This window comes from Lacerta agilis, chromosome 2, assembly GCF_009819535.1.
Source record: "Lacerta agilis isolate rLacAgi1 chromosome 2, rLacAgi1.pri, whole genome shotgun sequence".
Classification (NCBI taxonomy): Eukaryota; Metazoa; Chordata; class Lepidosauria; order Squamata; family Lacertidae; genus Lacerta; species Lacerta agilis.
In genome coordinates, this window is record NC_046313.1 from 30,317,217 (window position 1) to 30,426,055 (window position 108,839).

General features: G+C 45.5%; 5 protein-coding genes across 9 annotated transcripts; 1 reads left to right on the plus strand and 4 right to left on the minus strand.

The window, feature by feature from the left end:
• Positions 1-9,183: 9,183 nt before the first annotated feature.
• LOC117040998 (CMRF35-like molecule 3) lies at positions 9,184-11,438 on the minus strand. The gene is made up of 3 exons (XM_033139238.1): positions 11,333-11,438; positions 10,052-10,384; positions 9,184-9,290 (listed from the first exon to the last, which is right to left on the minus strand). Exons 1-3 carry the CDS (start codon positions 11,379-11,381, stop codon positions 9,217-9,219), a joined length of 456 nt encoding a protein of 151 aa, XP_032995129.1. The 5' UTR covers positions 11,382-11,438; the 3' UTR covers positions 9,184-9,216.
• A 1,831-nt stretch (positions 11,439-13,269) lies between these two features.
• LOC117039047 (CMRF35-like molecule 5) lies at positions 13,270-16,280 on the minus strand. Its single transcript, XM_033136088.1, has 4 exons — positions 16,238-16,280; positions 14,612-14,935; positions 13,611-13,662; positions 13,270-13,372 (listed from the first exon to the last, which is right to left on the minus strand). The coding sequence occupies exons 1-4, from the start codon at positions 16,278-16,280 to the stop codon at positions 13,270-13,272; spliced, it is 522 nt and encodes a 173-aa protein (XP_032991979.1).
• A 5,349-nt stretch (positions 16,281-21,629) lies between these two features.
• Positions 21,630-25,262, minus strand: LOC117039055 (CMRF35-like molecule 6). The gene is made up of 4 exons (XM_033136098.1): positions 25,223-25,262; positions 23,498-23,827; positions 22,108-22,186; positions 21,630-21,786 (listed from the first exon to the last, which is right to left on the minus strand). The coding sequence occupies exons 1-4, from the start codon at positions 25,260-25,262 to the stop codon at positions 21,630-21,632; spliced, it is 606 nt and encodes a 201-aa protein (XP_032991989.1).
• A 15,076-nt stretch (positions 25,263-40,338) lies between these two features.
• Positions 40,339-104,721, plus strand: RAB37 (RAB37, member RAS oncogene family). Of its 5 annotated transcripts, none has more exons than XM_033139241.1 (9): positions 40,339-40,664; positions 71,811-71,921; positions 95,295-95,336; positions 96,025-96,091; positions 97,180-97,232; positions 98,563-98,628; positions 102,504-102,560; positions 103,159-103,235; positions 104,437-104,721. In XM_033139241.1, exons 1-9 carry the CDS (start codon positions 40,545-40,547, stop codon positions 104,540-104,542), a joined length of 699 nt encoding a protein of 232 aa, XP_032995132.1. In that variant the 5' UTR covers positions 40,339-40,544; the 3' UTR covers positions 104,543-104,721. The 5 variants fall into 5 exon arrangements, with proteins under 5 accessions (XP_032995132.1, XP_032995131.1, XP_032995133.1 ...); XM_033139240.1 differs by lacking the exon at positions 71,811-71,921 and adding an exon at positions 90,008-90,118 and having other exon boundaries at positions 40,342-40,664; XM_033139242.1 differs by lacking the exons at positions 40,339-40,664; positions 71,811-71,921 and adding exons at positions 83,431-83,669; positions 90,008-90,118.
• LOC117040999 (CMRF35-like molecule 8) lies at positions 54,368-70,784 on the minus strand. The gene is made up of 8 exons (XM_033139239.1): positions 70,708-70,784; positions 69,135-69,467; positions 61,408-61,749; positions 59,177-59,246; positions 58,199-58,296; positions 57,232-57,266; positions 56,587-56,751; positions 54,368-54,757 (listed from the first exon to the last, which is right to left on the minus strand). The coding sequence occupies exons 1-8, from the start codon at positions 70,763-70,765 to the stop codon at positions 54,671-54,673; spliced, it is 1,188 nt and encodes a 395-aa protein (XP_032995130.1). The 5' UTR covers positions 70,766-70,784; the 3' UTR covers positions 54,368-54,670.
• Positions 104,722-108,839: the final 4,118 nt, after the last annotated feature.

A 108,839-nucleotide genomic window follows, 5' to 3' on the forward strand; every position in this document is an offset into this window, starting at 1 on the left:
TCCGGTGCAGCCCGGTAAACGCGCGCTGGGAGCGGAGGCAGGGAGGGGGAAGCCCCGCGCGGCGGGGGGAGAAACTTCAGCGAGGCTCTTCTGCTGAAGTTCAGCTCCGTGCCTCCACAGCCATTCTCCCCGTATTATCTGCAGCCTAGGCTGGGGAGCACATGCAACAAGTGTGCATGTACCTTTACAACAAGTGTGCATGCAACAAGTGTTGCATGTACCTTTAAAGTACATGCAACAAGTGGGACTATGTTGCAGCTGACAGGTCTACAGTTGTGTATACCACAGGCAGCTGATAATAGGGCAATTTTGTGGGGTGCAGCTGAACTAGACCAGCTGTTTGTTCCCAGAATTAAAGCAGATGGAAGAAGCAACACCAAATAACTAAAGACCAAGTCAAATGACTATTGTCCTTTGGATGCAATGGTATTACCATTGCCTGAACCCAGAGAGCATCGATGCAATAAAAGGGTGCTTTTAAGAAAAGAAAAACCTGCAACCTGTATGTATTATGCACAGCTGGTTTGTTCTTTTCACATTATGCTTCCATTTTAAATATGTTGCATAATTTAGACTGCAGGAGTAGACTGTGGGATTTACCTCTGAGTAGAAAAGTGCATTTGCTAGTCATGGGGAGCTAAATGGACATGAGAACTTATTGCATTTTTATTCAGCTTCTCCTCTAGACTAGTCAAGCATGCTTGAAAAATTAGCGTAACTTCACAAGTGTTAACAAAAACACCTCTACATCAAAATACTCAGAAAAATGTGCTTGTTTAACTCCCACCTTCCCCCATCAACCTGACTCTGACAAGCCTGGTAGCAGCTGTTGTTGCAACTAATTTATTAAGTAAACACATCTTTATGGCAGTGTAGTAATAATCCTTTACTGTATAATTATAATTAACAACCACCTTCAACTTTTTATAGCCATTATAGTGTAGTTTTTATGTATTGAGTAAAATAATTTGGTTATTTCCATTATCTGTTTCTAAACTCAAAAGCCACCTGTATGCAAGTCAGCACAAACATCACAGGCTTCTCTGGTGCAATTCTGTGCTTTATTTAGCAAGAGAGGAGGTTGGAAGAGGTGAACATAGCATCTGGTCTGGAATATTAAGGGTAAAAGACACTAAGATTATTGTAAAAGCCAGCAGTCTTCAATTAGACATGGGACAAACATTTAACACAAGTGTGCAGTTGAGGACTCATTTTTTTTAAAAAAACAAATCAAATATTCGTATGCTGTTGCAACCCACCTTGGATCAGGCTATGACCTGGTAGTGGTCCCCAGGGTGGATAAAAATGAATGATTTTTTAATAATGGGTTTTTTTTATTTAAATCAGATTTTTTTTTAATTTAAATCGGATTTTTTAAAATAAAATGCAGTGTTGTATTTGTTTTAAATGTCGCAATGGTTTTGCGGCTCCCAGTTGTTGTTTTTTTCTTCGGAAATGGGTCCAAGTGGCTCTTTTGGTCTTAAAGGTTGCAGACCCCTGTCCTAGCCCAAGATAAGGCACAACAAAGAAACTATTAATTGACACAAGGCCTCTAGCCTGGCTAGTTAGCTGAGCTTACAGGTCTCTATGTGCAATTGTGCATCTCTAATAAACAAATCAAGACCAAATTCCCATGGAGATTGCAACAATCTTCAGGGACTCGGTGCTGATCTGAAACTTGTGAATGCGTTTTAAAGGGTTAGATGCAGAGGGTCTTGCTTTGCATCAGTTTGTAGTGGTCAATGAATTGTCATTTGTTGTATTTGTTGTTGTTGTTCAGTCGTTCAGTCGTGTCCGACTCTTCGTGACCCCACGGACCAGAGCACGCCAGGCACCCCTATCCTCCACTGCCTCCCGCAGTTTGGCCAAACTCATGGCTGTCGCTTCGAGAACACTGTCCAACCATCTCATCCTCTGTTGTCCCCTTCTTTTCCAGGGAGTCTTCTCTTCTCATGAGGTGGCCAAAGTACTGGAGCCTCAACTTCAGGATCTGCCCTTCCAGTGAGTACTCAGGGCTGATTTCTTTAAGGATGGATAAGTTTGATCTTTTCGCAGTCCATGGGACCCTCAAGAGTCTCCTCCAGCACCATAATTCAAAAGCATTAATTGGTCACAGGTAATTTGCCAGAAAACACACATACCCCTTCCCCAGTTTCCAATAAACATTACAAAAAGTGGCACTTGCCCTTGAAGAAATTAGCTCTCATTGTAATTTGCTGCAGGTGGGTTGTCCCAAATTACAGATAAATGATTGAGATTGCAAATCTAGTAGATTGGCCACATCTTTTAAAACACAGTTAAAAGGAAAGCATCTAAATAACCTGTAGCATACCTTTTACTGTTCTTTTTTAAGGGAAGATCAAGCCTATTAAGACCCAAATAGTTTAAATACTGGAGTTATAACAGCATTAGCTAAAAAACAATATATTATGTAAAGAAGCTTAACAACAGTTACATGGGTCACTATGAGATTACTGCGCAGCATTTTCTTGCCGTGTGGCAGCTGAAGGTCTCTTCTGGTTGTATCTTCTATGCATCCAGATAATTGCAATGCCCAGACACAGTAAGATAAGGGTTTTCAAGGCGAAAAGCACATAAATCAGGTATCTGTATAAATGAAACAGAATCATAATCATAATAATACACCACCCATTTGACTGGGTTGCCCCAGCCACTCTGAGCAGATATCATATATTTCCCACCATTCTCTAATACAGAAGCTTTGTGGATTAACACACCACAGATGGTGCTCCCATGAGCCTTTCTGAGGGAATCATCTCAAGCAGCACTCAAGGGTGGAAGCAGATATGCACCTGGGAGCTGCACCCACCTCCCTGGCTCCTGCCTGCCTGCCTGCCTGCTTGCTTGTGGCGACAGTGCCGCCTTCTCCCAGGAATACAGGTGTAGTGAAAGTAGGATTTTATTGAATGTTAAACTTTGGTTCATGCCTCAGTATGGCATTATGGGAAAAGTAAAATCTATGGCATTCTGGGAATGTGTGCCTGGTCCCCTTAAGATGAACTTTTCTCTCCCACCCTCCCTGTCTGTAAGGGTGTAAGTTAAGTGTCTCCATAAGGAAGAGATGTTATCTGAGTCACAAGGTAGATTTACAATGCAAAGTGATAACTTTGGTGCAGCTGGGGGTAAGATGTGTATTGGGTTGTAAAGATCAATCAATTTGCAACCCAGGAAGTCTGCTATGTGTCAAGAAGGACCTGGGAAAATCAGGGAGTGTCTTTGATCCCAAGGTCACTGATTATCAACAACAGTACAGCTGTGCAGATCTCCTGACCATCATGAGATACAGTCCTAGCCCCTAGCCATTGGTAACTTTGTAATTAAAGAAAAGAAGTGATTGGTTTCTAATCGGAAAGCCACGTGGGTTTTAAGGATAAAAGTTTCGCGGATTCAGATGCTAATTGCATTTTGCCAAGGCACTTCGCCTGGGGGTGTTCGCCAGAGAGCAACATCTCTTGACTTCTTGCTGTCTTTGAATACTATGCTGTGAGTATGTTTAGTTAGCTATATTATGCAATGTTTTTATTTTCTGTTTGTAACATTTTTTTAAAAAGAAACGTGCACTCTTTTAAGTTGTTTTATAATAAATCCTGAAAATGACTTTTGTTTTTTGTCTTGGTGCCTTTGTTTGGAGGAGCTAAAACAGTGCCTGAACCACTACCTGTTCTGTTGAATTTCTATTCGGTGTCACGGTAAAGTGACCCAGGACCGAGTAAGCCTGGTAAAAGAGAGGAATTCTCCTCCCTGGACTCCTGCTCTAAGGGTTGCCCGGATAAGGGAGGTGGTGGCAGCTTCTACCTTTTGACTCCTGTGTTGCAAAGTAAAAGTAAACTCTCCCCCTTCTTTGCCCAGTTCCTGCCGGTGCTTGGAAGATTGGATAAGAGGGGTGGAGAGTAATATCACTACAACAGGAATCCCTGACTTCAGGAATACAGGAAAACTAGGAGGAATGGCAGCTAGAAATGATGGAATATGCCGAGTTAGCAGGCCTAACCAGTAGGGTCAGAGAACAAGAAGATCAAGTTTATAAACGGGAATGAATTTTTGTGTGTGGAGTATTTGGATATAATTGTGGAAACTGTATAATTGAAAACTTTATTTTAAAAAATAATTACAAACAAGGAATACAGGAAAACGGGCCTTGCTAGCCAGCAGGAGGTGGCAGCATGAAAATCTTTTAGAGCTTGCTGAGCCAAAATATCGGTGATCTCGCATGTTTACACAAATGGAATCTCAATACTTACTCTGTTGGAGGATGGCTGAAGCCTGATTGTTCGATTGTTTGTTCTTGTTTGCTTGTTATTAGAAAGAGATCAGGTTCTGTCTGCCTGCTAATTGCTGTTGTTTCTTCTGAATCAGAGGAGGAAGCTTGAACAAAGATGAAGAAATGGGCAGTTTCAGCAGCAGTTGTGGAAGAGACACTGAAGAGACCAAGAACTTCAGAAAATGTGAAGAGGGACTGGCAAATAAGGGAGAGTTCCGGTGAAACAAAACAAATGCCATGGTCAGATCACTTCCTGGTGCAAATAAACTTTTCTGCAACCCTTCCCATCTGCAGGGAGGTGAGACGAATTTGAATGGTCTGCCTCCGCCACTTAATGTATCTAAATGGCTTCCAAAGAGTCATAGGAGATACGTTATCCCATGTGGATGGCCTCTCAGCTGATTCTCTGGTGGCCCACTGGAAAGTGTAGTTAACCAGGGTTATAGACTGTTAACTCTGGAGTGCCCTCTCTGGTTGCATGGAGCTGGGATGACCATGTGGTTTTCCCCAGGGCTGAAGGTGATGAAAAGATCGCTGAGAGGACTAGGGCGCTGGTGGGGGAAAACATGTCTTAAATTGGACTGAACATAGGTTAGAGCTCATTGTAGAGCCTACCAAATCGCAATAGCGATGGCAAAGAAGACCCTTTTCACCGCCTCTATGGCATCTGTGGAAAGCAGTTCCAGGAGACTCTTAGGTGGTTTGTAGTCTAACAGAACAACCTTTGCCATCAGTGTCCAAGAAGGACTCCAAAATGTCCGGCAAAGATTTTGCAAAGCTTTTTGCAGATAAAATCGCTCAGATTCAGAAAGAGGTAGACACCACCATGGTAGCAGGGCGGGGGTGGGAGAGTTTCAGCGCTCTGTCTAGTCAAGTTGTATAGGATCGATTTCAACCTGATTACCTCTGAAGATGTGGACACTCTGCCTGGACTAGTAAAACTGACTGTCTTCTTGACCCTTGCCTATTCAGGCTCATAAAAGTGAGCCAGGCCAACTGAGACCCTACCTGCCTGCAGACTATCTTGCCAAAGTGGTGCATGCTCTGGTTATCTCCCGCTTGGAGTATTGCAAAGTGCTCCATATGGGGCTACTTTATGAAGAAGTCTGTTTGCCTCAGTAAAGCTTCTTTTTACTGTGAATTTTGACTCTGTGTTTTGACTTCGCTGTGCGACAAGACCTACATTGGTTCCCAGTATGTTTCTGAGCACAATTCAAAGTGTTGGTTTAAAGCCCTTAATGGCATTGGCCCTGTATAACTGAAGGAGTGTCTCCTCCCCCATTGTTCAGCCCAGACACTGAGGTCTAGATCCAAGGGCCTTCTGAGGGTTTCCTCATTGTGAGACATTAAATTACAGGGAACCAGGCAGAGGGCCTTCTCAGTAGTAGCGCCCACCCTGTGGAACACACTCCAGTAAGATGTCAAAGAGATAAATAATTATATGATCCTCCGTAAACATCAAGGCAGACCTGTATCAGGGGTCCTTTTAATGTGTAATGTTCTATTCTTTTGCTGTTGTTGCTGCTGCTGTGTTTTTGTATACCCTATTGGAAGCCGCCCATTATTTTATTATGTCCATTGGGATTTTGAACTTGCTGGCAAGATAATCTGTAACAGGAGATAATTCTGCAAGCATTAATTCCCCTAATGTGAATTTTACACCAACATCATGCAGCAACATAAAACAAGCCTTGTTTCATTTACCATTACTTACCTGCTTAACGGGCAATATAATATCCTTTTGGAAAGAGAAAAATTATCACAATACTGTATTCTCTTCCTATATATATACCGGTATTTAAAGTATAGAAGTAGCAACTCTCCTTGTCTTTGCAAGTGTGTGTACACTTACCCAGCAGTAAGCACCTTTGGGCTTAATGTGCATAAGGTCACATTTATTCCCTATCTGAGATTTTCTTTCCCTTTTACCTGTATTTGACTTTGGAGTTTATTGTAGAGCTTGAAAACAGGACTCACCTGGGAGAGCAGTAATATTTACAGGGAAACCAACATCAGAGTTAGTTCTTTCTATACCACCCCACTAAATCCCAGCATCTTACTGTGTGAGGTTCTCCATTCGGACTGTGAATTCCAAACGAGAATAATTATCCTTGAAAAAACTCTGCTAGCCGTCCTTCCTTCTTCAGATCTTGTCGTCTGAACAACTATTTCACACTTGCTGAGAACACAATTGATATACAGTACTGGAGATTTTTTCTTTCTCCAGTTCCTCATCCCTGCATTTCTATCATTACAAACAAGGAGAGGAGGAGGAGGAGAAGCATTTACCTGGAGAAACTGTCACGTTCACCCTGTGTCTGATATCGAGATCGTATGGACGATGTATAACACAGTGATAAACACCAGAATCATCCAGATTCAAATTGTCCATGGTCACTTGAAAGTAGTGTTTTTCCTTATTACAAATCCACTGAATGGTAGCATTGTCTAGCCCGCATTTTACTAGCTTCTTTACAAGAATATCATGGGGCACCTTGTCAAAGGCCTTGCTTAAATCAAGATAGGCTACATCCACAGCGTTCCCTTCATCTAACAGGCTTGTAATTCTGTCAAAAAATGAGATCAGATTGGTTTGGCATAACTTATTTTTCAGAAACCCATGCTGACTTTTAGTGATCACAGCATTCCTTTCTAGGTGCTCACAGACCATTTGCTTAATGATCTGCTCTAGAATCTTTCCTGGTATTGATGTCAGGCTGACTGGGCGGTAATTGTTTGGGTCTTCTCTTTTCCACTTTTTGAAAATAGGGACAACATTTGTCCTCCTCCAGTCTGCTGGGACTTCGCCTATTCTCCAGGAATTCTCAAAGATTACTGCCAGTGGTTCTGAAATCACCTCTGCCAGTTCTTTTAGTACTCTTGGATGTAGTTCATCTGACCCTGGAGACTTGAGTACATCTAAACTAGCCAAGTATTCTTGTACTACCTCCTTACTTATTCTGGGCTGTTTTTCCCCTGCTGAATCATCTGCTCCATATTCTTCAGGTTGGGCATTGTTTTCTTTTTTGGAGAAGACTGAGGCAAAGAAAGCATTGAGGAGTTCTGCCCTTTCTCTGTCTCCAGTTCGCATTTCACCATCTTCTCCTCTAAGTGACCCCACTGTTTCATTGTTCTTCCTTTTGCTACGGACATACCCATAAAGCCCTTTTTTTGCTTTTAACCTCTCTAGCAACCCTGTGTTCTTTCTGTGCTTTAGCTTTTCTGACTTTGTCTCTACACGTGCAGGCTATTTGTTTGAATTCCTCTCTGGTGCTTTCCCCCTTTTTCCATTTTTTGTACATATCCCTTTTAAATCTTAAATCAGTTAAAAGTTTTAAGCCTTGTTTTAAACTGCCACTTCGCCTCAGTGTCGACCCCTGTTCTCTGCCCAAACTTCTGCCATGATTTGCAATTCCCACGTTTTTAAAAATAAGCACCCTAGTCGCAGGGAATAATGTCCCGAGGGGAACTTTGAGTATCGTGAAAGGAAGTGCGGAAGGAGAAAAAGGTACTGTACTGAAGTGTTGGTGTCAGTTGCCAACTTCATTATTTTAAGTTTGAGGAACAGAGAAACTGAAAATACAATTGGTTTGCCAAGTGATGGCAATATGACGTTCATGAATATGAAATCCAGCTCTCCCTTTCTTTTTTAAGGAACTTTGTTGACATTTGCCTTCCCTGCAAATGATGGTAAATGTTGCGTTCAAAATAAGCATATCAAGGCCAAATTCCCATGGAGATTGCAACTTCCCACAAGGAGTTCTCACTTGTTATATTGGTCACAGGTAATTTGCCAGAAAACATTTCCCTCCACAGTTTCCAATAAACATTACAATAAGTCACACTTGCCTATGAAAAGTAGCTCTCTGAATCTTGCTGCAGATGGACTATCCAAGTTACAGATAAATTATTGAGATTGCAAATCCAGTAGATTGGCCACATCTCTTAAAACACTGTTAAAAGGAAAGCATCTAAACTACCTGTGGCATACCTTTTATCGTTTTTTTTGGGGGGGAAGATGGAGCCGGTTGGTACACAAATAGTTTAATGTCAACTAGAGTTACAACAGTGTTAGCTAAAAAACAATATATTATGTAAAGAAACTTAACAACAGTTACATTGGTCACTATGGGATTGCTGTGCAGTATTTTCTTGCTGCGTGGCAGCTGAAGATGTCTTCTGATTGTCTTCTATGCATCCTGATAATTGCAGTTCCCAGACCCAGGAGAATAAGCGTTTTCAAGGTGAAAAGCACAAAAATTGTGTATCTGCATCTAAGAAACGGAATTATTATTATTATTATTATTATTATTATTATTATTATTATTATTATTTTATACCCTGCCCATCTGATGGGGAAAGTTCTGCTACTCATCACCTGAGTGTCTGAGCCATGATGCCTGTGCCAGCCACAAGATGGGTTGCCAAGTGTTACTGCTGGCAGACACAGCATGCCAATAGCAGACAGCAGGCCTTGCGGGCCTTTCCTTTAGTAATGGCACCATACAGGGTCTGTGGGCCAATGCACATAGCACTCCATTTCACAGCTCATTTTTCCATTTGGCAATGAATTTTCAAAGAGATCCTGGACTCAGCTATACAGCTGCAAATAAAACGTTTCAATATGTTGTAATTTGCCATATACAAATGTGACACTAGATGGCGAGAGTAAGCTATGCAAAATTCAATGCAGTTTTCAAAATGTTGTTTTTTTAAAAGCATTTTCACAGCGTTTTTTATATGTATGTTGATTAAACCCCTGTTCCTATTGCATTTGACATCTTAACCATGGGAGGTTAGTTTCAGAGATATTGCTCGGAGGTGGGTTGTACTTGCAGGGCGAAGGGGAGAAAGAGAGACCTTAAAATCTGTTAGAGGTTGCTGAGCCCACAGATCAATGATCTCACGTGTTTACACAGAGGGAATCTCAAGACTTACGTGTTGTCAGTAGTGTTTAGGGAGGGATCAAGGTCTGGTTGCCTGCTAATTGCTGTTGTTTCTTCTGGATCTGAGGAGGGGACGAGAGAGAGAGAGAGAGAGAGAGAGAGAGAGAGAGAGAGAGAGAGAAACGGACAGTATCAGTATTATTCAAAGATGTTGAATAAGACTGGGCCCAAGACAGAACCCTGTGGCACCCCACTAGTCACTTCTCTCCAGGATGAAGAGGAGCCGTTAATGAGTACCCCTTGGGTTCGGTCAGTCAGCCAGTTACAAATCCACTGAATGGTAGCATTGTTTAGCCCGCATTTTACCAGCTTCTTTACAAGAATATCATGGGGCACCTTGTCAAAGGCCTTGCTGAAATCAAGATAGGCTACATCCACAGCGTTCCCTTCATCTACCAGGCTTGTAATTCTGTCAAAAAATGAGATCAGATTGGTCTGACAAAGAGCCAGTGTGGTGTAGTGGTTAAGAGCGGTAGACTCGTAATCTGGGGAACCGGGTTTGCGTCTCCGCTCCTCCACATGCAGCTGCTGGGTGACCTTGGGCTAGTCACACTTCTTTGAAGTCTCTCAGCCCCACTCACCTCACAGAGTGTTTGTTGTGGGGGAGGAAGGAAAGAAGAATGTTAGCCGCTTTGAGACTCCTTCGGGTAGTGATAAAGCAGGATATCAAATCCAAACTCAAATCCAAACTCACTTACCTGGGAGTAAGCCCCTTTTGGGTTAATGTGCATAGGGTCACACTTATTCCCTCTCTGATGTTTTCTTCCCCTTTTAGCTGTATTTGGCTTTCAATTTCCCTGTAGAGCTTGGAAACGGGACTCACCTGGGAGAACAGTAATATGTATACGGAATCCAGGATCAGAGCCTCTTTTCTTTATGCCACACCAGTAAATCCCAGCATCCTGCTGTGTGAGGTTCTCCATTCTGACTGTGAATTCCAAACCAATATGATTGTCCTTGAGAGACATTCTGCCAGCTTTCACTTCTTCCTCAGATCCTGTAGTCTGAACAACTACACTACATGTCCTCCATGAACTTCCTTTGCACCAATATTTTTTATACGTCTGATACCAATATTCATATTTGCACATCACAGAAAGCGACCTGCCTAGAAATCCACCCAGTGCTTCAGGACCAATCAGAGCAGACATGCAACCTGGAAAACAGAATGAACCTGGAATGAGGCACTAGCTCTCCAACTAGTATCCCTCTCGTATCGCAGAAAAATATAAAATTACACATCCCTGGGTCCAGGTGAGAACTGTGGCCTTGGCAATAAGGATGCACGGGTATTGAGTTCTTTATGGCTGTTTGTCTCTTTTCTCCTCTGGGTATTGGTCACACAATGTTAATAATGTTGTTGCTCAGATGGGACAGGTTGTGTTCAACCAGTTCTGCATGGGGTTGCACACCCTCTGAAGGATAATTTTGGGAGTGCTCCCTTGAATCCATTCCTGTCACTGGAAGCCAGGACTGCCATCAGCAGGCTCCCAGGACTTTTGCTGAAAAAGCTTTTTATTTTATTAAAGTACAGGCAATCACCGATTTTTGTGTTCCGGGTCATCATGCATGATGGTAGGGCGTGCACCAGCTTACTCCACCCCATTACACCCTGTTCCACCACCCATACTGCCCTAATTCCAGCCACTTCTGGGTAACTGCGATTTGGGTCCAATTGTTGTGTGTAAATCAGTTGTTGCCTGTATACCAGACAGCTATAAAGAAAGTTAGAAAGCATAATGTGGAGGCAACAGCTAAGGCATAGTAGGCAGATACAGAGATGCTGCTGATGCAGCTTAATCACTTTGGGGGGAAATTCTATGGCTAGATCTGCCAGGATGTGCAGTGTAGGATTCAATGGAATCCAGCCCTGGCACAGTCACCAGCCACCCCCTGCACCTGGCACAGCCAAGCCAGGTCCACTTAAAGCTGGAGCAAGCCCTGAAAGGTCGGCATGGAAGGTGACTTTTTGCTCAGCACTCTGGGGAAAGGCACACTGAACCCCCTGCTTCCCTGCCTCTGATCCCACCTTTTATTGCCATACACAGCTCACGTCCCTTTATGGAGTCTTGCTTCGCAACGACCACCTTTCTCTGTTCCTTACCTGGAAGCAGCCCCCAGATCAGGATCGTCAAAGTCCTCCAGATCCTCATGGTCCTGCTGTCTTCTCTATTCAAGCTAGAGGGAGCTGGAGAGTAGCCAAAGTCTCCCAGGAACCTTGCGGTGGAGGAAGAGGGACACCACAATGTGTTGGAATCTGGAATAATCTCTGGCTAAATGAAGCAGATCATGAAGCAGAGCTTCAAAAAGTGGAAATAGGAGGGCTTCTATGTTGTATGTTTGATGCGCAAGACTGTGGTTAGTGTAGTTCTGCTTTTATGGCATGCGCAGGCGGAATGGGAAAAGGAAGGGCAGCTTCGATGGATTGGGCCATTGGTACGAGTCCTATCCTATGGTGCAGGAGAAAACAAGCTTGCTCCATCTTCCATGTGACAGCCCTTTAGATATTTAGATGGCTATCATATCTTCTCTCAGTCTCCTCTTTTCTAGGCTGAATATGCCCAGCTCCTTTAAATGCTCATTGGAAGGCTTGGTTTCCAGACTCTTGGTCATTTTGGTTGCCCTCCTCTGCACCCATTCCAGCTTATCAATATCCTTCTTAAATTGTGGCATCCAGAACTGAACACAGTAGTCCAGGGATGGATTGGATGTGCCATTGGTCTGATCCCAGTAGGGCTTTACTTTTGTTCATGTGTCCTCATGACACCCTCACGTATTCTTTCCAACTAAGAGGGGGTTCTCTAAACTCCCCTCTTGTTTATCTGCTCCAGGGTTGTGATGACAGCTGAGGAAATGTACCTCCTCCTTTTTGCCAGCACAGCCAAAGACAATCTCTGTGGTGGGCTGACCGCCCAATCTGATTGAAGCACATCGCCCCACTATGTGCATAGGACTGTAATCGTCACAACATTTCATATGTAGCAATAACAGTTTTTCATATATGCATTGGGGGGACGTGGCCACAGGAGTGGAAGACTAGGAGGAGGAGGCATGCATGCATCTAACAGTGGTGAGTGCTGGGTGGTGGGTGCCCAGGGGCAGCGAGGAGCAGGGGGTCACAGGGGATGGCACTGGGGTTTTTGCCTCTAGCAACAGAACATCCTGCTCTGGCCATGAACTGGATGATTATAAACACCCCATAAGCAAATCACAAGAACTTGCAGGATGAATGTTTATTTATTTGTTTTACAAATATACATATATGTTTGATTGTGAGAAAACCTAAGTGGTTTTGAAAATATAAAATAAAACATTAAAATTATCAAGTAAACCCAGTTAAAAACAGCCTTCTCTGTTTCAAACTGCCACTTCGCCTCAGTGTCTTCCCCTGTTCACCCTACCCAAAACCTCTGCCATTGCTTATAATTGCCACTCTCTCCCCCTCATCATGCCTCCATCCCTGCTTTGCTCAAACTTCAGCCATTGATTTAAAGCATGATTTTTTCTGTCTCTCCCGTCTCATTCCCATTCCATGGCCACTGTTGTTGTGTAACCTGCCTTCATTTTGCTCTCTTCCTCCACCCTGATTTCGTGAAAATCCAGGATTGTGATATAGCATTTCAAATCCCCCAATGGGGCTGCATGATAACATTCTTACATTTTTATTATATAGAGAGAGTACTATAATATAAATGCCAGCAGTACACACACTCAAACAAACAAAGAAATAATAAAATTTCCAAGTGAAACTGATAAAATGCAAATGATTGTCAGCAAAAGGGGGGCAGGGAATCTAGACTGTGACTGATCTCTGTTTCAGAGTAGACAAATGCACAGTGACTGAGGCTGGAGGGCTTATTTGGATCCTGGTACTTGCAGATGCAGCAGTTGAGGGCACAGCAGGGTGACAACGGAACCAGCTGAGAAAAATGCCTTCTTGCATAGTTTGTTTCCTCTTTTCATGTTGGGTTGAGTCATTGTCCGGATAGGAAGTAGTGATAGTTCTCACAGTGGTCCTTCTGACGTCACCTCCTCAGAGGGCTATGTCTTCTTACTGCGCATCCAGATAATTGCAAGGATCATACCCAGGAAGATGGGGGCTTTCAAGGCAATTGAAACCAGGAAGGACATGTACATCAGGTATCTGCATTAGAGAAACAGAATATTATCCTCACTTGAGTAGATTACAATGCAATACCCCCATCATTCTCTAAACAAGAAGCTTTGTGGCTCTGAATAGCCTACACCAAGATCCCAGAATCTACAAAGCATGGCTTACGGAGTTGGGGGCTTATTGTATAAATTGTATTTATGCCAGGGGTAGGCAAGTCAGAAAGGAGAGAGGCTCAAACCAGGACATGCTGTGAAGGAAGTTCACGCACCTGAGAGAACTGATATCCTTGTGAAAGGCATCTTCTGGCCCTCTGGTGGTTTCTAATATAGAAAGAAGAAGAATGGAAGACAAAGGTGTGAAATTGGGCTGCTCCACAGTAAGTCTGTGAGTGACATAAACCTGACCTCAGCCTGAATAGATGAATCTTGCTGTCACTCAAATGGTAATCAATGGACCAAGTTTCCCTCTACATTCAGTCTTTCCAGAACAATCCATTCTCCAATCTCTATCTTGCATGACCCACAGTTCATACAGGAGTGGCCAACACATATAGGATTTGACTGAAGCCAACATGACTCCTACTTAAGGAAGCTGTAGACAAGGAACGTGTGTTCGATCTGGTGAAAAACAATATAAGGAAGGTATTAACTGGAAAGAAGAGAGCTTTAATGGGATGAAGATAGGATACCCCCTGGGCCACTCATATTTTCTCCAGAAATTGTGAGCATGAAAGCAAGCATAAAAAAGAAGATGGAGGTATGGGAAGAAACTCTTAGTAACACTTTCATTTCTAACTTCAAAAGAAGCCTTGAGACTTTCATTTTGAAAAAAATGGCATAAGGAGAAACACGGAAACTTGAAATCTTGTGACCTGCTTTGAAAGTGACAACATTTGGCTTAATGCAACTTTAGCCGAAGCCTAATATTTCCATATGTTCTGACGTTGCATTAAAGGGTTGGGTCCCTTGGACAACCCTAATGCTCCCATCATGCATGGGTCCCCTGATGTTGTTGGACAATGACGTGCATCATCTCCAGCCAGGTCAGGCATTGGAGCATTGTAGTCCATCCATCTCTGGGGACTGAGAACCAAGGAAGGCTGCTGAAGAACAACCCAACCAATTGGATATTAGGGCTGGAGAAGGCTGTCCTACAGCCAATAGTCCAATGGGGAAAAGCAGTCCTCTCCTTCTCTCTATTCTCGCCATCACTTCAGCTGTGATTCAACTTCCTGGGCTAAAATCAGAGCAGGGGGACTCATTAACCTACCCGTCACATTAACTGGAACCATCAGATCCGAACCTCCCTGCACAATCACTCCACATTTGTACATGCCGGTATCACTGTTGGTCAGCTCATCAATCGTCACTGTGAATTGGTTTAATGAATGGTTGTCTCTGATGGAGACTCTGCCTTTCCTCACTGGCTCTTCTGAACCTGAAGTCTCGACAATTTTGCCACATGATGTTTTGCTCATTTCTTTGCACCAGTATTTCGGGTTTCCCTTATACCGTTCGTCGTATTTGCATTCCACAGACACCAATCCTCCCGGGATTGCATGCATCTTGAGGACTGTCAAGTCAGAGAAACATCCTGAAGAACAAAAAGAAGCAGGTTAGGTTGCAATCTTTCTTATACCCAGCAACTGTGTGTGTGTGTGTGTGTGTGTGTGTGTGTGTCTAAATTCCAAAGCTGGTCGGGGTGGGCAGGCCCGGTACAGAGGCTCCATCATCACCCCCTCCTTTTTCCTATATTCCATTGTTATATACTCATACACCCCTAATTTTGACATAGTCACATTTATTAGGCAGAACAATAGCCCCCCGCCAAAGGTCTGTCCCTAGGGCCCCACAGACCATAAAGCTGCCACTATTCATTAAGATTAGTTAGGTATGGCTTAATTGTGACTGTTCAAGCTTCTCCCATCCTCTCTGCACCCATCCCATTTCTACTTCTAATATGAAAGCCTATCAGTTGGCACCAGAGTCCACAGCAGGGGTCAGCAAAAATTTTCAGCAGGGGACCGGTCCACTGTCCCTCAAACCTTGTGGGGGGGGGGCTGGACTAATTTTTTTTTTTTGAGGGGGAAATGAACGAATGGACAAGTCCCGGTGGCTGCTTACCTGTGTCTTGCGAGCGGTAGGGGCTGGTGGAAGCGGGACGATGAGCAGCGTGCGAAAGGGCTCCAGAGAGGGGCTGGCAGCAACCACTGGCGGAGGAAGAGGAGTGCAGGGGGATGCCCCCAGCAGCGCAATCCAGGTAGGGTGCTATCGCAGCTGCCCCCTGCCCGTGTAGGGTGCCACGCCCCTGTGGGCGGTGCACCACACCCCCAGGACGTGCATCACGCCCCTGTGGGTGGTGCACCACGCCCCTGGGATGTGTGCCAGCCCCGCCCTCACCTGCTTTCCGCCCCCTCCCCGGTGCCGGAGCATGAAGCTCCGCCACTGGCAGCAACAAACCCCGAATTCAGCCTGCTTACAATGGTGGCTGCTCGAGTACTCACTCACTCATGCTGCTGCTGCTGCTGGCACCAACAAAGCCCCGCCCCTTCCTCTCGGCTCTAGGCAGGGCGGGGAGAAGCCAGGAGGAGGGAGGGAGGAGGTGCCACAGCGGTGTGTGGGAGGGAGGGGGGAAATGGCGCAGCCCAAACGATCAGATCCACGCTGAACCACGCGGCGATTCCCGGACCATCCACGGGCCGGATCCAGAAGGCCACTGGGCCGGATCCGGCCCGCGGGCCTTAGTTTGCCGACCCGTGGTCTACATTGTTGTCCTACAATAACAGGCAGCGTTCATTATGAAAGCTGTAATTAGTTGTAGCTAGCAACTCTCATTCACGGGCAAGCTAAACTTTGATTAAATTTGGAAGCGGTAAAATAAAAACAACCGTCTTACCTGGCAGGAGGAATACCAGGCCGAGCAAAGACAGCAGCTGCATCGTCTGGTCTAGGCAGCCTCTCCCTTCCCACATCTCACTTCTCTTTGGGACACTTAAAAACAATTATCTGCAAATATTGCCTGTCATGGAGGCAAACAATTCTTGCGTCTTCTTTCTTCACATTGCTTCATCACTTCCTTTGGCTTCCTCCCATGTCTTTTCCCACATTGTTGTTTTTTTACAACCAATGTATTGTAATGACAACCAGGCGGGTAGAGATAGTTCTGTCTCAAAACAATTTACGATAGAACATCCTAGCAATGAGAGTGAGGGGGAAGGGGGGGGGAAGCATTGTCTCTGCCTAATTGCAATTGCCTTTTCTAAGGCTAGACTGAGCAAGTTCCTTAGCCTATTTTCTAGAAACAGCCCCCAATATAACTAAACCCTTCACTGTATTCTTTGAATATGCTCCACTTCAGCGCAATATTGTTCTCCTTTGTCATCTTTCTCTCTCTGACACACACGTTTTCTTTCTTGTCTTGTTTTCATCTGTTTAACTTCCCGTGAGTGCCGTTTAAAGAATTGTGACAACGCTCTTGCACCATCTACATTTATACTTATTTCTCTTCTGCTGTCAGTATAAATACCTTTCTGGGTGCTTCCAGGTGCCTGTTCATTGTGGGATCTGTGCTCCTCATGCAGGCATAAAACATCCACACATCATTGTTGGTATATAAATGGCAACCATATTATTTCCCTGGCTTTTTACATTTTGGGGGAAATCTGATAATTTTCTTTTTGTTTTAAGCTCTGGCTTGGAAGCATTGTTGCTAACATTTAGAACTTGACGCCCTCTTCTGCCTTTCTCCAGAGGGGTAGCCATTTTAGTTATTTGCAGCAAAACCAATGAAGTTGTCTTGTGACAACTTCAAAAGACTAAGGGTTGTATTCAAAGTAGTGCTAGGGAGATCATTCAATTAGTGTAATTGTTTCTGCTTGCCTGATGAAACCACCTCTCCTCTCCTCCCACTTTATGCTGTTCTGGGGGGTTCTCCTGACCCTCTGGAGCAGTTTGGGGGAGGCTGTAAGGGAGGAGAGTATGGGGAAGCTCTGTTGCGCTAAGAGGCAGTGACATAGCATGGGTTGCCAGAGCCCGGTAGTTAGATGTTCATTCTTAACTGGCTATTCTTTCTGATTTATTTACAGGGTGGTTATTACGCAACAATTAGTGTTCACCCTGAGTTTACACACAACCCTCCCTTTAATCATTTGTTCATCCCACATGTTTCAGTGTCTAGAATCTACCCTTCAGTGCCAGTGGTTCTCAACCATGGGTCCCCAGATGTTTTTGGCCCACAACTCCCATCAACCCTAGCTAGCAAGACTGGTGGTCAGGGATGATGGGAGTTGTAGTCCAACAACATCTGGGGACCCATGGTTGAGAAAGGCTGCTTCAGTCCATGTTAGCTTTGATTGCAAATCTATTATAGCACCACTAGATGGCTCTGTACTCTTCTAACTACACCAGTTTAGTGCTGAGTGTGTGATTTCTCCTGAACAAGAAAGGGAAATCTGGATTTTTCAACCTTTGTGGCTATAAGAATCTTCTCTTTCAGAAACATCTCTGAGCTCACCTGTCCTTACATGTGCTACTGGAACAGAGGCCTCCAAACTAAGGTCCGTGGGCTGGATAAGGCCCGAGGGACTCATTTATCTGTCCCGCAGCAACCCCCGCTGCCGCTGCTCGCTCTTACCGGCACAGCTGCCCACTTCTGGGTTGCAGGAGCACCGGAAATAGCTTGTGTGCATGCGCAAGCATTAATTTCTGGTGCACATCCAGGTTGGAGGGCTGTGCACAAGCTATTTCCTGTGCTCCTCCGTCCCGGAAGTGCGCCAGAAATAGCGTGGGCGTGCGCTTCCCCGCCCTCCGCGCGATCGGCGCTGGAGACATCGGCCCGAGGCACGATAAATTTGCTGGCCCCATATTGGAAGATCTTAAAGCAGGCCTCCAGATGTTGATGGACTACAACTCCCATCATCCAATGGCCATGCTGGCTGGTGCTGATGGGAGTTGGAGTCCAACAATTTCTGGAGGTAACTAGGTTGGCTCTCCAGATGTTTTTTGTCTACAACTGCCATGATCCCTAGCTAGCAGGACCAGTGGTCAGGGATAATGAGAATTGTAGTCTCAAAACACCTGGAGGGCCGAGGTTGAGGAAGCCTGGCTTAGAGGTTAAGCACACATAGCTAAAAAAATTAGCAATCTTCAGCTTTTCATATGCATTGGTTCTGTTGTGTCTGAATGCCCAAATGTGGTTTCCCCCCCAAATTATTTTTATTTTTTCTTAAAGTATTAATACAAATACAAATACAAATGTGCTCCCCACCCCCGAGACCATTATTTATCATAATTAGCCAACTTTCCAAAAATTCAACACTTCTTGAGATGGTTTGACCCCTTTCTGTTTTAACAATACGAATTCCACAAATATTTTCCATATTTCCTCAAAATCATTTCTCTTCCATATTCCCCTTCTTACTTTAATAGCACACGTCAATTTATCATTAATTGACACATCCGACACTTGCCTGTACCATTCCTCCATTTCATATTCAGCTTGCCCCTTCAGCTTCCTAGCTATGATAACTCTTGCTGCTGGCAACAAATGTCCAGATGTTTCTGGCTGATGTGAGTTGCAAAGTTCAAGCTCCTTCAGCAAGAAGATTTCCCCAGTCTAAAGGGGCCGTGCCTGTCTATAGCTTTGAACCACTGATACCGCATGACATTGCAGGAATTGCACTTCTATATTTTGGCCTCCCACATACCTCATGGCAAGTTCCCTTTTATGCATTTTCACTGCAAGAAACACCATTCTATAGATATATATATATTTTTAATGAGTAAGGCTTTAGTCACTGGGCATATGCCAAGTTTTGCTAATTTGCACCTCTTTCACAACTTCATTTACGTCTCTCCCACCCTCCTCCCAACCATCCCAGAAGCAAACAAGGACTAGACACCTCTTTGCATGGTGCCCCATATGCATACAGGTATGGATCCTGTTCTGTATAGATGATAGCCCACAGACGCCCTGGGCCATTAGCTGAAGAAAGGAAACCTGTCTGGGGACTTTTGGTGGAGTGTGTGTGTGTGTGTGTGTGTGTGTGTGTCTGCGTGGGGGTGTGCTTTAAATCCATACACATTTATTAAAGAAACCCATAACACATTTTGGAAGGAACACCAAAAGGCAAAAGAGCTTCACGATCAACCTTGATATTGAAGAATACCTTTTTCAAATCGGCTGATACTTTGATAGGCTAGAAAGGATTTAGTCTGGACAAAGAAGAATAGGCAAATAAATACTGTCAATGCAGCAGCAAAGGGCCTTCCTGGCTTGGTTATGCTAAAATGCATTGACAATGTTTCTTTAAAGGCTGTTGTAAATTTGCAGGAGGACCCTCTGCCTCAGCAGCAGCTCACTAGGCATGGGCGTAGCTGCCCCCCCCATCAATAAAAAATACATAGCAAACTGAGGTTCTGCCCGCCCCACCAGCAAAAATCCTGGCTACGCCCATTTCACCAGGTGAGGGCAATTTGCAGGGCTTCAAGGAGCCTGGTCTGGGCGTATCAGCGGCACAAATCAATCCTCTTCTGACTGGGCAGAAAGTGTTGGAAGCTGGGCTGCTTAAACCCAGCTCTGCCCCTACAGATCAGCGCTTTGGGTTCTCAGCTAGGCCAAGCCACACACACACACACTTTTTTATACGTATTCCTTCCCCGAATTCTCAGTTATTTGTTTGGGCCAGGAAGGAATTTTTATGTGACTCTCTGTTTGGCTAATTTGTCATTGTCACAACTTGATAAGTCGACCAGAAGTGCGGGGGGGGGGGGGGAATCATCCCGAAAGAAAATAGAGGAGTTACATCGTGAGACACCGGGTAAGAGTTGTTAGGGCAGCCAGATGATCTGGTTTGACTCTCAGAACCAAGTAAGGAATGCCAGCTGGATGGCAAGCTGGGGGGCAGCTGTGTGACTGGCACAGCTTCCTGGAGCAAAAAGGCAGGCTTGCCTAAAACAGGGACAGCTTAGAGATGAGCTGGCCCCAGAGTCAATCAGCAGGCCAGCCAAGCTATTCAATATTTTAGTATGCTTTTGCCCATGTTTGATGAAGGAGAATTATGATGAGCTTAGGCTTTGCTTTCTTCTCGTATTATTATGATTACTTTGGTTTATTACTTGCCCCTTGTGCTAAGGTCCTAGGCAGGGTCCCAGTTTAAAACACAATCTTGAAAACAGTTAAAAACAAGTTGCAAGAATTGGGTGGGTCCTAAAAAACAGACACGTCAAGTATCAAAGGCCTGGATACAGCGTTCAGTGGAAACTGTACAGTGAAGGCACAAGACACAGCTTTGGAGAAAGGAGTTCAACAAAGATGGGACTGCTGTAGAGAGTGTTCTCTCCTACTCCACTGCCGCACAAGTTTCTGAGGGCTCTGAAACTACCAAGAGGTCACAGTTCCATAGTGCGTTTTAGGTCAAAGCCTTCTGCTTTGAGAAATGAGAAGAAAGCTTCCTCCTGCAGGTGGTCACTGAATTTCTGTGCATGGAACTGAGAGGATGGTGCTCATGCCTTGATCGACTCCTAGGCTAAGAAAGAGATGGTTCATCAGCTACAGAAAAGCAATAAGAAAAGATTCCACGTTAAAGTAGCAGCACCTGAGCTGTGGTATTTTGTTGGGTTCCTCTTTCCTAACTTGGACTTTGTGTCATTGCTTATCCCAAGAAAAACCTCTTGTTCATACAGAAAAATCAGGGGTTAAAGTTAGCTCAAAGGAGGAACAAGTTATTTGTTGGACTACTATCTGGTTTTGACTTTGGATAATTAGGTAGGTAATAATATCAGAATCAAGCAGAGTTTGGTGGTATAAAATCACCCAACGCTCCAGGCTGTTCCATACATTTTTCAGGCAAAATGCAAAACGTTTTACATGTGCTTTGGTGTGTTGTGTTGGTAATTTGCCAGGGATCTGCAATCAGCAACATTTCTCTGCAACACCCGGAAAACATGGATTTGGGCTGTGCAATAATTTGTGAAAGAGTGTGAGTAACCTGACTTGATTTAGGATTTTTTTTAAAAAAAACACCACATTGGCCAAGTACTGAGAGGAAGGATAGGAAAAAATAAATTTTGTTAACTGCAGCAGCAAAGGCCTTACTAGTTTCTTAATAGGATCCCGGATTGTCTATACTTGGCATGTAAATTATCTCTTGGGCATCAGTGCTGGCAGGGCCAAAGTGTACAACTACCAGGTAGACCTCCCAGCTTCTCACAACATCCCTGGAAATCTGGAAATTAATGACACGGCTGAGTCATCAGTGAAAGAGTTGGTTACCCTTAGATGGGATACCTTAAAGCTCTTCTTCAGCCTCTGGACCCTTGGGGTTGGAGATTCGTCTTGTCCTCCTGTACCATACATGCACCCAAACAACGGCGGCCATCATAGCTAGGAAGACTGGGATTTTCCACATGACAAGGAGCAGGAAATCGGTGTTGCTAGACTGGTTTCTAAAGAGAGAAGTTTTCCACTAGTTTCTTTCTTTTGAATTCACTGCCATAATAACACATGCAAGTAGTATGAGCATGAATTAAATGTGCATTTATTTTATTTCTATCCTGCCTTGAGGGTTTTTTTGTTGCTGTAGAAAGGTAGATTTGAAGCAGAATGAATGAATATACAGTAACATTTTTGCCATGGGTGGGAAAGATGGCCCCTGGCTCTTCACTACAGTTAGACTTGATGTTCAGCTGGACTTGGCACCCAGCTATTATAATAGGCTGCATTGGGAGTCCTCCCTGGAACATAGGGGGTGTAAAGGGTTATGGCACCTTTCAGGATCTACGGGAGATACAGCTGGCTCTTCTGTTGCTTGTTCCATGCTTCCAAAATGGGTCGAAGGAACAGAATCTGCAGGGGGGGGGGGAGAGGATGCCCAGTCAAATCCTAACCTCTGAAATTCATTCATCTTTTCAGATTTATTTTTTTAACAGGAGATTTTGGTGTGGGTTCAATTGGGCTGCAAGTTGATGCTACTCAGAGCCAGCCATGCAATACGAAATAAAAGGAAAACATTAAATGAAGAGGCAGCTGAATGCTAGACTTGTGCCCTGATCCATCAGAGCTTGTGGCAAACCTACAAAAGTCGCATGTATATAAGCATTCATATACTGCTTTCCTACTATAAAATAGTATTCAAAGCAGTTTACAAATCCCAGTAATATTGAAAGCCATTTACAAAACAATAAACCCTTTCCATTTAAAAGCTTACCAGCAGTAAAAGCAAGCCTTAGGGTGAAGCTCAAAGTAGAGCTTAAGGATATTGATACACCAATGAAAGCATGTCTGCTTGACTGATGGGGTGACCCACCCTCTACTGACCCCAGAGGTGATGTGGAGGGGCTCATGGAGGAGACTGGCATGGGGAGGGGACGGAGGAAAGCCTTGTTGTAGTAGTGGGACTTGTTGTGTTGGCTCCCACTAGCACAGCTGTTTAGCTGAATCTAGCTCTCAGATTATATAAAACCGGTCACCTATCAAAAGTCTTCGAAAATAAAGAAAGGCTTGGCCTGTTGCCTAAGTGATCAAAACATTGACAGCAGCTGAACCTGCCTGTGTAAAATGATGGGCCAAAGCAAGTGAAATTGTTCGCCAAAAAAGCTTCAACCAATATACACACCCCACATACTTGGTGGGATTGACTTTGCTTTTGCTAGTCTTAGATGCCTATGGATTCTTCCAAGGCCTGCTAGCCTTCGCACTTCTGAGATGTCACCACCAACCATTACCCACACACCTTCAAATCTATCCCTGTAGCTCTCAAGGGCCACAAGCATGCTCTCTTTTTAAAAAGAAAGGTTCCATTCTCAAGGTTCTTGAGTGCAACCCGTATCAAACCATGACACAATTCTTGCTTTAGGAAGCTAGAGTCTGGAGTGGCCCAAGCCATTTTGCCGTCCGAGGTGAAGGACAAGATATAGCGCATTCCACATTCTATGCACAAAATCTGACCAGACTTGTAGCCCTGGTGACGGAACAGAGTCTTCAACTGCATCCTAGGGGACCAAGCTGGCCCACATTTCTAGCCACTTCCTGCCTCCCTGAGGCAGATGCCTCCTCCTGCCTCATGGAAGGAATGGCTCTGCTGGAGTGCATTAGCTGCTTTTGTAGACACAATGGGCCTCTCCCTATAAGAGTAAATGCAGCAGTGGGGAAGTGTACCTGTAATGATAACTTCCACTGGGTGCCAGATGTTATATGCTCTCTCTACCCCACAGATATATGTCCCGGCATCTTCATTAGTGAGGTTTTCCATGGTCACAGTGAATTTATGGAACGTGCGGTTGTCTTTAATGGACATTCTGCCATCCATCCCCTCGGCCTCCATCCTAGTTGTACGGACAGTGTGGCTACTAGAACAGAGGGTCAAACTTGCTTCTTTGCACCAGTATTTGACAGATTTTTCATCCTCCTTTCCGTATTTGCACTGGACAGACAGCGAGCCACCGAGAGGTGCAGTGACTGTTTCAGGGCCTTCCAGTGCCCAACAAACTGTGAAAAAGAGACAGATTAAGGAAATACTTTTCACTCAGAACAAATCAGATGTTAAGCATATTCAGAGCTATTATACATGAAAACGTCTGTTCCAAAATGGATGGAGCCATATTGTTTGCTTCAAAATCTGTTGCTTTAATGGTTATGCTTTAGGGGGAAACACCCAGAATATTGCTAAGGCTTCGGTCACATCAACCACACATTTAAAACACTCTTCTCATGGAGAACCCTGGGAACTATAGTTTGCTAAGGGTGCTGGCAATTGTAGGTATGTGAGGTCAGCACCCTTAACAAACCACATTTTCTGGCATTCTCCCCATAACTCATCAAGTGGTATAAGAGTGCTGTAAATATATGGTGTGGATGTGACTGGACACAATAAGCTGGAGAATATGTTGCTTTATGGTTTTATAGAGTGGTACCTCAGTTTTCGAACGTCTCCGTTCATGAACGTTTCAGTTTTTGAACGCCGTAAACCTGGAAGTAAGTGCTTCGGTTTTCGAACGAGCCTCAGAAGTCGAACATAAAATGTGGCTTCCATATTGAGTTTTCCGTTTTGAGGCTTCCATACTGAGTTTTCTGTTTTTGAACGTTTCGGAACTTGAATGGTCTTCCAGAACGGATTACGTTCAAAAACCGAGGTACTACTGTATATTGAATTTACGGTATGTACCGGTACCTCCCTTCATCTGAGGACACCAGGGTGGTTTACAGCATAAAAACAGATAAATACATAGCATGTTAACAAACAAAGCAAGCAACCCACCCATGCATCCACACAGTTTAAAAGATCATAGATGGATTAATTAGCCAAAGGCCTGGGAGAGGCTTTATTCTGGTGCTTAAAGATATGCTATGAGGGTGCCAGACAAGCCCCTGGGGAGAGCATTCCACAATTGGGGAGCCACCACAGAAATGACCCATTCTCACGCTCAGATTCCCACTCAGCCATGAAGCTCACTGGGTGACCTTGGGCCAGTCATTGCCTCTGAGCCTAGCCTGCCTGCCTCATTTGGCCTCATAAGGTTTTTGTGATGATTAAATGAGGAGAGGGAGAACCATATACACCACCTTGAGCTCCTTGGAGAAAAGGGTGGGGTATAAATGCATCAAACAAACAAACATTTAAAATCTAATCACTTTTTCCATTATACAAGTATATCTGGTTGCTTCCTTCTGGGGTGGAAAGCTCAAGCGCAAGCATTTTATCCTTGGTTCTTGAGCTCTGCAAAATTCTGTGCAAGCCTTGATTTCAAGATTTTTATCATTGAACAAAAGAATGAAAGTGGGGGGGGGGGAAGACTGGGATTAAGGATATTCCTGAGGCTGCATCTTCCCCAGAAGAATGTACCCAGTGGAAAGCCCAATTTATTCCACACCTCTAGTTCTCACCTTGGAAAAGAGTCCAAATCAGACCACGAAATGGTTTCATTGTTCTTGTCCTCTGTTCAGGTAAGTTACTTCGCAGGGGAAAAATTACTTTTTCAGCTTCTGGGAGCTTGTTTTAATTGCATCTCTCAGCACCGTCCAGCTGTCTAGTCATCTGTGGCATTTTTCTCTCCTGCCTTGTCAAAGAAGGTGGTTTTTCACCAAGGGGAGGAGGACTCACTAGGTCTTGCTCAATTTATGAAAATACATGATGATTAATCTCCTATGAAGGAAAGACGTGAGGCCCTGCAATGTCATAGTAAGAATGGAGAAGTGCCGGGATTTAAGTTCTCAGAGGGGTAGTAGCCATAACCGCCTGCTATAACAAACCCAATAAATCGCTACGAGATTTTGTGGACCACAATCCACTTTATCAGATGCACGAAGCGTCATTCTGGGTTAATACCCTTTCTCAAGAATTTAGGACTAAGTGAACATCTTTGAAAAAGTCTTAATGGTCAAGTCAAATCTATAGTTCATTGTCCTTTTTGTATTATTGCTGGTTGTCCTTTTCAGTATGTTTGTTCTTTGGAGTACTTTATATTTCCATATATGTGGGTCTTACAGCTTATTGTGACTCAATCTAAGGCAGCTTCCCATGTTTCAGGATGCTTGCATTATCAACAGTAACTCTCAGCCATCAAGCTGTATCTGCAGGATGTCTCATGCACTCGCATGTACCACAGCACTTCACGTTTGTTGAAGCTTGGAGGTCCACCAGCACATCTGCATGGCTCCAGACTAAATGGAGCTAGCAACTGGACCATGCCATGGAAGCCTAAAAAGGCTGGGCGGGCCAGCATCATCAGAAGGCAGCCCAGTTCGCTGCTGCAGAGTCAGGGACAAACTATGGTTCTCCCACGAATGCCTCCAACTCAAGTGTCCCTCTAGCAAGCTGGATCATTGATACCGTGTGGGGCAGTGCTATTTTTCTAAAAAAAAAGAGATGCCAGAACTCACATGGACACCTCTTATAATGGCAATGGAACCCACCTGACGGATCCTGGAACTGAGTTCAGGTGGGTTCCAGCTGAAAAAAAGCCCTGGCGTGGGAACTTCCCTATCCTTCAGGTGAGCAGGAACAGCCTGAGGATTTCTTGCAGGAGGATGTCAAATGCCCTGGTGAAGGTACACACTGTTCCTATCCTGGCAACCTAACATGGGAAGAGCTAGATCAGGCCAAAAGTATTTCTAGTCCAGCATCCTTCTGTCTCCTGGCTGTAATTCTGCAGCCTGTATGGAAGCATTTCAGCTTTCCCCCACCCACCTTGCCTAAGAATCTTGCCCAGAATCTCCCTTTCCTTCCTTGTTTCAACCAGATGCCTGTAGAAGCTATGCCAGCAAGACTTGAACACAGCAGCACTCTTCCTGATCGTGATTCCCAGCCCATTGGTCTTCAGAGATATACTACTTGTGACAGTGGAGGTGGAACATAACCATCATGGCTAGCAGCCATTGACAGTCCTGTCCTCCATGCATTTGCTTAATCCTCTCTTAAAGACACTCAAGTTGGTGGCCATCACTGCTTCCTCCTGGAGCAAACTGCATATTTTAACTATGCAGGGTGTAAATAAGTGCTTACTTTTATCTGTCCTGCATCTGCCAATGTTCATCTTCACCAAGTGGCCCTGGGTTCTAGTAGTATAGGAGAGGGAGAAGATCTCCTCTCTATCTGCTTTCTATACACCATGCATCCTGTTATATGCCTCTATAATAACCTCTTCGCTTAAACTCAGTTCTCCACATTTCTGCAGCAAGTCACAATTTCTTTTTAAAGAAAACTTTGTGAAAATTCATCCTTTCAGTATGAGTTTCTCCTAATCAACGTTTTTGTATGCAACTTTAACTAACGTGCAGATGCTTTCAAACAATTTCCCCATATAGAATATATTTACTGTGCTCTTTTCACTAATATTTTCATTTCCCCGCACACTTTCCCTTAATATATGCACTTCGGTAAACATTGTTTGGTCAGAGAACTGTGTGAATTTCGAAGGATGCCTGTGTATGGGAACTCATATTGTTTGGGGGAAGTGCAAATTTGAAAGATTCATCTTTAAATGTGAACTGAATTGAATTTATCCCCTGATTTACTTTTTTTTAAAAGCAAAGCTAAAGAACTTGGGGTGCCCCCCCAACAAAAATCCTGGCTACGCCCATGTCTCCCATCAGCCCCAGTCAATGGGGCCCATGATGTAGGATGATGGACGTTAAAGTCCAGCAATATCCTGTGTGACTCAGATTAGCCACGCCTGCCTTAATTTATAGCCTGAATATGATGCTTGCTGGTCTCCTTCTGCTTCTGCTTTTAGAATCATATTATACCGTCAAAACAGCTGTAAACTGACTTTCTCTTCATTGTTGAACCCAGCTCAGTGTCACCAAAGCACACATGTCTTAACCACTATGAATTGCAGCCTGGGGTTTTCAATCTTTTTTCTTTTGGAGAAAAGGAATCTTTAGATTTTTTGGGGGGGGGTACAGCTCCTGCTTAAGCATCATGCTAATCACTGAAATGGCTGTTCATCTGGTGGAAATAAAATGCGTAAAACTATTTGGGTCAGTGCTCAGAACGTTGCTTGAAGGCGATGCAATTAGACTTCATGCAGAAATTTGGAAGGACGTTAAGGAAACATCTCCGAGCACACGCACACATGGACATGCATCCTTTGTGACACTACTGGATAGGAGCTCTCAAGTGCAATAAGAATTGCGGGAAGGTAAAGGGATGGACAGCAGAGCAGAGCGTGTAATACGAGGAGCCACATTTTTAAAAATAAAGGAGACCTCGGCTCTTGCAAATACATCTCATGCCTGCTGAGAAGCACTATGGTTTTGAAAACAAATTGCAATTTGCAAAGAAATAATGTGGGAAATATCATTAGGGGTTCTGCTTAGCCCATTTGCCGTTATTAGATTGGATAGGGCAACAGTCAAGTGCATTTAAGCGCATTTATTTAAAATGGGAGAGTTGGATGTGTGCTGCAATTCCTACTCTTAAGATCAATGGGGTTTAAAATCCTACTATTTGTTTCTAGAGCACGGGCTGCACCTCACAGAGCATAAGCACAAATGATAGTTCCCTGACCCAAGGAGGTTACAATCAGCAGTTTGCCACTCAAGCAAGAACAGATAAAGGATGGAGGTGAGCACCCATAATAAAAGGCAACACAGGTTGTATGTCTGATACTTGTTAGAGACTTCTTCTTCTTCTTCTTCTTTAAAAAAAAAGATTTTTCCATATGAAAACCCCAGGGTAGGATAAAATGAGGAAGAGAACCATGTGAGCCATGTTGAGCTCCTTAGCAGAAAGGTGGTATACAAATGCAATAAATCAATCACAAAATCATAGAATGGTGGAGCTGGAAAGGACCCTGGGGATCATCTAATCCAACCCCCTGCAATGCAGGAATATGCAGCTGCCCCATACAGGGATCGAACCTGCAACCTTGGCCTTATCAGCACCACGCTCTAACCAACTGAGCTATGGCACAGAAGAATGAATGAGTTATACAGGTTTTTCTTCAGAGCATTGGACTAGATGATCATCCCTTTCAAACTCTTACAATTTTACGATTCTCCTTGTACCAAATGAACCCCCTGAATGCAGCCCAAACTCAGGACAAAGAAAATCCAATCCCCCCAGTCGCTCACACACTGTGCTTTCACACTTCTGGAAGACAAACCATTTTAGTAGCTAGAAACAAGATCACACAGTTGCTGTTAGTGACAAATGAGATCATTGGCACTTCAAAAAGGCATCCAGCTAAGGGTTGCTTATACCCCCCCCCCAGCACTTTTTCTGCTGCTGCTGAAGAAAACTGACCTGATTTCAGTGATTGCACAATAGCAGCAAGATTGAGTGAGTGAAATGCTGTCGCCCTTTCCTCCTCTCGGTTTTCCTTCTGTCTGGCAAACATCCTCCATGCTGCCTACCAGTGTGGGATCCATGACTCTTCTGGATGCAATGGCTGCAGATGATCGTTGCTGGAGTCCCATATGATATGCAGGGCCACAGGGTTCTTCTCAGCCCTGCTGTAAGGAAGGACCATAGCTCAGAGGGAGAGCATCTGCTTTGCATGCAGGAGGTCCCAGGTTCAATTCCCAGCATCTCCAGGTAAGGGCTGGGAGTAATTCCCTGTGTTAAACTCTAGGCAGCGTTCTGCCAAGTCATGGTACATAGACAATTCTCTAAGCTAGGTAGACCACAGGTCTGAGTCAGCAGGAAGCAGCTTCCTATGTCCCTAAGGAACAAACTGGGGGACACTTTAGAAGCAGCTTACTAGATGTGCAATGTTTGTGAGGCATCTCAATGCAGACTTTGAGAAGATCTAGCTGCAGATGGAACTCAGCTTGGCTTTTGCATCTTCTGTCTCGAAGGTGCTGATCGCTGGCTCCAACAGTTTACAGCACTACCTGCATATTTACACAAAAGTAATGGTGTGGTTCCCCCCCCCCTTTCAGAATTGAATCTCTGCTCTTCAGCCATCAAAGAGAAAGTTTTGTTTCCCCTCTATGCATTAGTTACAGGGTAACCAACTATCCAAGCCCCTGCTGCTGATGTGCCTTTAGCAGTAGCCTGTTGCAGGAGTGCCAGCTTGGCTCTGCAGCCGTGGGTGTCCAGGGCTGTGGGTGCCATGCAGCTCTGGCACTGAAATTTTTGGGTGCCCGGACTCTTCATGGGGAATTTTGTGGGTGCTTAGGAACCCAGGGCCCCAGGGAGTTGGCACCTATGGCGGTGTGAAAAGCTTCACTTGCTGGTTTTTGCAGATCAGGTTTGCTGTTGAAGGCTCTGAATAGCTCCCACCTACTCCCATTCATTAGGCAGTCCTAGAAAAGCCATTTTGCCAGTAACATAGCAGGTTGCAGTTGTTACATTACTCCTGAATGTACAGGAAGATTCTCAGGATCTGGAACCAGAAGGCTAGTGAATGAGTTCACATTCTTCTCGCATGCCAAGGAACCAAACAGAAACTAATCAGCCATATCAAGCAGGAGCCATCAGAAACAGCTGAAATTCCTTCTTCCGCACAGCTGATGAAGACATAAGGGCACCACCTTCCTTCCAACTAGACACCGTTTCCTGTCCAGTGAGGATCAACGCATGCTGCCTTTTAGCCTAACTGCATCTAGAGCTCCTCCACGAAACCTGTTTATTGGCAATTCATCCAGATTTGCTCGTACAAAGCTTACATTCGGGCTGGTGCCTGCCCAGTCTTTATTATTTGTTCTGATTTGTTCACTTTACATGACAATGAGCGTACAGTGTTTATACATCTTCCTGTTAATAACTTGTTCAGCCCACAGTTTCCTTTGCATCCCCTTGTTGCTTTGTAATCACAAAAAGGAAATGCCATGGGGGGCTGGTTTTAAAGCAGGTTTGCTGCACCAGGGCAACAGAGCACTTAAAGCCAATTCAATTGATTGAGCAAACCTAAATTTCCCTTTATGCTCTCAAATTCCTTGTGCAAAGTACTGACAGTTCGGATACCAAGCTATCTTTTAAAGTCTATGTACGGCCATAGCGAACTTCTGCCGCATGGCTGACCTCTAGTGGTCATTTGGGAAATCGGATTCCCTTATTACTGACTGCTCTGATGGTACAGAGACCTACCGGTAATAAGCAGAGTGCTTTGAGTTTGACCTGCTGTTTTGTGTGCAATAGCAACCTGTCTCCATCCTGAGCTTCCCAGTTCCTAGCTAATTCAAAGTACACCCTGTTCTGCCATCACAACTCTTGTAAAACAGAATTGGCATTGTCTATTAATTGCCCTTTATTGGTTTTTTAGATGCCGAGTTGTCCAATATAAGCTGATAGTTAAATGTTTTCGTGTATATATTTGTTGACCAATGAAAACAATGGTAGGCACTGTAAGCATTGCTTGTTCATCCATACTCAAAGGAAAGGCACTGCGCTGGGAAGGGATGCTTCTTGCCATTGATTTCAGCTGTGTAGCATTTATTTAACTAACTGGATTACTTCATAAGGACCTTGGCGCCAGTGAGAAATCTCAGGTGACGGAGAGACTACAAACTAGACCCAGGAACGGCCTGTGTTCAATGGGTCTCCAACAGAGATTGTATCTGTTGCATTTTCCTGTTAGTCAAAGGTTGCCTAAATTTAACAAGGTTGTTGCATTTCAGCCAGCTCCTCAGATGGTGCAAATACACAACATTTCATTACTTTCAAAGCAGTTGCACTGACATGATACAAACTATTTACTTGTTTTATTGCCAGGCCTTATTTGCTTATTCTGTGCTTCCCAAACTGAATTACAGCCTCATAATAATGACATGTGCATTCTTTCCTTTTATTCTCAACTGTTGTTAATGCTACTGGGCCAAATTTATCCTTGTGGTTGCGGGCACCTCTCCTTCCCTTCCCTTTTAGGCATCCTCTCCTTTGAGCCAGAAGGCACACACCTGATCAATTTGTTTAAGTGTAAAACAGAGGGAAAATGCACTTGGGAACCTTATAATGAAGGGAAACTTTCTGTACCAAGTCTTCCCCAACCCAGTGCCTTAACAGGAAAACAATAAAGAGACAATGAATTTCTTGTCTAGATTACCAGCTGGTGTGCTGTCTTAGTTTGTGGTGGCCTGGGGCTCTCCAGAGGCTGGGCTCCATCTCCCATTAGCCCCAGCCAGCATGGCCAATGGTCAAAGCTGAGGGGGGCTGTAGTCCAACTACACTTGAAGGACCACAGGTTAGCCCCTCCTGATCTTAAGCCTTCACTAACAGAGGGAAACATAATGTAGTGTCAACCATTGCTGAACTTGAAGATGTCCAGACTGTGCTCTCAGATGCGTGTGCATTGATTTTGTAGCTCTTAAGGCAGGCTATAATATACAGCTATCTTCTGTTTTAAATAAGGAATCGTTGTGTGCTGTGTTCTTTTGCTATGCATCTGATTTCGCATTTTACTCTGTTGGAGTTTGCATGGGTAGAAATAAATGAATATTTCAGTGCAGTTCTGAGGGGTTTTCTATAAATAGCTCATGACAAGAGTGAGAGTCCAGGGAATTCAAATGGTTTCTTAACATTCACAACGAGGTCACTTTAAAGTTACTGCCGCCCACCTAACAACAGTCACTCTCTTGATCTGCCAAACACAAGGTCCCCTGAGTGAAGATTTTAACGGTGTTTACTATCAGCCAATATGATGCAAGGTGGATGTCACAGCGTGGGGAGGGATCTGGTGGCTGAGTTTCCTTGAAAACCAGGGTGCAAGTTCAAGTCGGTTTCAGATGTCATGGAGGAACAGACTAGTCAGGTGACTCTGGAAGTGGTAGACGAAGGGATACCACATGCACCTCACTAAGTCTGGGGGAAGGAGCTGGGAGGTGCATGAGTTGCCTTTCAGACTTTAAAAAGTAGCAGGGGGGAAGAGGGGCTTGATTTAAATGTGGCAGAACATTTTAAAACAATGTCACCTGCAGTCTGAAATGGCATAGTCCGTTCTACTTCTGCACCACCCTATGACTTCATTTGCTGCTATGTGGTGGACCCAGGTCACCAGGATAGGTGCACCCGCTCCTGCAAATCATGATGCCATAAGCCACTGGCCTGTCATCCAATCATTTCTTGCTTGGGTTTACTTATTTTATACATTAGAATGCAGACACAGAGAGGGTCTGATCTCTCAGTAAGACGATTTGCTGATCCAATAAATTTGCTTAGAACAGACCTCACAAACTTTGGCAGCAGGGTGGAAAATAAACCAAGGCAAGGTTTCAGGATCTGGGGTGTTAATGGCTCACTCTTCCAGACATTTGAAAGGAGAAAAGAAAAACAGGTGTGTTTCTACCAATTCTGGAAAGTTTGCTGTGGAATGAATGGATTGTCTGTATTTTATCATAGTTCTACGGGTGATGGGATTCTGACTGTACCACTTCATAATGCAAGTGGGTGTGAGGGTGTTTTGAACATTAGCTGTGTCATAAGCTCACACATGGACGTAGCCAGGATTTTTGTTGGGGGGTGGGGTGCAGAACCTCAGATTTGTATTCATTGGGTAGCAGCTGCCCCCTGCCCCTCCTGACTACACCCATGAGCTCACAGCGCATAGTAAACTGGCAAATAAAGGAGAGGACTGTGCAAAATCTTCTTCCCTGAGGTTCTGGCTTCCATTGTGCACAGAATTTCATTTGGTGTGTTCTCATCTCAAAAATAATTTTTAAAAACCTTCACCTGAAGTGGCCCAGCCCAGAATGCTATCTTCTCATTCTGTGTAATGCATAGAATGGCTCTCTGTGTGCCTGCTAGTTTCCTTGGTGTCAATCAAATCTATGTTTAAACAGAAACGTCAAGGCTGGTTATTAAATGGTTAGGCCCTCCTAGCCTTGCATTTTACGGGACTCCCTAGTCCTTAATTCTCATTTCCGGTTGCTGGTTGTTAGGTTTCTGCTGCTTGTCATCTCCATACATCTTCCCCTGATGGAAAGAGAGTTTTACAGCTGACTCTAAAATAGCAGCTCAATCTTAGGAAATGATAGAGCCTTTCTTCTTCCCTGCTTGCTTACCATCCTTTCACTACTTTGTGCTACATTCGCTGCTGAGACCACTCGTCTGATCCAAGCAGTTATGCCATTGGAGAGAGAGCGGAGAAAAAAGGCAGACATAATTAACTTGGCCAGGAACAGTCATTGAGCTAGAAGTTCACGGATGTAGAAATGGTTCTCGGAATTGGCATGCATGAGAATGGGGGGGGGTGACTTAGAAAAGAGCCCTGTGTATAAATAAAATATAAACCTAAGCCTTGCCTTACAGTACTGTGTGATTTAATTTTTAAAAAGATCAATTCATGCTAAGGTAATCTATAACTTTAAAAAAGAAACCACTCATAAACATAATTTGCTCTACTCCAGTAAGGGAGATTCACTTGTCGGATTTGGAATTGTGTGCATGCAGGCTGCGTTATGAATGCTGCATTGTGAAGCCTGTTTTGCCAGGAGGCTTTCAAAGGCACTTACTACATGCAGACTACACAGGATAGTTTGTTTGTGTGTCTGTGTTCCACTTCCCATCTCATGCCAATGAGAACACACAAGCTGCCATTTCAGCTGCCATTGTCATGTGGATGTACACCAGTGTTGTTCACCACCCTGGGATGTTTTGGTAAAGGGCAGTATATAAATAATTTACGCCATGCTGAAATTATTAGACAATGCCGGCTCTACAATTAGGCAGAATAAGGGGGTGGCCTCAGGTGGCAAATATTGGAATGTGTGTGAGAGAGCAGCAGCCTTCCTGCCATTCCCCTTGAACTCCCTTGCTTTCGGCTCTGTTGGATGACAGGCCTGCCCTGCCCACACTGTCTGCCCTGGGCCCATCAAAGTTAGCCTGCCACCCTCTGGTGTCCCATCAACTGTGTTGAAGTAAAAATCGGCTTCCAGGCATTGACTTGTAGGTGCGAAATGAAGTTGGGTACTGCCATCTTGCTCTTCATCTTGGGCAGCAATATATTTTGGGCTGACTCGTTACTGACTTAAAACACAGCTAGGTTGCTCTTTGTTTCAATTCAGAGCAAAGCTAGTTGGGGGACACACACACCAAAATGCAGTATTTCATTAAAAAAAAAAACACCCCAGCAGGGCAGATGTGAATTATGGTTAACACCAGCGGTGCACCACTTCCCACAGCCGCAGTCAAAGCACCGAATGCAGAGTAAGCAGGATGTGTGTACACACCCCGAGACTGTTAATTGCCATACGAAAGAAGCCCTGAAAGGGAAAGCGCCTTTCCATCGTAGACAGGATTGTCCTTTGGTATAGCGTAACTTCTTTGACTCTCAGTAGCCACAGGAAGGGCAACCTTCACCAGCACAACTAAAACTGTGCTTTAGATGGGGCAAGTAGAAATGATCTGTTTTCTTACGTTGCCTGCAATCCTCCTAATAGTAGCTATTGCAAAGTACCAGAGTCAGCAAGAAAGTGCAATGAAGTCCTGTCCCTTCAGAAAAATGGCATGTCTTACGTAATGGAAAAATAAGTGTGATCGAGGAGCTAATTTCACGTGGCCTCAGTTCCCGTCGGTTGGCTCATTTGCCATTCCACTTTTAAGTCCTTGTTCACGAAAACAAATTAGAAACTGAAGAGAGTTTGTATTTTGTCACAAGATAACTGGTTTTAAAAGAGGATGTGGGAAACTGCACTCATGTTAGTACAGATGCCTGACTAGCTAAGCAGGATATGTAGGTCTGTGTCAATAAGCAACTGAAATAATTCTACATCCTCAAGTAAGACCGTAAGGTCTTTGGCCGCCTAATCTCTGTTTCCCAGAAGCAGAAGGCAGAACAGAAGTACAGGACATGTTCACGAGGGGAGACGTTTTGAGCAAAGACCATTGCATCAAATCAGCCTTCGCCAACTTGGTGCCCTGTGGATATTTTGGACCATAAGTATCGGGCTAGTGGGAGATGTCGTCCAAAATATCTGTAGGGCATCAAGTTGAGACAACACGCACTAGTTCCAACACCCAGTTCATTGGATTGCCTGTTTTTAAAAGAAATCTGACAGGCAGAAATTTAGCAGGTGATGCTTTTTGCAGGTGAGGTGATGGGGACAGCTTCACTGAATTAATTTCAGCACGCTGGCTCACTAGCGAAGACACAGGAGCAAGGTCAGTTTAAAGTTGGCAATCCTAGAATGTGATCTCCTATTATAATATGCTTAATAAATTGGTCCAGGTGATAGAAACTGGAGGTTGAATGGAAGCAGCACCAGCTATGGAGTTGGAGAGTACACAGAAGAGGTCACACCTACCTCTGCAATGTTGTTTTTTATATATACATATTTGCATGCATACATAATTTAATTTGTATGCTGCCTTTCCACAGTTCAAGCAAAGCTCAAGGCAGCTTACAATATGAAAAGCATAACTACAACATAACAAAAGTAGTCAAACAATAATGCATTAAAAATACACAACTAAACTGAACAATTTCCACACAAATAACAAGATCTAAAATAAAGATACCCCCCCAAAAAACAACAGCAACAACCCCCCCCCATATCACCCCAGCCAGGGGCGTTCCTAGCCCCTCGGCTGCCCGGGGCGGGAAGCCAAGGGGCACCCCTGGGGGGCGGGGCATCGTGGCGCGTGCGTGCGTCATGACGTCATGACGCACGCGCGGCGACGGCCCGGCATCCCCGGGGGCGGGGCATCGCTGCGTGTGCGTCATGACGCACGCGCGCGCAGCGACGCCCCCGCCCCTGGGGTATGCCGGGCGGGGGCTTGGGAGCATCGGCGGGCTACAAAGAGCCCCGAAGCCGCAGCCATAGCGCAAAGGGCTGCCAGGCTGCGGCTTCGGGGCTCTTTGCCGCCCACCGAGGCTCCGGAAAGCGGCGGCCCGGCATCCCCGGGGGCAGGGCATCGCTGCGTGTGCGTCATGACGCACACGCGCGCGGCGACGCCCCGCCCCCTGGGGTATGCCGGGCCGCCACTTCGGGAGCCTCGTCCGTGCAGCGCTGCTGCTCCCGGGGTGACGGAGGGAGCGGCGGCGCATGGGAGTGGTGGGACGCGCCGCCGCTCCCTCCGTCACCCCGGGAGCAGCAGCACTGCACACACCCGCCTAGGGGCGGCACCAGGGGCGGCCCGCCCCCACCGCCCCCACCCTACGACGCCCCTGACCCCAGCTCAAGTGTCTGTTCAGCAATCTCAGCTTTTGTAGCTGGAGTCAGTCCAGACCCACCCTCCTAGTCCAGGTGGGAAAAGGTCTCCCAGGGAGAGACATTCCAGAAAGTCACACATTTAATGTTTACTTCTTTAGTATTCTGATAAATTTGACCCTGCTGCATTTTGAAACAAAACAGTAAGATACTGTGTGTTTTTTAACTCCTTGGTCTATACCAACCTGTCAAATGTTCCAGCATCATAGCTGGAAAGCTGACATAACTATCTACCATAAGGGAGACCCCTTGGAGGCACACAGTTGACTAAAAATATCCTTTCAGTGCACTTCATTGGTCTGAAGGTCAAGCAATGCTAACAACAATTAGGAAAGAGATCAGTTCCGTGAGTGCCCTAATAGAAAACTCTGTGTGTCCATACCTTGAGTAGGACATGCTGTTCTAGATGCTCTACAGTAGATCTAATAAAAAGTCAGAGCATTTATTCCATAGTTTCACAGGCCATATAAAACCAGAGGGGTGCAGCCTGACCAAAATGAAGGCTATCATTCACTGTACACACTTCCCAGTGTGTAGGCTTGGCAAGATCTCAGGCCAGGGTTAGTTTTCAGCAGGCCTTTACCTCATCATTGTCTTTTGGGAGGGACGCGGGTGGTGCTGTGGTGTAAACCACTGAGCCTCTTGGGCTTGCTGATTGGAAGGTCGGCGGTTCGAATCCCCACGACGGGGTGAGCTCCCGTTGTTCTGTCTCAGCTCCTGCCAACCTAGCAGTTCGAAAGCACGCCAGTGCAAGTAGATAGATAGATAGATGCAGCGGGAAGGTAAACAGCATTTCCATGCACTCTGGTTTCCATCACGTTGCGACAGAAGTGGATTGGTCATGCTGGCCACATGGCCCGGAAAGCTGACTGTGGAAAAATGCCGGCTCCCTCAGCCTGAAAGTGAGATGAGCGCCGCAGCCCCATAGTCACCTTTGACTGGACGTTACCTTTTTTTTACCTGTCCTTTGGGGCTCGCTATTGTTGGCTCCTTTGCCTGAGACAGCTAATCCACGCTTATCCTGGCTGTGTTGTCAAATCTATGGCACAAAGGATCGTCCCATTTTGTTTCACTCTCTTGGGTAGCATAATGAAATCCTGCAGAGGCCAGAGAGAAACTTTGATCTGAGCATCAGCAAGCCAGGTGGAATTGTACATGATTAGTGGTTGTGCTCTCTGCTATAAGAAACTGCTTGCTTCCAATATGCTCTGCTTGTATGTTTGCACACACACACACACACACACACACAAGTATTATAAGGGCTCTGTAAATATTCAGTATTCCATCTAATTTAAATGGAAATTGACCTTTTAAAGGGCTAGCTCTGGAACTTCCCCTTTTCACATTTTCCTCCTGATCAGATATATGGATAAACTATTCTCTTTGGCTGTAAACTGACATGAGCACCCCTGTGATTTAACAACATAATTTGAGAAAGATAACCAAGATCTGGATAGATGAAGTGAACATTTGTTTTCAGCAACGTTCCTTAAAAAAAGAAAAATAGCTTGATGCACCAAAATATCCTTAGGGATAGGCACAGTTACCTCAATCATGTGGTCATTCTGTCTTCTTCATACTATGAAGAATAGCTAATTGTGTGTAAAGAAAGTTGCCGCCTTAAGTCATGCCCAGATTTTGGAAAAGAAATACTAACCGCAGAAATCAATTCCACTTGCATAGTTACCCTTACCTTCTAAAGAGGAACTAAATCTACTTGTCATACTATGTATTCCCAAACTTGAGCAGCCGCTTTTATGACCTATATCCTGTTCAATGCATCTTACATCTTATTTATTATTTTATTACATTTAGCCAGTGTGGTATAGTGGTTAGAGTGTTGGACTAGGACCTGGGAGAGTAGGGATCAAATCCCCACTTGGCCATGAAGCTCACCGAGTGACCTGGGGCCAGTCACTTCCTCTCAGCCTAACTTACCTTAAACAGTTTTATGGTGCAAATTGAGGGGGAGAACCAGCTGCACCACCTTGAGCTACTTGGAAAAAAAGGTGGGATATAAATGCAACAAATAAATAAATAAATAAATAAATAGAATTCTATCATACCATTCCTCAAAGTTGCTCAAGGTCACATGCATGGCCCTTCCCCTTCTTAATATTATCCTAACAACCACCCTGAGAGGAAGGCTGAGAGACAAGAAGTGGCCCAAGGTTCATGGTCAGACTGGCATTTGAACTTTGCTCTCCCCAGTCCCTGTCCAACACTTTGGCCACTACACCACACTGTCTCTCAGCATTACCTAGTCAGTCATTCCCTTTTCTTGGGAGTTTCGCTCCTTACTCAGGCAGAGATCTGAGGGCAACAACTGTCAATCACTGTCTTGGAATTTCCCAGTTAAACAAAGTTTGGGAAATTGTTGCTTTTTGCATTGTGCTTAATAATAATTGTGGCGATCAATTTTGCTTCAGGTTCTTCGGAACAGTTCCTGAATTTGCCTGGCATTTCTGCACAATTAAAAAGAAAAAGCATCCATATTATTGGTTGTGTATTTAAAGATGGAATGCCTGATTAAACGTCTCTTAATATCCACTGGCCTCTGTTTCTGGTATCTAAACGGAATCGCTCAAGTAAGACTCTACCTCCCCACCCCCCACCCCTTTGAAATCCAAACCAAAGGCAAACTGGAGCAAAAGCTCCAAGCACTTTCTCAGCGAATAATGATTGCCTCCGGCAGCTCACTTTTATTTAGGAATCTGTGCTACATCTTCCTTTCCGAACTTGTGTGGCTCTGTTTGCATCAATAATAAAATCAGCTCCCATGAACATCTGACAGCGGTAAAGAGACTGCCCGCATCTGGAGGAAAGAAGGATATTGAAAGCTGCTGGGGGCGAAGGGGTTGATCTTGCCAGATTTTACACCATATATGAGCGAACACTGTAGCTGGACGTTCTCAAACACATTCACTCCTTTGGTTTCCTCTGAAATCCGCAGTGATAAGTTTGAAAGTTGCTGGTAGTGCCGGAAAAGGAACCAGGGGGCAGTGTCATGTAAGAGGAAAAGCGGAATGTTTATTCAAGTTTGGACACTTAAAGGGGCGACGTCAAAAACCTTTATTACAATGCATTAAAATCTGTTGGGTGGGGCTCGCTGTGGACGTAGTTGACGACTTAGTCTCCCAGGTGTTGCGGGTGCTGTCCTTGGTGCTGATTTGTGACATGAAAGCAGAGCTTAGAGCGGGTGCGGTGGAGAGGTCTCCGTGGTGCTCCTTGGCCGAGGAGTTTCCGGTCTTCTGGTGCCGCCGGAGCTATCCTTGGTGCTGAAACCCTGTCCAGGCGCTGCAGCTTTATGGATCAGTAAAAGCTGCAAGGTTCTCGCTTGCTCAGCACTTTGAAGTCCCAAGAAACCCAGATCGTCAACAACCGCCACCTTCCCTCCCTCCCGCACGCCGCCGCCTCCCGTACCTTTAACCTAGCTTCACTTCAGGGCGAGCTCTCTTTAGATGCGTTTCTTTCGCACCTTTTCCTTCTCCAGGAGAGGAGGAAAATGTAGCAGGCTTGAGTCCGGAGAACTGCTGCGCTCGCTTGCTGCATTGAGGTCTGGCCCGGAGCCGGCGCTTTTAGCATTGACGCAATAAAATTAGCCTGGAGAAGAGAAATGGAGACGTACTGGGGATATCAGAGCGGGGCTGGCAGCCCTTATGACTACTCGGGGATGCGTGCCAGTGGGACTGGCATCCAAAGCAGCACTTACTACAACGAGGACCTTCTGCACAAGGTACAGATGTGTTCTGTGTTTGTGGAGGGGTAGTTGTAGGACGTAGGGCAGAGCAGAGAGATGAACAAGAGTTAAAATTAGAAGCACTGCATGAAACAACACCAAGGAGACAGAACGCTACGGTACAAAGGAGAGGGATGGAGGTTTATTCAATGTGATCTTTATCGTTAATGCATGGTGCTTTTGAAGTTGAATGTATGGGACAGGAAGTGTTTCACATCCTGCTTGTGAGCTTCCCAGAGGCATCTGGTTGGCCACTGTGGGAACAGAATTTTGGACAAGATTGATCTTTGGTCTGATCCAGCAGGGATCTTCTTATGGTTAAACCCCCCCCCCCGAAAAACTGTAGAGTTCTTAAGGAGAGCAAGTAAAAGAGATAGGAGAGGGGACGGAGAATTTGGTGCTGCATGTAAATTCATTGCAATTGCACACACTTTTATAGGGGAGGGAAGTTTAAACCAGATCCATCATATGGAAATCAGCTGTGGAAGCTAAACCATGATTTGTGCACTGCCTTTTTTTTTTTAAAGGACTCTGGTCCTAAACTTGCATATTTTCATATAGCAGCTCCACCGAGCTCCCTCTTGAACTATCCAAGTAAATATCTGCAATGTTTGGAGAGCCCAAAAGATGGCGAGAACGAGTCCTGAACGTGATGGGACATTAATGCCAGGCTGTGGCTTATTTATAGAACCCCATGAAGAACAGCACTGCAAGAAACTTCCAATTTGCCAGCAAATTACAGGGAATGGATCTGTTTTTGTCTACTGTGTTGTTGACACAACACAGCTGTTGAACAGCAACTGTTAGTTAGGCCCCTTGTTTATTTCCAAGGACTAATTAGGATAATTTGAAGAGGAGATACAAACAATAATTGAATTTAAAGAATAATAGGGTGTGTCGTCTAAAACGGACGTTAAGGGGAGTTTTTGGAAACCTGTCATGTGAACTATATGGTTCCACCCTGCAACCAGAGTTTTTTGGGTGGAAGCCATCTCCTATAGTGCCTGGGCAGCTTCTATTCTGGATAACAGGATTGCTGTGTCTCTGTCATCCTTGTGTTCTGTATCTTTCTGTAGTCTCTCTCTCCAGCAATAATAACCTGCAGTCCTCAAGCCACTTATTCCTTACGACTCTAATAGTTCCTGAATTTAATAAGGCCTCACGTCTATTAACTCAACTTAATGGGTTTGACGGCTGCATATTTCAGCCATGCAGGGTTCTTGGTCAGTATTAAGTTCTTGCTTCCAAATGCATCCATTTGTACCTATTCCCATCATCCAGTCCTATGTATCTAAGGTGTGTGGCTGTTGCTTCCATAAGTTTAGCTCTTGGGATGGATTGATGCTGGGGTTGAATCTTTAAATGCTCTCTGTGGTTTGGGTGTTTGTGAGCCAGGTGGATTGCCAGGCTGCCTTGTTTCCCTTGCCCCCGGGTGGTGATAAAAATAAATAAATCAAAATTCCAGGCAAGCAAACTTGCAGCTTCTAATAAGATTGCCATGGATGTCGAGGAGGCTATTGCGGCTGGTGTAGGAATTTGTTGCCACATCAGCATCATGCATGCCTGATGCCCATGGTTCCTGGTTCTAAGTGGTACTGCTACAGTGCCTGGCTGGACAGAAGCAACAGCCGATTTGGAAGGCCCTGTGGTGGACCTGTTTTTGCATGCAGCACGCTCCATGGTGATATCCCTGGTGACTTCAGTTTCCTTGGATTTTCATTAGTAATGAGTGATGGCTTATGGCAGGGTGGAACACCTGCACCCTTCCAGCTCCCATCAGCCCCAGGCAGCCAGAATGACAGGGTGGGTGGGTGTACACACACAATTTCTATAATATTTTACTGAGTTTTAGATATTTAAAATATTGGCTCATGACGTCCAGTGTTGGGAAAGTTCTGTGATGTGTGAAAATACTGGGTTGTATCTCATGTTAGTTCTACTCAGAATAAACCCATTGAAATTAATTAACATGACTATCTTAGGTCTATTAATTTCAGTGGGTCTACGCTAAGAAAAAACTTAATGGGATGCAACCCACTATTAGTGTGTGTGTGTGTGTGTGTGTGTTCCTGTGGTGTTGTCTGCTTCCTTGACAATTACATGCTTTAAAATTTAGGTGATAACTTGTTTGCTGTGTGACATGTTCTTTCCTTGGGTTGGTCTGCCTTTAGGACAGAAGCATCAGTTCAGCTAAATCCTTTGTTTGAAAGAAATAGAAGCAAGGTTTAGACACTTTTTAATTATTCCTTTCGAGAGCTTTTCAATGTTATTATAATCAAGGAGATGCTGGGGCTCTTGTATACCAGCTGAAGTCAAACCCCAGTGTGCATGCGTATGTTTAACGACCTGGAATTCTCTGAAAACTGGTTGTTGTCTTGAAATTCAGTTGCTTCCTTTCATTGTCTGGCTCATCTTCCCTCTTGTGGCTACATCAGCCCTATAAGTCTTGATATAAATGGGTTATTGAAGCCTGCACCTTGTCAGAAGCTTGTCAGACCAATTACAGGAGAACCAAACTTTTAAGGCTTCGTTTATCGTGCCCCTGCCTTCTGATGAAGTCAATGGAGCACCGGCAGTCTAGCTGTCAGCTCATTGTAATGTTGGCCTAGTTCTCTGGGCCAACTAGAAGTGACATTGGGAAACCCTTGATCAGATCTCCTGTGATATATATATTTTTAAATGCTAAATGAAGCCACCTGTGTGAGGGTGGTATTTAGACTAGAACTACTCCCCCCCCCTTTTCAATGATTTTCCATCTTGACTCATTAACCCCCCTGCCCCAATTTGCTGATAGGAGAGGTAGAATTACAGGTACCACCCCCCCACACACACTTCCCCGGATGGAGCAAATATTAGCTCTGGGGGCAGGCAATTCATATCAGGGAAATGGCACAGGAGGGGGGGAGAATTGTTAAAAATGTTCACCCAGTGCTACAACCAACAGCCCAGTACAAATCTAGTTCTCCTGCAGCTGAATTTAACAGTGAAAAAATGCGAGAGATACAGTCACAGGTGTCATATGGGATCAGACCCTCACAGAGAAGGTAAGCCTGTGTCCGGACTGTACCACTTCAAATTGCAGGTGGAGGCCCACATGATTTGAATGTTCCATTCTAGATACAAAAATGAATAAAGAAAGCCGTCCACATATTAACATGATAAGTATGGCAATGATGTTAGGGAGAGCGCTAGACTATAATTCTTCCTGACATCATTTCCTGTGTGGAGGGTGTTGCTGTTGTTTTGTATAGAAGAGTCTTCAGTCATGTTGTAAGCCTGTAGTGGTGCAGCCCAGTTGTAGGTGAGAACTATGCAGCTGATTGTTTTCTTTACAATTGTCATGTCTCCAAATTGTCTTCCGGGTGACCCAAAATGTTAGTCACACTGGGAACCACTTTTGTATTTCGATCTCACTCAAGTAGAAGGCACTGCCCTAACCGGTAGGGCTTCCTGAAGGTTCCCATATGACTTGTGCAAGTGGTAACAGTTGCTTGTGAAAGAAAAATGCTACCACCACCATGGAAAGAGAGTTAAAGTAGAAGTCACTCCTATAATTGGAATATAAAGGGGCACTATACGGAGAATGGCAACAGCTGCTTTGGTATGTTTCTAACTACCCAATGTCTTTTGAAGACAAGCAAGGTGGAAATAAGGAAACGCGGGACCTTCTTGCAGGAATGAGGAACACATGGCCCTTCCATATATTATCGGACTCCAGCTCCCATCAGCCCCAGCCAGGATAGCCACTGGTCGGGAATGATGGGAGCTGTAGTCCATCAATATCTGGAAGGCCACAGGTTCCCCACCCTGGATTATGTTCATCTACTCAACAAGTGCCAGAGTCAGAGAAAGCAGGATAGACCAGCATAGAGGTGACTTTAGGTTAGGAGGAGGAGGAGGAGACTTTTAGAAAAATTAACAAAGCGAGCAAACCCTGTTTCATGCTCTTCAGGCAAATGAAATGTGGAAATATCATGAGTCATCAGCAAATCCTTCATAATACTCAATTTGGTAAACAGATTATGAACTGCAAGAACCTGGTTTCAATTGATTTGCTCCTAGGAATATTTCCTTAGTATTGGGCACCAGTTCATTGTCCCTTCAATAGTGGTGGTTGTCCCTGGGATCCTATTAAGGGGAGTAGGGGAGGTTTCAAACTGAGTGAAGGAAAATATGAGTTGGGAAAGGCTTTTCTAAGTTTCTCTGTCCTCCTCACCCTCTTCAAATTGCTTTCACATTTAATAATTAATGGAGTATTCCTTTTTTTAAACTCATGCAGGTGTAGCTTCTGCTCCTGGTTTAACTAGCTCCTATGCTGAGGAGTGCTTTGTATGGAGAAGTGAGATGTAAAAAAAGGGGAAACTTGATGTGAATATGCTGTAGGCTCCTTGTTAACATTTTTGCATTTCTGCAAAGCCCACAAAACAGCTGAGTGAAATGCCTCATTTCGGAGAGCAAGTGGGACTTGACACACTTTTAGAAGGCAAGTTTCCCCAGCAGTGGCAATGCCCAAACAGGAAGTAGTACAGGAAGTATCTACAGTCACCAAGAGATTGTTGCCACTATTACTGTCCTGTGACAGCTCATGGCTCACAGGGGAAGCCTAGAAGTGTCTGCTCTATGTTGGCAGGAATTCAAGGTACGTGCAGGACCTTGGAGAGCTCACAAAGTCCCATAATGTACTCCTGTCTATACAAATTATTGTCTTTGAAGCTGTGCAAACTGTTATCTCTGTAAGCACCTAGATGTAGCTGGAGCCTTATATGAGTTGACTGGATTTCTCATGTAGTGAGACCCACCTCCTCTGGAGGTGTTGGTTATTAAAGGGTCCTCGTCTTATTTTGCAATCTTCAGGTTCTCTGGGCCTGGAGAGATGGGCACTGAATTAGAGGAGAGTGGTAAGTTGTGTCCTCCAGGCAGATGATCCTGAAGGTCTTAGCAGTTCTTCCCCCACAAACAGATCCAGAGCCTCATCTTCCTCTGTGCTGTCCATTGCACAATGCATGGTTCCCAGGTAGTAGGTCAGTGGTATAACTGATGCACTAATATAGCTAGCCAATTTGGACAAGCAGTGTTTCCTATGGGGATCAATGCAGTGACTGTCAGGAGCACAACTGAATCTACCTGCCACTTGCAAGTTCTTCAGTATGGAGGCCCCATTAGCCTGCATTAGACTTGCCATTTTTCTGTGCTTTGTGTATTTGTTGTAAATGGGTTATAACTTCTAGTGTCTTGGTACCAGTGAAGAAAGTGCTCAAACTGGAGCATAACTGGGAAAGGAATACTTATAATGATTTGATATCACAAAGCTGGCTCAACCCTGCAGTGAAACTGCCAATGCAGCTCCCAGGACTAAGGAATTAAGGTTCAGCAGCTTTATACCCAGTGCCAAAGAAACTCTAGGATTAAAAGAACACGCTTGTACTCTGGGAATTGGCCTAATGGAAATACTGCTGCTAGGTTCCACTGTATGCTATATATTCTGGTGCATGCATTTTATTTAAGTGCAAGTTCCTGCTCGATTTCCAGCAACTTTTCATTCACTTTTTATGTAAAACATGCAGTTGGGTCGGATACCTTCAATGGATTGCCTAGTTTGGTCTGGAGAATCACATTCATGGCTGTGATCAACACAAAAGGTTGATGGATCCTCTGTTTTAACTGAAGTGCAAATGCTCAGGGACAACTGATGTTAAGCTCTTGCCTATTACAGTGCAAATGAGCTTGCAAGAATGGTAGGTAAGCAGAGCACACTGAAGGCAGTGGCGAATGGAGCTGCTTTGCTGCCCGGAGTGGCAAATGTGGGGGCACCCCCCGGGGGGGCACCATGCCGCTCCATAGTGTGTGTGCGTCATGACGCATGCACGCTACGGAGCGCAGTCTGTCTAGGCAGCCGGGCGCAAGCAGCTGCTCGCATGGCAACTTGCAAGGCTGCCAGGCACAAGCAGCCACACGACGGGCTGCCTCAGCCCATCCGAGTGGCAGCTGCTCACACCCGGCATCCGGGATGGACCTGAGAAAGTGCACACATGCGCAGTCTGTGCGGGATGCCGGGCTCAAGCAGCCACAACATGGACAGGCTGCAGCAGCCCATCTGTGCGACGGCTGCTCACACGACAACTCGCAAGGCTGCAGCACGCAAGCAGCCGCTGCATGGAAGTGGTGCCGGGCAGCGGCTTGGGAGTCGCTGGGGGGTGGTGTCAAGTGTCACCCCCCCTACAGGCTGGAACCAGGGGTGTGCCGCTCTCAACGACCCCACCTTGCTACGCCACTGACTGAAGGGCTTATGTTTCACGAGCAAACTGGGAACAAACTCTAAGCATGTGGCCCAATCAAATGGGAACTTCTGATGCCAACTTCATCTGGTGGGACTTAATGTTAGGATCTTGGGCAGTGTGCAGCAGGAAACCAGGAACGAATGCTTCCAGGGTGGCACTTATATAGGTCAGGTGAGATGAGATGGGATATCTCACTGTGTTGTCAGCTACATTGATGTTATTGTGTAGAATGGAGAAGAATGGGACTATGGCTCTACTCAGTTTTATTGATTCTGGTGATTTTATGGGTGCTGCTTTTTACTGTTGTGTCATTTGTGTTGCATTTGAGTTTTATTGTATTTTGTTTAATTTACTCTAAGTTAGATAATGCCTTGTAAGTTCATACTAAAGGGTGGCCTATATAGTTACTGAATAAATACATAAATGCCTAACCATTAGTCCCGTGGTTCCCAACATGGGGCACGCACCCCACAGGGGGGCAATTTGATTTTTAAGGGGTGCAATTCCATAATGAGTTATTAACAGATAATGGCCTTTTAGGCTTCCTCCATGTGAATAGGAGTTCACTTTTTGAATAATAAGAATTATATGTCATAGAGGTGGGGATTGGGAGTTTAGAGATGCTTAGGTGGGGCATTGCCAAAAAAAGGTTGGGAACCACTGCATTAGTCAAAGCAAATCAGAACATATACCAAGCTGGACTATCTGGTGGTCAGTATCTTCTCTACTGCAGAGCAATAGCCCTTTCCAATTAAAGGATACCTTACTATTGATCAGCTGTTCTCTCCCTTGCAACACCTCCCCTAGCATTTTAAAAGATGGCGGTAAAATCGTGTCAACACCTATGTAAAGTTAGAACATTATTTTGTGACCTTTTAGTTCATTGTGGGTTTTTCTTTTTTCTTTTCCATCTTAATTGTATTCTTCATTTTGTAAACCACCTTGAGAATATGAGGAAGTGCATATGTCTTAAGACATTTGAACAACTGCAGGTTAGATTGTACGTTCCCTCCTAGCATCTCCCTTTCTTCCTCTTCCAGGAGAAACTGCAGTTTGCAGCTGAAAAACCTGACTGAACCGCATGAATCGGTGATAAAAATAAAATTCTGAATAATGTAATGAAGTTCAACCAAAGGTTGTGGTTAGCACTGTATGTTACTTTCTGCTTACCAAAGGTGGCTTCATGTGTTCAATTTTACAACTCTATATTCTTGTAGTGGGAGAAGACAAAATTACCGAGAGAGCTATACTGTATGTAATAATGGAACTGTGTGGAAATGTTTGTATTTGTCCTGCAGGGAGACTGTGACAGTGCCACAATCCTACACGAGTCTGTGTGCAATGACCTGGATTTTTCTATCTTGGGCTTGGTGTCAGTCCTAAGAAGGGCTGGGATTCTGCACCAGCGCTGCCCAGAAAAATAGGAGGAGGATTTTAATTTATCACCCACCCTACGGCTCCAGGGCAGGTTAAAGGTAAAGGTAAAGGGACCCCTGACCGTTAGGTCCAGTCGTGGACAACTCTGGGGTTGCGGTGCTCATCTTGCTTTACTGGCCGAGGAAGCTGGCACACAGCTTCCAGGTCATGTGGCCAGCATGACTAAGCCGCTTCTGGCAAACCAGAACAGCGCACAGAAATGCTGTTTACCTTCCTACCGGAGCGGTACCTATTTATCTACTTGCACTTTGATGTGCTTTCGAACTGCTAGGTGGGCAGGATCTGGGACCAAGCAACGGGAGCTCACCCTGTCATGATTCGAACCGCCGACCTTCTGATCAGCAAGCCCTAGGCTCTGTGGTTTAACCCACAGCGCCACCCGTGTCCCACTCCAGGGCAGGTTGCAACAATTTAAAATACAGTTTAAAGCAGTTTTTTAAAAAACTTTTTTAAAAATACAAGCACACAAAAAACATTTGGTGTGCACCACTACTATGATTAATGTGGAGTTCCTGAAGGGGAGGCAACATATACCATGATCTGGATTTGTATGACTTTATTTACAAATATATGCAGGTTGAGCATAGGCTAAGGCAGACAGCTTAACACTCCAGCAACAAATTCTCTTCAGAGAGAGGCAGCAGCACTTCATTCCCATATCCTGTTACCTTACAGAACCTCTAAATCAGCTCATCCCTCTCTGTGTATCTCTCCCAGTTTCACTTGGCCTCAAGCTGCAGTTTTCGCTTCTGTTCCCTTACCATACCCTCCAGCATTTCTCTGATGAAAATAGGAATGTCCAATTCAATAATAATAACTTTATTCTTTATACCTTGTTCATCTGGCTGGGTTGCCCCAGCCACTCTGGGCAGATTCCAACACATAAAAAAACATTAAACATTAAAAACAGCTTCCCTATACAGGGCTGTCTTCCAATATCTTCTAAAGGTTTTATAGTTATCTCCTCAACTGAGGGTCGCATAACTCCATAGCCTCCAACATTTCTCCAAAAAAAAATAGGGATGCCCTAAGGAAAAGCGGGACATTCTGGGGGTCAAATCAGAAACCATGATGGGTTCTTTAAATCTGGGACTGTCCTTGGGAAATAGGGACACTTGGAGGGTCTGCCTTACATCTGCATGCACAAACACACATGCACACAATTAGCCTTTACTGGGTAGGTGAGTATGTCACCTCCCAGAATCTGAGGTTTCTCTGTAATTCAGGATGCTGCAAGCTCTCTGTATCAAGAAACAATTGTCTAAAAATTAGCTCCTACAGAGAGACTCTCCTGGGCTATTAGCATTCCTTTGTCAAGTGCAAGACTCTGGCCAGGCATTGCCTTAAGCCACCCACTACTGATTCAATCCTGCTGACAGGTTACCCTTGAGGCAATGCAGCTTTGGGCAGAAGAAAAGTTTCTTGCCTTAATGCACACCCAGAAAAATGCTGTCCCCAAATACAGGGTTCCTGGGATTTGGTAGCAATGTAAAATGTGCATGTTGACTCTGGATGATTATGTCAAAATGGGAATTTGTGAAGCTGAGAACAAGGAAGACTGCAAACTGACATCCATGACTGGCCATCAAATAATCTGATCTATAGTCCAATTAAGCTGGAGAATTTGGGAATTATCAGTGCAGTTCTGAGTTACATGAGCTGAATGAGGATAGGATTGCTGCTAAATCTCTTACACGGGCATAACTTTAATATGCCGAAACGGATACACTCACATGGTACAGGAATAAAAGAGAGTGGTGGAGGCAGATATTAGGACATGCTGGGGGTACGGGGTGAGGAGGTCAAAGAAGCAGTTAGCTTTCTCTTTAGGGGAAAGTTTGTATCTCAGCGGCAGAACATCTGCCTTGCATGCAGAAGTCCAAGTTCAATGCACAGCATCTCCATGTAAGACTGGCAGAGATTTTGTGTCTGAAACCTTGTTATTTAGGGATGGTAGATGTTGTAGTCCCAGCAACAGCTGGAGGGCCACAGGTCCCCCATCTCTGCATGAGTGGCTTAAATCAGCCATTATTGACTCAACCATCCATGTATGTAGATAAAACTGGCCTACATTTCAGGGCTTTGTGAGCTTCTCTCATACAAAGTCCTGTGGAGCTCTTGGGAGTAATGTACCCTGTTGGGAGTCTACAGGCAGGGGGGGGGGTTATGATGGCAACACTCTGCAGATGGGGAATGTCCTCCAAAACAGAGGCAGGAAAAACCTAATTGCTCTAATTTGCCTCAGAAGCTGTTTGCAGGCCTGAGTCACACAATCTTTGTGTTCTGTCTTTGGCCATGGTCGGTTTCCCAGGGATTAAATTTATACCTTTTGGGAACTCACTGTTAGAGGTGGCAATTCTTAGACATGTAAACTCTGAATTTGTCAGGGTTACTTTGTCAGAAGTATAGGAGAAAACCTGAAACCCGGAATTGGCTCATATAAATGCCTTGTGGGGTTTATGCCGATTGCTTGCTGTCAGTTATTCCACTGTAATATATTTGGGAACTGCCATCTGCCTACCTATCTTTTCTGTTCAGAGGAATTATATTGGATGCTGTTTTAATGCTAGTACAACAAGTTGCCTATTATTAAGTCATTATGCCGGCTAATAGAGTATGCATGGGCCAAATATAAATATACCATTGATGTCTAGATTCCCATATCTTCCAAAGAACTTATGAGCCCTGCATGCATGCAATTTCCATTCATTTGAGAGCTAATGGTTTTGATTAATATTTAAGGAACAGAATATTGAAAGCCACACTGGTGACATAGTGATCCAGATCGTTTAAGTGAACCACAGGTAAATAATGGGAGATTGAACCCCACACCATTCAGAGTAGCTGCGGAATATTTTCCAGCTCTTATAGATATAGATGGAAAGCAGCCTGTTGATTTTAATCAGTCCTCTTGAAAGTGCAACAATGCGTTGCACAGAGGAACATGCAAATATCAAGTCCCTCCTGTCACGTGATCCCTTTTTTCCTTGGCTGAAAAATCACCACACATTTGCGTAGATGTGGGAGAGAACAAAGAGCCAAGCTGTAGTTCTTCTTTTCCTCTTTTCTTGGATGCCCTGGCACCGATGAATGACAGCCAGCACACAAACACTGGCTATGTGTACATTATACTATTTAAAGAACATTTGAAGCACACCATTTCCCTCAAAGAATTCTGGGCATTGTATTTTGTTGAGGGTTGCTGGGAATTCTAACCCTGTGAGGGGTAAACTACAGTGCCCAGAATTCTTTGAGGGGAAGGCTGCATTTTGAACGTGCTTTGAAGGTATAGGCCAGGGTGCATGCAGCCATTGCCTTATCATCCTGCTACCATACATTGTTTTCCAGAGGTCTTTACTTCTTTCAGTGGTAGGGAACCTGTGGCCCTCCAGATGTTGCCACACTACAATTCCCATCAGCCCCAGCCAGTATGGTTCAGGGATGATGGGAGCTGTAGTCCAACAACATCTGGAGGGCCACAGGATCCCCATCTCCGGCCTAGTTCTCCTCATTAGCAGTTCAATACTGCACTCCTTGTCCTGTCTGCCTTCTCTAATCAGCCTGAAGTACTAACTAAGCATTCCTCCAGCGTGTTGTACACAAGTTGTGCAATTAAAGTAGATCTGGTGCTCCTCTGTGGAAAACCTGCTTCCAAAAAAACAAAAAACAAAAAAAAGAAAGAAAAGAAAAGTGTGATAACAATTGCTTGATGTGATGCCGTGTAATGTCTGCCATCAGAACAAAAGCCAGTGGATATATCATCTTCCCACAAATTTTGTGAAAATAAATTGGGGTGTATGCACAATAAATAGGTAATCCGGAGGAGCCCCTGGAATAGAAAAATGGCCCAGTGGGGTTTTCTTTCTTGTAGAAAACAAGGACTGAGGAAAGAAGCTGTTGTAATGCTTTTTTAATTAAAAAAAATATTTTTATTGATTTTTACAAATACAATTCTGCAACAAATTTATATAATCCTTTCTCTTAATCTCTTGACTTCTCCCATCCCTTACATGGATCCTAATAACTATTGTTCCAAGTCTACACATCGATGCAGTTTCCATAATTTTCATTTTTCTTAATTATCCATAAACTTGGTTTCTTTTACAAGTGATTTTTAAAGTCCATCTAATCTTTTAATTTGTTTACAAAATGGTCTCCTAGATAGGCTATAAATTTCCCCCATTCTTTTTTGAAGTCTTTATCTTCTTGATTTCTGAGTCTCCCAGTTAGTTTAGCCACTTTGGCATAATCCAGCAGTTTGGCTTGCCATTCTTCCCTAGTCTGGATCGATGCTTCTTTCCACCTTTGAAGCCGATGTAATGCTTCTAATGCATTTGAGGACTCGGAATTTAGTTTTCACCTCTGGCTGAAATAGGCAACTGTGCGGGGCAATCCTAGACATGTCTACTGAGATGTTAAGCCACACTGAGTTAAATAACACACTCCCAGGTAAGTGTGAAATAGCCTTAATTTTGTTTTTCTCTGTGATGATTAAGGAAATGGGAGCGTGAGTTCAGTACTGCAGGGCAGGCCTACAGGACCAAGTGGAGCGAGTTCTGAAGGTCCAAAGCCCAGCTTGTCATTGGTAGCAGCAGCAGCCTCCCAGAATCAGACTGCAGTCCTGACACACTTACTTAGGGCTTGGATAGCTCACAGGTGCCCTCCAGATGTTGGAGTACAAATTCCCATAAGCCTCAGGCAGCATGGTCAATGGGGAGGGATGATGGGCGTTGTAGTCCAACAAAATACATGGAGGGTACCACTTTGGCTACCCCTGTACTAGAGTGTGAAGACTATAGGACTTATTTCTGGGTGCATACGCATAAAAGATTGCACCATTAGTGCCTCCTATGCTAAGTAGCAAGAGGGATGTTTTCAGTAAGCGAAGTATGGAAATGCAATATGCTTTTAAAATGATACGCGCAAGGAAGGGGATTGTTAGAAAAGGGTGTCCATAGAATTGCCTGAGCAGGGAGACCTGGCTCTTTAAGAATTCAGTATTCTGCTGATTCAGTTTTGCCTGCTTTAATAAGGACTCCTGGGGCCATTCACAAGATCCAGCACCCTTTGCAAGTAAGGAGCAACTTAACAGAGTATCTGTTCCCAATTACAGGAGGAAATTCAAGCTCACGCCATGGATATTTCCAAACAGCCTCTTGGGCAATAGTGCCTGGATACTTCCACTTTCTCTGCAGACAGGCCAATCCCCCAGCCAACAAGCACCCACCAATGAAGAACTGTTCTGAGCCCCTAGGTTGAGCATATCCACTTCTCCTCCCCACTCCAGACTTTAGCTTTTGATTGGTTCGTCTCGCTATCAGAAGCCACCTGTGTCCTGTTTCTTAATTACACCCATCCCAGGAGAATTTCACAACAGCAGTTCTTAAGTTTTGAATAAGCACCGCAGTAACAATCATACAGAAATGCACACAGATTGCAAACAGCTTGGGATACTTCTTGATATCAAAGGTTCCTTGCAGATAGCAATGGACTCACAGGCAAGCACACAGCAACAGTCGCACAATATCATGGCAGAACGTAAAACTCATTGATGTAAGAGAAACGGTGTGGAGAGCAAGGGATGTTTGAGAAGTCTGATTTCTGCAGATTCCAATGCGACTTGATCTGATCCGCCCCATCCAGATCGCCCCATAGATATTGCACTTCTTCAAATTTTGCGATCCAGTTCTTGGTTTATAGATATTTTTTTAAAAAAATAAAATAAAATAATGCATGGGCTTTTAAAATGTATACTTTAGGATTCCAAATGTTTGCAATGGTGTACAATGAAATAGAATATGTATTTAGATGTTATCTCGTGATAAAGTATTTAAATAATTTTCTGTAGTTTTATCATTATTTTTTTAAAAATAGCAGATAAGCACAAAAATGGAACGGACTTAGGAAAGAACTCGAGCAAACCAGGCATGAGCTTGTTCCATCCCTGTCAGGGACCTATGAAAACATCACCACTTATTAGACTGCTACTCCAATGCAGGTAGGTAGGCAGGCAGGCAGGCTGGCTTAGTTTAACATGGCTTCTTGACTGTAGTTTTCTTACAAGGTTCCTGCAGTGGTAAGGATCAGCTACAACTCATCACAGGCCACTGGGGATCAAGTGTGTGGAGTCCAGTCATACCACTATAAGTGACAAGGTGTTGCAACACAGTCCATTATTGGAGGGGGAGAGGAGCAGAAAGGGAAAGTGTCCCACTGGGAAGGTCCCAACTATTTTCCCTTTTCAGTCCACAGTACTCAATAGTTATCAGAATTTGGACTGGGTGCCTACTACACATTGGCGTATGTAGCTTCTTCTTCAACTGGACCTTGGAAACTTAAGGAAGCATAAGAAACCTGTTCTGTAGCTGTAGGAACCTAGAAAGTGGAAAAAAACAGCACTGGTCAAGGAGGCAGGGACTATTGCAAGAAGAGAAAGCATTTCAGGGGGCGGGGAGGCAGCATTGTGTAGTGCAGGGGTGGAGAACCTCAGCCCCAGGGGCCAAATGTGGCCCTCCACACCTCTCTTTTTGGCCCTTGGGAGTGTTCCCAGGCCACACCACTTACTGGCTAAGCTTTGCATTCTCATTGAGTGTTTTTGCCTCGCTGAAACATGTCAATGAACTCTGATTATGCCTCTTGCTCGCCTGGTTGGAGGTGTGCAAGGGGTGTGCGTAGAAACAAGGCAAAATTCGCAAGTAGTTTGTGCAGAAGGGAATGTGGCCCTCCAGCTAAAACAGGTTCTCTGTCCCTGTTATAATGGGCAGTGTGTTCAATTTGGACTGGGGAGAGTCAGACCCAAACCCCAGAAAACTGGGGGGAGTTCTAATTTCTCTCAGCATAGCAGGGAGCCCCAAGTCTCAAACGTGGAGGGGTAATCTCATCGACACTGGCAAACAGTCTTCCAATGGAAAGAGCAGGGAGGCAGGCTCTCAAACGACAGTCAACCCACAAGCCTGTCAAATATCCTGCTCCTTGGAGGAAGGGCAGAATAATCCCATAATAATATGCAACACAAGTGCACACACTCTTGGTTTGCATAACATATTGCAAGATTGTACTTTGGCAGAATTTGCTAGTACGTAGTGACTTGGAGACTCTAGACGTCACTGCTGTGGCACAGAGAGTAAACATGCAGGATCTCCCTGCCATGAAGGAGTGCTATTGCCATGGAAGTTCATTCCACTCAGCATCCCATTTCTAGCTTTGGCCAACAGCAATACTTCAGAAGGAGGAAGACCCAAAGGGATGGTGGGGAATGCCTGGTGTTGCAACAAATATCCACCCAAATTTGCTTTGGCTCACTCTTTTGGGAGTTTGTTGCATCATGGAAAAACCTCTGTCGACTGCAGCACCATATTGTGACTTAAGGACAACAGAATGTGTCTTTAAAGTCCAATATAAGCAGTGACAGGCACACTTTGGGGCACATGCATAGTAACTGACATGCTCCTGTGCTGGACCTAAGAGAGCTCATGTGGATCTTGCTCATTATTTATGCAGTCCTGGCATTGCCAGACTTAAAAGGTAAAGGGACCCCTGACCATTAGGTCCAGTCACGGATGACTCTGGGGTTGCGGCGCTCATCTCGCTTTACAGGCCGAGGGAGCCGGCATACAACTTCTGGGTCATGTGGCCAGCATGACTAAGCTGATTCTGGCAAACCAGAGCAGCACACAGAAACACCGTTTACCTTCCCGCCGGAGCGGTACCTATTTATCTACTTGCACTATGACGTGCTTTCGAACTGCTAGGTTGGCAGGAGCAGGGACCGAGCAATGGGAGCTCACCCTGTCGCGGGAATTTGAACCGCTGACCCTCTGATCAGCAAGCCCTAGGCTCTGGTTTAACCCACAGCGCCACCCGTGTCTCATTGCCCGACTTAATGCAGACCAAAATGAACTAAGACCCATTTTGCACTACTAACAGAGGCATATCTTTTGAGAAGCCTATTACTAGGTGGTGGTGGTGGTGGTCTGGGCTGTAATTTATGGCATATGCATAACCCCAGGGTTCTTTGTGAATCACTAACTCGGGAAATCAGTTGCACTTAGCAACAGGGGTCTTTTCAAAACTACCTTCTTTGTGATGTGCTCAAAAACAATATAAGTTTTTAGGCGCTGCCCCCTTAACATGCGTGGAGATCAAAGGTGGGATATAAAAAAGGAGCAAAAAGCATTGGCAAATTTTCTACTCATGGGAAGAACCTCTGGCTGAGAAGCAGAAGTTGAAGCTTTCACCACGGTTGCATATTCCACTTCTTCTGTGTGGTTTGCTGCTTGGTGGGAGCTGCGCGGAGCTGTCTTGTGGTGAGGTATCTGCTTTGGCTTCTCAGTTCTACCAGAAGTATTGCCTTCTGCACGATTAGGCGCCTGAAATTAAACCAAAAACAACACGGTGTCCCATTTGGTATCTTTGAGCAGACCCTTAGACCCCCCTTTGTATCTGTAGCATTATCTCAGGATATGTTTCCCCAAGACATTTGCACGTGGCCAAAAAACAACAACCCCAGGCAGCTATCGCCTGGAATCTTAGTTCACACCAGGTACAAGAACTGCTTGAGTATAGCACCACAGTCTGCTACCTGAAAGAAAATGTATTGTAATTTCGAATTCCACAGAAGTTGTAACAGGGTGTCCTGGGAGTGGGTCAGCGTGGGTCAAGGGAAGTGGCCTTTTAAAGTGACCCTTCCCAGAAACTGCTCTTAGCATTCTGGGAAGGGCAAGAATAAGTCCTTTGGGTCAACAAGCTTGCCGAGGCTTGAGCCAAAGGGAGGAGAGGAAGGGAAGGGAAGGGAAGGGAAGGGAAGGGAAGGGAAGGGAAGGGAAGGGAGAAGTCCTTTTGCCACTTACCGTAGACAGGAGGATATCCCCACATGCTTTGGCAGCTGAAAAGATAGCAGATAGTTTTAAGACACTGATGTGACATTGCAGCCTCCCCCCCCCCCCATTTCAGTTTTAAAGCAGGTCAGGGAAATAGGAAAACAAGCATTTGGAAAGAATGAGCATCTCAAGAATCTCCACAGTATCTTCACATAGCAGGAAGGAAACACTCTCAAAGGAGATGTGGGTAGCTGGCTGTGGAAAGTGGGTGCAGATTTCCTCAGCCCTCCTAATCCAACTTCTGTATTGGTCTGGGTTGAGGCAGATGTTCTGCATGAAGGAGCTGTTGTGTTCTTCCATCTCCTTCCTCTGCCTCAGCACAGCATCACCTAAACAGCAACATTCTTTACAAATCCAGTTTATTTTTTTTCAGCATGTTGCAATTCTGCTGTCTGCTCTTCTGCACTGCTACTTTTAGGTAGCCACAAATAAAACAATTTTCAAGGCCTCCATAAGTAACTCCTGGGTGTGATATTGGGGCAATTAAAGCTGCGTTGAGTGGCTGTGGCTGCAGAAATATATTAACTGTAGTTATGACTGTACACAAGTTCAGCCAAAGGAAACATTTGTTCACTTATTTAAAATATTTTGAGCAGGCCCAATATTGTAAGGGTGGGCTATGAACAGCAGTATAATACTCAGTTTAAAAACATGAGATTCCACACCGCTGTGTTAGATTAGGCTTATTAAATTGGGGTATTGCTGCCCACTAAAAAAAAACTCCCAAAGCAATTATAACCAAGTAAAAAAAGTGCAGAAAACAATGACATCCCACTCCAATGCCAGCCCAGTGGGATAGCTCATATACAGGGTTGCACTGGAGGTCTTCAGTCGGTTTTTAACAGACGCGTAACCAGATTTCAGGAGTCAGGGACAGACAGAAAGGATGAGACAGGAAAGATAAAAATGCAGGGACTTCCTGCACACACACACTCACCTTTTTGCTTCTTTAGGCTCCGCATTAGCAGCAAGGCTGCTACTAAGAGCACCACCAGCACCAGAAAAATAACCGGCAACAGGATTGTGATGAAAAGGCTGGGATATGAAAAAGGCAGGAAGTATGTGAGACATGGTGCACTGCTTGCTGTTTGTTCTTTGGCACATAGCTCTGCAATGTGAATGGGACCTTGCTGGATAGAATTTGGAAGCTCTTGATGTTCCTCCGCAGGAGAGAAGCCCCTTCGGTTTGTGATAAAGGGGAAGGATCAACTCCCCTCCCTACTTTTGCTGCTGCGTGGCTGGGAGCTGACATCTCCAATGCCTCTTCTCCCTTCTTCTTGCAGATCTCTTTCCTTCTACACCAGGGATGGAGAAACCAGTGGCCCTCCTGATATTGTTAGACTTCAGCTCTCATTGGCCAGCATTGCCAATGATCAGTGATGTTGAAAATAATTTATTCACTTAGATCCCACTTTCCTCCAAGGTGTTCAAGGTGGAATCCATGGCTCTCGCCTCCCAATTTTATATTCAAAACAATGCTGCGAAGTAGGTTAAACTGAGGGACATGACTGGCTCAAGGACATCCACTGAGCTTCATCCCTGAGTGGGGATTTGAACCCTGGTCTCCCAGGCCCCTAGTCCAACACTCTAACTACTGCACCACTGTAGTCCAACAACATCTGGAGAATCATTGGTTCTTCACCCCTGCTCTGAAAGTATCCTGCCCAAATCCCCTATTGGCAATTAGGAGAACAAATGTTTTCTGCTCCGGGTCAGAATTAACATAACATGTGAAATACTTCGCATGGACCGCTCGGTGCTTAGCTAGCCTTTTGCTCCTTACACAAAGCAGCACTGTGTCACAGCACAAGCGAACAGAAGCTGGAAACCACAAATGGAAATGATGAGCTGCATGTCTTAGATTTCCCTACACCAGCATTTTGATAGGCACCTGTTGTTCTGTGTGAGTCCTTACCCTGGTGGTTCGGAGTTTGAGTCTGGACCTCTGGTAGTTACTGCTGCTGCTGTTGTAGTAGTGAGAGGCTCTAAAACAGAGACAAAAACACAGACTTCATCCCACCTCTCTATATGTATATGCCATTATATTGTACAGTCAGGAGTGCATGTGTGAAAGCATCATGAGTCCACCAGTTCCTCTGGACGGCTGCCTACATCTGTCATTGAAACCGAGCCTCGCTCAGCTTCTAAGAGCCAGGCCACTTCCAGATGGCCAATTAATTGAACATTCATCCCATTCTGTTTGCATAAACTTTGCAAGGAGGTTATACAATGTCAGCTGTTTACTGAGCATTCATTCGTAATCCTTTGCAGGAAAGTTGTATGACTTCAAGTCAAATTAAGTGTTACTGCACACTTTCTAGTGCGTTTTCTTTCCTGCAAAAAGTCAAATTGCCGGGAGAGTGGATTTGTTGCAGAGAAACATGCAAACCCACTATGGTTGCACCACCTGAATTTCCTGGTCTGTGTTTGAATGCTGCCCATAAAATAGCATAGTCTGGAAGGGGCCCTGGTTAGACGATGCATCAGCTTTCTTTCCTGTGCAAATAGCTGCTTACTTGAACAGTTTACTGAATGTGAGCAGTGTAATGGCTGGGGCCGGTGACTAGCATGAGTTCGCTGTTCCTCTTCTGCGGTAAGAACGGTATTGCCAGGAGAAATCTTGTGCAACCTCTGATGTTGCACACAGCCAACTGTTTGCATGAGGTTGCCTGACTCAGATCTCAGCCTCACAGGTAAAGCAGAGTCAGGTAACCTGCCTTCATGCTGGCACCAGCCTCAGAGTGGCAGAGCAGAAGGTTGAGAAGAAGAAGAAACAAAACACCTGTAATTTTGGAGTCAAAATCAAAAAAGCACAATGGAGAGAAAGGTCTGCAGGGAAGCTAGTACAGAAGTGAGGGAAGTGGCGGTGGATTAGAGAAACGTTAGCACACCCTCCGACATTCTCCTGATGAAAATTGGGATGCCAGAGCATGGCCCTAGTCAGCTGACTCACGGAAGAGCGCAGCAGCACAGCAAGTGCCAGCACCGGCTTCAAGCACTGGCTCATCCCTGGGACATTCCAGGATCCAATCAGAAGCCGGAATGACTTCTTTAAATCCAGGAATGTTCCTTTACAATAGGGACAGTTGGGGGGTATGCATGAGCAATTGCCACCCTTAATATTAATTCAAATATGAAGAGTAGACGGCTTGAAATGAATTGTTGTGAACTGTTTCAACATATCTTTATTGAGCAAGGGCCAACTTGGTCTGGGAGTTCGTAACATAAAGTAGTTTCCCATTCCGATTGCACAAGACAGAAGGCAAATGTGAATGGTCCCACATTCAATATGTGTTCCCAACTATGACCTCAGAGCTCTTTCCATGGCCATGTGTCTGGCACACGGTTGTGGTCAACTGAGGTTTGCTTTTCTATGGCTTGGTAGGTGAGGAATTGTACAAGAACTTCAAAATGAAAGCAAGAGAACTTCCTGGGGAAACACAGAGCGACAGGTGTTCCTCACATCTGCCACCTTCTTCCTGGTCTAGCTGTAGCTCCCCTGCATTCAGGCAATTCCAGTAATCTGAGATTGCAGGGAAAGGATGTTGCTTGTTGTTTGACAAGTACTTTTTGGATTGCAAAGTATATTTCCATTCTTAGGTTGTTCATCCTCACACGACATAGGCTTCTTCTTCTTCTGCTGCTGCTGCTGTTCTCCTTTACAGATGAGGATTACAGGGCCTTCAATATACAGCCTCCTGGTTCTCTGCAGTTCCTGCCCGTTGGCTTGGGATGGATGCAAAATGTCCTTTTCCTGAACATTTGAACCAACTGTATTACTAAGGTGGGATCAATGCCCTGAGCCACTGCTACCATCGACTGAATGCAAAATTATTGTATCTTATGATCACACAAGCCTCACTGAAGAAAATCTTTCCAGGTCCCCTTTATGCAATATGTATGTACACTGATGAAGGATGTATTTGGAAACAGGTGCTTTATGCTAGCTACCCCGTCTGTTTTTTGCTCATGAGCATCTGATGCCAAAAACACTACTATTCACATAAATTAAATTTTCGAATCAGCCTTTTGTATGCTTCTGTCTACTTTTTGCTTTTTAGCTTATAACGTGTACCCCTCTTTTTTTTGTAGTAACATGAATATTGACTTCCAAATCTGTCTCAAAAAGTCACGGCAAGAACTTACCTTGCAAGACAACCACAGTGACTGGAAAATAATCATCAGACCCAAGTGGTATATTTATCCCACACCGATATTGCCCAATATCCTCAAGAGTCAGGTTCTCTGTAATAATTGTAAATAGGCAGAGGCTACGATTGTCATTGATAGAGAATCTGTCCTGTTTCACTAGAGAGGATGATTTTGTTGTTTCAATAATTTTCTTGCACCAATCGTATATCAGATCCTTGCACCAGTATTTCAGATAGGATTCATATGCTTTTGAATAATGGCATATGACAGATAACGACCCACCCAAGGGTCCACTCACTGTACCATTACTGCTGATGGGTAATCCAGAGAAAGGACCTGAAAAGAACAGAGTAAACAACACTCACAACCCTCTCCTTCTGTATGGAAAAGGAACACTAGGCACATTAGGCCAAAGCGGAGGGCGGGGGGGGGCATAGTTTGGAATTCCATCAGTTAGTGTCAGTTTTCATGCATTGCGTTCTTACTCAACACAAGATGCCAATAGAAAATATAATCTTGGAGTAATCATAAAAAATAAAAAATATACAACAGTGGATAAGTTTCATTAACACTCTGCAATCCTATGTACACAGAAGTGAGTCCCACTGAATTCAGGAAGGTTTACTCCCAGGTAAGTGGGGAGAGACTCGGTGAGGGCTTGCTTCTGAGTAGGTGCTGTCATTATTTATTGCATTTATTCATTGCTTTCTACCAAAAAAAAAACTTTCCTAAGTGACTAACAAATATATAGCATATCAAACGTCCTCTGAATAATTTCAAACTAAATACACAGAATGAAACACCATAAAATAAAGATTCCAAAAGTTGTTAAGTCAACAACTAAACAACCTTAGCAACCTCTGGGGCTCTAAAAGTCAAATCTCTTGAGGTGAGAGGTTGTATCTTAAAGGCGCTTCCTGCCCACACGGACACCCTGTGCTCACCAATTTTGTGGCATACCTTTTATTACAGTGGTACCTCTGGTTACGAACTTAATTCGTTCTGGAGGTCCATTCTTAACCTGAAACCGTTCTTAACCTGAGGTACCACTTTAGCTAATGCGGCCTCCCGCATTTCTGTTCTCATCCTGAGGTAAAGTTCTTAACCTGAGGTACTACTTCCGGGTTAGCGGAGTCTGTAACCCAAAGTGTTTGTAACCTGAGGTACCAATTTATTGCATTTTCATGCAATGCAAGCTCACTAGATTTTTTGGGTTGTAAGTCGCTCTGAGTTGCCTTAGGCAAGATAAAGCGACTAACAGATGTTAATAACAATAACAATAAATGATAATAATTGATAATAATTAACAACAACAACAAGGAAGGGTCCTACTCAACTCCACTAAGAGAAGAGCACAAAGAGGCCACAAATTATATTGCTGTGCAATCTTAAATTAAAAACCAGAATTCTGAGAAAACAGGAATGTCTTATCCAATATGGGCCACATGCATGTTTTCCTGAGGAGAGCATTCCACAAAAGAGGGGACCCCACTGAGAAAGCACATTCATTCCTTGCCATGCTCCACGCCTTCAAAGGCGGAGCTAGCTGCTCCAGCACTCAGAGTGGCGCACATGCTGTGCACCCGGGGCAGGGCTAGCTGCCTGCGGGGGCAGGGCGAGCATCCCAGGGGGTGGCGCAGCAATGTCACCCCCCTCAGGGATGACACCTGGGGCGGACTGCACCCACCACACCCCCATTCCTCCGCCAGTGCTCGCCTTCTCAGAGGGGCATGGAGGGCCACAAGATGCTGTGAGAAGGAAGAGGCAGGGAGGAGCCTCAAATGGACATTCTGCCCCAGTTCTCTCGGTGTCTTTTAAAAAAGGCACTTGATGAAAGCAATTCTGGTGTTCTTGTTTTGTTTTGTTTTTTTTAAAAAAGAAGTTAAATAGATATCATGAAAAGAACCTTTGAAGGTGACCCGGAAACTACAACTAATCCAGAATGCGGCAGCTAGACTGGTGACCACATAACATCGGTCTTGAAAGACCTACATTGGCCCCCAGTACATTTCCGAGCACAATTCAAAGTGTTGGTGCTGACCTTTAAAGCCCTAAACGGCCTCGGTCCAGTATACCTGAAGGAGCGTCTCCACCCCATCATTCTGAGGTCCAGTGCCGAGGTCCTTCTGGCGGTTCCCTCACTGCGAGAAGCCAAGTTATAGGGAACCAGACAGAGGGCCTTCTCGGTAGTGGCACCCACCCTGTGGAACACGCTCCTACCAGATGTCAAAGAGAAAACCAACTACCAGACTTTTAGGAGACACCTGGAAGCTTTTAATGTTTAATAGATTGTTGTATTTTAACATATTGCTGGAAGCCGCCTAGAGTGGCTGGGGAAACCCAGCCAGATGGGCGGGGTATAAATAATAAATTATTATTATTATTATTCCAACCAGTTTTGTGCAAACAAACTCAGCTCCATGAAAGCTGTCTGTTCCTGTACCGTGGCCACGACTACCCAGTATGTTCTGCTGCTTCCTTCCCCTTGCAGCATCTAAACCACTCATTTCCTTCACATAAATAGCTAGCTAGCGCAAATGTGCCTTTAATTTTTTTTTTTTTTGCATTTTATATTCTGTGGCATTCTGCAACACTGAGACAGCTTGTGTGTTTGTGTGTGTGTGTGTGTGTGTGTGTGTGTTTGCTTGCTTGCTTGCTTGCGGGTTGGTTTGCTTGTGAAAATATTCTAAATATATATTGAACTATAGTTAATTTTTTAAAACATGAAAAAAATGGAACAACTAAAAAAGCAGCACCATTAATAAAACCAGCAAGTGTCAACAAAACAAAACTTCATGAGTCACCTGTGATTAAGAAAACATTCAGGGTTTTTTGTTGTTGTTGTTGTTAAGTCCACCTGCCACTGGGAACTGGAGAAGGTGACAGAAAAGGCTCTGCGTTGTGATCACTAATATACAGTTGTTCTTCTTCCTCAACAGCTGGAATGTTGTTTGAATTTTGAGGCCAAGCTTAATATCTAAATTTGCACATAGGTCACTTTTCACTCCTCTGTAGAATATTATCATTGAGAGGCATGCAACATCTGAAATAGTTTGAGGGAGGAAATATAGGGAGGAATTAAGGATGGACTCAGTAGCCTAATTCCATCCTGTTTCAGTTTAGCTGGTGCTCAGTTATAGTCCTGCTCCATGCCATTTTGTGCAGATCTTTTGAAGGAATGGAAGAGAAGTCCACATTTAAAAGGTACGCATTCTATATGGGCTTTTTTTGTGAAAAATGCACATTTTTTTCCAATGCATTTCAATGTAAAATGCACTGAAATATACTCGGAGTACAGTGTGAATTTCATGCTCTTTATTCAGCTCATAGTAGTGAGGAAGGCAGTTTCCCCAAAACATCTGCTTTATATACACTATTTACACAATGGGCCCCACGTGATTGGCTAATTCCGGGATACTCCTGTATGCCAATCGGGTTGTGGATTCACTTCCACCTGGAGCTGGATTGGGTGGCTCCTGCGGACCAATCAGACAGCTGCATTCTGGATCCTATTGTTCTAGGACCAATCAGACTGCTGCAATCTCAATCCTATTGTTTTAGGACCAATCAGACTGCTGCATTTTGGATCCTATTCAACTCAGTACATAACATGCATGTTTTAGTAGACAGTCATTTTTAACTTGAAATCTAACTTTTTATGTGCACTTTTAGTGCACCAAAATGGCGTTGCAAAATCCACAGACACCCGTAATCTTCCTGGGAGCTGCATTCTGAGTAGCAAGCAAGTCTGCGAATATTGGATCAGGTCAGTCTGCTGCTAGAAGCAGGCTGAAATCACCCTCCCCCCTTTCAATCATGAGCATTTTGCCTGATTCACAGGGCTCATCTGCATTTCTGTTTGGTTGGTGACTTCTGGACATGGGTGCGAAAGGTCTTTCGTCCCACTGCTTTTCCAGGGAAAACTTGGTAGTTACTGTACCACTGAATCAGAGCAAATGTCAATTGGGGTTTTCTGCAGATCGACTTTTGTTCCAATTCAAGGCTTATTCCCCACCTCAGCTTGCCCCGCTTTTCCTCCTGGGGAAACCCAATCTTTAGTGCTGAATCAGAACAAATGGCAACTGGATTTTCCAAAGATTGTCTTCGTTCCGATTTAGCACTAAAGAGGGCTGTTTTTCCAAGGGGAAAGCTGCAAGGCAAAGCTACACCTTGTGCTTTTTAGGCACAAGACAAGCAGAAGTGAGCCCTCAGTGGGTTTTCCTGGGGGAAAGGTAAAGGTAAAGGGACCCCTGACCATTAGGTCCAGTTGCAAACGACTTGGGGTTGTGGAGCTCATCTCGCTTTACTGGCCGAGGGAGCCGGCGTAGAGCTTCCAGGTCATGTGGCCAGCATGACAAAGCCGCTTCTGGCGAACCAGAGCAGCGCACGGAAACACCGTTTACCTTCCCGCCGGAGTGGTACCTATTTATCTACTTGCACTTTGACGTGCTTTCGAACTGCTAGGTTGGCAGGAACAGGGACCGAGCAACGGGAGCTCACCCCATCGCGGGGATTCGAACCGCTGACCTGATCGGCAAGCCCTAGGCTCTGTGGTTTGACCCACAGCGCCACCCACGTCCCTTTCCTGGGGAAACAGTAGGACAAAAGAAAAGCCTCTCAGACCAAAAGGAAGAAATTGCGGGACAAAGAGAAGTGTGGAAGAGCCCACAGTGAATCACTCTCATTAACTTCCACAAGGCTTAAGAGCAGCTTCTGGAGACCATATTTGTATCCATGAAATGGGACCTAGGAGCAAGCAGGCCTAAAACCTTTCCCTCTGGGGATGTTGCTCTGATCAGATGTGGAGATCTCTGCAGCTGCTTACCAATAAGGGGGGGGGGGAATGAGACACCCGGTCAGTAGGTTAGCTCTCTGTGAATATTTCGCTGAACGCTACCAGCGCTATCTCTTAGTGCAAATGGTACACAATATTCCTACCAGCAACCATTAGAGAACATTGGGAGCGGGGCTGTTAGTTCCAAAAAGCACAACCCAAAAACCAGTCTCAAATTTTGTTCTCCTTCACTTGAGATTAGCAAAGAAGGAGCACACAGGGCAGGCAACACACAAAACACCTTGAAGCCACACCATAAGAGAGATGCTACTCTCCGCAACATCTTACTCAGATGCTTGTGACTTCAAAGCACTGGGATTCCCCCAGACTCCCCCTTCTTGCCCATGTTGCTCAGTTTTTGGGAAATTCTACTCAACTTTAGCCTGGTAAATGAAATACCGAGCTAGCGTGTCTTACGAATTAAGGAGCTTCCTTTCTGACGGAGATATATTTGTGCTACAGAGGAGGAGTTGTATTACAACAAATTTCACTATGATGCCACGCAGTACATTCCGCAATCTTAGCAAGACACATGTACCATAGTAAAAAAAAAAAAAAACCCTCTGAGAATAGAACAGGACAGTGTTTCAACCTCTAGTGTCTTATTTACGCTTCTTCTTGACTGTGGATGCTTCCAGGCGGTCACTATTTTAGGGTGGGAAGGTTGCGCAGTTATAGTTTTTTTGTTTGTTTAAGTATTTTTCAAAAAGATTTTCTTGATTTACAAAAGAATGTGCAATGTCTCTCTCTCGTATTTTTTTTCATGTAACATTTTTGCAAATCAGTTTCATTTGTTGAGACATTGGGAAGGAAAGGGGGAAAGAGGTGGACAGAGGGAAGATGGGTGGGGTCGGGTGATGATGTTTCTATTTTACTTAATACAGTGGTACCTCTGGTTACGTACTTAATTCATTCCTGAAGCAAAGTTCTTAACCTGAAGCATTATTTCTGGGTTAGCGGAGTATGTAACCTGAAGCGTATGTAACCTGAAGTGTATGTAACCCAAGGTACCACTGTATATGTAGGGTTTGATGTCAGCGTTGCTTGTGCAGGTTCTCTGCTGTTTGCTTGTGTTCCTTTGGTGGTGAGAGAGGTTTGGGTTGGCGTAGGATGTGGTTGTTCATTTGTGGTTGGCTGTGGTGGTCTTTGTTTTCATGTGTGAGTGGGGTGGGTGGGTGTTTTGGATCAGGTTCGCCATATTGATTTGTATGCTGTTGGTGGATTTTTGTCATTGTCTTGTTGGGCTGTGTGTGTGATAGAGGGGAGCCATACCAGGGTGAAGGCGTCTTCTTGGTTGATTGGGAAGGCTACGTGCAACAAACCTGCCTCCCAAAATATCTGGCTTTTTGGAACAAGGAAAAGTGATGGCAAAATGCAGTTGGAAAGTGTGGAATAGCACTCACTTTGACACAATGCCATCTAACCTCTCTGCAAACAAATCGGAACGAGTTTTCATCAAATAGCTAGGGTCATCCAATCTCCCTGAAAGTACCGGTACGTCAGGATGAATGCTCCGTAAACAGGTCATCTGGAAGCCTGGTATCCAGTGGGCAGTCAGAAGCAAAGTCCCCCTCCCCTCCTTACAGTAATGTTGCAGATAATCCTGCAATGTAATAGAAAGCATTTTCTCAAGCTACCATACAGAAGCAATAGGTTCACTCCACACTGTGGTAAAGAAAGTGCTGTGAGGGTGAACAAATGTTGCTAAACAAAGGTAAGATGCTGTGAGCTTATTCGTGAGAGATCAGTGTTTTATAACACACCCCACGAATAACAAAATGCCTGTTGTAGCATAGCACAGAAATTGTGAGATCTGATGGGATCCCAAATTTTAGTGGCGGGTTTTAATTTATTTATTTTAAATATCCATGTTGCCCTGATCCATGTTATTATGGGATATACGAATGGCTTCAGGGTCACTTTTATCACAGAATGATAGGAAACAACTTGGGTAGATAATTCTAGTGGGAAGTGGGTTACAATTCCCTGCTTCCAAGCACATTTCCTCCCAGTATGACACTTTTACTTGAGATGGGAGAAATCCTAAGTCTGCCATTGGTTTTCTCATGTGCTGACGTGGGGCTGCTGTACAGTCAACCTGGGAATTGGCGGTATTGCAGCCATGTCCTCTGAGATTTCGAATTCATTCCAGTCAGTTCAGGCAGCCTTGCTGGCAGATAATCTATGGCGGGAGACAATTCTGCAAGCATAGAGTTCCTTAATGTGAACGTTATACAGTCAAACCTCGGCTCCCGAACGCCTCTGTTATCAGACGTTTCGACTCCCAAATGCCGAAAACCCAGAAGTAACTGCTCCAGTTGTCAAATGATTTTCAGAAGCCGAACGGCTTCTGGGGAGTTTTTTTCTTTTTTCTCCATTGACTTTGCTGGCCGCCTTTTGATCCTCGGTTGTCAAACAGTCTTCTGAAATGGATTAAGTTCGACAACCGAGGTTTGACTGTACCTGCATCATAGAATCATAGAATTGTAGAGTTGTCCAATCCCTTGCAATGCAGGAATCTTTTGCCCAATGTGGGGCTTGAACCCACAACCCTGAGATTAAGAGGCTCATGTTCTACCAACTGGGACATCTCAGTTGGCAACAACATAAAACAAAATTTGTTTCGTTTACCATTATTTCATAGCTTAAAGGATAATATAACCTCATTCTGGAAAGCGAGAAATTATCAAAATATTCACTGCCTATCATTTTTTAAAGTATAAAAGTAGCAACTCTTTTTTATATTTGCAAGTCTATGCACACTTACCAGGAAGTAACCACCTTTGGGGTTAATGTGCACAGAACGTAGTCCCTCTCTGAGGTTTTCTTTCCCTTTTAGCTGTATTTGGCTTTTGAGCTTCCTGTGGAGCTTGGAAACGGGACTCACCTGGGAGAACAGTAATATTTACAGAGAATCCAGGATCATAGCCAGCTTTTTCTATGCCACACCAGTAAATCCCAGCATCTTGCTGTGTCAGGTTCTCCAGTCTGACTGTGAATTCCAAATGAGAATGACTGTCCTTGATAAAAACTCTGCTTGCGTTTCTTTCTTCTTCAGATCCTGTCGTCCGAACAACTTCTATACAATGGCTCCATGAACTTCCTTTGCACCAATATTTTACATATTTCTCAAACCTAACATCATATTTGCATATCACAGAGAGTGACCTGCCCAGAAATCCACTCAGTGCTTCAGGACCAGTCAGATCAGACATGCAACCTGAAAAGCAGAATAAACCTGGAGTGAGGCATTAGCTCTCCAACTATTACCCTTTTGGTATCACAGGAAAATATATATATAATTACTCTACACATCTTCATGGCTGGATCAGAACTGTGGCCTTGGTGATAAGGATGCATAGATAGAGATTTCTACACAGCTGTTTCCATGACGAATACCCACATGCATGCACACTAAACATACAGCGTACCTACAAATCTCTCTCTCTCTCTCTCTCTCTCTTGCACACACACGCACACACACACACACACAATTCTTGCACACGCACATTCCGCACAAGAAACTGCACTGCAATATCTTACACTCACACAGTCGCTCGCTCTTGCACACAAGCAGAGACAGGCATGTGCACGCATGCACGCACAACCAGCATTTCCATCCTTCCCTAATCCAGCGCTGAGGTTGGAGTGCCTGGAAATGCCACCTTTCCTTTGCACAGATCATTCATCAGCGCCGAGAACAGGAGATAAAGCGCTTCTATTTACAGATGGTCGTCTAAAGACCAAGCAGAGCACTTCGTTTCCCCCAACCAGCTTAGGAGACAAAGCTGTAGGGGCTGCTGGGCACTTCTGATAGTTCAGTGGACAGGATCCACCCAAGGACTTCTAGTAGTGCAGCAGGGCTTTCCCTCCTCTCCTTCCTTTGCGTGCCGCATCCCCAAACTGGCTCAGGCTGGGTGGCCGGGGGAACCACGGAACAGCATGCAGGGGAAGGAGAGGACAGGTTGTTCCACCAGGCAAGCAGAAGCGGTCGCGCTGATGGTGCAATCTCTTCAGCCCTGTGTCAATGACACTAATTTCTGCAGAGTAATGAGGTGTGTAGGGAGAGACACTCTCTCTTCACCAGGGATGGGCAGCTTGTGACAAGGGGGGAATTGCTCTCTTTACTCTGCAGAAATTAGTCTGTGTCCACACAGGTTCCTTCCTAACAGCCCCCTCCCCCACTGCCCTGAAGGTATTGGCAGAATGCATTAAATTCTGAAATCCCACCCCACACTCAATAAATTTGAGATATGAAGCCAGTGCAAAATTGGATCTTTTGCATTGCTGCAGAATATGTAAACCCCGACTCCTTGCATCTTGCCAGAAGGGAAACACTGAAGGCACATATCTCTTGTGTACGGGTCAGGCTGCCTCTAAATTGCAGAAATCATCACACGCTCACCCCCAATTCCCATCTTATCCTGCGTGTCCCTGATCCTTCAGGGTAAACAGCTCACCTTTTAGGTTGAGGAATAACATCCCCACAATGAAGTGCCATTGCCGCATGCTGACCATCGCCTCTGACTTGCATGATCTCCTTTCTTCTGTGCCTGCTCTTTTGAATGCACAGCTACTTCTCTTAGTTGCCCCTCCCCCTCCACTTGAGTTAGGGTTCTGCTTCTGCTTTCTCCCCAGTTCCCTTCGCCTGCCCTGGCCATTGCTGCAGTTTCATTTTCTTATAATGCTGTAGGAAGCGAAAAGCAGAAGTGTCAGTGTGACCGAAATCTTGTACTCTCCGTCTGCAATTTTGTCAAAGTTTTTTTGTTTTGTTTTTTAAGGGAAGAACAGGTGGGGCTGGGCTGTGAAGCTGGTTGTAGATGCAGCGCAAGGTCTCAAACAGGTGAAGGGAGCCAAGGACAGGATTGAGGGTTGCAGTGGTACATAGAAATACATTGTTTGGATGCTACCGGTAGGTCTTCCTGTTGCTGGACTGCTGATCTACCCCACTGAGAAACAAGAGAGAAAGAGAGAGAGAGAGAGAGAGAGAGAGAGAGAGAGAGACTTGGAACACAAGGTTCTCGGAGGCCATGTCTACTCAGGACTCACTGCCACAACTTTAGCTGATTTATCATAAATGAAGGACCTGTTCTTAGATGTCAGTTGTGTGCACTTATTTATTTGGAGTACAGTCATACCTTGGAAGTCGAACGGAATACGTTTCAGAAGTCCGTTCAACTTCCAAAACGTTCGAAAACCAAAGTGTGGCTTCTGATTGGCTGCAGGAAGCTCCTGCAGCCAACTGGAAGCCGCAGAAGCCCCACTGTATGTTCTGGTTCCAAAAGAATGTTCGCAAACACTCACTTCCGGGTTTGCGGCATTCGGGAGCCAAAACGTTTGAGAACTAAGCTGTTCGAAAACCAAGGCTGTGTTTACTTTGCTTCTTCCCGTGAAATATTCCTGTGGGTGTCATGCTCAAACCCACGTCTAACCATGTCTCTCCAATATTACAGAGTTACAAATTAATTTGCTGCCAGTGTTTGTACACTGAGAACAGAGAAAATGGGGCTTTGGTCATTTTAATTTGGACGCTAACCTGCTTTTTTGTGTCTGGTTCCCGCAGACTATCCTGGTTGGAGACAGCGGAGTTGGGAAGACATCACTGCTGGTTCAGTTTGACCAGGGCAAGTTCATACCAGGCTCATTTTCTGCAACTGTGGGCATCGGATTTACCGTAAGGGCCACTCGGCTACTCTAGGCATGTTTGAGAACTGTTACTTAAATGAGGGCAGACCTTTACTACACAAGAAGTACTGACATCTGGCTTCCTGTGTAATGAAGCCCAGCAGATGGTGGTAGCAAATTAAATCAAAGAGCATATCACCGGGAAACTGGCCTAAACACCGGGCTGGTACACTTATTTATGGGGTTCCAGATATCTCTACGTTGGGAATGAGAAATCTGTGGTCCAATGGGTATTATTAGACTCCAATTCCCAATAGCCTCAGCCAGAATGGTCAGTTGCCAGGGATGATGGGAGTTGTTGCCACAGACGTGGGTTGGAGGACCCAGAACCTGCTCAGTATACCAAATCTATGGCTGTCCTGGATAGAAGTGCCTGGTTCTCTACACCATCCCTCACCCAGTCCTAGAACTCTGTGCTGTTCCTGCTATTTTCTTTCCTTTTCTCCATTCCTTTCCTCTCACCCCTGTTTGCCACCACTGCAGCTGATGAAGTTGGTTCCTTATGAGCCTCTTCCTAGATCCACTGGAAACATGGAGACGGAGCCCTTCCAAGTTACCGGCCAGTCAGAGCACATAGCCTAGATCAGTGTTTTTCAACCACTGTTCCGTGGCACACTAGTGTGCCGCGAGATGTTGCCTGGTGTGCCGTGGGAAAAATTGTGTTTATTTGTTTCCTATTCAAGAGAATTACTTTATATATAGTCAATATAGGCACAGAGTTAAATTTTTTAACATTTTCTAATGGTGGTGTGCCTCGTGATTTTTTTCATGAAACAAGTGTGCCTTTGCCCAAAAAAGGTTGAAAAACACTGGCCTAGATTACCTTACTTTTCAGTGTATAAGATGCCCCCTATTTTGGGGGACTCAAATTTAAGTTGTTGAGTTTTTTTAGGAGGGATTGCCGAAAATTGCTCTCCCGCACGAGGCGCTATATCCAACTCCCGTCTGTTCCATCACTGGCAGAAGCTGCCAATTGCCCGCCCAACTGCCGGAGCGTCAGCAAATCAACACCACCCATCGACCCAGCAACCAATAACACGCACAATAGCCGCTGGAAGCCTCAGCAGCAACCAACCAAACATCCACCCTATGCACTACCCATGTATAAAACGACCCCCACTTTTTAGCATGATTTTTAAAGGGGAAAAAACATAGTCTTATACACAGAAAAGTACGGTAACCCAACACAGGTGGTTGACCCCGTGGAAAGGACTGTAATAAACAATGGAAAGCTTCTGTCCAATTCTTCCCCTATCCATCGTCAGCCACTACTAATGAAACAGAAGAAAAAGAATGAGGACAGACAGGACTTCCACTTGCCTTATCGCTATGCGTGTGTGTGTGTGGTACCATTAAAGTGCAGAACATTGTCAATTATTTTGTTTGTTATTATATATTTCCCATTGAGAGCATCAAACACATTTTTTGCCTTAGGCACCAACACACACACACACACACACACACACATTTATTTATTTAAAATTTGTGTGTGTGTTTATTTATTCTCTCTCTCTGTGTGTGTGTGTGTGTGTGTGTGTGTGTTTTGTACCACTCTTCATCAATAATACTAGGGAGGCACACAACAAAGCAATACGTACAATGCCATTCCAATAAAATCAACACATGAAAATACAATGAAATGCATTACAAACCATAGCAGACCAGTCAGATACCACTCACAAACCCTCACAAATGCCTTTTTGGACAGATGGGTCTTTAGCCCTCACTCTGGCATCATCTGGGTAAAATTACACAGAGAGAAAATGGAGCCCAGCAGCAGAGGACCTAGGAAGCTGCTTTATACTGAGCCATTGGTCTCTCGCGCTCAGTAGCTGTCTAGGAATTTAGGCAGGAATCTCTCCCAGTCCTAATTAGAGATCCCAGGATTCAACCTGGGACCTTCTGCATCCAGAGCAGATGCGCTACCACTGAGCTGTGACCCTTCCCCTAAAAGAGGAGGTCTCTTGTCAGAGAATAGGTGAAAGGAAGGCCATTCAGTCTCAGACCTATGGAAGCCTTTGGTGGATACTTCTACTGAAGAAAGGGCTGCTTAACCCTACCCATTGCCCAGCCCTTTCCCACTGCAATTGCCACCCGCAAACTGCTTCCCCCCCCCCAGTAACATTCCAGGTGCATATTTACCCCTACAGATATCTACCTGGAGCCCCACAAGAAGAGAAACAGCCCTCTGTGTGTTGGGGGAACAGGAACTGGGGGTTGTATCCGACCAAGTCATTGCATGCGTGGAACAACTTCCACTTGTGCGCAATGGAACTCTGTCTCCCCCACCCCACCCCGCTCACCCCCCCTACCCAATCCTCCAGCTGTCTGGAGCAAATCTGAAGAAAGTGCAGGCAGCACATGGGGAGTGAGAAAGGAGGGGAAGTTCCATTGAGCAACTAAAAATTGTTTCACTTTCTCCCTCTCTCTCTCTCTCACACACACACAGAAACGTCTACTAAAAAATGCCCCCTCGTAAATCTCCTTTTCCTTAATGGAAGCAGCAGCACCCTGGATTTTTATGCACATACCATGTGTAAAGCCCCCTCAAGCACATATTATTTTTGCTAAATGATTTTCTAATTGGCTTATTTCTGCTTCTGCCACGATGTATACAGTATGCGCCATGCCTCCCCCCCCCAAAAAAAGCACCCACGTTGTTTTTTTCATTGTTTGATATCTTGCAGCAACACCATGCATGAGCCATGATGGCGTGTCCCACACACAAGGTGTTCTTTAATAACACACCTAGCAAGACTAAGTGATAAGAGTAGTGTTGACATATGCAAAGATCTCCCAGTGACTGGGATAAATGGGGCGGAAGGCACATTTATGCCACTTTGCCAGCCATGATGCACAGCAGCCACCCTGTGACCTCCAGACCCTCCAACATTTCTCTGATGAAAACAGAGACGTCCTAAGGAAAAGGGGGACATCCCGATATCAAAACAGAAACCGGGATGGCTTTTGTAAATCCTGGACTGTCCCTGGGAAATAGGGACACTTGGAAGGTCTGTAAGCTTAGGCCTTTTAAAGTCTGAACTACTAAGTCATCCACTACTCAAGGCAGTTCACTTCTCCTAGGGGAGAAGAAGACAATCTGAGGCCTGCCTATCATTTTAAAATATATATTTTTAAGGAACATTTTAAAAAAAAACACAGTTTTTAATGTTTGACAATTTATTATGTTTATATATGTGTTGGAAGGCGCCCAGAGTTGCTAGGGAAACCCAGCCAAATGGGCAGGGGTATAAATTATTAATATCATCATCAACAACAACAACAACAACAACAACAACAACAGCAGCAGCAGCAGCAGCAGCAACAACAACAGCAACAACATTTTTTTATTCCAAATGAGCCAGATGACCCATTTACCATGAGCAAGGAATGAAACAAACACAGCGAGAAGAGCTGTGCCTGGGCCCTCATGGCTAGGTACATTTTTAGGATGTACACACACACACACACACACTTAGTTGTGCATAAATGGCTTTCATCTTTTGCCACTGAATGGCAGGTATGGTGGCCCTTCATGACAGGCATCAGACCCAGGAGAGGACTTCAGCAGAAGGCCAAACATTTCCTAGGCCAGAACACAGTTGTTCTATGTATCACCACTTAGGTCTGGCTTGAGAGGAAAGAATTGGGAGACAGAGAAGGAAAGAGAGACAGAGGGCCATCTCCCTCTGCCCCTGATTGGCTAGAGTCAAGTCACGTGTCAACTTCCTGCTCACCTGGTAGCCCTTGGCCATTTGAGGAGTCCTGCTTAACCGCTGCTTACACCGTGTTCCTGCCTTGTGATCCTAGCTTGCCTGCCTTGCCCTGCCCTGCCTCCTCGCCTTGTCCATGCCTTTTGCTTCCTGCCTTCCCTCCTCTCCTGCCTGGATGGATTCCGCTCAGCCTTGGGCTCCATCGGCTGCTTGTGAGCAAACATCACCCCAGAGGCACCCTGCACAGCACAGCACAGCAGCCAGGTCTGTAACCTTCCTCTTCCACAGCCTGATATGGTGGCACCTCTTGTGTTGCTCTGGGAAACAGCGGCATAGCGTGGGGTGGGGGCCACAGGGGCGCAAAAATTGTTAGGGGTGGAAAGTTTCAACACCTGGTGCTGCCTCAATACAGCTATGCAATTACATTGTTGGGCTCCGCTGAAAACAGCTTCTTCATACAAACCAGGAAGTGACCTTTCCAGACAACGGAACAAATATTCTTTTATTATCTCTGCAGTTGCAATCTCCTGGGTGATGCGGATGCTGTTAGATAGTTGAATGTGCATGTGTACTCTATTTGTTTCCCTCCCTCCCAGCCCCGGGTACTAGCAACCCATGTTACGCCACTGCTGTGAAATGCCTTATAACTGTGGGCTCTCTCATCCCACAGCTTTATGAAGAAGCCCTCTTCAAAAACCAGGGGCATGTGTGATGTGACATAAGTAGCATTTCTGGGTGTCCTTCCATCCAGATGTTTTCAGCTGCGAGTCCCTCCATCCTTGGCGGTTGGCTACGCTAACAAAGGCTGATGGGAGCTGTGGTCCAAAACATCTGGAAGGCACCAGGCCAAGGGGGAACTGCTTTTTGGGCCTATCTGCTGAAGGCCACCATCCCTGGCACCACTTCCCATAACTGCATAAACAGTGTAAATGTTCCATGTTCACAATCCACTTGTAGGTGATTTCTTCTATTATAGTCACCCAGATTCCAGATACAGTGTGTGTCATATTTTCTTGTTTGATATGGTCATGGGAGTCACTCCAGGACTGTTAATTATAAATGGATATCTCATAACCTTTACCCACTGCTTGTCTTACTGCTTGATGAAAAGTAACAAAGGAGAGACCTTTCCCCTCTCTGGCTGAGTGAAGGGAATGAAATCAGCAGAGTATTTTGCAACAAATGTACGATTAGATTGCTTGCTAGAGAGAGGGGTGATTTAGGCAAAATATTCTTCCCCTGTGGAAGAACGTTTTTGGAAAAAGTTATGGTAGAATGCAAAGGCTGTTGTCACTATTAATTGAATTCATTAATTTGTTACTTTTTAAAGGACCATGACTCATTTCTGCAGAAGTGCTGCTGTTTGAGATAGTCAACAAACACATAGGACCTGGAAGAAAATGTGTGGAATGCTCCTTTTCAGGATGCCAGCCAACTGTGCCCTTTTCAGGAAAACTCCATTTAATTTCCTTAAACCCCCCATCCCCCCGGTTTTCCTTCCAGCCCCAGTTAGTCATTGTTCAGCAGCTACTAAACATGTTCAGCTGTCATTGGGGTTTTTTTGCCTCTTTCTTTCTTTCTTTCTTTCTTTCTTTTTTTTTTAGTAAACTCTGCAAACCTTAGACTTCCCCCAAGGCTGCTGATATCTTCCTCTAGTGTGAGGAAAATGTTTCGGTTACATGAGGCTCCTTGCTCCCATAATGAGTTGGCTATCAAAATACACAGTATAGGATAAATTCTTAGAGGCACTGAAGTGCAAGCCTGCCCCCTTGTGGCAATTTTAGGCAAAATAGGTTTTCTCTTTCTGGGCAGAGTCGGCGGTTGATTTTGAGAATTGCGTTTTCAACTTGCTTGAGGGTATTATTCATTCATTCATTTCATAAAATTTATACACTGCTTGATTGTTGTTGTTTTTTAAAAAAACTTCAAAGTGGTTTACAAAAAGAACAAAATGATAAAATTATTGGTAAAAACAATTGAAAGCAACTATTTAAAATATTTAAAATATTCATAAAATAAAATAAAATCAGCCTGTCCCTTGCTACCATCCACACTACGTGGGACACAGAAAAGAGCCTCTCCTGCTGATTGTAGAGAGCAGACGGTAAAATAAAAATAAGTGTTTGTTCAACCAATAAAAAGGCAACGAGCCAACCCACAAGCCCCAGAATCTAATAAATCACACGTCTCTGGAATAAAAGGCGCTGTACTGTCAAGGAAGCTTTCAGCAGTACAGAATGTTTTTTTCCTTAAGTATTTACTGGTCTTAGCAGCGTTTGTTCCAAACATGCCTATAATTCAAAATGCTCACTGCCGTGCTTTCACTCCCCACGCCTGCAAGAGATTAAATCTGTGGTTTTTTTAAAAAGCACAATTAAAAATGAAGATGGGAGCAGTGAGGATGGTGGGGTCCTGAGGAGAGGAAGATAGACATCACTGCCTAGTGTGGTCTCCCTAAAGGCCAAAGAACACTGTGAGACACAAACTAGTTGGCAAGGCTCTGGCTCTTAAAGCCAGTGTGGTGTAGTGGTGTAGTGGTTAAGAGCGGTAGACTTGTAATCTGGTGAACAGGGTTCGCATCCCCGCTCCTCCACGTGCAGCTACTTAGTCTAGTCACACTTCTCAGAAGTCTCTCAGCCCCACTCACCTCACAGAGTGTTTGTTGCAGGGGAGGAAGGGAAAGGAGACTGTTAGCTGCTTTGAGACTCCTTAGGGTAGTGATAAGGCGGGATATCAAATCCAAACTCTTCTTCTTCTTCTACTTCTACTTCTACGACTACTACTACTACCATGAAGGCAATTTCCCCTTTTATCTGACACAGCTAAAAGACTCCCATGGCTCACCCCATTTGTTGTAAGCCAAGAAGCTTCCTAATATTAATTAGAATTGGGCTAGGACCTGAGAGACCCGGGTTCAAATCACCAACTCAGCCATGGGTGCTCTTGGGCCAGTTGTATCCTCTCAGGCTAGCCTACCTCCCAGGGTTGTTGTGAAGATAAGATGGGGAGAAGGAGATGCATGTAATGGATATAATTTTTTAAATAAATAGCTACTTTGAAAACCACACTAAAGATCTTTCAACAGCTAAACCAAATAAACACTAGAGGGCTTGGTGGAATTTTAAACACTGACTGCTTGCTCTCATAAAGGATTTCTGGGGGGGGGGGAATAAAATAAAAACTCTTTCTTAAGGGCAGCTCTTTGCCATTTATCCGTTTATTCAGAGTTCAGTCCTGAGCCGGATTCCAGAACCATTGAGTTCCTATGTCTAGAATTGCAATTTGATTTGTTCACAGTCCTGAGCCAGCCAGAGACATTTTCCTGCCTAAGGCAAAGCAGAAGATCCCCTCCCCTTCCAGTCATGGTTCACTCAGTCATGGTTCCAGTCATGGTCCACTCAGGAGCCTGCTGGATCAGTGCAATGGTCCATCTGGCCACAGTGCCAACCAGATGCCTGTAGGAAACCCACAAGCAGGATTTGAGCACAAAGACACTTCTAGCAATTGATATTCAGAGAGCAGAGCCATCATGGCTAGGAGCCATTGGTAACCTCATGTGGCCTTCAACCCCGATTCCTTGAACTGGCAAAAAGAAAACGTTACTCCTTGTACTTTCTCACTTTCAGCTGTCCTGCCCTGCATGGACAGAGTTTTGCCATTCTCCGTATCAGAGTTACGAAGCCTTTGGGCAAAACTCAGCACCTGCTTGACTGCACATGTGTCAGGAGCAGAAAGTTACTATTCTCTCATGAAACTGCAAGAAAACCATTTGCAGGCTCAGTGTGAAGACCAATGGTTTTCCCCTGCAAACTTGGATTCCTTCATCATCGCCAGTTGCGAAACGCCCATGAGAAGCCTTCACTCGTTTTGGGTGTTTCAAACACCCCGTGCCAAAGGAACTATAATCTACATTCGGTTTTCCTGATCTGATGCATTTACATTTCTCGAATATTTTCTGCGGCATTGTTACAGAGACCGGAAATACAGGTTCCTCTAGTGAAGGGTAGTGGGGAATCAGGGCTAAATATAAGGTCTTGGAGACCTGTAGAGTAGCTCGGACAAGCAAAAGTAAGTAAATAAATGCTTGAATGGAACATATCTGTGTGTGCCATCTCCTTATGTTTCCATGCACCATTTGCTTTCTGGATAAGGGACAGGGCATTGCTGCACACTTAGGAAGCAAACCTTAAACTGCATTCCTACATGAGAGGAAGGCCCCTTGAATCTGGTGGGACTTCCTTCTGAGGAGACGTATAGGAGGGCACTGTCACTTTGAACTGCACATAGTTTCTCCCTGCTTAAATTTGTTTGTTTAAATGGCTTTACTTTTGACAGTCACATAACCTAAGAAACCCAATCTGACCATCTGTGTTGCAACTTCTCATTTGCACAACGAGATCTGAATCATTAGGAGGCAGATCTGCAAACAAGTCTAAGCTGACCTGGTTTTAGAGAACTGTGTATGGGTTCTGATTCCTAGTCAGTCATGAGATTAAGTGTGGGGCTACTTCACAGGGGCTCTGTAATAAATCTTTGAACCAGTGGAAGGGCACATTCTTCTGCCTATCCGTGAACACTGGAGCGCCTCCAACATAGTAGCAGAAATAACACAGGACTGCAGGCAGCTCTGAGAATGCCAGAATGGTATCACCTGGAAACCCACAGAGTTGCCAATAGGGCCCAATTTGCGAGGCACTGCCCCACCAACCAAAGTCTAGACTTCTCCAAGCCTACCTGCCTTACAACCAGTTCAAGGGGTTGCCATGGCTGCCTGCTTCCTCCTTAGTCTCATTGTTGTCCTTTTAGCATAGTGGAGGATGAGAGGCAGAACTGGAACTCTTTGGCTGTTGGAAGCAAGAGTACCCAGTGTTATAGGAGTGGCAGCACAGATCAGTGTTAACCTTGGTGCTTTGGGATCTAGGGCTGCCTGACCCACAAAGGGAAGGAGGTGGAAATCCCAGAACTAGAAGCAATGTTGGCTTTCGGGAGGGTGTGGGCTTTTGGCCGTCCTAGACAGTTGCACAAGGGAGTTGCAATAGGTTTCCTGGAGAGATACAGTAGGAATTATAAACCCTGAACTACCCTACTCGACTATTCACCCCCACCACCAAACTTACTCCCAGCACAGGACAGGATGGGAGAGGGGCGTGAGGCTATTCCTGTCACTGGAGATCAGCTTCATGGTTTGCAAGCTTGGCATCGGGCCCATTCTCTTCTAGCTTTGTCCGCAAAGCCAAACATGGGCAAAAGTATTTGCCAACCAATGCTATCCCTCATTAAGCTGGCTGAAGAAATAGGAAAAGAAATGTAAACCTGCAAGATCAGGTCATAAAGATTGTTTGTTCTCAGTCACCGACTCTATAGAAAATCAAAGACAGAACAATTAGTTAAGTATGCTGTTGACTTATTAATTTGAGAATATGTTATAGGGTTTTTTAAGGGATTATGGTTGTTTCTATCCTGTTTGTTACTTGTCTTGAGTTTGTTTGGAGAGATAAATAGGATTGATGGGTTTTTTTGGTGTTTTTTTTTTAAATAACACTATTTTATTTTAAAGTAATAGTATTTAAAAATAATACACATTCCTGAGTTTTTGACCTTCCATCAGCCTCTAGGTGGGAGGTACATTTGATACTTGTCTACTGTACTACTTAACCTAGTAGTTCTCAAAGAAGATGATCTCCTCCTGGTTGCTGTCCCTTTAAGAGTAAAGGTGGAGTTTCATAAGAACAATGGTACAAAATATATTGTCCATGTGGATCTGCCTATGGCAGAGGTGGCTAACTGGCTGCCCTCCAGATATTGCTGGACTACAGATGACTAACCATTGGCCATGATTTGAGTTGGAGTCCAACAATATCTTGAGGATCACCGGTTAGCCACCCTTGGCCACTTAGCCCAATGTAGGATTCTCCAATATAGGAAAGAAAATGCTATTCTCTCTGTATGTCCTCTGTGGGAGTTAAGATGGCTGGGGCATTCATTGAATTGCCAAACTAGGTATGGTGAACAAAGCATTAGAGTTTGACAGAGGAGACCTCCATTTAAATATTCACTCAGTTAACAGGATGAGTCACCCACTTTTTCATACAGAGAAGTTGAGTGGGTAACATGGAACTTCTTTATGTATAAAACTGAGCTCCTTGGAAGAAGGGCAAGTACAAAAATGTGATAAAGCCATAATTTGAAAATTCCCACGGAAGGAATGTGGCACTTGCGTATTCTATCATTTCAATGAAACACGTGCAGATTTTAAATTACTATTTTAAAAGTAATTTTTTTATTTTATTGGAAAGAAAGTTAAAGCTTTCAGTATTTGTATGTAGCTCCTATCCTTCTCTGGCTGTATAAAAAATTGAAGCATCTGCATATCATGAATGAGAATTGAGAAAATCAATACATAAATAGATACAGGTAAAGAGGGGGTTCTTATTTGACAAAAAGGCGATAGCATGCCACTGGCAAGCCACTATTTCCTCTTTAATGAGCAGCTGAAACAACAGAACAAACACTGGGGGGGGAATTACCCATTATTGACCTACCCACAAAATTCCCAGGGAGCAGTAAATCTCTTTCATGACTTAGCACCTTCCAGGATTTTGTGACTTCACAGAGCTGAATTATGTCTCTTTTGGCGCATTGACTATTTTCATATTCATCTTATTTTATTACATTGCAAGCATTTTATCATGTTATTTTCCAAGGAACTACAAAATGGTTAACAGATTTAATAAAAGAGTTCTGTGGAGACCTGTTGCCTCAGCCAATCTCCAGCTTCTGTTTAATCCCAGGAATATAATAATATAGAGCAATTTCCACCCAAGGAATCTTCTTCTCCATCAGCCTGGTAGGGATGGGGAGGGGAAGAAAGGCGTTTTTCTGATCATAAATCTAGAATTGATTTCCACCAGTTGCAGATTTGGTGATATTTGGGTAGAATAAAATGCCTTTAGTTTTAGCCTTGTGTTCCGCAATTCCCATGAGCATGATTTTGTACAAAGAAAAGAACTTCACTTAAGAGATGTTAGATAAGGATATTGTTTAGGTAAGGCGATCCTTTACTGCTGTGCAAATTGAGTAAGGAATTCCTGGCAGTTCCAGAAACACACGCACTTTGTTCTCTTACTGGATTTCCTCAGATTAGAGAATATTTGAATGAAATCTGAGAATTCATTTGGAATCAAATTCACTCTTTCTCAGATATTGTTTAAATGCCACGCTTCATGTAACCAAAGTATTTAAAATAAAAATCCGTAGAGATCAGAGGTCAAACTGATGGAAAAGATGCGCCCCTGTGGGTTTTAGATGGAAGAAGCTTTGTGTTTTAAATGCTGCTTAGTTTCACAGAAATCAATTGATCTTAGAATGGAGAATCATCCAACACATTCAATCTCAGGGTCCAGTTTCTCGGGAACTTTGGAATCTGGATCTTTAGCAAGTGTGCCAGACAGTGATGCTTATTCCAATCATTCTTGCTGATGCTGAATGCAAATAGGTCAGGAATGATCCTAGGTCCGTAGAGTTCCCACTCACGGGGTCTGTTTGGAAAGAGGCGTGGAAAGGGGGCATCACCCCAGAGCCACTCCCGGCAGTTACCGGTACCACCCTGCCCGATCCTTAATAATCTGTGCAAAAGGGCGGTGGACAAAACGCGTGCGTAAAGTTAGTAAATCTTGCGGCGGCAGGACTTGGGCGCGGTGAAGGCTCCGGCCCTGTCCCGCGGGCCCCTTTGGAACTCGCCCCGTCGGTTCCTTCCTGAGCGCAACGGCCGCCACTTCGGGGCTTGGAAAGGGGCGGTTCTGCGGGCAGCCGGGGAGGGGCGGCGGCAGCAGCAGCAGCACTAGCAGCGTGGCCGGAGCTGGCCAGCCTCTCGCAGGTAGTTCCTGCTCCCTGCCCGGCCGGGGACTGAAGCCACCATGATCAGCAACGGGGCAGGCGCCCCTCCCGCGCGCAACGGGACCGCCGCGCCTCCGCTGTTGAGAAAAGCCGCTTCCCTGGGCGGGAGTTACGACGTCGCCGGCAAGGTCGGAGCCTGCTCGGGTTGGGCGGCAGGGGGCGCGAGTGGGTGTGGCGGGGAGGGAAAGGAAGGGAAGGGAAGGGGGCTGGCGGAGGGGAGGGGGGCTCCACTATTGGGACGCGGGCACTGCCCTCTCGCCTTCGTCGTGGCGCACATGGCGTGCCCACTCTCCCCGGGACGTAGTTTTAAATTTCCTCTATTCACTGGTCGTTCTCCTTGGCTAAATCCCGAAGGGCGATTTTCCAGCTCTGAAACTCTCCTGCCTGGGTCCCACTCTGCCAGCAACCTTGGGCAAAGAGTGGGGAGCCCTTCTTGGCACCCCTGCCAACTTCTAAAGTTAAAGTTGCCGGTGGGGCTCAGCCCTGCCTAGAAAGGTCCCCTCTTCTTCCTCCATCCCAGATGTGTGGAGGACGCTTGTAGCCATTTGGGGACTAGGAAAGCAAATTTACATGTGCTCAGAGGCACTCCCCTTCCTGCATTCTAAAAACTAAGCGGTGACTTTAGGATCTCCAGTGAGGTGGCTGCCTCAGGTGCAGATGCTATGGGGCAGAGAGCAGGCAGTGCTTTTTGAGCCACATGGCCTGCCCTGCCCTGCTGCCCTCAGGTGGGTGAGAGAGAGCTCTACTCCATCGCCAGTGCTGAAGTAAGAATCAACTGTAAGAGTCTGTACAACAGAGTGCCCTGGCTCCTGTACCTTTTACCTGCTAAAAGTTTTAACACCTGCACTGGCAGAAGTTCAACAGGTGCTGCTTTTCCAGCCTGGAAACCCTGGATTTCTACCTGTCACCCGACTTTCACCACTCTGCCAGCGAAGGTGGCTGAGCTTGGAAATGACACTGAAAACAGCCACTGGTTGGTTTCTAAGCTTTGGTGAACTGCCTTGATTGCAGAGGCCCTGCCAGTCTCTGACTGAGGCTAAACCCTGCCTCCATTTAGACATCATAGCTGGTTGTTATAGGTTGGGGCGCTTGTCAGCTTCTCGTTCTTGAGCAAGTTAAAACGAATCTTCCTGACACAGCAATGCAGTGTTCTCCTTTCCTTCAACGGAGCAGTTTCTATTAAAACCGCACCCGGACGAAGCAGCTAAAAGTGGGCTTTGTGGGGAGGTTGATCAGGAGACGCATCTCTCAGAATGAAAGCAGCGGCAGAGAGAGAGAGAGAGAGAGAGAGAGAGAGAGAGAGAGAGGTTTTATGCAGGGCAGAGGGGTTAGCTTCCTCAAATGCAGCTTCTGCATGGCTCTCCCCAGCCCTGGGGTGTGAGCTCTGGGAAACCTCTCTGCTGCAGCAATGAGGAGAACATACTCCCTGCGAGGTCGCTGGGGCCGACCGCAGAGCCCTTTGGCTGCTGTAGTTAACTGTAGATCAGCCTTCCTCATCCCGGCACCCAGTTGAGGAACAGACATATAATCAGAGCCAGCAGTATTTGGGCGCTGGTCAGAGCTTTTCAGTGTGGCTTTCCAAGGAGTTCTTTGCAGGTGTCCAGCTTGGTCTTTGCTGTCAATTTCATACAAAGCCAGCTTTGAACCATGAAAAGCTAACGGGGGGAATGGAAGTTCTGTCTTTTCACCTTCACAGGATGCCACTGACAAGCCACTCTCATTATGAAAACGGTAGCATTGGAAGGCTGGTGAACAGCCTGCGTTGCAAGCCTGGCAAGGCCCAGGTCTTCTGTCGTCCGGGGATTCTGGTGAGCCTCTAGTAAGCTGGAGCTCTTTTGAATGTGGAGGTCAGGGGAGGCTGAGTCACATGGGGAAATGGGGCACTGCCTGCCAACCTCAGCCGGCCCTCGGCCAGCTCTCCACCTGCCTGCCTGCCTGCCTGCCTGCCTTCTTTCTTACACCCAGTCGATGCACTACTTGCCAGCTGCCTCCTTAGTCTCAGTGTTGCCCTGTCTTCTGTCCCACCAATAGTGGGAGCCATGCAAAGGGCCAGTTCATGGGATAGCTCAGTCGGTAGAGCATGCGACTCTTAATCTCAGGGCCGTGTGTTTGATCCCCAACTTGGGCAAAAAAATTAATAATCCTGCATTGCAGGGGCCGGGCTAGATGATCCACACGGTCCCTTCCAACTCTACAATTCTTTGATTCTGTGTGATCTCGTGGCCAGTGACTTGCACTTGTTGCTGCTCACTTGCTTGGAGAGGGCAGCTGAACACGCAGTGGCACAAAGGAGGAGAAGCAAGGTCAAGGATCCCTGGAGGTCGGCCGCTGGCCCTGGCAGATGCCTGACAATGCAAACCCCAACACTCGCCCTAGATTCCCAACGCCCCTGACCTTCTACAGGTCTTTGCACATTTGCAAACTGAAGAATTATGGTGCTGGAGGAGACTCTTGAGAGTCCCATGGACTGCAAAAAGATCAAACCTATCCATTCTCACGGAAATCGGCCCTGAGTGCTCACTAGAAGGACAGATCCTGAAGTTGAGGCTCCAGTACTTTGGCCACCTCATGAGAAGAGAAGACTCCCTGGAAAAGACCCTGATGTTGGGAAAGATGGAGGGCACAAGGAGAAGGGGACGACAGAGGATGAGATGGTTGGACAGTGTTCTCGAAGCGACTAGCATGAGTTTGGCCAAACTGCGGGAGGCAGTGGAGGATAGGGGTGCCTGGCGTGCTCTGGTCCATGGGGTCACGAAGAGTCGGACACGACTGAACGACTGAACAACAACAACAAGCTGAAGAAGCACACCCCGCAACCAGATATGCACCACAACCTATTGCTTCTTTCAAGTCTAATTGAGGGGGGGCACTGTGGGCACCAGGAAAGGCCTCTGCAAGCACATGTATGCCCACAGGCACCAAATTGGCGACCCCTGTGTTACAGAGACAGCAAAACGATGACAGCCCCCAACCCAACTCCCTGCATATACCCTTCTCTGCACAAGTTGGTGCTCTGGGACTTGCCTCCTTCCAAGAAGCATAAAAACAGAAGGGGTTTGGCTCCCCCATGGACAAGTCGTCCTCATAGAAGATTCTGCAATGTGTAAATGTGAAGCATGCCTCCTACCCTTTAACTCATGGTGGAAATCTGTGCCTTGGGGAACGGGGCTGTATCCATTAGGAATAGGAGCAGCTCAGAAGACACTTCAAAAGTCTTGACCTCGTTGTTTGCTTTTCCTGCAAAGGCTGCTGACATATCTGATCGAAGGCTTGTCCCCTAGTGACAGAAAAGAGATTGCTGTTATCTCAGAGTAGACAGGCAGAACTATTCTTTATAGGGGGGGATGAGCACTTGCTAATCGACATTTTTCAAAGGGCACATTCCAGGGTAGGGGGGGGTGTGCATCTCTTGTTAGTCTGTTACATTGGAAATGCAAGAAAGGAAGTCTTTTTTTAATGAAAGGTTTATTGCAGCAGAAATTCCCGTGGTCTAGAGACCACTGGATGAAAACTGGGCTGTAGTCCATGAAAGCTTACGATAGGGTGGTGCGGTGCAGTAGGACCTGGGAAGACCCGGGTTCATATCCCCACTGAAAGAGGGAGACCGTGGGCCAGGCACTGTCTCCCAGTCTAGCCTACTTCGCAAGGTTGTTGAGAGGATGAAACAGGAAGGAGGAGAACTTTGTATGCCTCTTTGAACCCTGTGGAAGAAAGGGGATGATGATATTATCACTATTAGTCTTTAACAACAGAGAGTTTTGTGTCACTTTAAGAACTAACAGATTTTATTATAGCATAAGTTTTCATGGACTGCAGCCCATTATGCCATCATAAAATTTGTTAGTCTTTAAGGAGACACAATACTTTTTTCTGTTTTTTTTTGTTTTGCTTTGCTTTTTTGCTTCTGCTGCATCAGACTAGCTAGATACCCCCCTCGGGAAATAAGTTTTAAAGATGCCACAAGGAAATCTCCTCTTTACAGTGGTACCTTGGGCTAAGAACTTAATTCGTTCCGGAGGTCCGTTCTTAACCTGAAACTGTTCTTAACCTGAAGCACCACTTTAGCTAATGGGGCCTCCCGCTGCCGCTGCGCCGCCAGAGCACGATTTCTGTTCTTATCCTGAAGCAAAGGTCTTAACCTGAAGCGTTATTTCTGGGTTAGCGGAATCTGTAACCTGAAGCGTCTGTAACCTGAGGTACCACTGTATTTCTCAGGGGCAGCTCAGATAACACCTTCCTCTCCCCAGTGTAAAAAATGGATCCAAAGCTGCCAACAAAACCAGGACTTCGAAGCTGAGGTCTGTTTGCTTAGGAGGAGTGGATGCTGGCTTGCGTGTTTGCTCAGCTATCTGGCAACATGGGTGAGGCGGCTGGGGGGTGGGGGGAGTCCCAGATCAAACAGAGTTAGCTCATGACACGTATCACCTGGGTAAAGCGCTGTAATGGTACCTCTCAGGTGTTTATCTGGGAGATCCTCAAGCCATAGTGGAGCCTCAGTGAGCCCTGGTGGAGCCTATGTGCATTTATAGCTGCAGTGACCTTTAGGGGACATTCTACAGACAAAGGGGAAGAGAGCAAAGGGACTATTAGCTGCAAACAGACTTGAGACCCTAATCACTACCTGCTCATATATCAATGACAAATCTGGCTCCAGCCAAAGAAGACCTGAGATGCAGGTGCTGTTTTCCAGCTGGGCCATTGCAGATTACTCAAGGCTTGGAGCTTACAGAGACTGTGTTTGCTCATGATGGGGCGAAACATTGCTTGACCCTAGTAGGGAATTTATTTGAAATCACACATATGTCTTGGGTAAACTGCCCACCCCAAAATCATTGGTCCTATATGGACAGTTTATATGGAGGTAAGCCTCACACAGCCTTGTTGTCTGCAATTAAAAAAAACGCAGAACGTCCAAAACCAAAGTTAAATATGTGGCCCTGCACAGCTCCATCGGTTGTTCCTATCTGATTCTATCGCTGTAAAAGAAGTTGTCCAAAGACTTTCCAGAGGTGAATATAAGGAAGATAGGAAGCTGCCTTTAGCTCAGTACTGTCTACAGAAGGGTTTCCCCAACTTGGGTCTCCAAAAACAGCTGGACTACAATTCCCATCATCCCTTACTACTGGTCCTGCTAGCTAGGGATGGTGGGAGTTGTAGTCCAAAAACAGCTGGTTACCCAAGTTATGGAAGTCCTGGTCTACAGTGACTGGAAGTGGCTCTGCGGGACTCAGCCCTACTAAGAGATTCCAGGTATTGAACCAAAGATCTCCTGTATCCCTAAGGTGGATAGATGACTGAGCAAAAGCAGGAACTGGAGCATGTGGCTTGCAGCTTGAATATACTGAGACAAAGTGTTCTGCCCGTAGAATAAGCAGTTGTAGTAGCAGCTGGCAGCTGGAGTGGCTCCAGGCCAGACCATCTTTCTTGGTCAGGAGAGGGGAAACAGTGGCAAAGTAGTAGAAGTCATGGAAATGAGGGCAACCAGTCAGTGAAGAGTGTTTATAACCCTCTAGTCATCCTGGGAAAGGAAAGAAGAGATGGTTACAAATGTGCAAGAGAGGCCTGGATCTCCAGAGAATTGTGGGCTTGATGCCACTCAAGATTGCTCACCTACAGGCAGAAGATGACACATCCCATGGGTGATGCAATGCACAGTTCTTGAGACAGCATGGAAGGTAGGGAGACTTCTTAGGCCCTCTTGGGAGGTCATGAGAAGATCCCTGTTAGATCAGGGCAAGGTCCATCTAGAGCAACATCCTCTTCTCAAAGTGGTCCACCAGATGCTTGTGGGAATCCCAGAAGTTAGTCCTGAATGCAACATCACTCTGCCCACCTGTCATTCCCAGCAGATGGTATTTAGAGGCATAATGCCTCCTACAGTGAACCCAGAGGGACCATGGCTTGGTCAAAAAAACCCAGACCATCGCTTGCAAGCTTACAGTAGCACTAAGGCAAGAGGGAAGCAAACAGGTTTCAAGGAGCTGACAGCATTCTGTTGCAGGTGACCCATGTTGAGGAATTGCCACTGTCAACATTGTGAGGCTGACCCAGAGAAGTCTGGTGGGGGAGCTAACAGGAGAGTGAAGATTAAGTTTTTCCTATGATTGTTTTGCAGCTGTTGGCTGACCTCCTGGCTTGCTAGATTAGATTTCCCCACGATCTAGCGATCCAGGGGGGAAGCTTATTTAAGTGGAACTTAAAATAGGTCTTCAAACAATAGGGCACTGGCCCGTTATGTAACAGCGGGAGCCAAGCAATCAGCCAGGAAGTGAAACTGACTCTTGAAATGGCAAAGAGCAGCCTGCTCTTGTGCTCGCTGGAGCTTGGCATCCCTGCCCAGGCCTTGGACCTCAGAGCACTCAGCTCTTCCTCCTCCTCCTCCTCTTTCCCATCAACTTCCCTGCTCCCACGGAAGGTATGCGCTGTCCCTCACACTATTAATGGGCTTTTGCACCCCATGTTGTAGGTGATGCTGCTTGGAGATTCAGGCGTGGGGAAAACCTGCTTCCTCATCCAGTTCAAAGACGGGGCCTTCCTCTCTGGGACCTTCATAGCCACTGTCGGCATAGACTTCCGGGTGAGAGCACTACAGCTGCCAACAAATGCAGAGAGATGCTTCCATTACAGCGCAGGGAATGACTGCCCCTACTGAGATTATGTTAATTGCATAGATTATTATTTTTTAAAATGTGATTGGGTTGCAGCATGCAGGGAGGGGTTATCTAACCCTTTCCTCCTCAGCTGTGATCCCAGTTAAAATTGCTACCCCCACCCCTCTGCCACACACACACTGCTGGTAGTGATGGGAATGCATAGCTTCCATTAGGACCAATTGCAGAGCAGGGAGGGGATTTCCACTAGGATAGTAGCTGGGGAGGAAACACCCCGTTCCCTCTATGTTGCAGTCCCAATGGAACGTCGAGCCCCCTGCACCTAGGATCAAAATGTTGTTGTCGTTTTAAATTCCCGGACACATGGCTGCAAACCACACAATTAACACAACGTGGAGCTCAGCCCTGAGATGAGAACAGTGCAGGCAAAGGGCAAAATAAGGGCCGAAGTAGACACAGCATAAAGCTTTACTGGACCAACTCAAGTTAATGTATGCAAGTGTTTTTTAGATCCATAGAACCCTCTGTTGATAAGGCAGGTCATCGTATTATGTGTTCAAAGCATTCGTTCCTTCCAAATAGGGTACTGTTTAGTTTCAGTGCTGGATTTACGTACTGTATAAGCTAAACAAGCTATAGCTTAGGGCCCCAATCTCTTGCCCCCCCAAATATACAACTTCTTAATTGTATTTCACTATTCATATACTTGTTCTTAATTGTATTTCAGTTCAACAATTACTTTGATAATATATATATTTTTGTTATGTGCAAATGGCTTTAGATACCTATTAGGTCCATAGATTACCATTTAGCATATATTCAACACACAAAAACTGTGACAATTTTTTGTTGACAAAGGACAGCTGGACATATAAAGGGCCCCATTACCTTCAGTAGTTTAGGGCCTCATCAAACCTAAATCCGGCCCTGGTTGTATTGGATAACTGACCGTACTGACCTCTGTTATAGTGGTATCCTCCTGTGCAGTTTCACATGTTTGCTTTCGGAATGTGAAGCTTTAAGGCTTCAAAGTGTCATTTATTTTATCACTCTGGTTTTATCCCATCTGGGAGGTGGAGCGTATGGATTTTATGCCCCAGGCACCGAATCGCCTTGGGCTATCTCTGTGTGTCATTCTAGATGCTGCAGGTGAGAGAATGACTTAACAGAATCCAGGGAAGGTAGGTAAGAGGAATCAGAGTTACAGAACACATGAAATGCAAAGAGCATTTAACCAACCCCACCTTCCCAAATCAAGCCAGATGAGAAGAAAAACAGATTTACCAAGATCGTCTCCATCCAATGACTAAGTTCCCCTATATATTGTACTGCAAACCTGCCTCTATGTGGTGGGGGCTCCGGATTGCAGTAGAAACAGCATCAGTCGTGTTTTTTGGGCTAGATCCTATCAGTATTCTGCTACCAGTTTTGCATGTTCCTTGGGTGCTGGTGATAGGGAGATGGGTGGCGCTGTGAGTAAAAAAAAAAAAACTAAAACTAAAAATGCAACTTTAATGTCAATTACAATTTAAATTGACATAGGTAGATAAAAAATAAAAACAATTTTAAAAAGAGCCCTCTCTGTCAAGCAGCAGTAGTCCATCTGTCAAGCAGCAGCAGTCCATCATGGAGCCTGTCAGGCCCCATCCCAGGCCAGGTGGAGAGAGGCAGGGCAGGGCCCTTCACGCTCCTAGCAGGCAGTCCTGGGCAGCAGCAGCAGCAGCAGCAGCAGCAGCATGCACCCCCCATCATAAATCCTGTCTATGCCCATGCATATGATGACTAGGGGGCTGTTTCCCATTACCATTCCTCAGAAATTTCCTGTTTTTGTGAAGACAAAGGTACTGAATGGGAATGTTGCCTGAACTAGCTAGTCTTAGATGCAGTGGCGTAGCGTGGGTTGTCAGCACCCGGGGCAAGGCAAGTAATTTGCGCCCCCTAATCCGTGGTTAGATGTGCTGTTTCTCATTCTCAGTTCTCCTGGGATTGGTATCATCGGTTTGTATTATCGCGACATTCTTTGGATGCATAATTTGGTATAGAAACGTAGAACGTACAAAGGTGCCTTATACTGAATCAAATGGTTGACCCATATCGCTCAGTCTTGTCTACAGCGACTGGCTCTAGCGGGGAGGCATTCAGGCAGAGGAGGTGCCGGGAACTGAACCCGAGACCTTCTGCACGCAAGGCAGGTGCTCGGCCACTGAGCGATGACCTGTCCCCACATTTTTTGAAACGCGTTATGAGGAATGAGATGTTGGAGTCATCCGTAATGTTGGCCTTGCAAGGCTTCACACTTCCACTTCTCCCATGCCTAGAAAGCGTGAGTCCAAGCAGTTTTCTGCTCCTGTGCTTCCTAGACTTGGGTCCAAGCAGTTTTTGCCTTTGCGTCCGGAGCAAGCGGAAGTGTGGATGAGCCCAAAGAAGAGACAGTGATTTGGAAAGGCATCTTAGTGCTACTTCACGCCCAGGACAATGTTCAGGTTCTGATTCTGCTTAAGTAGGGGGAGATCTTTTCACGCCATCCTCGGGCACCTACCGGTAATTCCGTGTCACAGAGGATGTTGCAGACTCCCACGCAACTCTCCAGGAGTGTTGGGTAAAAGAGCACGTGATTATAATATAGAAGCACACAGCTGGTGCTGTGGGTTAAACCACAGAGCCTAGGGCTTGCCGATCAGAAGGTCGGCGGTTCAAATCCCTGCGACGGGGTGAGCTCCCGTTGCTCGGTCCCTGCTCCTGCCAACCTAGCACTTTGAAAGCACGTCAAAGTGCAAGTAGATAAATAGGTACCACTCCGTCGGGAAGGTAACCAGCGTTTCCGTGCGCTGCTCTGGTTCGCCAGAAAGCAGCTTAGTCATGCTGGCCACATGACCCGGAAGCTGTATGCCGGCTCCCTCGGCCAGTAAACCCCAGAGTCGGACATGACTGGACCTAATGGTCAGGGGTCCCTTTACCTTTACCTATACAGTGGTGCCTCGCTAGACGAAAATAATTTGTTCTGCGAGTGTCTTCGTATAGCGAATTTTTCGTCTAGCGAAACACCAAGGCAGAATAGCGGTTTTCGCGACGGAAAAAAAATTTTTTTTTCGTCTTGCGAGGCAGCCCCATTGACTTTTTCATCTTGTGGGGCAGCCTTCCGCTAGCAAATGCCTTTCGTCTAGCAAGTTTTTTGTCTAGCGAGGCATTCGTCTAGCGGGGCACCACTGTAATATAGAAGCACGAGTGCTACAGTGCAAGACTACAAGCGTCTGGATATGCTGTTTTAGAGAAGGGGCTGTACTGTATTTTAGAAGGTGATTGTCAGCCCCAGATTTGCCTTGTAACCCTACTGCGGGCAACGCAGAGGGGAATCCGTGGGTGGCCTTATATCATTGATCATTGTACCGGTAAATGCAAGAAAGAGAAAGCGGAGAATACCTTGCAACCAAACATCTCTTACAGGACTTGAGAACCACTTAAAGCAGCATGCTGAGCCCTAATGGTTTGCCTCTATTATTTCCAATGACTACGGAGAACTGTTCTCACTGAGTTTTTCTGGGGCGGGACTGCATTCTTCCCAGTGGCTGCTGCTCATCTGGGCCAGAATGGATCTGGTTCACCCAGGGCCACTGGGAACGATGTAGCTGGGGTAGCTGTGTAAGAAAGCTTCCCACACCAAACGGCAGAGCGGTTTCCTGATCATAGCCTAAGTTAAGGCAACAGTGGCAGGCGAGCAAATGTGCTATTCGTCTGCAGATAAACCAAGCAGATATGCTCACTGGCTTGTTTCCATTGCACAGTAATGTATCCTCCTGACGCCAGATCTCAATGCAATGGTATCAGGCACCAAGGAGTTGGGCATTCCTCTCCCCTGGAATAGGTGGCCTGGATGCGAGTCTTTTTGTTTATATGGCCCCTTCTAGGATGTGCCATATGCCAGTTTGCTCCACCCATCAAATTTACAAGATACCTTTCACACGGCATGACTAGTGGCGCAGCAATAAAACTGCTAAGCAGGGTCGAGTGTGGTTTCAAACTGGATGAGGGACTGCATGTTGAGATTCCTGCATTGGACTAATGACCCTCAGGGTACCTTCCAACTCTCCTATGATTCTACTGTTTTTTTATCAGATTCTTCCCATGCTCAGTAGTTACAAATAAGAACCAACAGTAGTTTGATGGAAGTAATTGATATTAACTGGGTTAATGCATTGGGTCCATGTGTTCTTTTACACTTCCCTAACATATATAAGTGGGATGGGGAACTTGCAGCCTTCTGGATGTTGTTGGACTACAAATCCCATGAGCCTCAACCAGCATGGCCAATGGTCAGTGAGTATCTGGAAGGGCAAAGGCTCCTCATTCCTAAGTTTATAAGAAATGACAACTGGTGGACTTGGGATAACGGTAACGACTGAGACAGTTAGCCTTCATAGTGTTGGTCCTGTGCTTAGTGGGAAGAATGCAACTCAGTTGCCTTATACCAGGGGTAGGCAACCTAAGGCCCGTGGGCTGGATGCGGCCCAATTGCCTTCTCAATTAGGCCCGTGGATGGTCCAGGAATCAGCATGTTTTTACATGAGTAGAATGTGTCCTTTTATTTAAAATGCATATCCGGGTTATTTGTGGGGCCTGCCTGGTGTTTTTACATTAGTAGAATGTGTGCTTTTATTTAAAATGCGTATCTGGGTTATTTGTGGGGCATAGGAATTCGTTCATATATATTTTTTTCAAAATATAGTCCGGCGCACTACATGGTCTGAGAGACGGTGGACCGGCCCACAGCTAAAAAAGGTTGCTGACCCCTGCCTTATACCGTAGCAAGGTCATTCAATGGGGCACTGAACAATGGGGGCGCTGCTAGTGGCAAGATTCACCCTGCTGATCAAACCTCCCAGCCAGTCAAAGCAATTACCGCCAGAGAGTCAGTGTGGTATAGTGATTAGAGTCACTGTGTCTGTTCCTGTGAAATATTTATCTGTCTTTTAAACTTTTGAAAACTGGTATCTGGCCTGAAGCAGCTCCCCTTCTGATGACCATTAAGTGCATCTGTAAAGATTCCTGTGTCTAAAGGCAAAGGCAGAGCAGACTTTCTAGTTCCTGCCATTTATTCCGCTTTATACACTAGTGTGTTTTTGTTTTATTTTATTTTTCTTTCAGAACAAAGTGGTGACCGTGGATGGTGTGAAGGTGAAACTGCAGGTAGGTCTCTTGAAATTACACTGATGTTGCGTATCACCTGAACGTCTTCCAAGTAAGGTAGAGGGATTTCGGCATGCATGTGGGTTGGTGATTGTCCCTGCTGGAGTACAGCCTCCGTGCTAGCCATTTACGTGTATTTTTTTTTTTTTAATGAATTCTCATTATTATTCTCTGCCCACTGACCTTTTACTGCATTTATCTAAGGCGTCCCTCAGCCAGGGCACCACCATGGGGAAAGCCCTGTTTCTCTTTGCATTTGAAAATCACAATGTCATATTAAATAATACATTGTATGAAATAGTTGTGGATGGTGGGAGCTGCAGCCCAACAGCCTCTGGCCACAGGTTGGTCAGATTACATACCAACCAATTTCATCACTGTCTCAGTTTAATTTCTTGGTTTTGATTCATCTACCTGTGTGTACACCTGGCCCTATATAGAACCCTGCAGGTTTTATGGGACATAGAACCCTGCAGGGTTCCACTAGACAGAACCCAGCAGAACCCTCTCCTTGAAAGGAACCATCCAGACCTTATCTGCGAAAATTTCTGTTCCGTTCCTTATCGTTTTGCTTCGTTTGTGTATGTGTGTTTCCCCGCTGCACTGCCACTCGGTTGGCATTGGGGTTCCTGCTCATGCAATATTGTGAAGGTCTTTCTCGTGATTTACTGACTTTGCCTTGTTGCAGATCTGGGACACGGCAGGCCAGGAGCGGTTCCGAAGCGTGACTCATGCTTACTACCGAGACGCACAGGGTACGTCCTCCAGTTGGGTATCTTGCATCAGAGCGGATATTTATATATATATATATATATATATATATATATATATATATATATATATTGAATTTTATAAAACAAAAAACAAATACAACATAATCAAACATAATCATCACATTGGATCAACCCTAACATTAAAAATCTAACTATAACAACAACAACAAAAACATTAAAAACTCATTTCTTATATCTAATAATTGTCTCTCACATTGTATGTAGACTTCCTCCTGTCTCCTCTTCCCGCATTCCTTGTCTATCATCTTTAGTAATTTCTAAACATCTTGCAAAATCTTATTTACTATAAAAGTTACCTAACTATTTAAACTTAACTAATTTTCTTAACTCAAATTCATCTATCTTAAACACTTAACCTTACTCTAAATCTACAGTTTAGCCTTCCTTCCTAGTTATATCTAATTATCAATCATACAATAGTTTTTTAGATACAATTTAAATTTCTTCCAATCTTCTTCCACCGCGTCGTCCCTCTGGTCACGAAGTTTCTCTGCGAGCTCCATATAGTCCATCATTTTCATCTGCCATTCCTCAATCGTTGGTAATTCTTCTGTCTTCCAGTTTTCAGAGCAGATATTCTTAGCAGGGCAGGTCTTCGTTGTGAGAATCAATAATGCTATTGTTGTTGTTGTTGTTGTTGTTGTTATGGTGCAGCTCACACTTCGCCTGTAAAATGTGACCCCATAATTTTCCATTAAAAGAATTGCAGGCAGCAAGGCTGGGAATGTGTCCCTGGCTGATGACCTTGATAAATCGCTGCCAATCAGAGTATACCAGGAGTGGGGGAGCTGTCACTCTCTGGATTCCAGCCCCCATCACACCCGACCGATTGGCTACTCTGACGGGGGTTCCTGGAATCTGGAGTCTGACAGCATCTGGAGGGTGGCAGGTTCCCCAGAGTCTCTTTGAGGTCCTTTTTGCAATCAAGCGCTGTATAAATTTATAGAATAAATATAATATACTTGGGTACACGGACCAGTGGTTTGACTTGGAATAAAACATGATAATTTTTTGTGGGGGAAACAAACGTTTTTCTTTTTGTCTTGCAGCACTCCTCCTCCTCTATGACATCACCAGCAAAATGTCCTTTGATAATATCCGGGTGGGTGTTTAACCGCCTGCATTTGATCCGGTGCTAAAGTATGATGATCCCGCAGCCCTTGCTTATCCCAACTTGCCGGGACGTTCCTCTGCTCATCAAAGCATCAAGATAAGAGCTTAGGGTTGCCAGCTAGCCAGAAAAGGAAAGGGAAACCCCAGCCTGGGCTGCTTTTCTATCAGCCCCACAGTTTGATGTGCAGAAAACAACAGGAGCTTTTCACAGCGAGGAGATGAAACTTTATCACCTGCACATCAAAGGGCTGAGCAAAGCATAGCTGCAGTTGAAAAGCTGGTAATTCTTTAGGAACTTGATTGGGGAGCTTGCAGTCTCAATTTTATAAAGGGGAGTTGAAGGAGGAGGATAGGAGAAAGGAGGGCAAGCAGTGGAAAGATATACATTTTGTTTCTGTTACACATACTTAGAGTTGCTTGAAGGTGGGGTATAGGGATTCAGGCGGGAGAGTGGGGAAGCTTTTTGGCTCCAGGGGCCAGATCCTTCTCAGATCCCAGCCTCATGGGTCAAATCGCCTTACGTCAGGTGATGGGGTGCTTTGAAGTCCCGGTTTTGGGGCTTCAAAGCACCGCATGTAGCCCATGCATAAGTTGCGTTAGGGTTTTCCCTGCATGGAGCTCGTTCACGTAGCCAACTCGGCAGGCTTTGCCTCTCCCTGCTTTCCCTTACCAATGGACCATCAGCTCCAGATTGTGCATTGCAGCCATATGATGACAGCTGTGGGGCAGATGGGTGTGGCTTGAAATTGCTTTGCGAGCCAAATTTGAACGCTTGGCAGGCCCGTGCGCTAGAAATGCCTCCCCCCCTTGACTTAGGGGTCACCAGTGGGGCTAAATCTAAGGTTGGTCTTGCAACGCAAGATAGGACAGTATGGAATTGGCTTTACTACCCTTGGTTAGGACGAAGGAATGCTGCCGAGGGCGACCTTACTTTGCCCCACTCCTTTAAGCAAAGCCCTCCTCCCTCAACACACCTGCCTGCATGGTCCAGACAGGGGACTAAAGGCTATGCATGTCTAATCAGAAGCAAGCCCCACTAGGTTTCATGGGGCTTACTCCCAGGTAAGCAATTGTGGAATTGCAGCCTGAATCTACTTATCATGATGGTGGTCTAGCCACTTAAGAGAGTCTAGACCATGGTGAGGGGTGTGTGGCCTGTTGATATTATGTCAGATGTTAAGGCCCCATGGAACTCCCATTGTCCCGTGTCTCGTTTCCCCTCCAGCTCTCGTTTATTGAACGCAGTGCTTTGCCTCACTACATGACACACCACACTAAACTTTCTCTCTTCTCCCTCTTTTCCTCCCCCCCCTTTACAGGCCTGGCTTACAGAGATTCACGAATATGCCCAAAAGGATGTGGTCATTATGTTGCTAGGCAACAAGGTGCGTGTCATTTCCTGACAGGTGATGCAGACCTGCTCTTGCTTTGCAGATAGTTCCCCCTTTATTTCCTTGACTCTGAGCTATCTCCTCCTAGCGTGCTTTGCACAGTCTTATTCTGTGGTCGGCACATAATTGGAGGAATTCTTTATCCTGGCACCTCTCGTTTTTGATAACTCCCTCCAGCACTTGCTTTTCTCAAGCACCGTGAAGAGGCTCCTTGCTTCCTCATGCGCTGGGAGCCTTTCTGCCGCCATCCCTTGCTCTGTGTTTGCACTTCCCAGCAGTCTCAGTGGCAGAGGTGCGATTGGATTTCATTGTCTAACCCGGGTAAGAGATGAAGAATAAAAGAGCCCTGTTGCATGTAGCACAAGTTGTTGTGGCGAAAGCTTTCGTGCTCTAGATTTGTTGCATCAAGCGGCGCCTAAAATTGGCAGCACAGCACCAAAAACAAACACACACCCAAACTCAATTTTCTAAGCAGTGGGGGGCCAAAAGGCTGTGAAATGCAGGCCCTGCCATGCTTCTGTGCAGAGCCCACATGTATACAGCACCGAGATGCATGCAAGATGGCTCTGGGTTGTATTTTGAGCAAGGATTGAGATATTTTCAGGAATATTTCTTATATGGACTGCTGGGAAGTAGAGCTGACGTGGAACTGATGGCAGTTGTGGTCCAAAACAGATGTAGGACACCAGGAGCCAGTGTGGTGTAGTGGTTAAGAGCGGTGGACTGGTAATCTGGTGAACCGGGTCCGCTTCCCCACTCCTCCACATGCAGCTGCTGGGTGACCTTGGGCTAGTCACACTTCTTTGAAGTCTCTCAGCCCCACTCATGTCACAGAATGTTTGTTGTGGGGGAGGAAGGAAAAGGAGAATGTTAGCCGCTTTGAGACTCCTTCGGGTAGTGATAAAGCGGGATGTCAAATCCAAACTCCTCCTCCTCCTCTTCTTCTTCTTCTTCTTCTTCTTCTTCTTCTTCTTCTTCTTCTTCTTCTGGATGGTGGAGACTGTTTTAAATCACCCAATTGTGCATTTTTTGTTTTTATATTGTAAACTATATCACCCTCAGGTGAAGGGTGGTATAGAAATTAACATTACAGTCATACCCATGTTGCGTACATTCGGGATACGCACTCCCGCCCCCGGAAGTGTTTTCCGGAGCAAACGGGAGTATGCGTGACCGCTGGATGCACAGAACGCTCCTGCGCATTTCGCAGAAGCGCTCAAATTGTGTGACTTGCGGGTTTTCGGGGGTTTTTTTTACGTGCGTTCGAGTTACGCGTGCCCGCATTACGCACGGCGACCTGGAACTGTATCATTTATTTTGCTTATCTTTGATGCTGGTCAGTGGGAAATTTTACATTTGTAAGTATTTAGATTAAGTCATGCGGGAGGGAAAAGGTCATGGAACTATCACCCCTTTCTCTCTTGAAAGAGGGGACAGCTCTGGTTAGATGGCTGTCACTGGCATTCACAAACCTGTTCTCACTTAGAAGTGCTTATGGAAGACATTGCAGCTCTGTCACCTGTATTCCCAGTTAAGCAAGCAGAGGATAACTTCAGGGCAGGTGAAAGGATCACCACAGGAACAGCAAACCACATGATAGCATGCCAAAATTATTTTGTGAATTGGACTTAAAAGTGTACTTCCAAAACGCAACATTTCCTGAATCCACCGGATGAAGCGGGTGGTTAGATAAAATAACCAACAGATAGAAAATGGCAGATATTTTAGTGCCCTTTTTAATATAATGCCCTCTTAAAATGTGTTGTGGAATGTGGGTGGGGATTATTGGGTCGTCTTTGCTTTTAATTTTATTATGTATGTTGTGCTTTTTATATTGCAATTTTAATACTGTGAACTGCCCTGAGATCTACAAGTATACAAATTTTAATTGTGATGATGGATTGGGTACAGATGCTCCCTTTATGATGAGGTTAAAGCATGCGATTAAGTACAGAGAGGAGGGGAAACAAGAAATGGAATACTGTATGGCATACATGAGACACCTTTGCATGTCGTTACTGTTGTTTTTGTATGCATTCTATTGGCCTTGGAACCTTCCTGGCCACCACCAGCCAGCAGAGGGCGCCCAACACTGGAGGCGTCTGCCAATGGCTATTCAGCAGGCCATTACAGTGGTACCTCAGGTTAAGAACTTAATTCGTTCTGGAGGTCCATTCTTAACCTGAAACTGTTCTTAACCTGAGGTACCACTTTAGCTAATGGGGCCTCCTGCTGCCGCCATGCCACCGCCGCACAATTTCTGTTCTCATCCTGAAGCAAAGTTCTTAACCTGAGGTACTATTTCTGGGTTAGTAGCAGAGTCTGTAACCTGAAGCGTCTGTAACCCGAGGTACCACTGTACTCACTTTATCTGAAAGACACTAAGGAAGTTTCTGCGAAAATCCGATGTCTGACTATATGGATTCCATCTCCACAAAGGGGCAATCCGAAAATGACTCTGGGCATATTGTGTGTCACATAGCTGAGGTGCTCATGTGCTGCAGACATAAATCAGTTTTATCATTACCGGCTAATTTTTCACAGAAGTTCACCTGTATCTTTCGAAACAAACAGAAGCATCAGCCCCCATGTCAGCATCGCTCTCTGTTGGCGGAGTCAGCACTAGGCAAACCTTTGCATGTCAGGTGGGCTTGCCGAATGTCAGCGGTGGTTGATGGGGAGAGGTGGCACCACACACCTGGCCTCCTGGCAGCAGCATCGGGTACCAGGATGGTGTAGAAGCAGGAAGTTTGGATGCACCAGCAGGAGCACTGGGCTCTCATCACCATGCTGACTTCGCCACCATCCTGCCCCACACCATCCCTTTACCCAGCAATGGCACCCGCTACCAAGAGGTCAGGTCCACAGTGGCACATCTCCCAGCCAAGCCACTCCTCCCAGATATTGCAGCAGCAGCAGCACAGGAAGAAGAAGAAGAAGAAGAAGAAGAAGAAGAAGAAGAAGAAGAAGAAGAAGAAGAAGAAGAGTTTGGATTTGGTATCCCGCTTTATCACTACCCAAAGGAGTCTCAAAGCGGCTAACATTCTCCTTTCCCTTCCTCCCCCACAACAAACACTCTGTGAGGTGAGTGGGGCTGAGAGACTTCAGAGAAGTGTGACTAGCCCAAGGTCACCCAGCAGCTGCTTGTGGAGGAGCGGAGATGCGAACCTGGTTCACCAGATTACAAGTCTACCACTCTTAACCACTACACCACACTGGCTCTCAGGAGGAGCCCCTTCCGAGTGGCTTCTTCCCTTGCCACAAGAGCTGTGTGTGCTGGGCTGGTAACATGTGTTATTCCTAGATTTCTTTCCCTCCTGTCCCTCTGGGCAGCAGGAATCTGTGTAATTGTCTCTGCTCACTGGACCTAACCCTTACTTCAGTGGCATGGGAAGAAGCCTCCTTGGACTGCTGCTGCTGCTGCTGCTGCTGCTGCTGCTGTGCTTAGCAGTGTTTCTCCAGCTGATGTTGGACTACAACTCCCATCATCCCTGACCGCTAGGGATGATGGGAGTTATAGTCCAACAATAGCTGGGGGACCCAAGTTTGAGAAATACTAGCTTATTGTATTGTTTCTGCATGGAGGGAGGCGGTGTAGTATATCAAAGCCATAGGTATTAAGATCAGAGAGGACACTTCTGTTGGAGGTAAGACCTACTCAGATGAAGAAGTCACTACTATTCTGGGGTGGCCATGTCCAACTGCCATTTATTGATTTATCCAAATACAGTAATAGAATCCACCAGGAGGGCAGACCTGGGTACTTCCCATCGAAAGATCCCAAAGAGCAGCCAGTTTCCTAGAGGTTTGATCTGTTGGCGACTCTTCTGATCCTATCCCTTCTTGAATATCTTCCCTTTTGTTGGCAGGCCGATGTGAGCAGCGAGAGAGTGATAAGAACAGAAGATGGGGAATCATTAGCCAGGGTGAGTGAACTAATGCAAAAACCACTTGCGGACCCTGTGGTGCTGAGCCACCTTCTTAAAGAGACAGTTCACTAAAATGCGATATCTCCAAACACACCCACACACTTTAAGGTGAAAGTTCGGGGAGGGGTGGAGGTAGGCTCCTAGGTTCCCTTGCCTCCCCCTTCCCTCCAGAAACAACATAGAAGTGATTGATTTCTCTCTTTGAGGGTGAAAAGAAGCCGAGAGTAAAAAAAATAAGAAAGATCTCGCTGCTTGGGAGTGTGCAACTGCGGCACTGGCTGAAGAAGCCCCTTCCCAGACAGAGCAAAGGGCTGGTGGTCAATTATTTCTGATATTTTGAATCACTGTGAATTTGGATTGAGTTAACTGTGTGACGAATTTGTTTGTTTGCCTTTATAGTCTAGTGTGTTGCTGATATGGCTATAGCGTCTGTTAACATTTGCTAGTTTTTAATTCTGTTGTTGCTACCATTGAGTTGTTGGGGAAGCGGGATACAATATTGAATTAAATGAAGGGTGGGGGGGGATTGTCCACGGCAAGGATTTACCAGGTTTGCTTGCAAGATCTCCTCAATATTTATCCACCTTCTCCTCAGGAATATGGAGTGCCTTTCATGGAGACCAGTGCGAAGACAGGCATGAACGTGGAGCTGGCGTTTCTGGCCATTGCAAAGTGAGTAACAGGCTGTAGTCAGTTTGCTTCCGCTTCCTGGAATTAGCAGGTAGCAATAAGAGAGAAATAAACCACCTTGCTATCAGATTATCACGTTCTGCCATGAGATGTGTTGGCCAAGCGGACTGAGGTGGCATTCATTTCTGTGGTCTGGAGCAGCGTTCCTCAAACTGGTGTACCCCAGATGCTGTTGGATGCCAACTCCCATCAGAATGGCCAACGTGAACGATGGTCAGGAATGATGGGAGTTGTAGTCCAACGACATGAGGCAGGAACCAGGTTGGGGTGGGGAAGGTTGGCCTCGCATATCCAAACAGCAGGAGCAGCCAGGGCACTGCTGCAGACCTGGCCTCCTAACAATGGCATCGCTGCTGGGTACCAGGGATAAGGTCAGGGAGGTGTAGATACAGCAGCAGAGCCAATCCTGCACTTCCACTGGTGTGCCCAAACTACCCCAACCTCCCTGCTGCCTCCCTGTACACACACACACACACACACCCCTTGGTATACAGCAGTGATGTCACTGACAGGAGGCCAGGTCTGCAGCAGCACCTCTCTGTGCCAGTGATGTGACCAGTCGCCCCATTAAACTGCCCTTGACATCTGTAAAACGGATGACTTGCGAGCTCAGTGGCAGATCATTTGCTTGGCCCAGGTTGCAGGTCCAACCCTTGGCACCTCCAGGTAGGGCTGGTCTGAAACCCTGAAAAAGAAGAAGAAGAAGAAGAAGAAGAAGAAGAAGAAGAAGAAGAAGAAGAAGAAGAAGAAGAAGAAGAGGAGGAGTTTGGTATCACTACCCAAAGGAGTCTCAAAGCGGCTAACATTCTCCTTTCCCTTCCTCCCCCACAACAAACACTCTGTGAGGTGAGTGGGGCTGAGAGACTTCAAGGAAGTGTGACTAGCCCAAGGTCACCCAGCAGCTGCATGTGGAGGAGTGGAGACTCGAATCCAGTTCCCCAGATTACGAGTCTACCGCTCTCAACCACTACAGCACATTGGCTGTCCAGTGTGCTTCTACTGTCCTCCAGAACTGAGCTTGATGGACCAATTGTCTGGCTCAGTGGAAGGTGTTGCCCTTTGTTCTTATCCGATGCGAGGCTTCCACAGGCCAAGTTGCTCGTTTCTCTGGGCAGGGAGGGATCCTTCAGCGGAAACAGCCCCTGAGCGGTGTTTTTTTTCTTTTTTCCTTTTACGCTTCCAGAGAGCTCAAGCAACGAGCCGTCAAGCAGCCAGAGGAGCCCCGGTTCCAAATCCATGACTATATAGAGTCTCAGAAGAAGAGGAGCAGCTGCTGTGCCTTCCTTTGAGGGAGGAGGAGGAGGAGGAGGAGGAGGAGGAGGACCCAAAGGAAGCCCGGGGGACCCCAAGTGCACAGTAAAAGAGGTCAAGAAGCAGAACTGGCAGCTTGGCAGCAACGCCGGGCAGGAGCTGTGTTGCGGACGCTCTCCAAAGACAATCCGTTTTAGAGAATACCGTTTCCAGGTTCTAAATGCCGGGTGTATGTGTGTTTGCAGGCATGTGTGAAGGAGGGTGTGTGTGTGTGAGAGAGAGAGTGAGTGTGTGGTTGTGCGCAAAGTGTTACTTCAAAGGCCAAATGCACTCGAGTTCAGGATCGGCCGACCTTTGCTCAAAGTGGAGCTGGTCAGGATCTGTAATATTGGCCAGGCCTAGTCTTTGTGGAGGCAAGGAATTGGCCTGGACTCAAGATTCCTGGACAGAGCATCATGACTTATTTAGACAGGGCCACCTCTCCCAGGCCAGCAGGTTGACCTCAGATGCAGAAGCAGGATCTGCGCAGAAGGAGGTGTCCTTTGGCAATGTCCGTAGGAGCATTTTGGGTGAGGTCCGACTGAGCTAAAGGGTTAATTTAATAGCAGTGACATGACTGGCGGGGTGGGGTGGGGGGAGAGAGACGGCAACCCTTTTGCTTCCCCTACAAAGGTGACGCTTTAGATGTTAAAATGAAACTAGCAGGAGTGTCCAGTAAAGAAAAAGTAGACATATTTCCTTTGACCTCTGGCTCTTTCCTGCTGCCCACACCCAAAGATCCTGCAGTCAGGGCTGCCTTCCTTCTCCTCCCTTCCTCCCTCTGCCCCAAGGAAAGGGCTGAGGGATCCAAGTATTATTCCTAGTGTGCCTGTTACGTCAGGAAAATGCTGCCGACCCCGGTTGGTTTGGAAAAGAAATTTGCTCTGCGCAAATACATCTGTTACTGGCTAGAAACAAAGGAAAGCTTTAGAAAGCTCAACTCTGCTTTTCGTTCCGTTCAAACCAAGATCCTCTGCCAAAGTGAAGCCCAGCAAGTTGAAAGGCAGCAGGATGGGGAGAAGAATTGGCTCCCTCTGTTCCAGCCTTGGCCAACCCAGTGCCCTGCAAATCTCTTGAAACTACAACTCCCATCAGCCTCAGCCGCTGAGAGTTTCAGTCCAGCAGGTCACCAGGTTGGCCAAGGCTGCTCCGTTCAGACGCACAAGTTGGCTACTTCAGAGGTTGTCTGCTTTGGGAAGTGGTGGAGCAGCATACGGTGATTCCACCCCACCCCACCCTGGGCTCCTTCAATTTCCTTCTTGCAAGCAGGGCCTGGGTTTCTGGGAGAGAAGCAAGCTCCCTCGCACAAGTTCATACCAGCCAAGCAGCGTGGCTGAAAGAGTAAGCCCCCGGAGATCTATATTTGGGCCCATGCAATACTTAATCCATCTTGTACAAACACCCACCATTCCATGCGGCATGGTGTCAGAAGTCTCCACCGGTGTGATCCAGAGCTGTTTTCAGAAATCATGCCTTACAGCGGGGATTAGGAACCTGTGGCTTTCCAGATGTTGGTCGATTACAACTCCTGTCATCCCCAGCCATTGCTTTTACTGGGTGGGGACGATGGGAACTGGAGCCCTCCCCCTGCCTTATAGAGTGCTCTTGTAGCTCAAATATAGCCGTAGTCAACAGAAGCAGCAAATCCACACAAAGCAATAGTTGCGATTCTTATGTTCCTAGATTCCTATGTGATCCAAAGACCCCTGTGTGCAGTTGAGGCCTGGCCACATGCATGTTCGTTTTGAAGTGTGTGCCACTCAGTTCAATGGGATATATTCCTAGTGAATGGGATACATTCCGCACTTGCCTTTCCTCCGCGCATTCCAGGCATGGCCCATGCTTTAAAGCTCTGCATCCTTTATTTTATTTTTTATTTTTTGCTCCGGCGCATCCCCTGCGAAAGCTCACTCTTTAAAGCTCAATCAGAGCAAACAGCAACGTGCGGGAAACCCAAATTTTCGTTGGTGTGTGGTAAATGGGTTTTCTTGGGGAAAGCTCTGGAGCAAAACACACACACACATCACACACACACACACACTCAAGAGTGCTCAGACACAGAGCTTTAAATCACAGACCTATGCCTGGAATGAGCAGGGCAAAAGGCAAGTGTGGATAAACCCTGAGTGGATTGCAGCCTTACTTGATTTCAATAGGATATTAGTATGCTGAGCACTTTTGCCATATTCTATGCAATGCAGCCTAAACTGTCTTCTCGTCACATGCATCATGCTCATATTTCCTTATCTCTGCTTTCTGGAAATACATCACTGGTGTATGTTGTGTTTAAATTGATGTGGCACAAACCCTTAGGCTGTTGAAGAATTTCTCGTGTCTGGGTTCTCACGTTTTGGTTCCTGCATTTGGAACATGGCTGTCGTCGTTGCTAATCACCCCCAAGGGCAACGTATGAGTTGATTTCCCCATTCCCCATCCCCTTTGGTCCTCTTCTATAAACCTTGGGTTCCTAAATCAGTGTGGATTGCCACTGGACCAGACAAGAATTCTCCATGGCCAGCCATGTTGGTTACATACTGCTGCTGGAGGCACACGCAGTCAGTACCTTGGGAATAAATGGAGACTGTTAGCCCCATGAAAGAGTTGCTTTCTCTGCAATGCCTTTTTATTCATTCCCTTGGTGGCATGCGTAGCCTACCAACAGTGCTAGTGCCCAGATTTTTATTGTGTGTGGGGAGGTGTCAAGGAAGGCACCCTCAGTAATGCCCCCTTAACCTGGAAGGCGTGGGGGGGGAATGAAAATAGAACATTCTTCATGTGTCCCACAACCCCTTCTTTGGTGCTCCATGTAAAGTAAAAATGGTGGCCCCGTGGCCCAGACTTAGAGCTGGCAGATCCTGTGCTGTCCTTGGGAGCCCAACCCATCATTTAATTTAGGGCTGAAGGTAGTAAAATGGAGTTTGCACCAAAATGCTTCAAAGTAATGACTGTAAATATGTCAAGGAAAAAGCACAATGAAGCCACTGGGAGGAGAATTATTGTCTGCTTTAGGGGCTGCTCGTGCATTATTTTCTTCTTCCAACCAAAGATCCATCTTTGTTTGTAAGGCAGTTGTTGTTGTTCAGTCGTTCAGTCGTGTCCAACTTTTCGTGACCCCATGGACCAGAGCACGCCAGGCACCCCTATCCTCCACTGCCTCCCAGTTTGGCCAAACTCATGCCAGTCGCTTCGAGAACACTGTCCTCGAAGGCAGTAGGAGCACCTTTTTAGCTGGCTACCAGCTTCCTCCTAATCCATTTACACCCAGCCTCCACAATTCACAGTCTACCAAGTGCAGCCCATGAATGTTGTGGCCAGCTAGTTGCTTGACAAGGTAGGCGGCATTAAATGCAGGGGATGCTGTTATCATGTCCTTGGTAAGTTGTTTATTTTTACACACCTGGAGCATACACACAGCCAAAAAGACACCTCCGTTGTGATACACGAGTTAAACAGAATTTCGTTTCCATGTTCTAAGAAACAAAACATAAAGCTGTGGTGTCCCTTAGTTTTGCTTGCCCTTTTTGATCTCTGCATGTGGAGACCATTATTACCGACCACCTCCAAGGCAGTAGACTCCTGAGGAAGCTGGACAATTGCCTTTACAGTGACAGCTGGACAGGAGCATCAAGTCTACCCTAAATGGAACCCTTTTGGGAGGATTTTGTCTCAACTTGTATTTATTTATAGAAAGAGGACACCCCCCCCCCATTTCTCCATTTCTAAAGCTCCTCAATTATAATGCAGCATCCCATTATTCCGTAAGGGATGAACCAGACACTACAGGAATATATAGAGAGAGACATCCCATCACATGGTTTCATACTATCCCTCTCATGCTTGAGCCCCACCTACTTAGCTTGTTGGGAGTAGCCTGTCCTCTGCTAGGTGAACCTATGCTCTGATTTCAGCAGCAGCTGTTCGTAACAGCTTGACCATTCAGTTTTTAAAAGCCTACGCATCATTCACCGCTGTGGCCCTAGAAAGAAGAAAGCAGGAAGAAATAAAGGTGTGGATCCAGATGAACTTGGTTGGGTTTGTATCCTACTGAAATTCAGCGGGGCAGGATGTTCACAACTTCAGTCCCGTTGGTTTCAATAGGAACTAAGTTCAACTAACTTAGTCTCGACCCACTCCATGGATGGTTCAAATTACTCGTGCACAACTTCCTTATAGCTTGCTTTTAGGTTAATAAAGAGTCCAGTGTCTACTGGATGATTCATAGTAAAAATGTGTGGTTTTAAGTTGGAGCAGAGTGAGTAACACAAGCTCCCTGCTTTGTTTGTGTGGTCGCTGCAT

What these genes read in the sequence shown, in the direction of transcription:
- LOC117040998 (XM_033139238.1), bottom strand. Translation starts at nt 11,381, where the DNA reads ATGAGGATCTGGAGGACTTTGACGATCCTGATCTGGGGGCTGCTTCCA. An exon ending in GATCTGGGGGCTGCTTCCAG is followed by an intron (nt 10,385 to 11,332) that starts GTAAGGAACAGA and finishes TCTGTTTTCCAG; the next exon opens with GTTGCATGTCTGCTCTGATT. An exon ending in ACATATTACTGTTCTCCCAG is followed by an intron (nt 9,291 to 10,051) that starts GTGAGTCCCGTT and finishes TCCCCTCCTCAG; the next exon opens with ATCCAGAAGAAACAACAGCA.
- LOC117039047 (XM_033136088.1), bottom strand. Translation starts at nt 16,280, where the DNA reads ATGCAGCTGCTGTCTTTGCTCGGCCTGGTATTCCTCCTGCCAG. An exon ending in CCTGGTATTCCTCCTGCCAG is followed by an intron (nt 14,936 to 16,237) that starts GTAAGACGGTTG and finishes TTTGTTCTTCAG; the next exon opens with GATGTTTCTCTGACTTGACA. An exon ending in GGTTCCAGTTAATGTGACGG is followed by an intron (nt 13,663 to 14,611) that starts GTAGGTTAATGA and finishes TTTCTATATTAG; the next exon opens with AAACCACCAGAGGGCCAGAA.
- LOC117039055 (XM_033136098.1), bottom strand. Translation starts at nt 25,262, where the DNA reads ATGAAACCATTTCGTGGTCTGATTTGGACTCTTTTCCAAG. An exon ending in AGTGGAAGTTATCATTACAG is followed by an intron (nt 22,187 to 23,497) that starts GTACACTTCCCC and finishes CCCCCCCTGCAG; the next exon opens with ATTCTGTTCCTTCGACCCAT. An exon ending in TCTCCCGTAGATCCTGAAAG is followed by an intron (nt 21,787 to 22,107) that starts GTGCCATAACCC and finishes TTCTCTCTTTAG; the next exon opens with AAACCAGTCTAGCAACACCG.
- RAB37 (XM_033139241.1), top strand. Translation starts at nt 40,545, where the DNA reads ATGGAGACGTACTGGGGATATCAGAGCGGGGCTGGCAGCCCTTATGAC. An exon ending in TTACTACCGAGACGCACAGG is followed by an intron (nt 96,092 to 97,179) that starts GTACGTCCTCCA and finishes TTTGTCTTGCAG; the next exon opens with CACTCCTCCTCCTCTATGAC. An exon ending in TGTCCTTTGATAATATCCGG is followed by an intron (nt 97,233 to 98,562) that starts GTGGGTGTTTAA and finishes CCCCCTTTACAG; the next exon opens with GCCTGGCTTACAGAGATTCA.
- LOC117040999 (XM_033139239.1), bottom strand. Translation starts at nt 70,765, where the DNA reads ATGGTCAGCATGCGGCAATGGCACTTCATTGTGGGGATGTTATTCCTC. An exon ending in GGGATATCCTCCTGTCTACG is followed by an intron (nt 56,752 to 57,231) that starts GTAAGTGGCAAA and finishes GTTTAATTTCAG; the next exon opens with GCGCCTAATCGTGCAGAAGG. An exon ending in CTTCTGCTTCTCAGCCAGAG is followed by an intron (nt 54,758 to 56,586) that starts GTTCTTCCCATG and finishes TCCACTTTCTAG; the next exon opens with GTTCCTACAGCTACAGAACA.